Source organism: Thermobia domestica, chromosome 13 (genome assembly GCF_964235325.1).
Source record: "Thermobia domestica chromosome 13, izTheDome1.hap1.1, whole genome shotgun sequence".
In the NCBI taxonomy this organism is placed as follows: Eukaryota; Metazoa; Arthropoda; class Insecta; order Zygentoma; family Lepismatidae; genus Thermobia; species Thermobia domestica.
In genome coordinates, this window is record NC_137466.1 from 139,217,946 (window position 1) to 139,362,124 (window position 144,179).

Sequence of the window (144,179 nt, forward strand, 5' to 3'; positions counted from 1 at the left end):
TTATATATATATACGTATTCAATGCAAAACAACTTAAAGTATGTACACGACTGCTTTCATTAAATTTGATTTGATTCAGCACATTCTTTTGCTTTTCTTGAAAAACTGCACATTAAGGAAATCATAAGTAAAACCACTACCTCTGGCAACCTTGCCATGTGGCTGACGTTACTTCCAAACAAGGAAACTAGTTCGCAACTTTGCTGCATGCACAGATAAAGCAAATGAGTAATATGAGTAGTAACAACAGGAAAAAATGGAGAAATGTCAATGAAATTTCACGCAAGATGATACAATTTTCTGTCTACAAGGTAGGCACATAGTCGCTTTTCCCAAAACAAGTATTTCTTCATATATTGGGGAAGTTACTTTGTGCCCACCTTGCACATCTTATATCATGCGATACTGTATAATAAGAATTTTGATTTTTCACAAAATGAAATAATATATTTTAACTAAGGTACGAAACATTTTTATTTACAACTATAGTTACACTTAATGTACAATATAGCAGGTACGCAAAATGTATTTATTTTTTCACTAAATATAGTGAAACAAATTTCGTCTATGATTTCATATGCTCAAAGACTCTAAGTTTTTAAGCTTCACCCAGGAACATTCAATATTTTCATTCATTACTTCTTGAGAAATATCCACTCCTAGTGAACACCTGAGAAAAACAAAACACACACAAATAATTAATATTGTTTTACAAAACTTGAAGGAGGAAGGCATTAGAAAGAAAATTTAAGTTTCTATTTCATAAATGCTCCAAAAATATCTAAATTTTTCAATTCGTAGATTAAAAGCTTTCTTAACTTTTAGATGCATTTCGGGGCTCAAATTGACCCATCAGTTAATCTCTTTTGTATTTTAAGTGCAAGATTTTTTTAAAAAATCTTACTATTTTTTTCTGACATCTTGCAGTAAGTTCTTCGGTATTATTATTTTATATTTATTTAATAATTTTATTCATAATAACGGTGTAGGAATGTAGTTATTACATGTACTACTTAGTTTCAGTAGGGGTGTTAATTTGACCATGTTTTCAATTTTGTTCTTTTTTGGTGGAATTTTGTACAAGGTTTCATATTTCAGTTATCACATATTTCAGTTACTAAACAGTCTTTTTTATATATAAGCACAAGAAAAAAATAAAAAGTAAAACAAAAAGAGGAAGAAGAAAAGAAGTGTAAGAAAAAGGCCTCATGATTCTCTAATTGCTGGAAGATTTTTATTACGTCAAAAAACTGATGTCTCAGGACTGCGTTTAGTCTGATGGGTTATTGTTATGTGGTCGAAACAGTCTGCTGAAAGATGAGTGGTCTCACAAACGATGAAATTTTTCAGGAACTTATTTTAGAGGAACAGGAATAACATTGTACGCGGATATGGGAATGACAAGTTTGAACCCCTTGTACACAAAAGATGAAGATAAAGTTTGCATAAAGTTTGCAATGTACATCAAAGTACGCAGACGTAGAAAAAATCCCAAATGAATCTAAAGGTTAAAGGGAGTGTTGAGAGAAGGTAGTTCGGTAAAACATGCGATAACAGCATTTTGCAATGGAAAATATTGTAAAATAATTCCTGCTTATGACATTACAGAGCATTACGCAAATTTTCAATTTCGTTCGGTATGTCAACCGCTGGAGAATATTTGATGCCATCTATCAGCACACTGTGTAACTTCTAGTATTCTACACGTATGTTCCTTTGTTTCGATAGTAGAAAATGGAATACGCATAACCACCGTTAAAGGCAGTGTCACTCGTGAATATGTAAATTGATTGATTCCATTAACGAAACATAGTCAATATATTTCTACCTATCTATTCTTACAAAAAAAAAAAAAAAAAAAAAAAAAAAAAATTAAAAACTCGCTTTCGTTCAAGAGTTTATGTCGACGTGCATACATATTAACATTACAATCTTATAGGTTCCACCTGCGTGATTCTAATAAAGCGACATGAATAAGACTCTTTTTGATTTTTGAACAGTAATGGAGTAGAAAGAGAATGTTCTCATGTTTTTCATTCTGGTAACTGCTTTTAAATATCAGTTTTGTATATCAATGTAGTTACTGATTAAACCGCACCAATATTAATTAATTTAAAAAAAAAAAAAAAAAAAAGATATTTATCATCCGTTCAATCGAAGTATTCAATACACCATGACAAATTTAAGCGTAGCTCGTCGATTGGTGGTGGAAACACAAAGGAAAGTACGAACATCATACCTAATCTTGAGTGTAAAAATTAAATAAATAATAAAAATAACAATATAGTGACGATAAGTACACATAAGACTGGTTCGGTAGTTTTGTAGTCGTTCTTTTCTGCCATAATCCTTGGAATCAGAGTTGCCAGTATCTAAATCATTGGTATGCCTTTTTCTTTCCCGTATCTACACTTGGGTCCAGTTTTTGTCCAATTGGCTCTTGCCCAAATTTACACGTGGACTCTTCATTCTTATAAGAAATGTTTCTTATATTACCCTTTCAATGCTACTGTTAGATTTACCAACAGAAAAAAAAATCACTACGTCATGATATTTATGATACAGGGTGTTACAAACAACACCGACAACGTTTGGGAGGTAATTCCTGACACCAAGATAAGACAAAAAGTATAGACCAACCTGGGTGCACAAATGCTTCCTTTCGGAGTTATAGGCTGTCGAAAACATGAAAAAAATGAACTTTAAAGGCCCATACCTCCGAAACTATGGGACCTACCGTAGTCGAGTCAAGACTTCACTTAGGAAATAGTATGTGCCCTATCCAAATATCCAAGTTTCAGAATCCTGCGGTACTTCCTCATCATTCTTTTATAGCGGTAGTTGGTGAGTATTTCAAATTATATGCTCGTAGCCAAACTCCCTTGTTGTGTGAGTACCTTAGGATTCTGAAACATGTATTTTTGAATAGCGTACATATTAGTAACTAAGTGAAGTTTTGACCCGACTACGGTAGGTCCTATACTTTTGGAGCTATGGGCCTTTGAAGTTCATTTTTTCATGTTTTTGGCAGCCTATAACTTTGAAAAGAAAGCATTTGTGCACCCAAGTTGGTCAACACTTTTTGTCTTATATTGGTCTTAGGAATCACCTCTCAAACGTTGTCGACGTTGTTTTGAAACACCCTGTAATTTAACCACCATGAAAGCCTCGATGTTTGTTGGTAACTTTTTGCCCTTCAAAAACTCTACAATTATATTCATTATATATATATATATATATATATATATATATATTTTTTTTTTTTTTTTTTTTTTTTTTTTTTTTTTTTTTTTTGTGGTTCCTATATACATCTCCTCATATAAACAGCAAACCCTGTATAACAAACTAAATCATAGATTGTCCGTATAGTAACGTTTCTAGTCCTACAGTGTTTCTTAATGTTCCTCTCTGGTTTTATTGTTGTATTTAAATCTTATCTATTATTTCTTCTTTTATTATTATTATTATTATTATTATTATTATGATTATTATTATTATTCAATATATGTCACTTGTGGCTATACTTCGTGTATTTTATTCTCAGAAGGAACAAACGTAGATGAATTATACGACGCCTTAAGGTAATTGGCATAGCAATGGATATAATGGATATGGCATAGCAAAATACTTGCAGTGTTAAAACTGAAATTCCGCTACTTTGGAATCAAATTACAGATTGAACTATAGATTAAACTATAGTAGAACTACATAATGATAATTTTGGTTATCAGTACTTACTTTGGATCGATATCAATTTTCCCTAGATCATCCGCTATGCCAACGTTTGCTCTCCATCGTTCAATACCATTCCAAGCTATCATAATACCATTATCAGTACACAGTTTCGGTGGAGGAAATTTCAATTCATAACCATAAACAGCACATACTTTCTTCAGTGCCCTGAGAATGTACTGATTGCAAGCACAGCCGCCAGACACTACCTGTTCAAAACAAGGAATAAACAGGTTTATGTATTACTCAAGAAAGTAGTAGAATGTTTTATTATATTCATACATGGTATACACATCACTGTCAAGAATTTGCATTCATTTGTTAATGATTCTCGCAAACATAAGGCTTCCTGTTACTTTAAGCATAGCAAAAGTACTAGTTCTTACAATCTGCATTAACTAACTTTATAAGATCATCACGCTTTTATTTCTTTAAATACGCCCACATTGTGATTCGTGTAACCTTTCATCATACATCATGCAGAGAATCAATACAAAGTATACACACTCAAATTAATTGCCACATTTTTGTTAATCTGGTATATTTGAAAGTGGAAAGGTTTTTGTATTAATTACCATATGAACTTACTAATTCCTACATGTTAAACTACACTACTTTTTTCTGATTAATAGTAGGCAGAAGCAAGATACATGGAATTAACAAAAATGAAATTATAGCTAGTTGTACAGTCACGAAGTTTAACCATCCATTTATCATCCACACAAGGTTGAGTTGATTTTAACGTCCCTTCCAGCAGTGAGGCTATATGAGACCGGTAAAAATCAAGTTACACCGGTAAAAATCAAGCGTTTATCACTATATACTAAAGAAAAGAAAGAAAAAAAAGAACTAATGTATTAATTCTTGTATACATTTGGCAGGCTTTCTCCCTCTAGTTGGCAACGATGAAATTCTAATTCTCACTAAGACTTCCCTCAAGTGCTACCACTGGGATGGGGCATCTGATTCATATAATACAGTTATATTCTGAGAAGACTGTTGCTATGAGCTGCCTTTCAGAAATAGAAACATAGTCCCAGTTCTCTCCTTCACTGACTTCATGCTCACATTGGTAAAGTGAAAAGTAAACTGTACCTATATGTAAGCTGCAGTGTATTCTATTTAAGGACTAGCAAATGCTCCAAAGCGTTACCGTGACAACATTTTACGCCTTCTTACTGACATTCGTATTCTTTCAAGAATCAGATCCCCAGACACCAAATGTCATATTTTAACGTCCAGTAATCAAAAGAAATATTTGATAAGAATAAGATTACTTAACCGTAGGCAATGCCGTAGGTAACGACAAGCCAGCATATCAAAAATGGTCCCGATCCACAAATATCCCCCTCTTCCCCTACGAACTTGAATTTTGAAAATCACTTTATTTATATTTAATAAGAAATTAATATGCTGAATTTTACGTCTCTAAGTTCGGAGACTCGTAAGATTAGGTATTATAGGATCTACATTTCCGGAAACTACTCTGTACCCTTTGTTTCTTCATAAGAGACGTGCATGTCCCAATCTTAAGTTTCTGAACAAAGTAGTTTTGGCTGTGTGCTTATTTATACTCGTATAAAACAAAGGAATACCCAAGTGGAAATGGAATTCACAAGTAATTCATTTCATATATAGGTGCATGTATCTTCACAGGCAATGTCATATTTCATGCGAGTTGTAAATGAGTCAGAAAAAAATTCTATTTAAACCTTTTGCATGTAACATGATGGTACAAACAATAAATAGTAAAACATGCAATCGGAGCACATTTCGATCTCAAGCTTTCTAATGTTTCATTACACATAACAATTTAACCCACTAGTTCTCAAGTTTACAATTTAACCTACTAACTACATGTGTCAAAATTTAATCTACTAATCACTTAAGTCAACAATTTAACCTACCAGTTACTTAAGTCAACAATTTAATTTTCGATCATTGTAGTCAACAATTTAACCTACTAGTCACTTAAGATAAAAATTCAACCTGTTGATCACTGAATACAATTTAAATTACTAATTTACGTCAGACCATAAAAACAAGCACGGGAATTCAATTACTCCGATCTTGAGGAAATAGTTCCAAAGATCTCACAATAATACAGTCAATTAGCGTAATTGGAGAAATAATAATATCCTTACCAAGAATTTACGATTCGGCAGCAAATTCTTTTTCTCAACAAATATCATCGCTCTTTGAACACGATGGCATAGATGTTTTGTTACAGCATGCTGAAAGTCCGCACAAAGATCAGCCACTTGAGGAATTAAACCATCAGGTGGAACATCTACAAATATAAATAAATAAATAAATAAATAAATAAATAAATAAAATTAAAGAGTAAAATATTATTATTAAATCATAGCTTTCGAAGAAGGCAACAGGAATATTTAAAGTAATAATTTTAAACAAGAGCATATCAATACATTCTATCTTAATTATAAACGAAAATAAAAATGATATCTTTCAGTTTTACGTCCCACAGTTATGCCGTGTAGGCTAAAGGTGACAGTGATGATGAGAAATGAATGAAATGGTGAAATGAAGAAAGTAGGACGAAACGAGAGAACCCCAAGAAAACCCACGCACACGGTGTTTGTCCACCACAAAATCCACTTGACGCACGCTGAGATCGAACCAGGGACCCCACGTGCCAGAAGTGAATGCTCTACCACGGATCCCCCGCGGCCCATTAACTATGAACGAGTTGAGTTTGATGTATAATATTTTGCAAACATTATTGTCATTTCAAAACACGTCTGCGTGTACGCTGATTTTTTTCTAATCCAAAACATAATTATTTACATATATATATGCGTGTGTGTGTGTGTGTGCATTCATGAGCTTTACACAAATAACGTTTCAGAAGAACTGTTCTTTTGAAACTGAAGCACACACGTAATGTTTCGCTTACAGTAACATCCAATATTTGTAATTTGATATACTGAAGAAACGCGACAGTAATTATCTCACATCAACAGATCATATATCAGGAGGCAACAACTGCTTAGATGGAAGCACTTCATAAGTCACTTTTAAATACTCAAAGATCTGATAAACCCTTCACGGAATTAATATGCTTTACTCCTGACAATTTGATATTAAGCTTATTACATATTGTTCATTATAGCTTCCGAAATATTCAATATGTATTAATAACTTCAATATGTGTTAAAACAAAACTAACCTTCGTTTTTGTCTTATTTATTTAAAGTCAATTCTGAAACTAGGCGTGTACTGAGAAACTCTATCGAAGAAACTAACTATGATTACATTAAGATAAGGTTTCTTTTAAAAAAAAATAATAGGTGCAAAAAATTACAAAATCCTGATTACTACACCTCCACTCTGCCACATAAAGCTGAGAAATCGAATACGTGTACGTAAAGTCCTTGTGTTCTGTGAAACCCGGTATGACAGGTGTCTCTGTCTGTAAGTTATTCCGACGGAAATAGATCAGCTTCTGTATTATCGCTGTCCAGAAAATAATTACCTGTAGTGATACAGTAATTATCATTCTGTACCTTATTTTCATAAAATAATTACGTAATAGGATTTTTTAACTTTCTGTTCAGATTGAATTATCAAATATTCTACCAGTATCCACTTTAGTTCCCAATTGATGGATTATCACAAAAGTCATCGCGATCCATGAAGTAGCACTTGCGAGAAAGTATAACACAAAGTATACTGAAAATTCCGTTTCCTTCTCCCTATATGTCCGCCAAACTGAATTCGTACAAATAAACATATCCGTATATCAGGTATCAAAAAGTGCCCATATATCGAATTTCGCGCTGTTACGCCCAACGGTTCAAAGATTATTTCTATCAGGTCCACCATTTTCACACCCTTTGCCGGATGGGTTGAATATTTTACAGTCCTTGTTTACTGAGTATCTTCGAGTTATTAGTAATGATGCTTCCAAACTTCATACAAATAGAAACATGGGTTCAAAGATATAATGATCTGTCCGTCTGTCAGAAATATTTTGATTTTGTATGGTAGCATGTTCATATGTAGTTACTTACCGTGTTTCGCCTCCTGCTTCAATATGAAGCGTAGTGCGGTGTATTTTAGACCAGCCATACTAAAGTTGCAATCTCGATATTTCGACAATGGAGTTGGAAAATCAATAGAATGTGTCTTTCCTCTCTTCGCCATTTCTTCTATAGCTTTACCACCTGACACATTCGAAAATTCTTTCAATGTGTGTAATTTCAGTCTTCTGGCAGTCTAAAGAAAATAAAACAACACAAAAGAATAAATTTAGTGTACCTATCAACTTTCATGTACTACCCGATTTTAGTCATTAGTTGCAAATTTCTCAATCGCCATTAGTTTTTATCATTAGTAATTTGATAATCGTTGTTAAGGTTCTTCTTTTCTTTATTACCAAGTAAGGAGAAATGAAAGAATCCGACACAATTTTGAACGAAACCAAGAACTCTCACTGTCAAACGTATATCTATGTACATTTGAAAAGAGCAAGTTTTCAAGATTTTTTTTTTTTTTAATACGAGAAATCACCAGAAAGTTTTTAAAATGGATAACACATCCACGTGTTATAAGGAACGGGGAAAAACATAGCTTCCGTTTTTTTTGTTTTTTTTTTTTTTTTTTTTTCAAATCTTTCGTTTTTATTTATACACGAAGTACGATATTACCCTGCAACTTGCATTTCGATAATTCAAAATGATGTTTCGAATTTTGTCAATCACTGCAGTTGCTCTGACAGAGTCGTTTGGACCTCGATGCTCGTAATCTTCTACTGACTCCCTGCCAGAACTGAAATTTTTATGCCGTTTAGAAACACGGCAACGAATAAAGCAATTGTCCCCATAAACCTTTTTCAACATTTCAAAAATTTCCGTTGCAGTTTTCCCTAAGATGCACAAAAACTTGATATTTCACTCTCTGTTTCATTACCGTACTGAAACGGTGACGAGTATGACAACATTCGTGTATACTTAGACGCGTCACGCACCATATTGGCGATTGGCCAAACTGTAAATTATTGCACATGTATAAGATGATACTTCTGTATTAAAACTAACTTTAAAAAAAAAAGTATTTTTCCTCGTTGCCGCACTGTGTATACAGGAATTTATTTTTCCTTAGTTCAAGAGTACTGTTATTCTTTGTTGCTGTTAATAGTTTGAATGTGTACTAAAGTAAGAGTATTTCCGTCATTAATTTTAAACTTTTGTCCCCAACTACACTAAACTCCTTACCGCTCTAGTAAGGCAAAATAGTTTGTTAGTTCCGTGATAAGCTCACTTTAATCTAAATTCAATTAAAATAAGAAAATCTTCAAGGAAGAAACAAGGTTTACAAAAATGTATTTCTTAACACTATTTCTAGTTTTCTCAAATTTTGGAGTTGGTTACCTCGTAATTCAGTTAACTCCCAAACTACCTGACGATGCTGGGTCAACACTGAAAATTGTGTGCCCCTCTCACGTAGCAAAGGTACAGGGATGCACCTACGACGGGAGTACACCAAGTCCAGATCTCCTCATCAAAACTTCGTAACTCATTTTATATAATATATTTATGTTTTGTCTGCACCAGGAGCATAGTCATGAGGGGTCACCAGATCCCCCTCAGCAGTAAGAATTTCTTTGTGCGCGCCAGTAAAAGTGTGGATGCTAATTATTGATCTAAATGGAAGGACACGAATATTTTGCATTACAAGGTTTCGAGCAACGCGAGTTTTGCTTTAACGTCGTTTTCATTATTATACATATAGGTTTACCAATATTAAAATAATAATAATAATAATAATAATAATAATAATAATAATAATAATAATAATAATAATAATAATAATAATAATAATAAGAAGAAGAAGAAGAAGAAGAAGAAGAAGAAGAAGAAGAAGAAGCAAATGAAAGAAGTTAATACCATTATACACACTGTATAAATCGAGTCAACTATTTATTGACTTGTGGTATAACAATACTGACTAAAATTGAAGAATGCAGACATGGTGGCTCAGTGGTAGAGCGCTCAGCTCTGATGCGATTCCAGGCCACCTGAGTTTGTTGCGCATAACATAGTGCCCATGAAATTTCTCTCGGTTCTCCCACGTTTTCACTCCATCAAGTTCTTCCATAATCAATCATTCGCATTAATCATTTATCCCGTTTAGCCTACAGGGCATAACCGTGGAATTAAAACTGAAATATTCCATTTTTCGTTTACAACTGAAGAAAACGCATGCAGTTTTGTTCTGCTTTTAAGCAATTCTTATATGTTTCAAAGGACTTTCTTTAATAGTTAGTTTGTGAAAATAACTTTTAAAAAAAAAATTAAACTTCTTTACTATTTCAAGTTTTTGTGATGAACAAATTTAATTTAAATCTATTGTAAACAGACCTCCAACAACGCGGTTCCGCATACTGCAGACGTTTCTTGAAACTAATTAGCCGCATTATGAAAGTTTTTTTTTCTTTTTTTGTTCTTTTCTTAAGTTTAACGTACCATAACTATGGACCTACGCTAAGGGAGACAGTGATGATGATAATGAACGAAATAATGGAATGAAAAAATGGAAGGAAACGAAAGAACCCCGAGAAAGCCCAAGCACATGGTGTTTGCCCAGATACACCACATGGTGTTTGGTCTAAGAGCTGGGATCGAACCAGAGACCCCAATCACTATAGGTAAGCGCTCTACCACTGAGTCTGCAAAGTATTCTCGCACTTCATTTATAATAAAACCTTCGTTTCACCGAAACAGAATAAAAACAGAGCAACAAACTACAAAAATGAATGAGAAATATAAAAATGAAGCACATACCTTATCAAAAGCTTCTCCTGGCGAGTCATCTAAACTCTTCCCTAAAAGCAAGAACTTATCTACGTCTTGTACAACGGACAACAAACAATGTCCACCAGATATAAGAAGAACTAAGAAAGGATATGGTACCTAGAAAAACGAAATATAAACTCACTTTCTTTTTTTCTTTTGTAAAATATGTACATTCATGTTACAAAGAATTGTTAACACCTTCAATAAGAACTATTGTATCATCCTTACATAAGGAATTATTAAATTGGTTCGTGGACTCAAATAACAGTAAATTTTTCAGTCTTTACAAAAGAACCCACTATTATATTTCGTTCACAGCTAAAAGCACAACTGCGAATTTATATATATTCAATAAACCACTTGAAGGTTTGATGAACTTAAACATCACATAATATGTGGCCTTCTGTTCACGTTCTCGGTAAAACAACCATGGGTCATTTAAATCTAAGTGCTTAGCTGGACTCGAATTACTAAAATAACGATTCTCGGGTGAGTTTGTAAAAACAGTTATCTCCAAAATAAAGCTCCGAAGAAAGCCAATATTCTTTCGTAGCAGTATGTAGAGTGGTATCTTATCTTGTCACAGATTATGAAGAAACTTGACAATGTATCTTGAGGAAACGCGCGATTTCGTAGGCTTTGGTGTGCAAAGAGATGTACACTCATGTCCAAAATTATTGTCGCATGTCTATAAATATGTTGTTGTAGGAATATAATTTGATAACGAATTCGCTCGGTATTTCTTATAATGTTAGTATCTGTATAATCGGCAAAGACATGCATGTGGCAAATTTCACGTCAAAAGAACAATAAATAAGAAAAATAAAACGAAAATAAAACTTTCTTGACCATTTAGCAACATTTTCTTTTACTCATTCTAACTTTCGTATTTATAATTCTTTTCCTATGAAATTTACCACAAATATACATTTCCCGATTATGCACATAGTATCAGTATTAAAAGTACAATGCAAAATCATTATTAAATTATATTCTTACAAGAAGACAGTTATAGATATGCGACACTCATTTTGGACATGAGTGTACCTTCAAATCAAGTTTTTGGAGTTACTTAACTATCCACATCCACTCGAGAATTATTACCTGCTTTCAAATTCTTCAAAGGCGGTGTAATTACACTATTATTATTATTATTATTATTATTATTATTATTATTATTATTATTATTATTATTATTATTATTATTATTATTATTATTATTATTATTATCCACGTTTGCATTTATTTAAAATTTAATATCAACTCTTAAACCTAGGGGCCGCGATGGCTTGTGGCTCTTGTGCATGGGTTCGCGGGTTCAAACCCTGCTCCCGCTAAGTGAACTTTGTGGTGGACAAACACCGTGTGCGTGTATTTCCTCGTGGTTCTCCCGTTTCCTCCCACTTTCTTCATTCCACTATTTCATTCATTTCTCATTATCACCATCTCCTTTAGCCTAGCCGGCATAACCGTGGGACGTAAAACTCAAAATTTCATTTTCTTAAACCTATACAAGAATTTTCTCTATGAGGATGTATTGCTATTCTGTTACTTGCATAAAAATCAGTTTGCCAAAAACAGAAACTGCTCAAGTTAAAACTGGTTCCTTTATGCCCTGTGATCTTAAAGATTTTCTTCCTTTTCTTCTTCCATAAAGAAACGAAAGAACAACATGTTTTACAAAACCAACGGAGCATCGTAGTATTGTTCCCTATCACCTTCTATCCAAACTTAAAAAAAAAAACTTTAAGATCATAGGGAATGAAGGAACTAGTTTTAAATTGACATGTTTTTGTTTCTGGCAACTTGATTTTTACGCAAACACTAGAATACCAATCCCTTTGTCTCTCTCTCTTAAATGTTTTATCCTATCTTGATACCTACTCAGAGTTTGACCAGTCAATTTTGAAAGCTAAGTTTCTATATTTCGTTAGTTCAATATAATAGGTGCGGCAGTGAAACGGACGATTTTGAAAACCCTGGAAATAGTAAGTTACGTTAGGAATCAGAAAACGAGAGTGGAGCCATCTGGACAACAAACCTTCGCCATTGACCCTGATATCAGTGTTCAGTTGAGATGGCGTCGTGGACCGGTGAACAACGCGCTTTTGCTGTGAAGGCGTTTTACAAAAACGACAGCTACGTATCCGCGCAGCGTGTATTTCGTGCTCATTACAATCTCTTACGTCATGCCCCAGTTCCCTCTGCATATGCTATCAAATTGTGGGTATTGAACTTTAAGGAAACGGGTGATGAGAAAGAGGGGTGGAAGTGCACACCAGAGTGTGCTGCAAGAATGGAAGCAGCATTGAGCCGAAGTCCCAGGCGTTCTGCACACAAGGATACCCTGCGACTTGGCATACCGGATTGCAGTGTAAAGCGAATATTGCACAAGGAACTGCAATATCACCCATACAAAATACATTTCAATGCCAGTCCTGCGAGATGTGATGTCTAACTTCCGTAAAACATTTGGAATGTGTGTTAAGAAAACGGGAGGCCACCTACGTGATGTCATTTTCAAGTGATGGACATTTCGTGTCATGACATGTCTGTGCAAGATGTACAAGCTGTTCAGAAACATTCCTCACAAATTGCAAGCATTGTAAATTCATGTTGTAACGCTTTTATATCGCTGTGAATAAATTTGTATCGCTGGTGGAGGTTTCAAAATCGTCCATTTCACTGCTGCACCTGTTACTTTCATTCACATTTTAACTGTATATATTCACGTTAATTTCACTTTCATGTTATGGCCAACCTAAACTAAAAAGTACGATGTAACACAGAGCAAAGAATTTATTCCTTTCACGTGCTCACCAACTTTAAAATGAAATGAAATTTCTACCTTAACGTCCCATAGTTATGCCCTGTAAGTTAAAGGAGACTAATGTGTAATAGAAGTGAATAATAATGTAAGAATTGATGGAATATGAATGTGAGAAAAAACGGAAGAATCCCGCGAAAACCCACAGACACCATGTTGTCCACCACAAACTCACTTGGTCTGGAATCGAACCAGGGACCTCTAATACCAGAAGTGAGGGCTCGCCCTCCTCCCCGTTACCAACTTTACTTTTGTTTCAAACCATAAAATAAACGGTAATACAAGATATGTACTTTAACATCCACAGCATCTCTACAAGTGGTATTGCGTTATTGTTAGAAGTATGTATGTCATCGTTACGAAAAGATAATTAACAATACCAACAATATGCTACTTAACAGTATATTTTTACATACTCTAAAGTTTTCTGTCTTTTAGGGACAGCTAAAAGATGGTACACAGAAGTTTAGACTTTCCCACCACCTTTTATTATGTTTCCTCTTGAATACAAAATATTACAAATAAGTACAAGTTCCTGTAATTACGTGGAGGTTTGTTGGTGGAGTTAAAGGACCCCAATAACTATGCGTCTTAAGGCGTGTTGGATGGGTGCCTCTCAATGACCGAACGTCTTACAAAGGAAGTACAGGAGCTCAATGACCATGCATCTTAGAGCGTGTAGGAAAGTAACCTCTCAAGATCAGGCGTCTTATTAAGGGAGTTAAGGTACTCTCTATGACCAGGCGTCTTTGATCAACCTGGAGAGACTGACGTTTTCTGTGGTGTCCGGTCTCCTTTTATGCAGAAATGTTACTGACAGCTTGTCTCTGCGTCACTTGCCGAACGTTGGCAATGGTGGACATCTTCTTCGTTGCTGTCGTCTGAAGTGTGTTTACTTTAAGCACGTGTGTAGAAACACACGGTTACATCTACCATGTGTTGTAGAAGCACATGGAACCTTATAGGATACAGTACATAAATAAATAAACAATAAATTACAAAGAATAAAAACGATCAATTATTATTGATAACGAATAAAACACTGTTTTAGAGCTACACAAGTTCGTTTTTCTCGATATTTTTAAAAACTACGCATGAGAATTTATACTGACCCATATCATTTTCTTCAGCTTACTACATATCGATTACTATACATGACATTTTTTTAAAAACATTAATAGTACTTAGAACTTACAAAACGAGACTACGTGACAACGTACCTCGTGAGTCATGCGTATTGTTAAAGCATGAGCTTCCATATGATGTATAGGAATAAAAGGCTTTCTAGCGTTCCTCGACAGCTGTTTCCCATAATTCATACCAACAGCAAGAGAAAGTGGAAGGCCTAGGAGGGAAAAAAATAAGTTATTTAAGAGTCATTTTCAAAGAAAAAAATCTTTTTATGACATTATCTTCTCTTTGGTTGAAACATCCGTACAAATATTAACTGAACAAACAGCTTAAAGAATCAGTAAACTCTAGAAAATGGTCAAATTTTACCAGGAGCTAATATTTTATTGATAACAATAACAAAGTTTTTTTTAGTTAGTTAGTTAGTTAATGTCAGAACTCGTAATCTACGGACGCACATAGTATACAGATCAATGGATACTACTCATTACAACCAATTTCTTCTGGAATGAAACTAAAGTTCCGCAACAATACTGTGTTAGAACACCTTCTAAACCAACGACCACCGACTTGTGTCAGAAAATATTCCTCCTACCCTGTTTACGACCACTACTTCACTATAAACATGTTTGTCAGGTGCAATTCTTATAGCACTAACAAACAGAAACCAAGTAATGTTAATGACTTGAGCTGATCGAACAGATGGTTAAAACATAGGAATGAAGTGCATCAGCGAAGGAAGAGCAGGAAAAACCAAATCTAGGAATTCTCAGAAACTGATTGACACAGCCCTGCAAATAAAACATTCTTTTTTCATTTTACATATTGTTTTAGTTGTGATATGGTTTATCAAGTATTTAGCACGTTAGTAAGTTTGTTGACATGTAATTATCTGGATATGTTTAATCTTTTTCATCCTTCATTCGACCTGTCTTTCAAAAAATCAATATATCAAAAACAGCATGTATAGGGCTCGCAGACGTCTTAGTTTACCGGCACAGTCTCGGATTTACATCATCTGTCCCCCCAGGAATTGTCCGGAACTTCAAATGTCCCACTTTTCCTCTCAAATATGTTAAAGTCATTCGTGATATATATACATATATATATATATATATATATATATATATATATATATATATATATATATATATATATATATATATATATATATATATATATATAACTAACTCTATGGCCTATGGAACCCGGAGGTTCAGTGCCGCGTTCACAAAAGCTCTCCACTGACTTCTATCCTTAGCTAATTGCATCCAGTTTCTACTTTGTATTCCATATATATACATGCTGTTTTTGTATATATATATATATATATATAAAATTGCTTTTATTAGTCACAGATACACAACTGACAGGAACTAGCTACTCTCTGTCACTCGCTTTTGGTGAATGTTGTTGACTATTATTTTAATTAATTTTTTCATTTCAGCAAGACGCAAGAGCGTAAGTATGAATGTTCTATAAATTTTCACGTGATGTCCTGGTTTTTTATATGGGAGAATAAAAATATGGGAGTACTAAGTATGTATCTACGTCCTCAAATGAACTCATAAGATTTTCATCAATCTTATTATAATCCTAGAGCTTGACTTGAATATACCCACGTGAAATGTTTTCCTGTGCAGATTATTTGGTTCCCAAGTTATAAGCCATTAGAGTTGGGGATTGGACTTAGTCAAATTTTCACAAAAAGTTTCTTTTTGTTTTTAGAACGAAAATGCATGGAACGAACATGTTAAACATTAATTTTATGCATTAAAAAAAAAAAAAAAGCAAATGATGAGACGATTCCTTACCTATGTTTTAAATGCAGTGTGAACTTATAATATAAAATATTTGCTAATATCACTGCAGGACCATTTTTTCCGCGAGAGAAACTTTTTAGTTTCTATATGAATTGGCAATTATATAGTAGAAAATGAAATTAAATTGAATTCAGTTCAATTTTTCATTTTAACGTTCCACGATTAAGACAGGAATATTTTACACGTGGCGGAAGCATACGGTCTTCCTATCCAGAATACCTTCTATAAGAAGAAAGAAGAATATCTTATTACATATAAGAGTGGCTCTCAAGATCTAAGATTGACTTTATCTTATGAAGGAGACAAAATCTACATGATGCAAAGGATGAAAATGACAAAATGTTCCCTGTTCGAACGAAGCAGTGGAAACTAGATGAGACACGTGTTGCAAAGTTACCAAATCTCAAATACTACAAATGAAGAACGAAGAGAGGTATGTGGAATAAGAGTGGAAAAGAGTATCAACAGTATTGATTGAAACAAGAAAAGTTGTGAGAGAAACACACGGAAGAGGAAACATTGATAAGGAAACATGATGGTGAAATAAACAAATTCAAGCAACTGTGAAGGACAAGAAAGAACGATACAAAAAATGACAGAACTCTTGCAATCAAGAAGACCTGAAGAATTACAAGGAAGCGAAGACGAACGCCAAGAAGGCAGATAGTGTAGTAAAAAGGCCAAACTTATGACAAGTTGTACAACAATCTGGAAACGAAATAAGAAGAAAAGATGATTTACAAGGTCTCAAAGGTAAGAGAGTGGCAAAAGAAAGATAACTCGCATGTGCGCTGCATCAATGATGAAAACAGAGAGGAATAAAGAGAAAATAAAGAAGAGGTGGAAAAAGGATTTCCAGAAACTTCTCAAGGAAGAAAACTCGAGGGAAATTTGCGAAAGTCTGTCCACGAATCAGGGACTGGTTTGGTTTGTGACCATGGTAGAGGTAGATGAAAAGTGGTAAAGCCCCAGGACCGGATAATATCCTTATCGAAGCATGGAAAAGTTTAGATAAGGAAAGAGCGCAGTGGTTTACTCGACTTTTTAATAGGATATTAGAAACAGAAAATATGCCAAAAGAATGTGGCAACTACAGAGGAATAGAACTTATGAACCATGCAATGAAGCTCTGGCAGAAAGTGATAGAAGTAAGATTGAAGTAAGAGACAGAAATTACAGAGAACTAATTTGGTTCCATCCTAGGACAATCGACATTTACACTTAGGATTCTATAGGAAAAGTACAGAGAATATCAGAAGGACCTTCATATGGTTTTCAACGATCTAGAGAAAGCATATTATAGAATGTCAGAGATCTTATTTGGTGGTCACTGAAGAGAATCAAGATATGTATGATGGATATAGGACAGGAGTGAAAAGCGCGTGTGGAATAACAGAAGAATTCTCAGTTAAACTAGGACTCTATCAGAGTTTTTTTTTTTTTTTTTTTTAATTTAATTTAATTTAATTTAAAGTTGTGATGGACAAGCTTACAAAGGATATCCAAGAGTGTGCATCGTGGAATATGCTACCGGTATTTACGGACGACATTGTGTTGGTGAGTGAAACCAAGGCAGCACTGGAAGAGAAATTAAGATACCTAAAGAGGAGTTGAGAGTAAAGTGCTTAGAATTAGTAAAACTAAGTCAGAATATTTATAAACTAAGACAGTTCTGCCATTGTCGTTTGAGGAAAAATGTAATAGGCAACACAATGTGACATGACGAAGAGGTGGTAATGACAAGGAAATTCAAGTATTTGGAATCAATACTGCATGCAAATGCAAGAACAGAATAAGGAAACAGTCAATTAGCAACCGTTGGACAAAATGGAGAGAAGCGGCAGGAGTATTGTGTGACCATACGGTACCAGTATGTCTTAAAGGAAAATTATACAAAACAGTAGTGAGACCTGCCATATTATATGGAGCGGAATGTTAAGACGAAGAATAAGAGAGAGGTACAGAAGTTGAATGTTGTGGAAATGAAGCTTCTGCGGTAAATATGTGGAGTGACGCGGAAGGAAAAAATTAAGAATGAAGTGATCTGGGGAACAGTAAAGGTAAGACCAGTAATCGAAAAGCTACAAGGAAGTAGACTGAAATAGTTTGAGTATGTAAGAAGACCTTTGGAATATGTAGCTTATCAAGTGGATGTTATAAAATTAAATGGGAAACGAGCACGAAGCCAGTCAAAGGAAAAGACGGAAGGTTGTACGAAGAATGATATGGTACAATGTGATATCACAAGGGATATGACACAAGATAGAAAAAAAAAAAAAAAAATGGAGTACAGCGATCCGAAAAGCTGACCGCAGCTAACTGTGAGAAAAGTAAAGAAGAAGAAACAATAACACCAGTAGCACCATAGAATGAACATTTGAAACAAAGTTATACTCTTGTGTTTGTTGGAAGTTTATTTTATATCTTTATTCACAAAATACTGATATGTATTCTTGTTTTCTTATTCACAAAACATTGTATTACAGTAAGGACGTCGTCAGCACATTTGTTAACACTAGAAGAACGCATTGAATATTGTAACGTTAAGTCCGCATGGGGTCAAATTCGATCTTACACTTATCTTAGCAGTAATTACGTTATTTATTTATTTATTGCACTAATTTCAAGTTAATTAAACATTTTAAATAATAGTAAGGCATTCATATACATAACCCAAATAGTTATCAATATTTAATGCAAGTAAAAGTGTAAGCAATATAAAATATATGTTGGGGTCAAAAAAGACCTCCAAGCGGACTTCTAGTGTTAATGAGATCGGCCAACTTAGCTCCTTATATGAATAGGATGCTCTTACTTGGGGTCATTTCAACAGGTTCCTTCGCCAATCTTAAAATGAAGAACGTTGTCTTCCAGAATTCATATAAAGAGGTGGATGCTAAGATGCAGACGAGGAAGAGTATTTTTGTTTACCTCAATTTAAACTTTTTTCCACATAACATGAAAAATCAGATTCATTGTTTTTACCTTTTTAGTAGTGACTGTCTAAACTTTTGCTAAAAGATTAAAACAATTAATAAAAATGAACAGGGAAAAAATTTACAGCATGAAACTACTGTATTTACAAAAGCTTTTTACCGAAAAAAAAATCAGCCACAAGAATGTGAATTCATTTTAAAAATTGGCTGACAAAAGCAGCAGAGGAAGCTGCTGAAATAGTTGTAAGTTAATGCATTTTAAGTAGATAAAAAAAGTGAGTAGAAAAATTAGATTTTTATCTTGCACTGTCTTATCTAAAGGAAAAGAATAACTATTTTTAAATAGTTGTGAGTGAGTACTTATTACTAACGGCTCTTGAGGGTAGCCACGTTGCTGTAAATTAGTATTTTATCGACACAAGCTTACCTATGTTCTAATTCTTATATGTGACTTCTCTCAAGACCTGCCACTGAATGCTACTGGCACATTTATATTAAATAAAGGAATGTTACTCATCAACTTTTGCAAATACAGTGCTGCTGAAATAATAACTGTATTAGCAAAAACTGAAAGAAAAAATTGGTGAGAGGAAAGTAATTTTCCTTTAATTTACTAAATATCTCGTTCATAAATATTGTAAAATAACACATTGCGCGTAAATGATATTACAATATAAAAACTTAACAAAGAAAGCTAGATCAAATAGAAAGGACAAGAAATTTAAATTCTAATCTTCGATAAAAACATATTATATTTACCAGGTTTAACAGTAGTTGCAATCGCAGTGACATCATTCAGCTCAACACCACCATTCTTCAAAGCTTGATCAACAATTGGACGGATATGCTGCTCATGAAGATTTTTCGCAATCGGAGGAATGATTCCGCCATGGCTGTAATAATTTACAATAAAATGAAATAAAACAGATTTTTAAAAATTTGTCTGAAGCATTTCCTGCAAATCAAAACTGCTTAAGACATCATTCATTTCGAAAGTATAGCACTTCAAGACCTTTTTTACCAATATCATTCTCAATATCTCTGGATACTAAACAAAGTATCTTTGGGTAGAGCTTTTTTTTCTTCTTTTTTAATCATAATGAACCATCTGAAATTAATGTGAATATATCGTAATAAAATGAAATGAAATGAAAGCTTTCAGTTTTACGTCCCACGGTTATGCTGGTTAGGCTAAAGGAGACGGTGATTATGAGAAATGAATGAAATGGTGGAATGAAGAAAGTGGGAGGAAACGGGAGAATCCCGAGAAAACCCACGCATACGGTGTTTGTCCACCACAAAGTCCACACGGTGCGAACTGAAATCGAACCTGGGACCCCAAGCACCGGAGTTGAACGCTCTACCACTGAGCCACCGCGCCCCCTACAAATCGTAATAAAGTTCTTAAATATTTTAAAAAGAATGTAATGATAAGCACAGAGGCCAAGAAAGGGAGCAGTTATATGTACCTAGGTACATGAACTATGGTTAATAATATTTGTATATAGTATGATACGTGATAAGTTAACAGCGAAAGATTACACTACGAAAATAGTACGCTTTCCTAGGTTAGCACCTCCCCCATCCTTAGCTCTTATCTGAGAACCTTATTAAAATATTAAAATTTTAAAACGATTCTTTGGTTAGATTGATTAAGTTATATTTGTATTACGCTTTTCTACTACCACTTCACTGTTCCAAGCGCCTTGTGTTAGCTCTAAATTACCACTGAAACTATAATTTTATATTAGACAATAATTTTTTTAGCTTAAATTTTTATTCACAATAGTAACTTTTAGGACTTTTTAAGATTATTTTCTGCTTCTAGCGTTCTATTGAATTATAGTCTGCTTTCTATCCCTTATTTTGAAATAGGTTAATGTGTAATTAAATTTTATATATCGGGAGAAACTTCTTTAGTCAGCTCCGTGACACACAAAAAAAAAAAAAAAAAAAAAAGCAACGAAGTGTACTAAACACAGAATCTATATTAATGGGGTGAAAACATAGTTGTCGCACTGGTCCAAGTGTTCAAATAGACGAAGCTAGAGTGTGCTATCGCCTTGCTTTGCCATACGAAGGGCAAGATGTTAAAAATGCTCAAATAGACACAGCTGGAGAGTCCTACCGCCCTGCTACTGATCTATTCATATGGAAGGTCTGATGTTTAAAAATGCTCATGTGTACAAAGCTGGAGTGTCCTGTTGCACTACTTTACCATAAGAACGGTGAGATTTAGGTACGGAAAAATCTCCTGTGAAAATGGATACTGTATGACTGTTAACTTGAAAATTTCATATATATTTTGTTACTCACTTAAACATCCGCATTATTAACTTTTTCATATATATTTCAACAATTCCTTGTTGGCATCCTCAGTACGTGTCCGTTAAGGGATTTTTACGTTGTTTAGCAGTCTCACATTACTAGTATCATTTTTATACGTAGAAAAGTCATAATTTATTAACACTATCTTGATTTTTTTTTTCAAAAGGATCCCATCTGAAGGGTTGGTGTACTGAGGAGCAATCCCATGCCCTCTTGTTAATTCCTTAATTACGAAATTCGGGGATGAATGACCAACCCATTTTAAATCTGTGCCCATAACTAAAGGCTCATTTCCTTTTCTAAAAACAGAACAGAAATTACTCTCTGTTGTTGACTATGTGATCTTCAGTGTTTCCTTACAGATGCTGTAATATAAATTTTAAAAACACACTAGCAATCATACCAATTCCAACACGAAATGTTTAACGTTAAAGAATTATCTAAGGAAAGAAATCAACGCTGCGTGTAATATTTCATGTTTATTCGTGAAACTCATTAATTTCGCCCTAAATCCTGTTTAGATTTCAGGTGAGTCATAAAAAAAAAGGAATGATTCCAGAGTTTTCATACCTGGTTGGAAAGAGGTGCCTATGTAATTTGTTCACCTATTTAGTTCCTGTTAACTTTTTTCCTCTTTTATATAAATCAGTTACTTAGTTCATAAGAAAGTTTATCAGTATAATTTTGTCGGTTAATTAGGGTTTTGTCAGCTGTATGGACCTACAACTTAACGTGGATCCAAACTACATGAAAGCTCACTGAAAATCGAACCTACGTCTCCCGCCCCAAGATGCGTACGCTAACCATATAGTCAAGAGGGAGTTGAATGAATTTTGAATAACGTGCCCCTAAGAACTGTGGATTTGACATAATAAATGTATTAGGTCTAACGTACTTTCTGTTAACATAAGATCTTATTTTACACGAATCGTTCGCTGTCACATCATTACGGGAATAAGGCTGAACCGTTAGAAATTCATTTTGAACATTGTACATGACTTCAACTACGCTTTTATTACGTCACTTCGATTTGCGCTGACAGTTAAAAAGTCCTGTAATATTAATATTTATAATGGTAACTCGGTAATATTTATAACGGTTTACTCATTCGAGTAACATTTTTCGAACTAAAATTGTGAATATTGTTAATAATACACTTCAAAATTTGTATGAACTTATCTAACAAGGAAAGGTTACAAACTGGCTCCGCTGAGACCCGAACGGGACAACTGTGTTTGCATTTGATATGTTATAGCTAGACGAATCGCAAAGTTATACATGCCTTCAGTCGGGATATCGTGAGCTACAGCATATTTGTAATGTAAAAGCTATTAGCTGGCAGAATAGTTTGAACCGGGTCATTTGTTCGGGAACGGTTGGGTATATGGAAAACTCGACGAACACGTATTCCATCATTTTCAAGGGCACACTTTTTATAATAAAAAAGTTTGCCCCAGGGTCCCCCGCATGGTCCCAGACGGGGTCCAACTCAAAAGTTTCAAATGGCAAGAGGGGGTAAGTAGCGCATCATTTGAAAGCTGTTGTGAAATGAAAAAAGATGGAACATGTCTCGACTTTCTACGACAACCCTATGCAAAATAGTGGCGGATCAAAATGTAAACAAAAAATTAATTGAAATGTGCACGGCCACCCCTATAAATCGAAAATGGTGAAACAAATGCGAAAACAGGAAAGGACGTGTGGAATTATTTTCAAAGTACAACGATTTAAAGTAAAAACGCCCTGTCTCAGGGTACCCGCAGGGTCCCAGGTGGGGTCCAGCTCAAAGGTTTCAAGTGACAAGGGGGGTTAAGTAGCACATGGTTTGAAAGCTGTTGTTAAATGAAAGAAGATGGAACAAGTCTCGACTCCCTTCAATAATCCTGTACAAAATGACAGAGGGTCAAAATGTAAACACAAACTTAATTGAAAAGTTAATGGCCACCTGGAATCCAAGATGGTCGCTTAAAACCTATGTCGAAAGTATAGGCACTCCAAACTGCTGAAGCTAGGAGAACCAAATTTGGCATGAATGTTGAAGTGGTAGGTGACGAAAAGATAGGAAATATTTAGAAACGCGACGTCTTGAGTTAAAAATTCCTCACTTTGTTCTCGCGTATGTCCACCACAAACCACTGCAGCTGAAGAAGTGAAATGTGATATTTACTTTATTGTCAATAGCAGACATCCACAAAACGTCAAAGATGTATCATCCGTAATAAAATATGGCTGCCATCGTGAAAATGAGTTTGTATATAAATGCTGACAATTATGTTGCATCTAACAATATCTTCGTTCATTCGACGCGTTGAAATAAAGAAATCTACGAATTACCCGACCGAAGTACAAAGTTGCTGCCACCAGACGGCAGCTCTAACCGCCGCACCAGATGACTGGAAGCATCATACAACGGAGACTACTAGTTTTATTTATTTATTTGCCATTTCGATTATTTCTTATTTCTTTGTTATTCTCACTTTGATTTTCTATCTCGCTTGTATCATACATAAATTAGTCCGTCATTGTGAACTCATCTCTCATTTCACAACACCTTTCAAATAGCGCGCTACTTAACACCCCTTGCCTTCGAAATTTTGAGTTGGACATCACCTGGAACCCTTCGAGGGCCCTGGGACAGGACATTTTTACTTTAAATAGCTGTATTTTGAAAATAATGCCACATGTGCTTTCCTGTTTTCCCATTTGTCTCACAGTTTTCGATTTATAGGGGTGGCCATGAACTTCCCAATTAAGGTTTTGTTTACTTTTGACCCGCCGCCATTTTGCATATAGCCGTAGTAGAGAGTCATAAGCCACCACTTGTTATAAACTTACCAGTAACTTCTTCTTGAAATCTTTATTTGGACTATACAAACTTCCGCCTCATGAAATATAGTCAAACTTCGATTTTAACTAGAAACCGCTTAAGGAAGAAGGGGGAGACAAAAAATAAATTTTTGTTACTTATCGAGCGTATGAAACCTTAATATCTTGAAATTCCTCACCTACTAATGTTCCTCGAACATATTTGTCCAATATTTCGAGTGTTACACTCGAATACTCATCCTACGGGCTACAGCGGATATTATCGGTACTTACTCGGTACTTATGTACTATATAATACTCTTATTATTATACTATATACATAATACATACATATATATATATATATATATATATATATATGGGTGATTCCACGAAAAAGGGAAATTTTCACTTGGAAAATTTTTGTTCCGTTGATGGTCGCCTATTTCAATAAAAATATCACATGCACTTACTACTACTAAGTACATGTTAATTAGGTGTTCAGCAGAGCTGAATTGTTATTGGTGTAGTAAATAAAAAATAATAAACTTTTCAGCACCCACGGAGTTGAGACCATAGGTCACGGAGTTGAGATTAGTTAACACGGAGTTGAAAATTGCTGTGGAGTTGAGAAACGTGATACATCTGGGTGATAAGTTTTGGTTTATAAGTGATTAAGCTTATAATTTACATAAAAATTGAAATAATTTTCCAATAGTTTTTGTAAGTTAGAATTATTCTCCTTATGTTGAATAAAATTCTAACAAACTAGATGACACGTAATTTGTTATACAAAAATACTCCAGAAAATACTGCAAGCATATGAAAATATATATAATGAAGGTTCCAAAATTGAGTATATATATATATATATATATATATATATATATATATATATGTAACGTAAATAAGAAAAAAAGAAATACACATACACTTATCGAATATTGAAAAATTATTGCGCTTTCAATATGTTGACTATCATATGGAGAGGACAAACTTTTTACATAAGCTTACGAAACAGACGAAGTAGTCACTAAACCTGTCTATTGTCTACTTCATTTGTTTTCTGAGCTTATGTAAACAGTTTGTCTTCTCTGTGTGATCAAGTCCACACGTCGAAAGTGCAATACTTTTTCAACATTTGGTAAGTGTATTTGTACCGTATATTTGGTATATATACAAGGTGTTTCAAAACAATACACACATCGTTTGGGAGCTGATTTCTGACACCAAGATAAGACGAAAAGTATAGACAACTGGGTGCACAAATGCTTCCTTTCGGAGTTATAGGCTGCCGAAAACATGAAAAAAATGAACTTTAAAGGTCCATAGCTCCAAAACTATGAGATCTGCCGTAGTCGGGTCACGACTTCACTTAGGAACTAATATGTGCACTATCCAAAAATATGTTTCAGAATCCTCAGGTACTCACGAAGCAATTTTATAGAGGGAGTTTGGTTACGGGCGTATAATCTGAAGTACTCACCAACTACTTTTATAAAAGTTGTTGTGGAAGTACCGCAAGATTCTGAAACATGGATATTTGGATAGCGCACATACTAATTCCTAAGTGAAGTCTGACCCGACTACGGTAGGTCCCATAGTTTTATGCTATGGACCTTCACCTTCAAAGTTAATTTTTTTTTTCATGTTTTCGGCAGCCTATAACTGCGAAAGGAAGCATTTGTGCACCCAGATTGGTCTATACTTTTTATCTTATCTTGGTGTTAGGAATCATCTCCCAAACGTTGTCGGTATTGTTTGAAACGCCCTGTATAATGCACACTAAATGACAGTGTAAGGCACTCATCATTTCTGTTTTATTTGGATAATTCGATGTTCTTTGTTAAGTAGCCCTCATTTTCCACTCCAATGAAGGAAATGTCTTGAGGAAACAGGGAAGGGCTGTTCTAGTCTACACAGAATGACAACTGCCAACGCTTTTTAAACGTCAGGTTTAGTAGGCCAGGAGAAATTCCTCTCGATCCGCGTCATAAAATTGACTGTCCGCATATTGCCCTCAGACTCTTCGACAATCTCTGAAAAGAAAACAATTAGTTGATCATAAGATTCAGACGTCAATAGGTTAAAAACAGATACCATCCATCTTGACTTGACTGAAGTTTTACCTCCGGCTAACTGACAGCCCCAAATCTGAACTTCCGCGAAACACTCCTTAAATGGGCTAGGACCCTCCAGCCGGTCTTTGAGTGTGAATGACACGTGGTCAGCGTGTCGGCTCCTACGACCGTTGTGATGGTCTGCGCGATCAGGTTTCAGTACATCTCTACTCAAATGAGTTTTTTAATTGCCTTACTGTGCGAAGTAAACACCATTAATTTTTGAGCTTCCACCGGGAAACAAACCCAGAACCACGCACGAAAGGCGAGCATACCAGTCACTAGACCATAAACGAGCTTTATTTCTATCAATATATTGAAAGAACAAATATTTGGAAGAGCATGAGCATAACAAACGCCACAGGATTATCAACTCCGTGACTTGTCTCAACACCGTGGATTCCTTAGTTTTCAGATGGACATGGAGTTGAGAACCATGGAGTTGAGAAAATCGAATATAATTTATTTTTACCGGCCCACTTTTTAACCAGTACATGTGAGTAATTGTGTACAAATTTTCTACGTTAAGGCATAGGTTTCTCAAGGGAAAGAAGGTATATACCATACAAATACATTCAGTAATAAATACCATGGTGTTGAGAATCAATTAATATACGCATCTGCTTTCCACACACAAAAATATTTTTCCTATAGCTTTTAACACACGCACACAACTTTTTCTGTTCTTCAGTCAAATATGTCTGCCTTGTCTTCTTGTGGGTGTTGCCAATGTGGACGACCATGCTATCTGTTGAGAGCAATGATAATTTTTTCTATTGCCATGGAGTTGAGACGAAATAGAGGTGACAGAAACGAAGCATAGTCAGGCTTTCCAAAATAATCGTTATAAAGATTTACTTTCCACAAAACCGAAACATTGAAGTGTTCTCTTCCATTTAATTACCATTAAATGATGTTTGATTTGCGACTTCAGTTGTAATTTATTGATTAAAATCAGTCAATGCAATCCAAAGTTCGGGCTTTTAACCACGCAATACTGCATAAGGAAGTAATAATGAATTCAGGGGTTATGTGAAGCCAATGTTCCAGTGTAATGAAAATGAAATGAAATCTTTGAGTTTTACGTCCCATGGTTATTCCAGTTAGGCTAAAGGAGACGGTGATGATAAGTAATGAAGGAAATGGTGGAATGAAGAAAGTGGGAGGAAACGGGAGAACCCCGAGAAAACCCACGCACACGGTGTTTGTCCACCACAAAGTTCACTTGGCGGGGACTGGGATTGAACCCGGGACCCCAAACACCGGAGGTGAACGCTCTACCACTGAGTTCCAGTGTAATATATCTTCTTAGTTTCTACTTATATGCGACATTTACAGAACACATATAGAAGAAATATGTAAAGCTTTTTTAGCGACATTCTAATTTACGCACATACCCATCGTCGCTGACGTGAGTTATCCCCACGGACTTAACTTCACCCTGCCCTGACTCGGTTATACAGCATTTGTGCTTCTTAGTGGATATATTCACCTTTTCAACATGACAACAATGACTAATGAATAGGTTAGGTTTCGTTCACTTACTTGGCGCGGCGGAACCTATAGAAACTCTAATTATCATACTTACTTCAAATGAATCTGCTGTTGAGATACTTGATGTTCACCAACTACATTGCCATTGTCATCAACAATAGCGGCACATGTATCATCACAACTGGTCTCAATGCCTAAAATAAGGGTACGACAATTGACAGAGGAACTAAATAAAAATCTAGATAATTGTCGCCAATTAAAAGGTCTAGTATATACATCATTTAAATTATTTATAGATGCTCCGTTCTTGAAAACAAGAAACTTATTTCCCAACGAAGATTGAATAATGGATTTTAAGACCGAACTAGTTTTCATATTCATTTCCGGGTATAAAGAGATTAGAGATCATATTAATTATACTAATTATTTTAATTTTTAGTAAATCACCAAATTCAGTTACACATTCAGAGTAGTCTTTGCTTTCTGCTAGGTACACGCAACAAAGCAAGTCATTTGTCTCCCACAGTTCTTGTTTCTACTATTACCAACCCTACAGGACATGTTCAGTTCATTAATTTTCCTGACCAAACTGTTCTTTGTTTTCATGAAAACAGCATACCTCTTCAATTACGTCATTTTCAGAGAAAGCATTTGTTATATTTCATTTCATTTATTTGTCTGCTTCATTAGCTTACGAAACACGAGAAATCCTCATGTAAGCATTACAGTTGTCAGAAAAAAAAAAAAAACATAATATTGTCAAGTACCAGAAGTATACATCATGCGCCTTTCTAAAATACAAAACCACATAAGTATAAAAACATGACAATTTACATTGTAATTAGGAAATTGTTTATACCACACCAGGCATGTACTCACGAGTAAGTATCTGTTACCAACTCTTCACTTAATGAGTCATTTAAATATTCTTTAAAGGTGTAATAGCACTTTTCAGCACGACCCGCTCGGGAGAGTAATACTCCCAGAAGTACGTTTTTTCGCGCGCTACTCTAGCCAGCTGTTTTACGCGCTATCCTAGTCAGTTGTTTTAAGTTTGTCACAAAATCTATATCATTTAGTACAAGGGGAACAAAACGAGCCTTATATCATGGAGTACAAGGGCAACAAAACGAGCCCTGCGGGGCTTCTAACCCATTCCTACTACTACTACTACTTATCTGCACAAAAGTAAGTAAATCACATTTTTGAGTATTATTTTCGTATTATTTTAATTTAAAAAGTGTTATAAAAAGTAAAAAAAATGTTTAAAAAACTTTCCTCGGGCCGGGTTTGAACTCACGCCAAAAGAGATTTTTCGATACTAGCATATAGCGCTAGCCCACTCGGCCACGAGGACCGACAACAACAGTCGTCTGAATTCTGCTATTTGAATGCAACGTGGCAAGACATAGATAACGCCAACCAATCAGAACTGTATTTTCCGTTCCTACTTCCGGGAGCATTACTCTCCTGAGCTAGTCCTTTTTCAGCGAGTAGATTATATAACGTCTTACCAAGAATGGGAACATTGGTTATATTTTTCAAGTAGAGAGGAAGTTTATTATACAATTTGACACAATTCATGTACACTGTTTTGGTTATATTAGCATATTTTTGATGCATCACAAATATGTCACTACCTTGTCTTGTATTATGGCTATGAACATTTTTGTTAAAGATGGTTGTTTATCACAGTAAAAAGAATAGATTTATAGATTTATAAGCTGGGGAATGTTAAAATTTTTGCTTCTATGAAAACCTTTTTACATGTCGATTTTGTGGGTAATCCAAAAGTTATTCTAATCGCTTTCTTTTGCAATTGGAAAGTGCTTAAACTATATTCAGCAGAGCCCCAGTGTATTATGCCCAAGTTAATTAATGAATCAAACTTGGCACAGTAAAAGCTAAAAAGTACTTCTCTCGACACAGTATCTTGAAGTTTGTATAAGGCAAAACACACGCTACTTGTGTTTAAAGTAGAGATAAGTTTGTTTCTTGTTTAAAGTGGAGATATGAGCAGACCATGAAAGATCGTCACTTATGATTACACCTAAAAGCTTTGTCATGCAAGAATATTGGAGTAAGTTAGAAGATATTTTTATTCTGGGTGATATACGCGGTTTTCCTGGAATATGAAAATTTAAGAGAATGGATTTATCATGATTTATAATTAACCTATTCCCTGTTAACGATTTTACCAATTTGTCCGTAAAAATGTTAGATTTCCTCTCAACTTCTTCTATTGATTTTCCTGATATATTCATACTGATGTCATCAGCATATAGAATACAGTTTGCTGGATACATATATTCTAACAAGTCATTTATATATATATCAGGAAGAAAATACGACCCAAAATGAACACCTCTGATTACAGTTGATAAAGACGAACAAGTTGTTTGAAACACATCTGCAGCTAATTTTAATATTTGTAACGCTTGTTGTCTACTGGATAAATAAGAGAAACCAGTTGTGAGCTACTCCTCTAATACCATGAGCATATAACTTGCTTAAAAGAATAGCATGATCAATTGTATCAAAAGCTTTCTACTGTATTGTATTTCGTTTTTCTTCTCTTTTTTATTTGCTAATTCATTTTGTGTAAAAAAAATATATGATGGAGGCAAATTAAACCTAGCCCAATATTAACAGAAATTAGCGAAATTCTGAAGTTTTTTCAATCGATTGTCTCAACTAAACATTAAAAAAGTTCACAGATGTTATCAATCAAAACCATTACCTCATTCCTCTAATCATAAATAATCCGTCCGTCAAGAGATGAGAATATCAAGTGAAGTATATACCTTAGAAATACGCGATATATAGTGTTTCTATGGTATCCTTTATGATTTGAGGTCCTCTACAAAAATTCAGCAGCGAAGAATAAAAATCCTACATTCAATTTATTAGGTTACAATAAATATAATATAATATAATTTAATATAAAATATAAATAAAATTTCCGTTTTTTAATAAGGAGAATGGATAAGTGCAATACATCCACCGTAGAAATAGTTCGATCTTCAACTGAAGACTGTGGCTTTATTAATATGAACAATGTTCGTACTATTTAGAATTAAATATTTTGAACAAATAGACATTAAGAAAATACAATATCTCGTTTGAATTATTCTCGTTTTTTCTAAGATAAATAATTGCATATGATATCGTTTGTAATTTTCCCTAAACACAACTTCTATAGGCACTTCCCGGCACTTTGTCTGTGCTTCTCGGGATGGAAGCGGTATAGCTTGGACTGAAGACGATGTTGCATTCGCACGGATTCGGATGACCAATTCCCCAATGTAGGGATCATTCGCATTAGCAATTTCCAATTCGGACAGTATGACCACCTAGTATAAATATTTCGTACTAACCTATGCTGAAAAAATGTAATGACATTTTTCAATATTAATATCTTAATAGGTTTTCGGCAGCTCCCCCTCCCTTGTGGATGACGGAGTGATCCCCACATTCTTGAATGAACCTCCAACTTAAAATTTTAAACTAAAAATTCGATACTAAGTGTGCAAACCCTTACACTCTCTCAATTTTGACTTTACACTCCCAAACTAAAACTCCTGGTGGAATCCTTTCTTAATTGTCGTATTAGAATTCACTGTAAAACCACGAGTAACACAAGTATGGAAAAAATATAGAGGATGTCGGGAGAAAACAAGAAATGTCATAAAATAGGGTTATTGAGAAAATCGAGTTTTAATTTCTTGATAGCCTACTGTTTAAACGGATCACCAAATATATAATTGGAGTGGTCATATATTAGTTGGAGGAGATGACCGGACGGCATTTACGTCCCACTTCCACTCTTGTAAATACTACTGTTGAAAAAAAGGCAGAAAAATGGGTATAGTTTTACTATACTGATCCACAGATCATAAAATGTACAGAAAAATTTCGGCAAGTCTTTAAAATGCCCATTTTATGTCGAGAACAGAACCCAACCTACCCCTGTGGGAATTCTAACCCGTTCCTACTACGACGATTTATACTATGGATCCGTATAGTAAAACTGCACGGAAAAAAAAGTTACCAGGAACAGTGAAATTTTCGTGCATTGACAAATTTTCACAAGATTCCCTTTTCTCTCTCAAATGTATTTATGGGAAAAGAAGAGGCGGAAAAAAGTACTCGCACATATTTGTTGGTGAACGTACTAGCACACCAAAATATTATAAAAAGTACAAGATTTAGTACGAAAGTATTAGCTGTGGTCACTGAGCTCGGATCTATCTAAGACACTCCAATCCATTTACGCGTGTTGAATACTCACAATCGTATTCGGATGTAATGTATCATGGGCCAATATTAGATTAGGGGAAAAAATGACATGTCATACTTTCAAAACAACTTGTTTATTTCTTTAAGCAAAGATACTTCAGATAATAGTACATAGTTTTACGAAACCTGTCACTATAGAACAGCGCTGGAACACCACCTATTTCAGAGAAATTATTGATTTTTCAGAAGTACTTGCAAACTTCTATCATTACCGTCACATTTACATTTTTCTTCTTCATAATTGATGTATTACAATTTTATTATTTATCATACTTGCTAGATCTATTGTAATATATTGAACAATAATATAAACAATTTTAATGGAAAACAAACTAAAATACTAATTTAATACTGATAACTGTGCAAGTATGGTAATCGAACACAAAAGTAACGCCGAAATATCTATATATCATACACTTAAGTAACAATTTAGTGTAATTATTGCGTACACCAAAAATATGCGTTAGTTGTGTACATTTAGAATCTGGCTGTAGCCGATACCTGTTTACACATCAACCACAAATTATTGGTTTGTTGTGGGAATGACCTCAATGTTATGGTAATTGCACAATGTTGTGGTGATGACATAATGCTATGTGATGGTGACAAACACAAATAAACAACAATCCAACTGCTGATGTACATTACTAATTGTAATACTCACAAGTCTTTCCACAGAATTGGATCACTTTGAACATGTCCTCTTATCCTCCTTACATGCTGAGGTTCAGATATGTTGAAACCTACAATATCATCTCCTTCATACCACAAAATATCAGGTTTTGGAGGTCGAAAGAATGTACTTTTGCCGACAGACTTCATGCACTGAACTTCGTAATTATATTCTCCATCATTTTTTATTGTACTTAAATATGATTTGTCCATGCACTCATGTCCCAAATGATTGTCGTATATCTATAACTGTCTTCTTGTAAGAATATAAACCTAATTTGATAATGATTTTGCAGAATACTTTTAATACTGATATTATGTGTGTAATCGGGAAATGTATACTTGTGGTAAATTTCATAGGTAAAGAATTATAAATACGAAAATGAGAATGAGTAAAACAAAAGGTTGGTAAATGGACAAGAAAGTTTTATTTTCATTTTATTGTTCGTATTTCTGCTCTTTTAACATGAAATTTGCCACATACATGTCTTTGCCGATTATACACATACTAACATTGTAAGAAATACCGGGCGGAATTCGTTTTCAAATTATACTCCTACAACAACATATTAGAGACAGACGGCAATAATTTGGGACATGAGTGTACATTACTATGCACAAAGAGCCATTAAGTGTTGAGTTTCAATTGTTCTCAAGGATGACGTCTCTTCCATTATCGGTGTTAGTTCCCTCTCACGGTGACCTGAAGACATGATGTTCTAGTTTCTTTCCGAGGTCTAAGCTCTGATAAGTTTTCACTTTTTTAAATTATTGTTCGTTCATATCGTTCTTGTATCTTTCAGCTTTTCTCTTCTGTGCCCTCAATTTTCCTCCAATTCTTTAATTCTTTTATATGCAGTGGATCCTTCTCTCCTCACATGTTGTTTTCAGCGTGTTCCCTGAGAACACTCAACCCTGGAAAAAAGGAACGAAATTGCAGTTATAATCTAAATAATGCGCATAGAACAAATTTAATTTCTGACTTCTTTTATCTCAAAATATACTTTCCTGTCATCAGTTTTTCTGTTTCAAAAATGAGAATTAGTGAACTATAAGACTATTGCATGTATTCCTCTGATTATTACATAATTGAAGACTCGCTGTAGATAAAAATGTAAGTGCCAAAAACAATATTTATTGTAGCAGTAGAGACAAAAGACAGTAAATTGTGCCCAAGCGTCACAAAATAGGAAATACTATTTCTTAGAAATACAACCTAGCATATGAGAAAGTGAAGCTGCGTGTGAAAATCTAACTAAGGCATAAACGTATTAAAAAATAAGAGAAACAATTTCAAGGTAACATTTACATTGTTTTCTACAGCGAGTCTTTAATTATTGTAAATTCTGAGTTATCCTGTTTGATTTGTTTATGAATATATTGAACAACTCAAATATAATATTTTTAATGGTCATTATCTTATCAGGCGTATTCTAAGCATCTACTTTATTTTCGTGATGGGTAGCGGTTCGGGTACTCACCACCCTGGAACTTGTTCTCGGGAGAAGGTTAATGGTTTTCCATCCTTTGACGCTAGATAGAATGGCATTTCCATTCGTTACCTTACCTAAAGTCGCATATAAACTCGGTGTTGGTCCCCATGTCTTGTTCTTTCTGCCCTTTCAAAAGAAAACGACCAAAATCACTAAACGACAACAGAACAAGGAAAGCTAAACGGCAGTAGGCATATGCTAAGTTATTACCTATATTTTTTCTATCATAGGCTATATAACTAACGTTCATTTTGATGACGGAGGAGATTCTGGTGGAGTTTCTCTGATAATGTTTGATAAACATTTGTCTTTGCTTCTTTTCCTTCTTTGGTTCTCTCTCCACTGTTTTCGTTGTCTTTTTTTCTTCTCTTGGGCTTCTCTCATTTACAGGTTTCAGCTACTTCTTTCTTTGTATCTTTCTCTTTCCATCTTCAAGTACTTTTGCCATTTTATTGAATCTTCCTTTAATTTTGCTCTATAACGAGCAGCTCGCCTTTTAACAGCCAATGCTTGACGTGGCATAGTACAGCAAATCTGTGAGAAACCATTAATACACTTTAAGAAATTATTACGAAATTAGTAAATAACCTTACATAAGAATATTAATTAAAACTAAACAGCAAAATACTAATTAAAAAAAACTTATTTAATCTACCACCTAATATAAATGAAACGTTTCAAATGTAACATTACACTGTGATAACACAAGATGGAACTAGGTAGGGCTTAAGCTCCTAAGAAGGTGTTAAGACACAAGTTGCCCTACAGATAAAATAAATAAGACAATATTTTTAATGTTTTCTAGTTGATATATTACAGATGTTAGGCTCCCTACTTTCGAAAAAAAAAATTGTAGCTTCCCCATCGCCTATTTAATTTTGGTACCGTCACTGAATCTAGGACTTGTCAAATTTTTAGTTAATTCATAAACGCCGTAATTGGCAGTTTAAATAGCATAACTCGTGTTCGTTTGCTTCCCTCTAGTATAAAGATGTGATCTGTATAATTTGTATATTTTATTAAGAAAAAGCATACCATAAATAATGCTATACAGTAGAAACATGCTTATGTACTTCAATAGCCATTATCGCACTTCTGCGTTATTACCGCAACAGAAATGTATGTTGCGGTAATGGCAGTTACGGTAATGACAAAGCAACAATAAATCGCTATTGCCATTGTTCATTGTTAAATGACGGTCATGAGGTAAGTTGGACAAATATATTGCATTACAGCCTAATGTAACTTCGTAAAAAGGTTTATGATTACAACAATTCTTAAAATAAAATAAACGTCGTGATAATCACGTTGAATAAAAATACTCACCCAAACATACATTACACATGAACTGTCACGTACATCCCACACAACTAGAATGTCAAATCGTTCTTCAATTGTTACTTCTTCAATGTTACCAGTTCCAAGTTACTAAATAATTCAATTATCAACTTTTTGCTGTAATGACCAAGGATGTTATAAAATAGAGGATCTGCCCTTACAACAAAAGTTTGAAGCCATACGTCACAGTTTCGCCACCCCTACTCTGCCCACTCCGTCCAATAAGATCGCAATGTTTTGAGCCAACAATCATGGCGGAAACGAAAGTAGCCAATCAAACTACGGCGAAAACGAGAGTAGCCAATCAGACCTGCCGATGCTCGTTTTTTTTTTTGGCTTCATTGAATTTAAAGGAATCAAGATACATATAGGCAGATCCTCTATTTTATAACATCCTTGGTAATGACATACTAAGCTGGAGACTGAGATTTTACAAACAATAAAATAAATAGAATTAAAGGTGGAATATTTTATTCATCCGAGTAAAGAGGAGCAATGTATATTCTCTTGAATGTGTCGATTATTTAAATAAATGAAATATTAGTTAGTGAGGACACGTTGCGGTAATAACATTTAAGTAAAAACTTAATTTTTAAAAATACAAAGAATAGATGCTAATGCCAAAAAAAAAAAACATATTGTAACGATCGTAAAAGTTCGTGAGTTATATCAGGAAGACAAATGAGGCGTATAGTTTCTAAATCCGCCATCTCCAATTTTCAGAAAAATGAGGTAAGTAGATTTACTGGTATTCCTTTCCATGCCCTACATGATGGTGTAAAGAGTTGTTTGAAATGTCGCCACCTCCACCCTCAATTACTGCTTTAAAGTTCAGGGTATTCTTCAAAAGCCGCCATCTCCACCCAGCAGTGTGTTTGTAAACCCCATCATCTCGATTCTATTCTATTCTATGCTATGAATTGAAGACCGACGTTAATGAAAAAAAGTTGCAAGATGTTGTTCAACTCCTAACGAAACACTTTGGGGAAAATTGGCGTGCTAATTCAAACTTAGCCATTTATGTTGATGCTGAAAAGAGACTGACTGCGTCAACAGAAGAAAGTGTAGATGAGGATTAGGCTGAATGCCAGTGTTTGGAACATGATTCTGATGAGAACTATATCTGAAAACAGTGTAAAGATCACTTTCAATCCTTTTCTTGTTGGTAAAGGTGGCATTTATTCCGAAATTCTCATCCTGTTATGTCAGTCTATGTTAGGTTAGGTTAGGTCCCAATGGGTTAGATTAGGTTAGTGAGGTGAGGTTAAGTTAGCTTATGTTATGTTAGGAGACGATATTTCTAAACGAGCTGGGAACTTCTGAACTTGACCCGTAAATGTAGCTAACGTACTATGATTATAGCTTCATTTTTTTCCTTGTTTTTGCACATTATAATGTTACCCAACAAGTTAATATCGTTGTTTAGATTCAGTTTATCTCCATCTACTGTTCTGTTCTGAAATAGTTATCAGAAATTATAATAGTAATGACTTGGAAGCAAATAAACCCCAAAAAACTTAAGTACGTTTGTTTCAAAGTCCTCCATCTCCAAAAGTTGTTTTCAAAATCCGCCATCTCCAAACTGCTTTCTGCAATAACCGAGAAATGGGATGAGAGAGATTTTTGTCAATTGGTAGTTATAATGAATGTCCAGAAAGCAGTAAAGTATTTCTAAAAAGAAAATTTTATCTCACATAATCTCTGAGTTATCAGTTTTTCCTGTTTTTCTCGAAACCGTTTATGAAGGAGATGGCGGATTTAGAAACTATACGCCTCAAATATAACATGTACTTGTTCAAAATACAATGAAAGCTTAATGGTTCACGATTTTACCCCTAATCAAATATTCACCCAGCATAGCTATGAATGAAGGCAGGCACTTCCTGAAACGTAGATTGTGCGTTCTGTTGACGCAAACTGTCACGGAAAGAGACTCAAGCATCTGCTTCTATATTTACATGCCGTCATTGCTCTTTTTCAGGACAGGGAAATGAACCATTACTCTTGATTTTACACACACAATATTATATTAAAGAAAACTACGCAGGAAAACAGGATATTTTCTCTTCCTTTTGTATACTTTTCTTGAAAATGAAATATTCATTGAGTCGACAGTCGAATATTTCGTTTTATGACGTGACTAGACTACAAGACTAACTAACTAACTAACTCTATGGCCTATGGAACCCGGAGGTTCAGTGCCGCGTTCACAAAAGCTCTCCACTGACTTCTATCCTTAGCTAACTGGATCCAGTTTTTACTTTGTATTCCTATCTCTGCGAGATCCATCTTAATGTTATCCTCCCATCTGCGCCTAGGTCTTCCTAATGGTCGTTTTCCTATGGGTCTACCAGTCAAAACTTTGAAAGCGTTTCTACTTTCTTCCATTCTAGCTACATGACCTGCCCACCTAAGCCTCCTAGACTTGACGACCCTAACAATGTTGGGTAAACCGTATAAACTATGTAGTTCCTCGTTATGAAGCTTCCGCCATTCCCCATTCTCGTTCCTTTTGGGTCCGAATATTCTTCTCAGGATCCTGTTTTCAAATACTTTCAGTCTATGTTCTTCCCTCAGAGTAAGCGACCATGTTTCGCAACCATACAGAACAACAGGCATGATTATCGTTTTATATATTTTAAGCTTCAAATTCCTCGACAGAATTCGCGACGACAAGAGATTTTGAACCGAATAGTAACACGAATTCCCTGCTTTTAGTCGACATTTAATTTCTTCGTGAATATGATTCTACTATGAGACTACAAGACTGCCTTCCGTAACTAAGGACTGGTCATGATGTTCATCTGACATGTCGCATTTATACAGACAGTGAATGAGCAATTCGTTAGCAAGAAATTGTAGTGGAGGTGTGGGATATCAATCTAATTTTAAGTCGTAAATTTCTCTGTGAGTTCAAGGTGCTATCAAAAGTATTTAATACAGCTTAAACTTTATCAAAACAGTGTGTTGACTGCAAAATTTAGAGATTAATTCTCAATTTCAAGGTGTGTATTTGTAATAAAAGTTTCACATGTAGTGCTGTGTGAAAGATGTGTAGGTTTTACTGTAAAGAATTCATGGATTATTTCATATGTAAATTGGGTAATGATCGGTTTATGCAATTTAGGATCGATAATTGTTGGAGAGATTCTTTTAATAACAGTTAATTGAAATGCTAGAGACTAGTACTACATAGAGCTCATTCGTGGCTAAGCGGTTAGCGTACGCGCCTTTGGCGTGGGAGACCCGGGTTCAATTCCCGGCGGGAGCTCATGTGGTTCGGATTCCACGTAAATCAGTAGGTCCACGTCTCATATAGCCTTGCTGCTAAAAGGGACGCTAAACTAAAATCAAATAATCAATCAATAGTACTACGTGTTTCTAGCGTGCAGTTTTACTATACGGATCGATAGTATAGGTAGTAGTAGGAGTAGGAACAGGTTAGAAGCTCCCCAGGGGTTCGTTGGGGCATTTATGCCTAAGTTGGACATTGGATAGTTTTCTATTAAAACTTATAATTTTTCAATTCGTTCGTTCTTAACTGACTTTAGGCATCCTTTTGTTGCATCGCGAGGTGAGGAAAAGGTTAGGTTAGGTTATGATCTAGAACAGAGATAATCCATATCGGTTATTAGCTAACATCTTTTTTTTTTTCCTTTTTACCAAAGTACTATTTAATTCTTGTATTGCCGAGCGAGTGAAGGCGGGTAGAGCCCCGCAGGGTACGTTGTTTTCAGTCTTTATTAAAGTTTTTTGCTTAGTGCTTCGGTTTGTACAGTTCCCCTATCTCCAGCAGGAAATCGCGTGCAATTTGTTATTAGGCTTATTAATTCATGGTCTGCACAAAGTTTTAAAAGATTTTGCTCGTTATCAACGTATTGCTTCACAAATTTTAAAACTGTTAGTTCACATCCCGTGCAACGTTTCTGTATATTAGCCTCCATGTTGACAATATAAATGCTCGTTACTTTCCCACTACTCGGTTACCTTGCGCGAAGTAGTTCCGTCCGCTCGCCGAATAGTCCCAGACTAATAACCGTTTATATATAACAAATAAACAGATTTTTTGAGATCCATATATATTATCAAGCACACAAACGATCAAATTATCCCTATCTTCCCTGTAAATTTTCAGAATTTTGCTGGAAACGGACGTCCAACTTTTTAACTTAACCCTTCGTTGGGATCTGTTCTCGACATAAAATGGGCAAATTAAAGACTTCCCCAATTTTTTCCGTACATTTTACAATCTGTGGATCCGTATAGTAAAACTGCACCGTTTCTAGAACTGGCCCAGTTATGTGCTGCTTGAGTAGTCTGCATTCTAGCACAAAAAATGAGCCCTCGTGTTAATATGCTAGCCTTATATGTGCTTTCGCGGGAGACAGAGGTTCAATTTCCGGTGGAGGGTTAAGTATAGAGTTGCTCCTCCGTTTTTTATATAAAAATTAGGAAAATTAACAGGAGAATTGAGGTGGTGCCTTCCATTTCAATTCACGTAGAGTATGTATCATCACCCTCTCCGATATTGTTGAAACTTTTTTATAGCAACTAGACATGTTTTTAAGGGCTTTTTTTTTTTTTTTTTTTTTGTCGTAAAAACTTTTCCCGCCAAGTAATGGGCCATCAAAGACGGGGAGTATAATTTATGTATTGTAAAAGACATGGAAAATGAGCTATGGAGACAGGTAGAGTTGTAATTCTTGTTGTAGTATGTACATAGGGATATAAATAAACTATATTTTATTATAGTTTGGTTTGCGCATGCGTATCTTTTTGTACATAAATTAACAAATGAACGTCAGTTTATCTGAAAAGTCGAATTTGCGAATTTTTCGAGCACTTCCGGTTTGCCTTGTTTCTTGGTTCCTCCAGTTTGCCAGACAGTACCTTGTTCCTGTCTAAAGGGCTTTGGGGGCTTCTAACTCCCTTCGCTAGCTGTCCCTAGCTCAGCTATATTTTGTAAAGTAAGTAACACACTGTGAATCTTATATGTGCAGGATTGGGGAGATACTAAATATCAACCAAAAATTGTATCGCTTCTGTGACCAACCGTTTCGTCACAAAAAAGTTCGAGAAATTCTCAAATTTTCAAAAATCGCCATTTTTTCGAAAACACCATATTTTAAAATTCTGAAATTTTGTCAGATAGTTCAACTTTACATGAATAATAAACACACCAAATACCATTCTCGACCACTGCTTAATGAATTAACTACAGCCTTTTGAAGTTAGCGAAGTTTCGTTGACTTTGATGTCAGAGTTGGCAACACTGGAAACAATACAAGTGCAATAATTTGATGATGTTTTTGATTCATATTCATTAAATAAAGAACAAAAGTTTTTCCTGACTCTTTTTTATTATTTTGATCAAAAAGTTCTCTGAAATAGTAAAATGGGCTACTCCCTACTCCTCCGTTTTCTTAAACAGAAGTAATCTTATGTGGAAATTACGATTACGAAACAACACCAGTGAACTGTCGTCTCAGTGATGATATGGAATGCTCCAGACAAAGTCCCAATAAGTGCGATGTCATTACAGTGATCTAAAATGGACAAAATGTTAAAAAATCGAAACATTTTTTTACGCGTTCCATCACAGAAATTTACGAACTTTTTAAACAGAACAATCCCAGCATAAGAATGGGTCCCTCGAAATTTTATAGTATTCGACCAAATGGGGTAGTCCGCACTGCGAGGAAGTAAGAGAGAGAGTGTGTGTGAGTATATATACATATATATATATATATATATATATATATATATATATATATATATATATATATATAGTGCAAATTTTGAATTAGCTACTAGTGCGTTGCAACAGGTCAAAAGTGCAGCCTGTATTGAAGCTATCTTCTTCAAGAATGAGGTGAACGTCCTGGAGTGGAAGGAATAAGTGTGGAGTCCAATTATTGATACTGATGAAAATGAAAGTGTTACATATACCATGTAGGAAAACAATGATCTCATTAAAAAACTGTGACACTTTCTGTTTTCGTATCGTACGATGCTGGTTTAACTGTACGAATTGTAATTCATGACTACATCAAGAAAATCCAAAGAGAATTAATTGCTACCTAAAAGCATCGTATAAAATTTCAAGGTACAAATTGTATTTTAATTCATATGGACTTGTCTGAAAACTGGACGGTTATTCTGCAAAGTGAAATTCAGAGTTATCACCGGAAAAACGAGCAAATTTCTATCTTTACGGCAGTGGTATATTATTGTGAAACAACTGACAGTTTTGTGGTAATAAGCGACGACAAAACACACGATTCGGCTCATGTACTCATAGCCATAGACAAGAGTCTATAATACTCCAAGGAAAGCGAAAATATAGGTTATAGAAAAAAGTTCGAATACGTGAAAATAAGTGTCTACAATTTCCCAATCCGTTTCATTGATTTTTGATGGTGCTGCATTCCACTTTAAAAAATCGCTATCAGATGTCCGAGATGCAGACAGGTCCAATAAAGCAGTGGATTTTCAGTGAAACCGGCCACGCAAAGATCTCTGCGACGGTATTTGGGCTTTATAAAGAATGTGCGACGCGGCATAACCTTAGGCAAAAACAGATACACAGTATTAAAACTGCAGAAGAATTCATGAGTATAGTACAAGTACAAACTTCGGGTATTACTCTTATTTTGTTGCCAGGAACTGAATTCGACAATTTTCGAGAGAAAAAAAAAAAAAATGCAAGAATGGGAAAGTGTGCGATCGGTAATTGGTATTCAGCGAAGTTCCCTTTCGCTTTCTTTTTATGGCAGTAACAGGTCACCATGAAGTAACTTTATGCTTCACCCAAAATGGAGCTTCTGCAATTCAAATTGTAGGTTTAAGAAGTTTGCAAAAAGGAACTTTCGTTACATGCATATATGATAACCAGTGGTGGGCAGATGAAATATTATGAATAAATCATGAATTACGTGAAGTGCTGTTTATGCTTCCATATGGACCTTCAGCAGGCTTCAGAAGAGCATAAAAGACGTGAAATAAGTGTTCTGTGACTATCAACAATGTGCTATGAGTTGTGAGTGCACCAACGCCTATTGGAGCATTTGCACGATTACATGCTTTTAGTGCGGGGGGCGTGGTGGCTCAGTGGTAGAGCGTTCACCTCTGGTGCTTGGGGTTCCTGATTCAATCCCAGCTCGCGCCGTATGGACTTTGTGGTAAACAACCACTGTGTTCGTGGGTTTTCTCGGGGTTCTCACGTTTCCTCCCACTCTTCATTCCACCATTTCATTCATTTCTCATAATGACCGTCTCCTTTAGCCTAACCGGCATAATCGTGGGACGTAAAACTTAAAGATTTCATTTTATTTAGATGCTTTTAGCGAAGAAGACACCAAGCAAACAAATGATTGCTTCATGTGGGGGAAAAAAATACACAGTGAAATTTTGTTTCCTAAGACCATTTTAAGGAAGTAAATTTAAATTTTGTGAGTTTCGTAATCGTAATTTCCACCTTAGATTACTTCGGTTTAAGAAAATGGAGGAGTAGGGGAAGAAGCTCATTTTACTATTTCAGAGAGCCTTTTTGATCAAAATGATAAAAAGCAACCAAGAAAAATCTTTTGTTCGTTATTTAATGAATGTGAACCACAAACAACATCAGATTGTTGCACTTTTATTGTTTCCAGTGTTGCCAACTGTGACGTCAAAGTAAACGAAATTTCGCTAACTTCAAAAGGTAATTAATGCATGAAGCATTGGTCGAGAATGGTATATGGTGTATTTATTATTCATGTTAGTCGTAGTCATGATGGTCGTAATCGTTTAATTCTACATTACATGTGTCGTTGAAGTTACAATGCAAAGAGTTCGAAATATTAGATCGTTCTGAAGAGGAGTTCGAGTACAAGGCTTCTACATTAACAAGAGTTTGAACTTCATTTTCCATGAAACTGAGTGCATGGAAAAAATGCAAAATGACGTTCTGAAAAGTGAAACTTGTAATGCAACGGTATTTGTATATTGGACAACGCTTAGCAATATTCTTTGTTGCATTGCCTTTCCTTACTGTTTATAAACGTACTAGCCAAAGCATAGAACACAATATATATATTTTTAGCATGGGTCGCCACTTCTTATAAAAAGAAGAAAAAACTTACCAAGAGACTAATTTTCCTTCGATCAGTCACGTGTTCCGGTTCGTTGGTTCAAGACTTGTGGCATTATGATTCCGTCACTACAGGGAACCTTTTATTGATTTGAGCATCAGTTATTACAAAATATATACATAACACATTTCTGAAGGACAGTCTAATATTACATTTATTCACCACTACTTACGGTACAGATAGAACGGTGTAAAAGAGATCTTACCATAGTTACAGTTACACTTATAAATTTGGAGCTGTGCTATTATAATTTAACTTGGAGAGGAATTTCTTAAATATTTGCAGTTTATATGAAAAACATTACCTGTTATGTGTCAGTACAACACTCTACCACTATACCTTCGTTCTATTCTCTAATTAACAATCTGCCTCCAGAATCCACTCAAAGTTATACCTCTTCTTCTCTTCGTTGTATGAACACTTAGTTTTCATTGATGAATAATCTCTTATATATCCTTGAACTAATAAACCTTGAGAAATAATAGTCACAATGTACGGTTTCACCATCAGCATTCGAATGAACAGGATTTAAGATTATTCTTCTCACATATTTAATTTGTTAAGCTCAAGAAGCAACTCACTTCTCCCCTCTCCTTCTTGCGGCGCAACGAAGAGCGATGGACAGTTCAACATACTCTCTTTCGTCACGGAAATCCTTTCCAAAAGCACAGCATACAAAACATAAAGGTGCGTTCACCTCTGGTGCTAGGGGTCTCGGGTTCAAACCCTGCTCCCGCCAAGTGAACTTTGTGGTGGACAAACACCGTGTGCGTGGGTTTTCTCGGGGTTCTCCCGTTTCCTCCCACTTTCTTCATTCCACCATTTCATTCATTACTCATTATCACCGTCTCCTTTAGCCTAACCGGCATAACCGTGGGACGTAAAACTCAAAATTTCATTTTTTCAAAACATAAAGGTTCACTTTGACAGTTGTAAAGACACTCTAGTTAAACAATCACGAACACACCAAAACAAAAAGAAAACCAATATGAAAATTACATTAACAAATGAAAACAGGCAAAAACATTATAAACAGAATATTCAAAAAATTGTAGGGGAAAAGCTGAACGCTACTAACTTTTATGAGTTTACCAGAACTACTAACGAAAGCGATAGAAATTGCTGAAACAGTTTAGTAAAATTAAGGTAACTTTAACGCAGTTTGTTATATCTTGTACAAAATCACAACTATGCATCAAATCATATGTAAATAAATATGAAAATGTAGTATTTGCCTGCTTTGCTTATGTTCACAAAGCACTTCTCTTTAAAACCACAAGTTCCATTCGTTGCAGAGTTGCCAAGCTTTCCATATCTTCTCGTTAAAAATATGTTCGTATTCTTTTGTCCAGCAGTTTATGCAGAAAACCTTTCCAAATTTGAACACTTACCTGCATAGTAAAATTCTCTTTTTCGCCAATGGCTGCGATCCTCAATAATTGCCTTTCAGAGCTCAGTTTCCATTAGAGCAAATTATTTCGTAATGTTCGAAATGGAATATTTTTCAACTCCTTACAGGTTTTGAATCAGGAAATCAAACTCGCAGAATATTCACTAATTGAATCTGTTGGGTACATATCACTAAGTACATTAGATCTTTGTACCTCGGCGATTCATCATGTATCATTTCGATCAACGCTGTGATCTTGTTCGCCATCATACCCGTCTGTTTCATTGAATAATTGATCACCTCACATCATGTTATAAGTATCTGAACATTATGCCCTGTAAAATAAGTATGATAAAACAAGTCTTCTGAAAACCATAAGAAGTGTTCAAATCACAGCACGGAGAATTTAGTGTGTGGACATTCAAATATCTGTTACAAAGTGACTACCACATTAAGTTGTGAAGATTGTTAAGGAGACGGTACGTGACGTTTGGGCGCGGACGTTTGGGCACTGGACGTTTGGGCGCCAGACGTTTGGGCGCGAGTTAAAAAGTCGTTATGTTAGGCGCTGAGTACTAAGTTCGAATCAAGATATCACAAGGTGTCTACTGTAGTGGAAGTCCTTGAATTATACTGGATTTTGTTTTACATACTAGAAATACTGGAATTTCAGAATTATAAAAACTGAATTAACAATTAAATTTTGTAAATTTAAGTTTCAACGAAAGTTAAGTGTGCTTTTTATTTGATAACTTTTCAAGCCAAATGTAAGTCGACCAGACTACATATGATTGACTGCATTACATACATAGTGAGCCTATTCCATTAAAAAACTTAAAGCAGGCCTTCTACTGTAGTTACGCAATAAGTGTGAATGTCAAGCACATTTCTAGTGGCTAAATGACCAATATATGTACACTTAACTATTATTTTTCACTTTGAAATCGTTGTTTTTTTTCTTTCGCCACTTTCTTTAATGCAGATTAAATGCTTACAATGGGACGAAAAAAATGTGTGTTAAGTTTTGATTTTTATATTGGAATGTTAATAAAAAAAAGTGATACCAGAAATACGGTATACTACAGTTCCTAAACTCAATGTGTTAGACATCCAGTATGCAAAATATGTCTTACACACCATGTATGCAAAATATCATTCCCTCAACTCGATTAGGATATAGGATTTTTAGATTTCTGGGCTCTCGGCATCTAAGGCCATTTAGCCCGTCACGTTTGAGGGAGCACACTATCCGGGGAAAGGGAAGGAAGGAAGCGGCCTGGACCTATAAATTAGGTACCACCCCGGCATTTGCCTGATGTGAATGAAGAAAACCCAGAAAAACCTCATTCAGGGTGGCTGGCCTGAAAGAGCGTGTTACACTTTTTCGACCGAGTGCCCCCACCGGGAATCGAACCCAGGACCGATCGCACCGAAGGCGAGAGTGTTAGCGACTACGCTGCAATCTTTTATTGGTAGTTCTTTATTGGACTTAAGGAAGAGAAGAGTTTGGCAAACGTAATACGAAAGAAAACAAATTTTAATATTCATAAATATGTAATTATTAACTTTCTTTAAAAAAATACAAAAATTAAATCAATATGTTTTAATTAACATTAAGAAAATTAACAGTTCGTCTGATTCCTTTATTTCCTAGCTTTCTTATATAATACAAAAATTAGATCAGAAGTACAAGAATCGTGAACAAGCGAAAAATCAATCCATGACGAGGTTAGGCAACAAATGCCACAAACGCATTAAATTATTTAATTTAGATGAATAAATAAGATAGAGATAGAAAATATACAGATAAATGAGGTGAGATAAAGATAGAGGTGTAGGAAATGTATATATCTTGATTGGCGCTTAGTTTTCAGTGCCTAGCTTACTTTATATGTCGTAAATTGTGATTTTTACTATGTACCTCGCGCCCAAACGTCTGGCGCCTAAACGGCTTTGCGCCCAAACGTCCGGCGCCCAAACGGCAGCGCCAAAACGTCCGCGCCCAAATGGCGGCGCCCAAACGTCCTGTCCCGTTAAGGAGATTGGTAAACTTTTTGTTGCTTTTAGAAGACTATGTTCTCACGTTTATTTTACAGAGCATAACTACAAAATAAGTATGATCTAATGTGAGGTTATAGTGAGACAGACGGGCATGATTGCGATTAATATCAGTGCTGATCGACATAATACATTACGAATTAAAATTTCTGAGTACAAAGATACCGAGGAACTTACATCAGAAACACATGAAGAGGAAATAATAATCTCCTCTACTTTTTGTGCGTAGTAGGTCAGCGTAGATTTGGAGGAGTGACCGCATCTTATTTGTGTTCTCTCCATTTAGCCAAGGAACCTCCTGATCGTGCACAGGCAGTATATTTTGCTTCTAAAATTAAGCTGCTTTCATCCTAATATTAGACCCCAATTGAAGACTCGTAGAGCATCTCCAGCTCAGTAAGAAGATACACCATAAATCCTTTCAGAAATCTGAGCTCCTTCATGGCTAAGCGGTTAGCGTACTCGCCTTTGGCGTGGGAGATCCGGGTTCAGTTCCCGACGGGAGCTTATGTGGTTCGGATTCCACGTTAATCAGTAGGTCCCGTCTCATATAGCCTTGCTGCTGAAAAGGACGTTAAATTCGATTCAACTCAACTCCTTTCAGACATCGTTGTTTGATAGTTGCTGTCGTACATCCACACCCACCCCTTATCCAGGGTGTTGTCTTCTGTCATTTGTCACCTACCAGATATCTTCAAGAGTGAAATTGTTTAGCTGATCAGGAAGCGGAATGGATAGCGTAAAGATTAGCATACCGGTGTGGAAAGTTGGAGACAGGCTTTCTTCTGGATGTTACTCCAGACCCAGTTGCGTACTGGGAGGTCAATGAAGTCAGCACTACTTACTGAACTGATATAATAAATATTTAATAATAAGCAATTAGTCTTGAATTCTCCTTAAACACCCATATTATTAACTTATTCGTACACATTTCAGCGACTACTGATCATCTTCCTCGGTATGTGTTTAAGTATTTTATTATTATTATTATTATTATTATTATTATTATTATTGATTCGTGGGCTGACATTAACGGTAAATTTTTGTGCATACTTCGTTGACATCATACACAAACACAAAATTACTTAACGAAAGAGAAAAATTAAAATAATCGAACACTTGAAAGATTGCTGTATCTCAGTATCATACAGTGCTGTATTTTTGATTACAAACTACGGGGATAAGGAACCAACTTATTTTAAATTACGCCTATAATCGAAAGATTTAAGTGGGCTAGAATTTCTGAAATAATATAATATTAGGAATTACTCACAGTTGAATAAGTCCATTTTCAGATGATGTAACACTGATTTTTAAATACAACACACTGAGCAAGACGATGATAAAATATATAAAAATCACCAACACGTAAGCTTCAACACACTGTGTCTGAAAGGAGAAGGAATGGAAAGCTTTGCACAATGTGTTGTTGTGTTTAGTTTGAGAATACGGAGACCTGATAGAATAGTTAATTTTTAAATGAAGTTGGTTAAAAGCAAACTTGTACTCACATCAACGGCTACAGTTAGTCATTCACTTTGATCAACTATTCTGCTGTCTTTCCTGATCTAGTTGCTAGCGTATGTGGTTTGGTGACGTGATCCCGGGTTCGATTTCTGGTGGGAGAGCACAAGAATTTAATTTTGCATTCATTCATTTTCAATTAATTTTTCGTCTCCTTTAGCCTAAAAGACATAAAACTATTTCTTTGTAAAAATTCTTACGCATTCGATCTTATTATAAAAATAAAGATTTAGAATCAAACTTTTGATTTTAAGTTAAAAAAAAAAGTTATCATTGGAAGAAAGACTTAAGACTCTACAAAAGAAATTATTCCAAAGTGTTAGGTCATCAACTTTTTATTGAACATTAATAGGATAAATAGTTACTAAAATTACACTTTGCAAAACTGGCTGCATTAGAGCGCAACAACACTCAAAACGGGCAGTATTTAAATAAATCCTAATATCGTAAATGTGTAGGTAATATTTCATTCAGTTTCAAACGAGTTGCAAAAAGTTTTCAGGAAGCATAATTTTAACACATTAGACCCTCCAAAAAGCATCCACATATGTCTGTATGACGTTTCGTGTATATTCCAAGACACGTATACCAAAAAGGAGAATACACACAACAGACGGAAAGAACATATCCGGAATGGCAAATACAGTGATGCTTCAACATCAGGTCTTTGAAAATATCCGAAAAATACAAAGCATAACCGATAAAAGTGAAGTTAATCGAGAAAAATTTTCATAAAAATTATTATAATGACAGTCGTGAGAAGTTTTTCATCCGATCGAGATCAAAATTAAACTTGGACATGAACATTTTGGCTGAGTTGGAATAACATCATTTTGACACTTTCGGCGTATCACGAACCGCTGAAGAAGCAGCACATAAAATGTGTATTATGTAGAGTAGCTAAATGTTTTTATTTAATAGTGTAAACATGTAATTACCATACATCCCATTCCTCCTTTAAAAAAAAAAAAAAAAAAAAAAAAAAAAAAAAAAAAAAAAAAACTTTCAATGCCTCTGACAATGCAGACAGCTTTGGTGAAAATTCGACATTTAACATTATTTTCCAAACAATTATGAACTACTAACTCCTTCAAAAGCCTAACAGTAATAGGGAAGTATCTTCCCGGTGTGATAATATAGTATTTTTATACGCTTAAGTTCAAATATTGGGGTAATGCTTTTGTAGTGCTATTCTTTATATTTCTCATTAAATGTCTTTACATTTTTCGTTCTTTAAGTGATTATTTTTTACTTGAAATTGAATATTCATTTCAGGTACTCATTTGATCTTGACTTAATTTGGCATGTAGATAAATTAGATCGCGACATGTGCAGTACAGTTATGAAATATACGAGTTCCGAGTTACATTTGAGTTTTCAATTTAATCAGTATTTTCGAAAAATGTGACAGTTCAAGGTATTGTACAAGAAATTCTATACAGATCGAAATTAAGGGGAAAAGGTGAATCCAAATTGGAAAAAAAAAAAATCATAAAGTACGTGAATATTCCTTATGAATATTTATTGTAATTTCTAATTTATTTAATCTTTTGTTTATTTTACAACGGTCGGTCTTGTTTCTGGTTGTTCTGTATAAGTAATATCTATTTGTCACGTGTTACGTGGTTTTCCATGTCACAGGAAAGAAAGAAAGGGGAAAAGAGAGTTTAGCATTAGTTACTTATTCAAAAGCTTACAAAATATCTCACCGCTCTTATTGAAATTCAACTCTAGATTCGTTGACATAAGAAAATAAATTGAAAGAGGACTTTTTTCAATATTGGTTCTCCCCATAGCAGAACTTGCCGCGATCTTCGATATGATCACAGAAAACCTGCCGCGCCTATGCGGAATAATTACCATGTAACGCTGTAATGAAAATATGATAGTGTCATCTTAATTTTTTTATTTTGGAATTGCTGCAGAAAATTTTTAACTTACTAAAGCTCATCGCAGAAAGACAAAGAAAGTTCTGCCATCGGGTTGGTTCTCTTTGTAAAGTATAATTTGTTCAACATTCTCGCCTTTAATGTTTAATGATGGATGATACACGATGCATATTTAATATTTAAAAAGATAAAATCTAACCTTGCATCCTTGTAATAAATTGTGACATACTGTTTCGACGCTTCTCTCTTTTTTAACCTCTGTTAGGCTTGTGACATGTTGGTGGAATTTTCATTCTGGAAAATCTTATCACTCAGATGAAGTCCCTCTTAAAATTAAATCATACCCAAATTCATCCCACAATTCGAAGTTATGAAGGACAAAATTTGCTGCATTTCTCGTCTTAAATAACAGTTACATAAGATAATTGTTTTATTGTTAGTGCTATGATTTACACATCAACATCTTAAAATAACTATTGTATTTTATATTTGCTACTTTATTTGGACAATGAACTTCCTACAATTAAGACTATTTATATTTACTAGTATAATACGATCATATTTGCAGTACACTAGGTCACTTGTAAAACGCTTTTCTGCGGTGGAAGTGTTCTTTAAGAGGAACGTTTCAGCAGTTTGTCCATCATAACTTTTTATAAATTTGCACACGATTTAAGTTTTAGATTCATTTTATTTGACTTGACAGGATTTTCCAGAATGAAAAATTCCATCAACATGTCATATGTTTATGAGCTCAACTGAAAAACTCACACTGAAGAAGAGGCGAGCAAAACCTTGAAACAGTATGTGCTATATATATGCTGATAGGTGCTCTAAGATTCATAACTAAAATAAGAACGTTTGCACCTTGTGTGACACAAAGTAACAACGTTTCTATTTAGTATGTGTTATAATTTATGATGATGTAAGGTAAGATATTATCTTTTTAAATACCTCTTAATGTTACTTTGTGATCAGATACGGTCCAGAAGTCAGATGTTGATGACTGGAAACACAAAGTACGGCATATCACTGTACTACAGGGTGTCTACCTGTGCCGATAATTCATAAAAGGGGTTAAACCTTTTCCAGGAATCATGTTATTAGTTTGAATCATTCGAAATCATTTGTAATGAGAGTTTTACTTAACCGTTTGCATTGGATAAAATTTGTACATGGCGTGTGCAGGTGTTGGATGACAGAAGAAAAGAAAAGTAATGTAAGTATATTGTTTACATGCAAATTACGTGTAAACTTGAAACTATTAGATGGTGTAGCAAGCATTGCGTAGACAGGGCATTGAAATTCCATTAAATTAATCAGAATAATTTTACTTAAATTCTGCTTAGTTTGTTGTCAATCGTGACCCTACCAACTGAATAATTCTGTTCGGTGTATATCTAAAAAAATTTTGTTAGTCACCAGTAGACACCCTGAAATAATTCAGTGCTAATGCGTGCTTCGTGTGATTCCTTTTAATGTAACTTTAACTTGAGAATTACTTATAGCTGTACAAACTGACTGTACTTTCCTGAATATAGTTCTTAATTATTTATATAATGGAAGGAATTAAGAATAACGACACGATATTATAAGAATAATTGTATAACAAGAGAGAGGAAACTTGAATTGAATTTGCCATGAGAAATTTCTCAGTCAACCCTCTTGTTACGTTGCTGTCAGTTTATAAAAGTTTAAAGAGCCTATTAAAATGTATTAATGTGTATTTACAAGTCAAATATATTAGCATATATAAATGAGCAGATACGGAAGGGAAATTTAACAAATAGGCAAGTAATGTATTACTGATGTTGATTTCAAGAGTTTTGTAATGATATATGTATGAAATAAGCCTATATTTGAGTTGTGTGTGTACATGTATATTGTACCATCTTTCGTTTAATGTTACGTATTAGAGCTTATTAGTTGAAGTATATCAGGGTGTTTACTGGTTTAAGTTCGTTGTTCAACATTGATTGATTGATTTGTGTTTTCGTCCCTTATCAGCAGTGAGGCTATATAAGACTATATCTACAATGTGAGCTGAATGGATGTTTGTTCACACGGAATCAAACCCGGGACCTCCTGCATCAAAGCCATGCGCGCTAGCCACTAGACCGGGAAGGAGGTCTTGCTTAGCATTGAGGTTTTGAAATTCTTAATAGTATTACTGATTATTCTGTCAGAAATATTCTGTATGATCATATGTCCAATTCTCAATATATTTCGTAAAAGAGTTGTTTGAAATTGGTAGAAGAAACTATTACGAAATGTATGGAAGATCAACAATGCGAAATCTAAATTAAACATTATCATAATGTTAGAGATTTGGAGGAAAAGCTGTGGTGGTCATGAAATAAAAATGAACACTGAAAAGACGAATGTAGCAATCACTGGAAGAAAAACATGTGCCCACTACAAGTTGGGGAAAGGAAGTAAACAAATTACAATTTAAAACGACAAAAGACCTACGTACCTAAGTATCCTTGTGCTAATTTTAATACAAACTGTTTCAAGGCTTCGCTGGTCCCTTCCTCAGTGAGTAAATATTCTACGTTGCTAAACCAATGACATGTAGTGTTTTTTTCACTCTTGAGAATCCCATAGCTCGAATAAGATGAAGTTACACCATTACATTCCACACTTTTAAGTAGTTGATTGGACAAAATTAATGAAACGTTCCTCTTCTAAAACCGTTATTAGGTAGAAAAATGGGTGATATCAATAAAAACAAGTAACTACTCCTGAGAAGTCCTGCTCGAGAATCGGAGTAACTACACCTGGAGTAATCTCCTCCCTCAATTTCGTATCAATAAAACAAGCCGCTACTCAGGTCTAGTCTGCTCCAGATTTATGAACGTTTACTCGCGCTTCCTCTGCACGTAGCACTGAGTCGTATCAATAAAAGAAGTGATTACTCATTTCTCCCATTCATCGCGCAGTCATTTCGTTGTTTCTAACCTATGGCGTAGTATCTTAAAAGCCATGAAACAGGCAAGTAGCAACGATAGCTTCAATCAAAGTGCATTTGTGGATATTGTAAAAGAGTTTCCAGTGGTACTTTCAAAGTCACAGCTACCAGAAAGTAAACGAAGGAAAGGCGAAACTTTAAAGATAATTACAGTGAAATGCAACGAAATATCAAATACATTTACGACTGAGACACAAATTCAAAAGAGAATCTTTAATATTCGAGCGAGAATAAAACAAAAATAAAAAAGAAGAAAAAATTAAAAAAATAAAAAAAAAAACGGGAAAGAAGAAAGTAATACTGAAACCATGGGAATGAACCTATTTGAGCTGATGGATGTTGATTGGAATCCAGCAATATCAAGATTAACACGACAAGCGCATATCACGTGTTGTCCAAGGTCTTTGTAGATTGTTTGGCTTTAAGAACGAAATCAGACACTTGGCTCCTTTGTTTTCTTTTTAAAAAAGTCCAGCCACCCACGTCATAAATCACGTCCATCTGATTGCGTTTTCCACACCATACGTGTCCCCTTTCGCCTTGACATAAACAAAATACATTCTCATGTATACACCCTTTCTATCAACGTTGAGTTGAGTTGATTATTAGTTTAACGTCCTTTTCAGTAGCGTGCCTATATGAGACAGAACCCACTGATTAACGTGGAATCCAAACCACATGAGCTCTTGCCGGGAATCGAACGCGGGTCTCGTATGCCAAAGACATGTACGCTGACCGCTTAGCCACGAAATAGCTCTTCCTATTAACGTATTACTCTCTAAAATACTAGGTTTCTTTAATGCCACTTGTGTATAGTCAAGTGCTCCGATAGCACCCGGAAATGTATATTGTTCTTGCCACTCTGCCTTTGCTGTTTGTATATTACGCACACTTCCGGAAACAATCCATTTTCAGGTAGTCATAGACAGTACTTTGAGCCACACCAGAATCCCCTGACATTCCGACCTGGAATCCCGGATCACTCACGTAACGCAAGAAAACCAAGGACACCGATTTCTCTGTAAATTTGGGGGGGGGGAGGATGCGGATACAGAAGGTATATATATCAGGATTTTAAGACAAATTGCACTCTAATTATGCCAAATATTGTATATTCATAAATACAATAGGAGGCCCACATGAGCTTTGGGGGGCCCGGCCCCCCACAGGATTGGCGCCCTTGAAGAAAACGCGCATCTTTTCATCATTACGTAGTCCACCACCCCGAATTTCGGTTGATACTCCTTAAAAAATGTTGTGCTAATCACTACATTTTCTTTCATAAACTTATAATGCTTTTTGTAATCTCCATTTCCAACATTTCTATGCAGTTTATAAGTTTTTCTACGTAGTAAAACAATCATATACTCTGTCATATTTCGCACGGAGTCACCTATTTAGCTTGCTCCATAAATTTGGAGAAGTTACTAGCATCACAGAGGAGTCTTTGATTTTTATTGATATCAAACGCGGAGTAGTTACTCGGCTCGAGAATAGAGGTGTGGTTACTTCAAAAGGGCGGGGCTTCTCCGAGGTCAGCCGAGGCGACTAGTGCTCAGTTCTCTTTTTATTGATACCAATGCGAGTAACTACTTCAAAATTGGGCGTAATGAGTAACTTCTCCGTTTTATTGATATCACCCAATGTTTAACGACTGTTTACTCTCTTGGAAAATGCATCAATTATAATTATTGAAAGTCAAAATTGTAGAAAGGCCTCTCACATCATTAACATTCACTCGTGTCTTGCAAAACTCATTTCGAAAGCTGCAAAAGAAATGATGTACTAAATGCACAACTGTTACAGGAATCTGTTTTTATCCAGCAGATTTAGATTCTTTGATTAAGGAATATGTATCAGATTAGTAGGTCTGTTGGGAATTGATCAAAGTATCAAAATCATCGCTCTTTATCGATATTTTTATGCGACAAAATAACTCTAAAATAAATCCTCCAATAATATTACTAAACTAAATTGAACTCTGGGCCTAACAGCCCTGAGGGACTAGGACCTATACCACCTGTCTTATGGCATTATTGTCTTTAGGGCAATGTGTGATCAGCACATCGGCTCCCCCCACCGTTAATGCTAGCTTTCTAGACCGGAGTTCGATACTTCTTTTCATCTAGTAGCTCCCTAATTGTCCTCACGACGTTGGATGTACACCGCTGTGCCAATACCGTTTGATGAGTACGAACGCTCACCTACCTTTCCTTGGATCAGACTGCTTGACCTTGTTGATATCATGAGAAGCGGCTAGTGCATTGGCCCTCCAATAATATTATGCAGTATAAATTGATTTCACGCTTTATCTGTGTTTGTCTACTCTGCAGCCGTTTTCCGAAAGGTTTCTTTTCATTTTCCTGTTCTTGTATTTCTCGTATTTACTGAGTATAGTTCTGTAGCTGGACATCACAAAAAACGGTAAATAACTACTAGATATTTGAAATTAGTTGTCAAGAAGAATGGAGAAAATTATCTCGGTAATGGAGGTAACCAATGGGGCAGTATTGGAAACAGAAGCAGGATAAAATATTATTAGAGACAATTAAACAAATAGCTGGATAAACACTAAGAAGAAATTGTCTGGAGAAACATGTTAAACAGAAATTATCTGGAGAAACAGATATTGACTAAAATAATACGGGGAGTATAGTAGAAAGATTACAATTGATAGACGATTCCCAAGTGCTGAATCGGATAACTCCTGCGTCAGAACCAAGAGATCAGAGAAAAGTCATTGTCCATGAAGCTTCAGTTCGTGACAAGTAGTAAGTCAGTGCTAACAGAATAGTACTTACGCCGTTGGCGGGAAAGACCGGGTTCGATTCCTGGTGGTAGTTCGTGTAGTAGTTCGGATCCCACGTTAAACTGTAGAAGTGACGCTTAACTATTATCCAGCCTAGAGGATGGATGACGTTGAGAGGCAATGCGCATACTATAAATCATCCAGTTAAACTTGTACTGTTTGCTTTGTCATAGGCCTCTGGGAACTATCATCTCATTGATGTCTTAAAGCAACTATAAAACCAGCACACTGTTGTAATTATGTGCAAGAGTTCCATCGCCCTGATGCAACTTTCCTCCTCCCCCTTCCCCGTAGTAACAGCAGTTGAGTGTTTAGCTTTTAGTGGAATAAGGTCTGTAAGCTGTGACAATTTAATAATAACGTGTCCATGTATGATTCTTTTTCCTAAAGCAACATACTTCTAAGAAGATTGATGTTGGCAATATATTTTTTTACTGAAGCAAGTTCACTTTCGTTGGAACATTGATCTAGATTCTTGAATGTTAATGGAGTGACACACAGAGATCGAACTGCTGTATTGGCGTGGACTCGAACTCCAATCTCCCACTTGTTACATCAATATTCCACCAATGGGAGCCACTGAAATATGACTAAAGCATCCTACCGTCATGAGCTCAGTAGTCATATTTCTTTGTAATTCCATCCTCCTTTTGTTCCTGCTGGTATTGAGTACAAGTATAATGAAATAAGTGATTAAGTTATTTTGTAGTCGTATATTCTTTCATGTAAAAAGTTAATACATAAAAGGAGAGACTTAAATTCGTTATTTGGTTGGTTGGATTTGAGTTGAACATCCCTTTCAGTTCTAAGATTGTTTTACCTGCTTTTAAGACGGAATCTGAACCACCGTAATTTCAAATTTCAAGGCCGTGATTTGAACTCGTGACTGTGCACCAAAGGCCCACGCACAACCACTAGAACAGATAGGGCAGAATTTGTTAATATCGCCGATATTTTTCTATTGAATTCATGACGCTCTCAGAAATTTTACTAAGTAGTTTATTTTCACTTGGTTCTATGATAATAAATAAGGCTCACACTACCTGGTCACGTTTTGAATTTCAAGTAGTAGTTCCATAACTGGACTGGATATACATCTAAAAGTTCCTGTTAAGACCGATTTAATGTGTTTCCAGTGAATTTGTACCCTTTTGCCTTCTGTATGCTTGTACTCTTTGTCTTCATAACATTAGTTATGAACAAGGCTGAGGGATGAGCTGAAAGCTAAACAGGAATCAGTATTCAGTGTAAGTAAAATTATTTTTAATAACTTCTATTCAAAGAAATTACTGGACACATATTATCCAGTTCAAAAGATCAATCTCTTTATGTGAAGCATCCAGTAACGCGTATTTTCGCAGACAGTTTCGGAGTAGTACTCACTCCTTGTCGGTGCAGATGGTGAAATTTCGGTAGCTCCCTTATGGTTATGCTGTTAGCGTACGCTTGTGGCGTGGAGGACTCGGGTTCGATTCCCGGTGGGTGCTCATCTGGCTTGAATCCGACGTTAAGCTGTGGGTCAACGTCTCATGTAACCTCAGTGCTGAAAAGGACGCTAAACATCAATCCAACCAAGTATTGTACTCTTCTTAGTTGGAAATTACTGTAAACCAAAAAGTAGTAATAATATTTTGTAGCTAGAAAATAATGTCTTAAAATTTCCACGAATGATTCGTACAGCTATACGCTTCCACATCCTTGTTCCTGATCAAAATTTTTCAAACTGAGAACAAATAGAAAACTGATTTGGGTGTAACTAGTTCTGGATAAACGTATGTGCGAAATCATTGAGAATTGGACGTATGTTCATAGGCATTTTTTTTTTTTCTCCGTATAATCTGTACTGTTACCACCAGATACTATTCTACTGAAATTCCGATGTACCCGTTTAAATCCATAAATATTACACATGTTTTTTTATTTATTTATTTTTATTCCTTAGATAAAATAAGTAATGCTTGAAAGCTTACTTATCAGTGCATAAACTGTTATTTTCCTGCTTCTTTCTATGATACTTAATATTGTTTTCTTTTCTATTCTAGGACCACTGAAAGACAAAGAGATTTTCATGGACAACCCTGGCTGAGGACTTTGCGTGATAGCAACTGAAGAAATTATTGGTGTATACTTAATATATACGTCTTTGTAAAGTTATTATATATATATAAAATTATTGCCTCAGTGTATACATATTGTTAAGTTTTTCCAGTGACAAACATGAGTGGGGAAGAGAAAAGTAAGGATTATGTTACTTTAGAGAAGTTAAAACAGAGAGAACAAGAACGGGTACAAGAACAAGAAAAGAAACGACAAGAAAGAGCACAGGCTTCAGTAAACCCTCAAATTACAGACTTTCTAGAAACATTTGCAGCTAAAAAGGTAGAAATTGAGAGAGATTTTAAAGCGGTGACTTCAATGGAGAAAAGCAATATTCCAGATCATTTTGACAAGATTTGTAAAGACATGCATGTGTTGCAAAAATTCTTGTCCGATTCCACTTTGTTCCTACCACAGTATGAGATTAGGAAAGCCCAAGAAGACATACAAAAGTTACAGCAAGCTTATCAAGAATTAGAAGACTCGTATTTACCCAAAAAGAAGTTTGGTTTTAAAGGAAAGAAAACGAAACCACACAAACCAGCGGAACAGGAAGAAAAAGATGCCGTGGATTCTGTAACGAACCAACATGGAGACCATCATTTTATCCAAAGTGATATTGATTGCGGGTTTGTGAACAAAGAAAATGAAAAATTATTTCTGTTAAATGAACAGTTGTTTCAGAAAGATGTTGCACTGTCCAGGCTAACAAATTGTATAGTAAAATTATTCGGTTCTCCATCTACCGTTCATATATCAGGTTTAAGTAATTGTAAAGTTTTGACAGGGCCTGTAATGACTTCGGTATTCGTAGAGAACTGTAACAATTGTGTTATCTCAGTTCCTTGTCAGCAGCTTCGTGTCCACCTAACTAAGAACTGTGATTTCTATCTGCATGTAACCAGTAGAGCTATAATTGAGGATTGTACAGCTGTGCGATTTGCACCTTTCACGTGGAAATATGATGGTATTAATGATCATTTCGAAGCTGCTGGGTTGAGTGGTACCAAAAATAACTGGGAAGCGGTAGATGACTTTAATTGGTTGGCCACTGATAAGCCATCTCCTAATTGGTCCATTATTGCAGAATCTGAAAGACAAACTGACTGGGAGTAAACTTGATTTAAAACAAGGGTTTGTTTGTTTCAAAATTGTTGTTCACGTTTCTTTATTATTGCTTGTGATATTAATTTTTGTAACAAATAATTCAGTGTTTTAAATCTACTACGTAGATTGTCGAAAAAAATGTATTTGCTTAATGCTTATATTGTATAAACGAAGATTTACTATTGCTATTAATATTTGTAAAACAAATTATGATATAGCTTTAACATTGCTTTAAAACAATTAATTGTCGCATAGACACAAATGTAAAATACTTGTATTATTCCATGTACTTAGGTACAAAATTGATAAAAATTCCAAAATGAAAATAAAATTTTTATACTAAAATTTCATCCATTTTTCTTGTTAATCACTAAACACTGATTTCTAAACGAACGTGTCTGTTCTGTTCACGTTTTTTGCTTATTTCTTGTAGACCAAGTTAAAGTAGTTGCACAGCACATAAATAAATAGGCAGGCTTGTGTATGGTACAATGATTGGCTCGAGTCAATTATTACAACTTCTTTTCGCCTGGTGTTTTATGTGAAACCTTAATGGAATTGTTTCCCAGCTGTCGATCTTTCGTTTTAATACTTTTCTCAACTTGACAATTGGTTCTCCACGTGGTTCCCGGAAACCTCGCAACAGTAAGCAAAGAACGCTCCCAGAACCATCCCAATATATTGCAGGAGGAAAATCTCATTTATAATGCTTGTGACCCTCCACTCCTTCGATTCTGAAAACTTAGCCAGATGGAATGTTAAACAATGCTAAAATGATCAGAACTAAAAGAGAGAGAGAAAAGAGAAAAGCTTTTAATATCTTGATGTGCAGATTCTTTTCCGGAGCATAGTACACGCTGAGCAATTTATCTTACACCCTTTAATTCACCTTCAAGTAATAAAACCATCAAGGAAGTGTTATTCTCTGTTCTAGCCCATAAGTCAATAAGAACTAAATTTCAACTTCAACGTTCTTATGTAAACATCAGAACGAAAGAGATCAGCTTTCCTTTCATTTCTCCTACACTTGCCATGTGAATAACTTCTGACAATAAATTACCTTCAGTAAGATATTCAAAATGCAGTAGTATTACTTAGGCGCTCTTGCAAACAATAAGATCACCACATATTGAAGTTGTGAAGTTTTATTAAGCAGGTTGATTAATTGACTCATTAACTTAATATACGTGACCGTTTCCTCCCAGATTATCATTCCACCAATTATTCCATCATGATTCACTTGCCTTAATCATCGTCTCCCTTAGCCTAAAGGGCATATTCGTGTGACGTTAAATTGAAAGATTTCACTTTTTTCATTAACTTAATTTTCAGTTAATATAGTAAAGTTCGATAACGTAGGTAGAATGCTTTCTTCTTCAACGTACGATATGACTGTAACGTACGTCGCTGCTGTACAACACAGCTGATGAGTAATTAGTAAATTGGTGCACTAGTAATTTCACTGAAATACACTATAGTTTATGACGTTGAGTCGTGTGAGGAGAGCTTGTTACAATTTTTACTTCGAAGGATTTTATGCAAAGAAATTGCCGATACATTACAATAATTTTAATACAGTAATTATTGTAATCGTAGTAATAGACCAAGTCGACTGAGGAAGTACTTCACACGGAGTATAGAGTGTAATATTTCCACTATCGCACGCACAGTGAAAGGAACAAAATTAATAGGCATTCACTCGAGTAATAGAAGAAAGGCATACGCTCCAATAACAGAATAGCAACCACATTGCAATTCGAGGTAGCACATGATTTAATATATCAAATACAACGGAACAATCAAGGCTCAAAATACATCCCCAAACACAGAAGAATCATCGTAAAATGACAAATACATTGCAGGTCTCAAGTTATAACACCTTAGCAATACTTCGACTGTGACATTTTTCACTATTGCACCCACTTAACTATTTAGTATTATTAAATATTTTGCCTGTTAGCAGGTACTGGGACTAGTGAGTTTTTTCTTCTTCTTAGGTTCGGGCCTGGAAATGTTTCCACGTTTTTCCATCTTCAGCTTCCTCTTTTAACTCCCAGTGTTTTCTTATATTTTTCAAATCATCGATCGTTGTGGTCTACTCGCTTTCCTTCCATCTCTTTTTCTTTGGTAGTGTGAAGGAGACAATTTCTTCTCAAGGTGTGTCCAACCCAGTTGATCTTGGCCTTCCTACGAAGGATACTGGCGTCACCTCTGATGCGTGGGGTCCCTGGTTCGATCCCAGCTCCTGCCAAACACCGCGTGCCTGGGTTCCCTCGGGCTCTCCTGTTTCCTCCCACTTCCTTTAACCCACCATTTCATTTATTTTCATCATCACCGTCTCCCTTTAGCCTACATGGCATAACCGTGGAACGTAAAACTGAAATATTTCATTTCCTGTTTAGTTGTTATAGTTTGTATGTATTGCACTTTAAATAAAATGTAGTAAATTATTTTTAAAAAAAATGTAATACAGGCGTAATCTATTGTTCAAATGCTTGATCATTCCTGACCTTCATTGCTTGACACCTTGATATTTGCACACGTTAGTTATATCGATAGTAATATGGTCAGGTTTTCATGCGTGTATAATAGGCAAGTATGTACATTCATGTCCAAAATGATTGTCGCATATGTATAACTGTCTTCTTGTAAGAATATAATTTGATAATAATTATGAAGGGTACTTTTAATACTGATACTATGTGTATAATCGGGAAATACATATTTGTGGTAAATTTCATAGGAAAATAATTATAAATACGAAAATTAGAATGAGTAAAACAAAATGTTGCTAAATGAACAAGAAAGTTTAATTTTCGTTTTATTGTTCTTATTTACTGCTCTATTGACATGAAATTTGCCACATATATGTCCTTGCCAATTATACACATACTAACATTATAAGAAATACCGGGCAAATTCATTATCAAATTATATTCTTACAACAACACATTTATAGACATGCGACAATAATTTTGGACATGAGTGTACATAAATATGAAAAATTATAATACTTCACATTATAACTTTTACATACATTACAGTGGAAAAATACTGTAGATTAATCCCAGTTGTCACTGCGTGAAGAAGATTGAATGTAACGGAACAGACAGAAATAGCCACCAAAGGTAGCAGTCTCATATTCGAAGTCTATCATGGTTAATATATTAATAGCGCAATCAGTCATTTCAAACTGTTGGGCCTGTGCCAAAGAAATCAGATTTAACCAACACCTTCTTACTCGCGTGAGAATCTGACATAAACCAATCAGATATTAAACATCAGCTCTTCCTCCAGGGAACCTGTTCCACAAAAAAGTACTAGTCTTATATTACTAAACTTTTAAGTTTCAGAGAGCAAGTGGAAGATAAATGACATAAGTACTTTGTGTAGTTATGTGTAAAAGTATTTTTACGTATATAATTTCATGGTCTGTGTAGTCCAATAGTTAGTTAGTTCCTGATTTATGCAAACGGTCCTGAAACAGTCTGCAGCGTGTTTCGTACAGCTCATGACGTGTAGCATTGTCTAGTAACTCACTAACTGGCTCTCAAAAGTAGAATTCAGAAATCTAATACTGCTTCTTATTTCAAATGTTTACTTATATCGGAAATTTCTTACGTAAGTATGAATTTATAAGTTTGGAACTATCAGAGTAATAATATAAGTACTTTCAACCATGTCTGTAGCTGACAAGAGGAAAGGCATAATGCAAGTAAGATTGACAGATTACCCCCACTCAAATATAAGTGCTTCGAAAAAATTTTTGCAGTTGGTGAACGATGAAAGAAGGTGTGGTTGTTAGAGTAACAAAAACGACAAGTTCATTCTTTGTTAGTGAAATCGGCTGGAGCCACTATCGTTTAGCAGAATTACAGTTTTACAGTTGTTATTCGTTAACCTGTAACGTGAGAAATTCAGTAAATTTTGTGGAACTTTTTTTTTTTATTGGGGGGCGAGGGGCAGTTCATAAAGTAACTTACTACGTAATGCTGAGAACAGATTAGCTGCATTGACATTGAATCAATTACCGCTTTTTTTTACTGAACTATTTCTACTATTGTAAGAACTTTTAGTAGCAGTGTTGAACGCTTTGAAAGTTGCTAGCAGAATTTATATAAGAACCCCCTTCTGAATGTACTATACAACAAAATCATGAGATTTTTAGACTGAACTTTTTGTTAGCTCTAAAGATATATAAAGATACATACGTCAGCTATCTACTTATAACAAAGTTGCGCTCAAGACCCTTGCATTGGGAAGTATGATTATATTCAGAACTTTACATGAAATGCATAGTAATATCCCAACACAGAATAGTGCCCCAATACAGGTCAAAGGAATCTAGATTGAAATCATTTTAAACATCAACATGTCTCAATATTATATAAATAAACATAATAATCACAGAGTATCTCAGATCAAATTAAAACCACACTTAGTCTGATAATATTTAAATCTAAACCTTCCCAACATTCTCCCCGCGCTTATAAATTAATACTATATGAATAGCTCCAACGCTCCAGAGACTTTCGCAATTGACCGAACCGTTTGACTGCTCCTTCTGCCACTCTCTTCTAAGGATGTTCTTTTTCACTTGATTATCTTTATGATCTGGGTTGAATCTTCTGTCCATTCCCTGTTTTTATTCTTCATCTTTTTACTATTGCTTACCACTTCGTAGAAGTTTGGGTGGTATATATGTCAAGGGAAATTCATCTGCTGGAACAACTTCATCATTCCATTTAATTATACTTGGAAAATATTGGTGTTAATTCTGTTTAGCAAGGAATCTTTATATAAATTTAGACAAGTTACTCCCATGATTACGGACCCAAACTAATATTGCCTTCTTTTCCTCAGTAACTGGTACTGATTTAATTCTCGACAAGTCGTTTTTGGAAGATGCATTATACCAAGTGCGAGGCTTAAACGCAAATAACATAGAATTGAAAGACGTTTTTGACGTTTTTGGTTAAAGTGTGGATTAAGGCCTAATATATCTATTATGTTCCTAGATTAACCAGCTGAATGCATATCTCCCATTTTGTAAAAAATACTTTCCTTAGTGAACGTTTTATATCTTTTATTCCTCTTTCCACTAACCCATTACCAAGGAGGTGAAAATATGTAATTTCTCTTTTTCAACAGTATTCCTTGAATTCATTACTCTGGAAAGGGAGTCCATTGTCCGAAACCAGCACACTTGGAAACCCTATAATATGGAAAATGTTTCTAAACAATAAATAAATAAATAAATAATTTCTTGCCTTTAGTAGAGTGTACTTCCCAAATTCGTAACCATTTTAAAGATGCGTCTACCATTATTAAAATTATAAACTCAAATAATTGAAAGGGGGCCGCGGTGGCTCAGTGGTAGAGCGTTCACCTCTGGTGCTTGGGGTCCCGGGTTCGATCCCAGCCCCCGCCAAGTGAACTTTGTGGTGGACAAACACCGTGTGCGTGGGTTTTCTCGGGGTTCTCCCGTTTCCTCCCACTTTCTTCATTCCACCATTTCATTCATTACTCATCATCACCGTCTCCGCGGGACGTAAAATTCAAAGATTTCATTTCATTTCTTCAAATAATTGAAAGTGATCCACATGTAACCTCTCAAAAGAATTAGTAACATTTGGTCAAGGTTGAAAATGGGTCCTAGGTGGATCGTTAGTCACAGATTGACATACATCACAGTTCTATACTAAATGCCTAATACACGTTATCATATCTGGCCACTAAACTTCTGAAGCAGCTATTCGCATCATAACATGTAATCCTAGACATTGTGAATGTTGTCTTTTCAAGTATAATGGTCTAAATTTGCGTGGCATTATTAGGCACCTTTCCGAAAATACAATCATCGGAAATTTCTAACTGCCAGTGCTTGCGAAACAAAAAACTTTTATTCACATATGTATAAGTGTACTGGCAGTCTCTTGGGCCAACCTTTAAGTAACCAACAATGTACTTAGGATGTGTTCTGATACTTGAAATACCGGTACTGGAAATTTGTATCAGTATTGGAAATATTAAAAATGTACTCGAGATTATTGTGTAATATTGGACAAATGTAAAAATTTTAATGAGATTCTTCAAGATGGCAATTCCATGATGCGGATGTAGATGGTGATAGCTAACTGTCCAACCACTGAAAAAACTTGCCGCTGATGATATTAGAAAACTGTAACTGAAACGTAAAGCTGTGCTCCAGCGTGCAGAAGAAGAAGTATTTTATATGCAGTTTGTATTGACTTGTCAGAACAGTAGCACATCTAAATATGTATGCATGAAATTAAACATCCTACTCTTTGATATTTGTAATTAATTGGTCTTCTATTTAACAGTGTTTTCTGTATCAAATGTAATACAAATGTGAAAAGAAGTCTAATTATATACTAGTATGTAATATGGTAAACCAGGTGAGGAAAGGGCTGTGGAATAAGTGGAGGCCAACACCAAAAAGAAAAAAAAAAATTGAGTGGATTACGACAGGCATTTTGGGAGAAATAACGTCTAGAAAACAGTTACTGTTTTATATTTTGAACCCATTAGTTTCAGTGCATTCTTTCTGTTAGAATGTTGAAGAACACTTTGCTTTCTTAGCATATAGTATTTTACAGTCTGATAAATATCACAGTATACAATTGTATGTTGCACTTTTTTTTAAAAAAAAAAAAAATGTTCAGCGTAAAATACTGGAAATTTTTCTAGCAAGACACTGGAAATATCTAAGTGGACTCCAGTAAATAACCTTATTTGTTCTAGTTATTACATCATTGCGGGATTTCTGTACTACTTCATTAGATAGAATACTCGATTCAAATTAACTCACATTGTTGATCTGTCTTCTGTTCATCCGTGGAAACATGCAACGAAAGTCGTGAAAGTATATCTGCTACACAAACACTCTTGGTACAAAAATTTCAAAATCATAGTTTGCTAACGTCAAAAACCAGCACTTCAACCGAGGCGATGCTATTAGGTGGCGCTTTCACTCCAAAAATCATCGGACTGGCTGAGAGTCCGTTATTATTGTAAAATGTCTTTCAAGTAGAAACTTGTGAATTCCAAAAGCTACTGTTAACGCCTTCTCAAGTTCTTTTGTGCTGAGGAAAGAGTGGTCTAAGCGTATGGAACTGTCTATAGCCGTCCGTTAATATTCTTAAATAATACTGCCCCCACTCCTTCAGGTGAGGCATCTGTCATAAGCACTATTTTTTCTTCGATGTTTAGTGGGTGTAATATTTCTGCCTTTCTAATCATAACTTTCACTAAATTAAATTCGTGCTGATGGTGCCTGACACTCCCGTTTCGACTTTTTCTTTAATAGGCGATATAAAAAAAAAAAAAATGCGTACGACAACGAGGAAAGGTGTCGGTGATTAAAATTCACCATTCTGATAAAAGACTAATTGTAAAATATTTGTTGCTGGTGAAGTGTTCGGAAGAGAATCTAATTTATCTGCAGACGGTGAAATGCCTTGCTGTGAAATTTCATATTGTAAATATTTAGTATTTCTGACATTCTTGTCCACTTCAAATTGCAAATGAACCTGTTTTAAATCTAACAATATAATCCATTGTGCTCCGTTAAATTATTCGAAAAATCTTGTATCTTTGGCAATGGCTAGCTAACCAGTTCAGTTACTCCCATTCTCCTTCTGTACCATGACCATGGGCGTTGTCCAGTCAGAGTATTCTATCTTTTGTAAAATTCCTGCTATATCTCTCCTTTAATGGCATCTGTTAAAGCGTATAATGTATGAAACACTTTTCTGAAAATGGGAGTTGCATTTTGCGTAGTTAGAATTTAAACTTTATAACCTCTAATTGGCAAATTGATTGATTGAAAAAATGTGAGGGCAAACATCTTGAAAATATATGGAAGATATTTGTTCGTTTACCGATCTTCGCTTATATGACTTTGTTCAAATGCCACACGTGGTGAAAAAAAAAAAAAAAAAAATCTTATACATAGGTTTCTACCAATCTGGCGATATAATAAGCCAATATCTTTTACAACAAACGGTAAGATCCAATTGTAATCTTTTAGTAAAAGGTAGATCTAATCTGACCTTTTGTTTTAATGAAGACCCATCTTTCCCAAAACTTTTAACTCTAGTGCATACAATAGATGTGTTTAACGTTCGTATACGTGTTACTAATGGTTAACATAAAGTAAAGAAAAGGAAAAAAAAAAAGCAACGATCGAACAAGTTCAGCGCAAGAGTCCATCTACACTTTTGTGATTTACTGTATAGGGAATACACTTACGAATGAGGTAGTTTCTCCTAATATGGAAAGTTCAAGCTAGGGTAAACTAACTGATCCCCATGTGTATATTTCGTAAATACCGCTGAAAGTATTTTTCTCTACAAAATAACTTTTATATTGGCGTAATAACCTTTCTATAATCCTTAGAGATTAAAGTTAACAAAGTTTATCATTCAAACTACGAAAAACAGCAATAAGCATAAATTCAAGTTACCATTATAAAAATTATTTTGTAGAGAAAAATACTTTAAGCGGCGTTCATGCGAACACGTTTTTTGTACGTGATGCAACGTATGTATGAATATACAGAAAAGAATATGAACGCTAAGCTAAAAGAACAGATAAAGGAGTCCCAAGAGGACAAAGAGGCTATATCAGGTTTATCAAAACATCTACAAATTACCAAATATTTCGTACAAGATTTAAGAACTTTACATAGAAAAGGTAGTCGACCGTTTAAGTATCGACAAAATGTGCGCAGTATTCATTATTGCCACTGTTAACACATAAGAAAATCTTGTAATAAAAAAGACATAAGCCATTGTGTGCGCCTCTGAGATGAGTAACCAAATTTTGCACTCGAAAGATTGTTGACATCAGTAGGTAAGTGATTTCAGCTATTTCAATGTGTTCCATATGTGAGTAAGCAATTGTAATAATGACAAATTTTCTGCAACATTCACCCGTAGTACATCATTCGATTATTCATATTATAAAAACACAAAAGAATGCAATTGGCGCTGATAGTAACACACACACAAAAAAAAAAGGTAGCTTCAGTACGATAGCAACTGCAATATCATTACCTGCTGATATAGTCTAATGCGGCGTTTCTCAGGCTCTCTTCAAGTGAGGACCGCTTTCATTAGAATGTTTTACGTACCACGCTACTCTTATCATCTCCTTCCAAAGCAAGGATGTTATAAATAGAGGATCTGCCCATATGTATCTTCATCCTATTAAACCGATGAAGCCAAAAAACAACCGAGCATCGCCACGTCTGATTGGCTACTTCTGCCATCGTCTGATTGGCTACTTTCGTTTCCGCCATGATTGTTGGCTCAAAACATTGCGATCCTATTGGGCGGAGTAAGCAGAGTAGGGGTGGCGAAACTGTGACGTATGGCTTCAAGATTTTGTTGTAAGAGCAGATCCTCTATTTTATAAGATCCTTGTTCCAAAGCATTTTTTTAAACCACGTGTTAATACGTGCATACTTACATTTTTAAATAGTATTAATTGAAATGTAGAACATAGACTGAAAGTATTTGAGAACAAGATCCTGAGACGAATATTTCGACCCAAGAGGAACGGAAATGGGGAATAGCGGAAACTTCATAACGAGGAACTACATAATTTATACGGTTTACCAAACATTGTTAGGGTCATTAAGTCTAGGAGGCTTAGGTGGGCAGGTCATGTAGCTAGGATGGAAGAAAGTAGAAACGCTTCCAAAGTCTTGACTGGAAGACCAATCGGAAAACGACCTGATTTGTGCTACCGATGTTGTTGTCGTTATACGAGTTAGTTATAGAGTTGCATGTGAAAAGTTCCGGGCAGTAAGGGCATACTCTGCAAAAGGCTACTACGTGCAATCTGAACGTTCGAAAATTAATTGTCCATATTTCTTTGAAATGTCCTGAGAAGTAATACCTAACTGATCTGTGGCACCTTGTTTTCATGCATATGTTTATAGATTGCGTTCGTCTTTCCCTTAAAATAATACAGTTTCAAAATAAATTACTATTAGTTCGATTCAAAATGTACTAGCAAAAAAGATTCTGAGAAAACAAGCCGTTATTGAGTTCGCCTTTACTACCCGAAACGCGTCATATTATAACTTGCTAGGAACTATGAAAATGAATAAGTTCGAGAAATAAATCTTGAAAATTGAGAGAGATGGTGGTCAAAGACAATATAGTGAAATAATCAGGAGTTCCTTCGGTCTTGTGATGAGTAATTCCGGAATGAATGAAAGCATCGACTCTTAAGAAACCGGATTGACTTTGGAGGAATAAAAACGTGGATTCACTCAGAATAGTTGACGGATTGAATTGGTAGAGAATTCGGTTGACAGAACCAGATCACAGAATCAAATAATAGACGAGTGAACCCATATGATAGATTATGGACAGAGGCAATATTTCAGAACGGAGTTATTGTACTGGTATAACGAAGAAGCATATAATGAACCTACTGTGCATGTCTAGAAACAACCAACCTCGCTTCATTTGTGTGTCCCTTGTTTACATATAACTAATAAGAGCAAGACATCAGAAAGAAATGGAACTTTCTGTGCATGTCTCGAAACATGGTGGACTGAGGTGGCTCAGTGGTAGAGTGTTTACCTCTGGTGCGTGTGATCCCTGGTTCGATCTCAGCTCGCGCCAAGTGGATTTTGTTGTGGACAGATATCGTGTACTTAAGTTTTCTCGGGGTTCTCTCGTTTCCTCCCTTTCTTCATTTCTCATCATCACCGGCTCTTTTGGCCTAGCCGGCATAAGCGTAGGACGTAAAACTAAAAGATTTAATTTCATTTAATTTTCAAAACATAGTAATTTTTCCTTCTATCCCTTTCTCAGTTGCTAAAAGTGATTTGACTAGTTTTGCTGAAAGACGGAACCATGTGGAAACTTAGAATTTTTCAATTTATCGAAAACAAAGGATTCGATCCAAAGGGATCGATTCCGAAAAATGAGCCAAGCTGCCAATCACCTCTTGCGACTTAAACCAACAGAGATGACTTATATTTTAACGACAGTAAAGTTGTATTAGGACGTGACTTGAACAGAAGATCCGTAGGCAAATAAAAACAGATAAAGCTAAGTAAGCTGAAAGTGAAGGCAACATTTTAGAATTACAGTCTCTCATAATAATACATGAGTCCCATTTAAAACAAGCCAGTTCTCCCTTATTGTGCTAGATTGTGGCTTTAAAAGCAAATAGTGTGTTTGGGTTGTTCAAATAAAAATGAGACTTAGCTGTAGCATCATCGCTTCAATAAACACAGCATCGCTATATGGTGTTATTTGCCAGAAGTTCTGATAGTTGGGGATGGTGTTTACATGCTGTTTGAACGTAATGAAGCAAGTTAACCAATTATGGACGTGCAATGGACTCATCTCAACTTGGATAGCGTGCAGTTGTTCAGGTGTTGATGATAGGTGTTAACGGATCCGAAATTTATGGTCCACTATGGAGAATGCATATAGAATGAATGCTTGTCACACAGTAGATTGTTCAGTCGATATAATTGCTTCGGTAAAGATTATTTTGACGCTTCTGCTGGGTGATCCTCAACCACTCAGCTTTGATCTGTCATCAAATAGCTATTACCTCTTCGTACTTGTGAAAAAAGCTCTGGAAAGCCACTGTTAGTAAATGATGACGTCCGTGCAGTCGTTGAACACTGATTCCGCAGCCAACCGTGGACGTTCTTCTTATTCAGTCTAGTAATTAGCTGAGATAAACGTTAATATTCCAGCATTATAAGATCGAACATTCTCATAATAAATAACTAAACAATATGACCAGGGGTGCCCATCCCCCCCAAAGCTGATGGCGCACTCCCCCCCAAAACTAATAATCTCTTCCCTCCTCAAAACTCAAGTCCTCTAAAACAATTGCCCAGTGTAGCAGTAGTTTTTATAGTACTAGTAATTATTTTTGTTGTTGTTTTTATTTCCTGTAGTAGTATTATAGAATGCTTGTAGTAGTAGTAGGGGCAGTAGTAATTATAAAAATGGCATTACTTTTATTAGTAGTCTTGGTAGTGTACAATACTAAATATGTTCTATAAGGATATTGAAGGGTATAAAAACTTCTACACACTGTGTATGGCACAGGTATTCTTTTTTTACAATTAGTAGTATTATTTTTTTCTTTACAAAATATTGATATAATTCCCTTGCACATGAAAAGTAAGACGCAAGTTACAAGTTATTGAGTTTGATACCAAAAGAAAATGTTATCCTCGAAATTAGCCTACAAAAAGAAGTGATATCCAACAAAAAACATTCCTGTAAAAGAGCCAAGTACGAGTGGCCTTAAAAAGAATTGAAATCACAAAAATAGGCGCCAGGTTCTGGTGGACAACAGTAACAAACACTCACTGGCTCACTTCAAATTTAGATTTGAAACTTGGCTGTTGTCTGTATGGTTACCACTAGCTCACAATTATGTCAAACTACTTTATAATTTTCAACAGACAACATAGGCAAGTTTCAAATCTAAATTTGAAAATGATTCCTTGAGTGTTTGTAGCTGTTGTTCACCAGAACTTGGCGCCATCCTTTCATATAGCAACTTGCGCGGTACTTCATTCATAGAGTTTCTAAGCAGGGGGTAGGGGGATTCATTCTCGAGATTAAAAAAAAAATCGCATCGTGTTCCAATGTTATTCTGACGACAGCAAAATTACTTATTCGACATTAGAGTAAAATTCTTCCCCAATTTTTTTCTCGATGGCACAACTTGCGCCATTCATGCTTCCGTGGGCGGCCCTTCTCTCTTAAAACGAACCAACCTTTCCTTTCATACGGCTACTTGCGCGGTACTTCATTCATCGAGTATCGAAGCAGGGGGTACGGGGGTTCACCCCGGAAAATTTCTGAAAATTGGCTCCTCAAAATCGTGTTTTAATGCTATTCCGACAGTAAAATTGCTAGTTCGAAAGTAGAGTAAAATCCCCCCCAAAATTTTTCTCAATGGCGCAGCTTGCGCCATACATCCCCCCTGTGGGCGGCCCTGAATATGACACTAATCCTACTGTAATCGGTAAGGTCATTATGTGTAGCTGATATGTAACCTGTGTATTTTGTTTGCTTCATGTGTGTTCACATGTTCTGCTCAGTTAGTTATTATAGAAATAAACTTTCATTTGGGTAACCCCTATATTTCAAAGCAAATCATTACAGCTGATTGTACCTATATATTTATGTAAAGATCAACTGTAGATTTCGTTCTTCATGTTTTATAAGGCCTAAACAGAAAACAATTACATTAGCTTAATTTGGAAACATTTCATTCTGTCAGATCTTATTTGTGTTATATAAAGTTTTGAAAGTGAGACAGCTTCAATACTTGTATTATCAATCCAATTCTACATTGGAACATCTCATTCCATGCAGATACATTCTTGTAAGTCTTTAAAAATCTCACCAGTTAAAATTTACTTTTATTCTATAGGTCGACAGAGCGGATCGTGGCTACAACTGAAACTAACATCAAAACATCCCTTGCAAGCAGGGTTACCAACTATAGAATATATATTAATAATCTACATCCCAAGTAAAATACCATCCACGCATTTTTGTTTGATCGAATGTCGTGCGAAATGTATGAGAATTTTGAAATATTATTCAATACATTATTAATTTAATAGTGTGCAATATTATTTAATACTGTGTTAAGAGGGAATTTGATAAATTTAGTTGGATCACTGGTAATTGATGGGCAATTGGATTTCTCGTCAGTAACATTGATTTATAATCCGTGATTCATCGAACAATTGTTCTTATTACAAATAGATCACCCTAGGGTTTCAACCCGAAATTTCAGCGATTTTGAAACCAGAATGCTAAATGCTAACTTTTACATGTTCTACCAAGTACACATACCGAGTACACAAAACAACTCAATACCAATTACAGACACTAATGAGAATGAGATATCTACGCAGAGTTCAGCAAGACCACACTACCCATTAAGTTTAATCTCTCGTGTAGTTTCACGCTCTGTCACTAGTTATTACAATTGTGCAAACCGATTGATCGTACTGGAATTTTGATTGTTTCCATAGAAAGTATGACAAGGAGTTGTCAGGTGTTTCTAGTTCACTGAAATCTGCGGAATCCATGCATTGACCTTATACCACCTGAACATTCCTCTTAACCTTTGCTTCATGCCTTATCTATTCCAGATATCTTCTTTGTTACCGGCAAAGAGCCAGAAAGAAGAACAAAATCAGTCGGCAGTCAAATCGTAGTAAAATCTGAGAGGTGTACAAATATGATACACTGCAGTATAATATTACACTTGCGTTGGACAGAAGCATTTTTCGAATGCTGCTTATTATAAAGAAATTAATTCCAATTTATTATAGTAACATGCAGCTAGCGGCGTAGTAAATTCTTACGATGACCTTGGCGAGAAATGTTCGCGGATCCCTGCGCAAGAAAAATTTGTAACGTCTTCGTTTTTTTTTTTTTTCTTACAAATAGCTAATAATAATAATAAATTCTCGAAATCAATTAATCTCAACGATGTTATTAGTGAATGAAAGATTTGTTTGCTTTCATTGTTGCAATGTTAAACTAAGCTCACTGCCTGTCACCTGTTAGTGGCATAATATTACAAGAATAGATGATAAGATTGTTTCAAGCCACCATTATGTAATGTTTTATGGAAACAAATCCTAATTCATAATTGTTTGTATTTACATTGAATCGATGGGTCTTTATAAAATCAGTGTCAAATTGTATTTAGGCTCTTTGGCTTTGTGAGGCATTGGGTCATTGCCCACCGTTTGCGACGCCACTGACACAAGAAATGCATCATAACCAGTGGTGTTATTCTAATTTTTTAACAACCGGTTCTTATATATATATATATATATATATATATATATATATATATATAGAGAGAGAGAGAGAGAGAGAGAGAGAGAGAGAGAAGATGCACATAACTCTCTCTTGGGAAACAAACCGTACAAGGTAGACGAACGCAAATTTTTTACTGGATACGACAAGTGACAAGTAGGGACCTACACAGCATCCTATTACAAGGTGGTGTGAGGAAATTAGGCAGCACTTCGAATATCTTGGATACGAATTATCCAAGATAGATAGTTGTCAAAAAGTATTGGAAAAACCTTAATCCAGTAATGGATCGACAATTGTTGATAATGGTATACGTATATGCGTTTCAAATATACGTAATCCTCACCACTACACTCAAGTGATCCCAGTCCTCATTCTTGATATTTGAGATAAACGCTTATACCTTGTTCTGAGAGATCATATGTTTAACCCTGTAGCTATAAGAATTTCTAAAAACAGGTAAACAAATATTTACTGTTCCTGTTTATAAATGGATAATATTGACTATTATATCAGGTTATAACAAACGGTTCTGAGAAGTGGAAATATTTTAACAACAGGTTCTAGCAAACTGGCTGAATAGCACCACTGTTAACTATTAAATAATAATAATACTAATAATAATAAATTATTTTATTATTTTCAAATGGTCATGTCATCTTGTTTAATATTAGAAGAAAGCACAAGTTTTTATTATTGTTAAAATAATTCTTTCTGTTGTTCGTATGCCGATCGTTTAAGATAAGATAAGATACCGAGCACTAACAACATGTACGATTTGCTATCGATACTGCCTCTCCCTTCCGATTACTTTCTGATTTTGCCTCTAGCACGTTTAGTTTCCTAACGCTTTAAGCCGTTGGCAACTCTGTAAAATCACCGTTTGCTACCATGTAAACAAGCGATACTAGCGACCTCAGGAAAAAGGTAGCCAGCGCTTGGTCGCACTGTAGATATTTTATAGTAGGTTTTATATGGCTGTTGAACTCAATCTCTAATATAATTAGGAACTCGCCAACTATTACTTTATTTAAAAGAAAATAATTTTCTTAAGGCAGATTATCAGTAATGAGATGCATCTAAGTTAGAGACAGATTATCAGTAACACCTAAGTAATTTCGTCCTTCACTTTCTGCTCTATTTGAAGTTTTTTATGTTTAATGTTCTATGTATTTTACATATTTTCTTTTGTGTTCACTACTCTCACATATTTTTAAGTAGTTCAGTAAAAGAGGAGGAAAAGTGGCTTAATTTCGCCATTTAAAAATAAGGGTTAATAAATAAATAAAATATACTGGATGTCCAAAGAAAACATTACTTACCTTTATCCTGGAAATAATAATATCATCTTCCGTAAATAAATGTTTAGAAAGTCGTTTAGAAATTTATTTGAAGTCTGTATGGAAAAAGCATGTAATTTTGTATGAAGAAAAGCCGTTAGTAGCTTCGCGTTTGAGTTAAAAGTCTAGCGATGTGTAGAGTAAATAAGTTTTGAGATTATATAGCACAACCATAAATTGCTGTAGAAGCGAACAATAAAGAAAATTTTAGAAAGCGTCAATATTGGGGTAGACAGTAGTACCAAATGTAGAAAGTTGAAGACATTACTGGATGAATTCCAGAAAAAAGAAACAAAGAAAAAATCCTTAATAATAATCTACAACAAAGATATGAAATTACCAAGCGTAAAACTCGCATTATCCAAAACAGAAAACATGAGATATGCTTGAATTTAATAGACCTTTCAGTTCTCTGCTTCCTGCTATGTACGTAAATTATAATGAAAGTATCTACTACTCTAATGAAAACAGTTCAAAAAAGAGCTGCGAAATTCGCACTCACCAATTTTTTTTTGCATTGCAGGAGGTTTCTTTATTTGCTGGACTTACAAATCAGGTATTAAAAAATCAGGTATATACAAATCAGGTATCCCTTGTATGTGTATTAGACATTAGTATCATTTAGCGGAATCCTACCAAGAAATTGGTTTCTGGATTTGGAAAACATTCTTATACCTAGGTACTCCTTATACAATACTTTTGAGAGTATGTACATGTCAAAATTGTATACCAAAATATTCTGTTTATGTCGAGACTGTATTTCATTCCTAATTGAAGCATAGACTTTTCAGTGTTAACCAGTGTCGTGAAACAATTGGATTAAGCAGTAGCAACGTCCGGTCTAGAAAGCCACAATTAAGTGCGTTAGAAATATTTATTGATGGATGCCGTAAGATACATATTTAATATTTAAAAGACACATTATATCCTTGTAATTTATTTTTCAACACTAATTGTTTCAAGGCTTATCTCCTCTCTTTTTTCAATGTAGCTTCTTTGGCTACCTGCTTAACAAGTGACTTTTGATGGGGAATTTTTCGTTCGTAAAATCCAGTACCTCGAATAAATTAATACTTTTTAAAGTGGAAATCAATGTAAGTTCTTTCCACACTACTAAATTATGAAGGTCGAAGCTGGTAAGAAAAAAAAAAAAAAAGACCTTTTGACAACCTGTTACAAAGTTAAAAGCGTATTACCAGGGTGTCTACTGACCTGGAAAACCTTGAAAACCTGGAATTAGCCTGGAATTTACTTTTGGACCTGGAAAACCTGGAAATAGCCTGGAATTAAATGAGGAACCTGGAAGTTTTAAAATTGTTTTTAAAATATTGTTTTTGGAATTGGTATGGAATAAGTATATTTTTGTAAAATGCAAGAAAGCTATATACCACAGCATAAATTAAAAGCCAATAATAACTTATTCAGTGGAGACGTAGTTGAGAAAGACAGACAGACGTGAGCAGAGTGCGGGCAGTGAATGTTTTTGGAAAGTAGGTTGAGGGTACAAGAAGAGACTGAATAAGATTTTATTTGTTTGGCATGGTTATTGTGAATAACAGTAACTACAAAAAGAGCTAAATTAGTCCCCGAGATGAGAGTAAGGTAATTGAAAAAGTTAAATTTCATGATCTATTAAGTTTGTGTCTTACACTGAGGGGATCTGGCATACAAGCCAGAAGCTTTCTCTGTAGTTGCTGCTTATTTGCATAGTATGAATCAAGCTTATTTGCTGCTTTGTGAAAACATTGGTTTACATGTTTCTGTAGCAAGAGTAGTAGACAGGTCTGGAACAACATTCCACTTATACTCCTGTGCCGAAGCTTTTTAACAGGAGTCCAAGCCCGCGGATGTCGCAGTGAACACCACTCCCGGTGGCCGAAAGGTGTATCACCGGAAAAAAGTAAAATTGCCCACATCTTAACGGAATCACTTTTTGTATTTAGGTTAACATTTTACTAGTCTTGCAATAAATCCTGTTATACACGAACAATTAACATTTTATATTTCAGCCATTAAAATAGGGAAAAGTAAAACTAAATTCCAGGACTCGTGGAAAGGCCAGTGGAAATGAGTTATTAGGTACAACGATCCATTTAAAGCAGTTTGTAAACTCTGCAGAACTGATTTTGACATTTCAAATATGGGAGCTGGATCATTGAAATCTCATGAAAAAGAAAAGAAACATCAAATAGCTGTTAAAGCTCTTAATACAGAATGTTCGATCGTAAAGTTCTCAATCAATGTTAACAAGGAGCCTTCCTGTACAAAATATTCTGCAGCGTCTTCCAGTTCAGTGACTGGCACATCATCTACTCCAGTTGTTCAGGAAAAAAATGAAAGCCCAGCTAAAACTAGTGGTGTAATAAAGAGTTATCTTATCAAAGATCAAGTAACGAAAGCAGAAATAATCTGGACATTACAAAAACTTACAAGTTATGCATCGGCCAGAAGCCAAGCGAGTGCAATGGATTTGTTCCCTTTAATGTTTCCTGAGTGTGGAGTCGCTAAAAAATATGCAGTTACACAAAGACAAAATTGGTTATGTCATCACTTTTGGATTGGGTCCATATTTCCAACAGACGTTACTTCGTGAACTACAAAATTGTGAATGTTTTGCAGTATCGTTCGATGAAAGCCTAAACACTATCTCACAGAAAAATCAAATGGACTTAGTAGTTCGTTTCTGGCACAGTGACGAAAATAGTTTTAACACGTTATTTAACATCAATATTCCTCGGATATGCTGCTGCCCAGGATTTGTAGTGCATTTATAAATACTTTCAAGGACAAGGGTGTCGGTTTTTGTAAGTTACTTCAGGTTTCTCTTGATGGCCCCAACGTTAATTTGAAATTTCTGAGTGATTTGAAGGCCTATCTGAGTGAAGAAAATGGTGAAGGTCCACAGCTTTTGGAGACAGGAACGTGTTCTTTAATATTGTTAATGGGGGTTTAAGACTGCACATACCAAAGCTGGTTGGAATGTGACAGAATTTTTTGAGAGCATTGTACTATTTATTCAAGGACTTCCCTTCAAGAAGAGCAGACTTCATGGTAGCATCTGGAACAGCAGTTTTCCCTCTTAAATTTTGTTCTATTAGGTGGGTGGAGAATTCTAAAGTTATGAACCGTGCCATAACTATGATTCCTGCCTTAAAAGTTTATGTTGATGCAGGGAAAACAAAACCTCCTGAAACATCAAACTCCTCTAAAGTAAAAGCGCACATCTCTGATGTACTGCTGCCTGCTAGATTAGGGTTCCTCCAGTCCGTATCTGTAGAATTAGAATTCCTCACTAAGTACCAGACAGTTCATTACTACCGTTTCTATGGAATGACCTAAACAGGTTGATTCGTAGTTTAAGCCGCTTCGTAAAAGATGATGTCTTAAAAGTAGCTAAAACTTAAAAAAAAAAAAAAAAAAAAAAAAAAGTGAAGGATGTTGATATATTGAACTTTAAGAAAGAATGCAGAAAATTCTTACAAGAACTGTGTAAAAAACATGCTAAAATGTCCTTTAAAATACAGTGTAGCAAAAGCCGCAAATTGCTTGTCTCCAGAAACTATGACCAACGCTGAAACCCTTCGTGAATCACGTATCACACTCGCCCTGGAGACATTTGTCGAGAAGGAGCAAATAACACCTGTAAATCCCGATATGGTGAATTTGGAATATTTAAAATTTTGTTCAGACCAAGACACAGCACGAAAACTGTCAAATTTCAGTTACAAAAATGACAGATTAGACTTTTTTCTCCATGATCTGTTAAGTAAAGGTGTATCCAATGTGTTTAAAACATTCATGCATAAGATATGTGTACTTTTCCATAGCAACGCAGCAGTAGAAAGGAGTTTCTCCATTAACAAAGAGTGCATTGTTGAAAATCTCCAAGAGGAGTGCTTGATTGCCCAGAGAAGTGTGTTGGTTGCTGTGCGTGTTGCTGGTGACACACGTAATATGAATATCACAAAGAATATGATCCAGTATGTGAGGAATGCATCAAGCAGAAGAAATGAATATCTGAAAGACCGCGGTGAAAAAGAAGACAAAACAGCTCGAGAAAAGAAAGATATTAAGAAGAAAATAAAAGAGTTGGAATTAAAGAAGAAAAGAATACTGACACCGAAGCAGAAGTAGATGCATTGGAAGAACAGGCGAAAGAGTTAAAAGGGATGTCGAACTCTAGAAGTTGAATGTCAAAAACTTTTCACTGTGAAAGTTGTTTTGTATATTTGGTCATATAATGTGCGTGGTTCCATAACATTTTCAGTTTTTTAAACTGTCATGTTACAATACATTTTTAAATAAAATATAACCGATGGCCAGTCCCCATCCAAGAAGAATGTGCAGTATCGTTTAACAATATGGACTACTTTGCGTTAAGAAATTGTATTATATATGATCATTTTCCTCTTACTTCTAAACTAATATTAGTTTGACAAAAATGGCGGGAAAATAGCTTACTCACCGCTAAGTCCTACCAGTACTTAGCATAAAATACCACAAGAGTACTTTAAAGGGGAGTGCTTGTAGTAAAATACTCTTGTGGTACTTTATCCCATAAATTAGCAGTGAGTAAGCTATTTTCCCGCCATTTTTGTCATTGTTCATCAACACTCACGTGCTACTACTATAATATTAATTTATTTGAAGTAATGTTTTTGACAGAAATTTACTATTATACAGGGTGAACCTTAACTAAACCGATAAACTTCGGGAGGTGATTCCCGAGCCCGAAACAGGAAAAAAAAAAATCCTCTAACTTTTCTCCACAGTACATAGTTTTGGAGCTGTAAGGTGCCGAAAGTGTGGAAAAATGAACTTCTGAGGCCTATATTTCCAAACCTATCCAACGTAGAGAGTGCAACTTAATATCTCTTTAGGGAAGTCTTATCTGTTCTGAACATATGATTTCATTTGTGAGATTTTAAGCAGCACTCTCTACTTTGGATAATTTTGGAAATATAGGCGTCGGAAGTTCATTTTTCTACACTTTCGGCACCTTTTAGCTCGGAAACTATGCGCCCTGGAGAAGAGTTAGAGAGGATTTTTTTTTTTTTTTTTTTTCTTGTTTGGGTGCCAAGAATCATTTCTCGAAGTTTGTCAGTTTAAGTAAGGATCACCCCTGTATAGTATTCCTACATTAGAATATTTAAAGCTACTGCACATTTTTCTCAACCGGCCTTCTGGTAGGGGATATTTTAATTAAACATTTTCTTGTGTAAAATGTTTTGAGACCCAACATTTCACTCAGTTTTTTCTTTTCATCTTGTCACTTAAAGAAACTATCCCTTGCGATATGCGTTCTCTAATTATAACCAGTTTTTGTTAAGAACTATATAAATTTGCAGTAACTTATACATGTTACAATAAATGTCAGTCTACTGAATAGACCTGGAAAAAAAGGAAAAATAAACCTTGATAAAACCTGGAATTTGAAAATGAACATTTAGTAGACACCCTGATTACGCATGTTTAATGTACTGGAAATACGTTTACGTAAATGCTGGTAACTATGAAATTTCTATATTGCAAGGATCCATACATCCACACGTACTACAAGCCACATCTTTTTACTATAAACGCGTGTTTTTACGATTTGTAAACAAATAGTGGTAGACGACACATGGAAATTACACTTTCAGGGAAAGAGGAAGAGGACAGTGAGGACCACAAAGAAATCCTACAACCCTTCCTACAACCCTCGAAAGGACGGCTATAAAAGATGACGGGACTAAGAAATTATCAGTGCCTTGTATTGATCATTAACCTAAATGCCTTTTTCCGAGGTCACCATGGGCTACGGAGATTTATCCTTCAATACCTACTCCCGAGGCCACTATCGGCTACGGAGTATAAACCTTTAATACCTGCTTCTGTGGCCGCTTTGGGCTAGGGAGATACCTATCTCGTCTGAGGCCACTTTGGGCTAAGACAGCAGCCTATCTACACAAGGCAATATAGTATGTCGAAGGGAATTATTCATATTCTACAATAAAGATTTAGGGTATTAAAAGACTTAGAGAAAAACTTATACAAACTATGTACAATAATTATGAGACATTTTTATAATAAAAGGGTGAAGTGCTACAACTCCTATGTGCGTACCTACAGAATATTACAATATTTACTACAATTTACAGATTTCTATAGAAGAAAACTTCCCACCAACATTATAGTACAGTAGAAAATGGTACAGAAATGATCTATACCTTGTTTGAAAGGTTTATGTTTGTACTTCAACATAACCAAAATCCCCCTCGGGAATATCAAGATGTGACGTAATCAAAATGACCGCCAGTGAGTCACCTTTACCGTTCATTAGAAAAGTTAAATTTTCGATTAATTTCTTAGAAAATACATCAAAAAACAACTTTTATGAAGATACTATGCATACATTACCACCATATTTTAAATATGTCGTCTAATAATACAAGAAATCGACTTTTCTAAGTGCGCTTTATATAAAAAACATTTCTTTACAGCGCTACTTACTGCAGAAACCCTCATATAAGAAATTTAGTGAAAAATTCTATGTAATTTTTCTGTTCGTCACCGCCTAGCACAGATGTTCGCTAGTCAGCAAGATCGTATAATAAATTTCAAAATGACGGAAGTTGGAATTTTTCAAATATTCGTAATTTTCGCAATTAAACCTATTTCGCAATATTAACTAAACAAACTTAGCATTAAGGTGGGTATATACAATGTCTCAGTTGTGATTTAAAATCAGCATTGTTTTGCAAAATCTTTCAATATGGCAGCTGTTTTAAAGAAATATACCTTTTCTATTCTTGATTCTTTGTGTCAAAAGGTTTAAGGAAAATTAACGGAAATATCTACAGTAATTCTTCATCTCTACTCGACAAAATGGTACAGAATCTTTTAACAGCTAAACTCAAAGTACTTACTATCAACAACAAAATATCCAAAATTCGCCAAAAATCCATCAAGGATAACGGAATTTTGCTGCCCATAAATTTCTTTTTATTAAGAAACACATTGTAGAAAACTTTTTATTTGCAAATCAGGAATTATATTTGCATGTGAATCGTCACTCACAATTTCCTTACAGACACTTTCCTCACAGTAAGCGCTGTTGTACAACAAACATATGTACGTTGTTTAATCGTTGACACATTGTTTATATTCTTTTCTTTCTTCTTTAAAATTCATTTATCTATGAACACTGAAGAAGAAAATATCGATTAACAAAAAGAAAAAAAAACTGATAGTTTAATACATAACAAGTAACACAAAAGGGCAAAAGACAGGCAAAGTTCTACCAAACTTTATTCGAGTCCTCCAGCATTTCATTTTCTTCAACTTGCTGAGATTCATCCTTCACCGTTACAATGACTACAAGCCACAACATATTTTAGGACGTACTTCTAACATGAGCAAACACTTGTTCCACATGGCCGTGTGGATGCCATCTTGCATTTACAACGTATGACTTTTAGCAGATCATCAGGAGCAGATGCTTGGTCAGTCGTAATGGGTGCTAGCTTCACATGCTCGAGTTTCCAGCCCCATTCAAGAGGATCCAACGCCTGCGGTGAATGTTGCTTCCATGAAACAACGTGAAGATGCACTGATAGACAGTGGAAATACGCTACTCTTTCTGTGGGTGGCAGTCTGTCGGGTTGAGATAGAGTATTACTGTTGGAACCCTCTTCATGTATAGTTTATAACGCAGGACACTCAGAGTGTCTGAGTCGCTTCCACTATATAATTTAACAAGGAATTGGAGGACACTGGATGCAACAGTTTCTTAGGTGGAATTAACGTTGCCAATCTGTTCACTGAGGATTTGATGATCCTTTGATGCTGCGAGCATTTTTACACAACTTCCTTTTCCACATCCAAACATTGCGGATGTGGTATCACATCCAGTCATTGCATGGATGAACAACAATGCGGCTGAAGATTTTCTCGCATGTTCTATAACATATGGCGCACATTGATATGTTTAGTTGCATCGTTCCGTCTAGTTCCATACATGAAGTAGACATTAGCTATTTCTGATTTTAGATGATAAAGTAGCAAAATGAGAATATTTGTATTACAGCAACTACGGTCACTTCATAACCTTCTAAACCTATCTGAAGTGAGGCCGCAACGATTTCAGTGTCCACATCACCAGAAGCTTTTTTCACTTTGTAGCCATCGTCTGAAAGATGCTTCTGAGTATGGAAATGAACTGTCTTTTGTTGTATGGATTTGCGAAGAAAGCAGTTTGGTTTCTTTGGATTTTTGTGTATTCAGTAACTTTTACAATGGCTGGCATGACTTTAGCAGAGCGTCGTAGATGTTCATGGTCTTTAGTGGAAGGCTGGTCACCGTAGCCATCAATACTACTGTAATTTGATCGAATCTTCCATATTTGCTGAAAATGTACTGTCTGTACTGTTTGCAGATGTCTAAGTAGGTTCCAATTGTAGGCCATTTAATGTGATGAAGAAGAGTTTCACCGAGCTCCTTCTTGGCTAAGCGGTTAGCGTACGCGCCTTTAGCGTGGGAGATCCGGGTTCGATTCCCGGTATGAGTTCATGTGGTTCGGATTCCACGTTAATCAGTAGATCCCGTCTCATAGCCTCGCTGCTGAAAGGGAGGTTAAACTCAAAATCAACTCAACTCAAGAGCTTCACCATCTAAGACATCTGTCACGTACTTTAGGTTGTGGACCATCAGGCATATCCTTCATTAATATTGTTATTAGATTAGCCTTGTCGAACTTTCTCATGTAGCCGTCTTTGAACAATCCTGCAGGCTTAGCAGTAAGCTTATATTTGAGTTGCTCAGTCGCATTTCCATTTCATTCAGCAATCGTAATAAGTCGCAAAATCAGTACTCACGGATCAATGTGGAGCAGTGTGTGGCCAACATTGATTCCTTTCTGCAAAGTTATTAGCGTTTGAACTTTGTATGCTTTTCGAATTGATGCTTTGCACACTTTCTTGTCCAACGTCTTTTGTTTTCTTGCATCAACATCTTTAGCCTCATCGCAGTTAATCCCATTTCCCAAAACAGCACGAGTACCTGTTGACAAATTTCGAAGTGAGTTGCCACTGATGCCAAAAGGATTGTGAACTTCAAACCACTCAGATACCTTATTTAGATCAGCTGCATCACGGTTCCTTTTAGTCGCCCTCATTTCAACACATTATTCTCCGGAAATGTGACGATTTCCAGTTAGCGAAGTCATAGCTTCGTGGACAGCGGAGCATATATGCATAGTGTGGAAGACGCCAAAGCAATCTCACATTGTCAGAGAATCCCCTTCCTTGAGTCAGACCGCCTCTTGTTTTGATGCTTCACATTAACGTTGGTTCAATGACAAGGCCTGGCCATAAACCAGCCCATTCGCGACTCGATAGATGGATTGTACAGGGATTTGATATGAACTGTTCATGTAACCACGGATGAGATGCCAAAAGTTTGTGCGTTGTTTGTAAGTACAGGCGAGCACTTTTGCATATTGTATATGTCCAGTTGCAGCGAAGAAATTGAGCATATGACTGACAGCAAACAAATGCAAATCAATCACCAATACGCTCAGCATGAACAAATAATTTCACCGTTTCCATCTAGTCGAGATACTGCAACCACAATCGTGATGTCCAGAAATTTTCTGCGAGAAATTCTTTGTACTTCTGGAGACGCTGTTCCACTACAAATACTTTATTAAGTCTATTCGCTTAACTTTAAACGAGAAAATTCACCTTCGACTATAAAACAGGTTATATCCCTTCCATCTTAACGCATACAGTACTGGTACTGGGCTGGTTTGAATGTTCATGATATACTCAAATCCTGATATAAATATATTTGTGCATATATATAACAGTTTTAAAGTTATTTACCATTAAACATTGTAATGCACACTATGAAAGTCGATTTCATTTATTGTTAGACGCCATATTTAAAAATGGTTGTAATATATGCGTGGTATTTTTCACAGAAATTCTTTTCTGGTGTATTCTCTGAGAAATGAACCAAAAATTTAACTTTTCTAATGAACACTAGAGGTTTATATGCGCTTTTCAATGTACTGACGCGAAATTCACTGGCGGCCATATTGATGACGTCATATCTTGAAATTCCCGAAGGGGGATTTTGGTGGATTTTGGTTATGTCGAAGTACAAACATAAGCCTTTCAAACAAAGTAAAAATCATTTCTGTGCCACTTTTTCCCCCGGGTTTCACTTAAATGGAGGGTTCTGCTACTGTACTATTAACGCTGTTAAACGAGCGACGACCAAAAAAGCCATATTGAAAAAGAAGCAAGAAAAGCCATGAAACAATTCGTTTTCTTAAAAATAAACTTTATAAAGATGTATTTTAAATGCGTTAGAAATGCTTGATGTGTTGTCCATGCATGGTTAAACAAGCATCATCTGCTCAGTTATATCCCTTCATGGACTGTAATACCAGGAAGTTGTTTCTTAGCAACCTCTGTGTTATAGTACCTTATTAAGTTTTATAGATGTTCTTTATAAAAATCATAACTCAAAGCAAAGTAAAATTTGAATAGAAGGAAGTACAAACTAAACACAACACACTTAGCAAGGCTATGTGATAATATATAAAACACAATCACGTTTCAACACAACTGTATCTTCACCACACTTCTACTCCTCTTATGAAGTGGAAAGAGTAGTGGAAGTCTGATGAAGACAGTTATTGTGTTGAAACTGTTACGTGATTGTGTGTTTTATATATATTATCACATAGCCTTGCTCAGTGTGTTGTTGTGTTTAGTTTGACAATATAAAAACAAGGCCTGCTAGACTAGTTAAAGAAAGTACAATGGAAAAATAATGTGCAGAGAATATTTTAAATATCTCTACTTTTACTCTTTTTAGGTAACCATGTCTGAAGACGTAAAAGTTGAAAACGTGACCACGGAATCTGTATCACAGAGCTCAGAAGTAAAATCTGGAATTCTCAGAATTAAACCAGAGTAAGTATGTTAGTACGCTCGAAGTCCAAATTTGGTAACCTCTAATAACCTACTAATTTCTGAATGAATAACAATTTTTTGAAAGATAAAAGAATGTGATAATACATTAATGTGTGCATTTTAGTATAAAACAGCAAATATTATTACTTCTTTGGTGCATCGTGCAATTTCATTTTGCTGCAAGATTTCACAAACCTCTCTCACTGTTCACATTTTCCAGCAGGCTTATTTCTCTGGATTACTTCTTGAACCGCTACATATTCATGTTATCATGGGAAAATGGATAACTCTATCACCTGAATTAAGAATTAAGTTGATTATTATGCCTGTTCTCCTCGCAGGATTGATAAATTGGGTACAGAATACGTTTCTATGAACGTACTGTACTGTGGGTACTGTACATCCGTAGTAGAGTATTCAATGTTCAGTTTATCAGTTCTCAGAAGAGAATATTATACTAATCTACTTAATTTTTAACGAATTTGGTTTACCATAACTTTTTTATATATTTACTCTGTCCGTGTGTGCGTCTGTCTGCTCGGGAGACCAAAAAAAAAAATCAAGATGTAAGGAATTCCCACCTATTTTGGTCAAAATGTAGAGTCAAAAGACTAGAATCTAGTTCATTGATGGAGTTGATATTCACACCGGAAGTGGTAGGAATGAGCCATTTCCGGTTTTTACGTTGATCACTATAAAGGAAGAATGGTAATAGGTAGCGAATAGAGGTTTTCTGCAAACGATTAGGCGTCCTTAAGAGTACCTTTCATCTCCATCCGTAACTCTACTAAAACCGAAACTTATGGCCAATATTGATCTACATAGAACAGACACGATAAGAGATAACGAGAAACGTTTTATTGAAATTGATTTAATGTTCTAAGAATAGGTACAATCTTCTCTTCTAACCCTCTATTCAAACCAGAAGTGGCAGAATTCAACTACCTCCGATTTTAACGTAGACCGTCATCAAGGTGATTTTGAGTTTAATGTCTTTCAGCAGCAAGACCATATGAGACGTGGACGAACGCAGCTTAACGTAGGATCCGAATCACATGAGCTCCTGCTGAGAATCGAACCGCGGTCTCGTAGGGGCCGCGGTGGCTCAGTGGTAGAGCGTTCACTCTGGTGCATGGGGGCCCGGGTTCAAACCCTGCTCCCGCCAAGTGAACTTTGTGGTGGACAAACACCGTGTGCGTGGGTTTTCTCGGGGTTCTCCCGTTTCCTCCCACTTTCTTCATTCCACCATTTCATTCATTTCTCATAATCACCGTCTCCTTTAGCCTAACCGGCATAACCGTGGACGTAAAACTCAAAGATTTCGAACCGCGGTCTCCCACGTCAAAGGTGGATACATTAACCGCTTAGCAACGAGAGAACTCTTCTGCAATGTTGTTTTCTGCAATCAATTAAGCGTAACAAGAATATATTTCCATTCTAATTTCTGTACTAAAACGGGAAGTGGCAGAAATCAATCAATTCTGGTTTTAACGTTGATCGCTATAGAACAAAAATGGTAATAGACATACAGAATTGGATCCCTACAATCAATTAAGCGTCCCAAGAATATATTCCACCTCCACTTTAATCTCTCTACTAAAACTGAAAGTGGGAGAATCTCCTACCACTTCCGGTTTCAATATTAATTAAGAAAATATCATGCCACACAACCCAAACTACTTCACGTCGTGTACATGTGACGCTGCTACTTGTTACTTTAAGTGATAAAATTATCCTTTTGCCCGTATATAAGAGTGGTAACGTGAATATGTAGCGGTTGAAGTAATCCAGAGAAAAGGTCTTTTGGAAAAGGTACCACATGAGATTTGTGAAATATTGCAGTAAACTAAAACTGCACGACGCACCACATACATAACATTTATTCTTGTATATAAAAGAATGTAATTTATTTTGATTTGGACAAATCTGTACTGTGATAGATTAATCCATTGAGAAATTACTTACGGTGAAATTCCATTAAAGGAAATGAATTTCATTGTGCAATCACTATAAATATTTGTATACAAACCATACATTCTTTTCTGTCAACAACTTTGGAACGTGTCTGCCAGTTTTGATTCAGTTTTCTTTGACATACAGAGAATATAATTCTCTATGCAGCATTGAAAATTGTATTCCAATTGGTCAATATCGTCAGAAGTTATTGACAGAAGGACATATAAGGTACGTATACCTGCTTCAGCTGGTGACTGAAGCATTTGTGTGTTCTTGTCGTCAACTAACCTAAATGTTTAATAGAAAAGGAACTCATTTGCATCCGATGCTATTGTATCTCTGTTAAAATTTAATATTCGATATTTCAGTCTGCGCTGGGTCCATGATCCCTAACACTCCTATCGTAAACTGAAGTAAATCACTGAGAGATTCTGATGTTTTTTATCCTGTACTAACGGAACATTCGAAATGTCCACAATGTATTTAACAATTTACAGTTCGAACTATGTTTGTTCATTTTTAAAGTGTAAAATGTATAGAGAACATTTGAAGGGTAAGGGGAAAAAACAAGGAATGTCCATATGTGTCCTTTATCAGGTGCTTTGTCCTATCTTTTGGTGACTCTTGGTACTATTTGACAGTATATGCCATGAATACCTAGATGTCGAAATATCCATGTAGAAAGGGGCAAAAGGTTTGACTACCCTATTCTTTTTTACGCAGTTTAAAATATAAAAACGCCGTTTTCTCGAAAATGAAGTTTTGTGACATTCCTTCTTTTTACCCCTTACCCTTCATTTGTCTTTGCTCAATATTTTTACTTCTCATTACTTGTTTCATTATGTGTACTATTCCCATAGAATGATCCATTCAAGTCTGTTAACCGGTTTACAAAATTTATAGTTGGTTATGAAATTGTTAATCATGTCTTTTCTTTAGAGGTTTGTTACAGTTAACTACAAGTGCTTGTTGAGTTCAGAACACCATTGCCAGAAGATGATTATGTAGTGTGACTTCTTACAAATTAAATAAAACCTTATTTACATATGTAAAAATAAAGAATAAAATTTATTTTGTTGTTGATAAATCTTTTTATTTAGTTTTTGCCTATACAATTCCATCGGTGATCCAAATTTCCTCCGTCTACATTTAATTTAGGATTTTTTTATCCTGATGAAAAATTATTTAGATACATTCCTTTCTATGTTGGAGCACGATTGTAGGACGTCAATTCTATTAGTGTCGTTTCCTGATTCTTGCAAGTGCTTTGAAAGTCCTGACAACGGAAGTTCCTCTCCTCTTGCATGTCTGATATGTTCTTTCACTCTCATTGAGATGTTCTTTCTTGTCATTCCTAGGTAGAGCTCACTGCATGTACAAAAGCTGAATAAATTCCAGGTAATGATAATTTATCTCTATTATAATTTTTCTATTCCAAAGCGTGTTCCAGATTTCACCAAAAATTTAATTACAAAAGAGTAGCCAATTTTCCTAATTCTTTCAGAAACTTACAGTTAGAATGGTAATGAGTCTCATTTGTTGTCCATTTTGTTTTATTGGCTGATTGATGTAATATTCCCACGCCGAATTTTGCCATTTTTAGAGTATGTAATAATTAAATCCTTTTTTTTCTTTCCTAGAGTATGTAATTTTTGAGTGTGATTTCAAAGATATTTTCTTTCTGTGGTATAGCTAAATGCTCTCAAAGAGAAATTCTTCTAAATATTGGCCTTGATCAAATGTGTGTGTGCTGAGTCTTTCTGGACAAACATTTTCTAAGGCAATTTCTTTCCTATATACAGACGAGCAGAACTTGCTATTTTTGGGTTTGAATGTCGAGAAAATTTAGTCTGTTGTTGCTTTCTTTTTTAACAGTGAATTTTATGTTTTTATGAATGTTGAATTCAAATACTGAATCTGCTAATGTGTTTTCCTCTGTGTACATAATTCAGAAGTCATCATCATAACGGACATACCTGATGAATTTATACTCCTCTTTTCGCAAAATCTTCGTTTTATAATTATTTATAATTATATTGGCCAAAAGGGGAATATAAAGAACTGCTCATTGCTAATCCATCTTCCTGTTTATGTATATTATTTTCAAATACAGTTGTTCAAATAACATTCTAATTACTTAGTGATTTCATAAATTAACACGTCCGAAACTTTCTTTTTCCTTTATTTTTGTTGAGTTCATAGGATAGCAAAATTAATCGGAATAGAATTGTACTCGGACGTGATATCTATAAATGCTAAATGTAGTTGGTTTGCGTTGATGGGAAACTTTATATCAGGTGGAATTTTCAAGTTATTTTTGATTGAATACTTAAAGCTTTTAACATTATCTTAAATTAATTTAGACAACCATTTAACGATCTTATAGGTCGGTACGTTTCTATCAGAAAAAAAATCAGAACTAATCCTTTAAACAAGTTAATTAGGAAGGCAAACACAATTTGTAAGGAATCGTGGATTGTTGATACAACCAGAGCCAAACATATTAAATTGGACTCACCATCTATACCGATTATTTCCATGCTATATTATCTTAATTATTTACATAGTCATAGTATTAAAAGTGTATTTGCTATGACTTCTTAATTATTTACAAAGAGGAAATCACATTAGCAGATTTAATTTCTGAATTCAACAACATTCATATAAAACAAAGTTCACTGTAGAAAGCAGCAACGGACTAAATTTTGTAGATATTCACATACAACACAGAAATAAGTTCTGCTCGTCTGTATACAGGAAAGAAATTTCCTCGGAAATGTTTACTCGTAAAGATTCAACACATTCACATTTCATCGAAGCCCAATATTTGGAGAATTCCTTTTGGAGACCATTTAGATACACCACAAAGAAAAATATCGTAGGAAATTACATTCAAAAACTAGGAAAGAAGAACGAATTTGATTACTAAACATTTAAAAATATGGAAAAATTCGACGTGAGAATATTACATCAATCCGGTCAATAAAGCCAAAATGGACAAGTGAATCTCATTAACCACTCTACCCGGAAGTTTCTAAAAAAAATTAGAAAACTTGGCTGTTCTTTGGAATTAAATTTTTGATGAAATCTGGAACAAGATTTGAAAATACACTTTCGAAATATAAAAATCATTATAGAAATAAATTATCATTATCTGGAATTTATTCAGCTTCTTGTACATTCAGTGAGTTCTACATAGGAATGCCAAAAAGGAACATCTCGACGAGAGTGAAATAACATATTCGAGATGGAAGAGGAGTGAAACTCCCCATGTAAGGACTTTCAAAGCATTTGCAAGAATCATGACACGATAACAACAGCATTGACATTGTACACTCGTGCTCCAACAATACAGAAAGGAATGTTTCTAAATCGTTTTTCGTAAGGACAAATAATCCTAAACTTAATGCAGACGAGGAAAGTTTGGATGACCAATAGAATTGTATAATATAAAACTAAATAAAAAGACTTACCAACAACAAAATTTTATTCTTCATTTGTACATATATAAATAGGGTTTCATTTAACTTGTAAAAGGTCACACACAACTATCTTCTGGCAACAATGTTCTGCATTCAATAAGCACCTGTAGTTACACTGTAACAAACCTGTAAAGAAAAGACATGATTAACAATTTTGTAACCAAATATAAATTTTGTTCATGGGTAAACAGGTTTGAATGGATCATTTTAAGGGAATAATGCACATAGTGAAACAAGTAGTGAGAAATGAAAATTATAATAAGGACAGATCTTCTCTAGAACACATTTTACACCTTAGAAATGAATGGACTTAGTTCGAACTGTTAAATGTTGAATACGTTTGAGTGCTTTGTGGACACTTGGATTGTTTCGTTAGTACAGGATTAAGAAGTTCGTACTCTAAGAAGTTCGTACTCTGCTTTTCTATTAACGATTCAATTTTAGTAACAAGCATAAATGAACAAACATTAGGCAAATAGAAATTGATAGGAAAATTTTACACTTTGTTCTAGGAGCGCGGCGAAGATACCAGGAAGACGTAGAGATTAGTCGTAAATTACAGCGGGAAGAAAAACCTAAAGAAATTAGTTTGTGTGTAATTTTATCCTTTCAGAGACTCAAGGAAGCATACACAGAGACCTTCAAGAAAAATAATTTCAATATGTGTACGTCAATTCTGAAGTAATAATAATAATAATATATTGAGCTCTTAAGCTGTCAGGATTCTTAAGAATCACAGAAAACTTAGATTATTTTGTAGTCTGTCTCCAATACCTTATGCTTCTTTGAGGGAAATGGGAAAATAATAATAATAACAATAAAACCTGATTTGCTGTAATGCTTGCATTGTATTTTCCAGATTTTTAGATCCTGACCATAAGAGAACATTATGTTTGGATTATGTTTCTGAAAACGACAAAAGAAAGATTCAAGATGAAGATAGTGTCCAGAATGGCGCAGAAATCTCTGAAGATGTGCCACCGTCAAAGAAACGTAAAGGCTCTTCCGGTGAAAAAGTAAAACTCAGAGGTAAAAACATTTCCATATGTAAGCAAATAGGAATACTTAGCTTTCTGGTCACGAGCTGCTCGTTGTTAAAATGTATTGGTTTGACAAGATTGTGTGTGTGTGTGTGTGTGTGTGTGTGTGCTTGTCTTTTGTTTGTTTTTTTTTTTTTTTTCTAAATTATTATGATTATACAAATGTATCGAAATGGTTAATATGTATTATTAAGCATGGTTATCTAGTCCCCAGGAAAGTCATGAAATTCAGTGGTGAAAATAAGATTTTCTTTGATCTTAAAATATTCCGTGGTTTGCTTGAAAATAACTTCTAATTTTCTTCAAGAAGTATTTCTGATATCTTCAAGAAAGTAACTACTAAGAAGAAGAAGAAGAAGAAGAAAAGGCTAACTCTATAGTAGAGACATTATGTAAATGATTTTTAACGTCCAGGATAAATTTCCAAAATTATAACTCTGAACATAAGTATGAAGTGTTAAGAAATATGAAGTGTTAACATGAAATGGTTGGGAAATTTTCTCACTGACGCATAGAGAAAAACAGTTAACTGGGTTTTTCAGAAACAGAATTTTGAGGCATATGTTTGGGACAAAAAGAAACAGAGAAGAAAAGGTGAATTTAGAATTTAGAGAGAAAAAACTTAGGATTCTTTTTCGTAACTTTACTTCAATTTGGAGATAGATTGTTCTTGATGCGCTGAGCTTTCAATGTATTTTAAAGTGGCATAAGAGGAAGCTTGTTGTGTGGTGGTGTACTAGGTAAATTATAAATGTGTTTGTAGCATTTACTATTTCTTTACCAAGTATTGCTAGAATTTTTAATGGGTATATTCTCGATTGTTTTAAAACATGTAGCTTATATCCACCCTTGTACCTCCATTAGATCTCTGAATTAAAGTAAATACACGTTAAACTCTAAAAATATTAGATTGGTATGCGCCGTATGCTCTCGTATAGCTTCCATTACATCCTTGATAAGTTTGTAATATTAAGTTTTCCTGAAATACTCTTAACAATACAGGTGCATCTAAGGTCTTTTTGACACTGAAACATTTTTCGGAAGGTTTCTTGTAGCAAAAATGTTGTCATTGACATATTGTGTAGAGAACTTTTGAGCGATTGCAAACCAATTGCTGTAAATCAATTGTAGCCTCCTTTGCTACCTACCTCTCTTTCCTGCCACCTTACCGTGTAGTACATCCTTCATGAATTTCATAGAATATAAAATGACTTTATTTATGACAGGTCAAAACAAATGCCGCCCTTGTACATGGAGAGAGCAGAAGGAGAACAAATTGTGTCCAACCTTAATTGACGTGGCTGAGAATGAAGAGCCTGTTCAGTGCCAAAATACGAACTGTGTCTTTCAACATGATGTGAAAGAATATCTTTCAAAGAAACCGCCTGACATTGGTTTAGTTTGCTGGGTGTTTACAGTCTATGGACGCTGTCCAAGAGGAGTTTGTTGTAGGTATGTCTAGTAGTATTCATCAATTGTATATTTTAAAATTTATTTGTATATAGTATATATTGTATTTGTAAATATAAATTAGCAAATAATAATAATAATAATAATAATAATAATAATAATACTAATAATAATAATAATAATAATAAGCAAGTTGCAGTGTCATGTGTCCACCACGTGAAGAGTTTGGTTTGTATGGCGTGATATTTTCTCAGTTAATATTGAAACCGAAGGTGCTAATAATTTCTTTCACTTCCTGTTTTAGTAAAATTATTAGAGTGGAGATGGAATATATTCTTGGAAAGCTTTAATTAATTGCAGAAAACGGCTTCTCGCTATTTATAACCGTTTCTATTCTCCATCGACCAACTTTAAAACAGAAGTAGTTGATTTGTGTCACTTTCACTTTGAATAGAGGGTTAAGAGAGAAGATAGTACCTGAGTACCTGTTATTAGAACGATTAAAAAAAAGAAAAAAAGAAACCCTTCTCGTCATCACCCATCGTTTTGTTCCATGTAGAGTAATATTGAAACAGGAAGTTGTAGTTAATTTCTATCACACCCGGTTTTAGTAGAGTTAAGAGTGGAGATAAAATGGTATTTTTCGGCCACTTAATCGGAAAGTAAACTCTTGTCCTTTATTTAATGTTGCTAAGTATGCTATACTACTGCAAATTATGGAGACATTAAAATATAAAGTAATACTTTCGAGAAATTGGACACTTTCTGATATCTGGGATCAACATGAACAGATCAAAACCAGATCCACGAAAAAATTTTAATGTCGGCTAAAAGCAGGAAATTTGTATAGGGTTATTATAAGTGATGGACCTATTTTTAAAAATTCGTAGTAATTAAAGTACAAATCCAAAATGAACAATCTTTATACCAATGAAAAGAGGAAGGTTGAAAGTTTCGGTGGGCAATGATGGTTCTCGAAGCGGCCGGTAGAGTTCGCGCGGCAATAAGCCGCCATTCGTTTCCCTCTCAGTTGCGAGTGAGATAGCTACCGTGGAGCACAAGGTTTTCTGCCACCGAGATCTCCTGATCTCACCCCATGTGACTACTTCTTATGGGGTTATGCTAAGGAAGCTGTTTACGTCCCACCTCTACCAATAACTCTGGACGATCTGTGGAACCGTATCACAGCTGCCGTGCACTCAGTAACAGTAGATACACTTGCTCGTGTGTGGGACGAGTTCAGCTATCGCATAGATGTTTGCCGTGCAGCAGACGGTGGACACATTGAACATTTATAATGTATTGCAAAAAAAAAAAAAAAAAAAAAAAAAATCCACTTTGCATTGGTATAAAGATTGTTCATTTTGAATTTGTAATTTAATAAATACACATCTTTAAAAATGGGTCTATCATTTATAATAACCCCGTATTATTATCCAGTTCAAATTGTTTTGTCTTTGCGAATTCTGTCGAAGAATTTGAAGCGTTAAATGTATAAAACGATAATTATGCGTATTGTGCTGTACGGTTGTGGAATATATTTGCCTATTTTGGAAGGATTTGAAAATAAAATCGAATATTCCGACCCAAGAGAGACGAAACTGGGGAATGGTAGAAACTTCATAATGAGGAACGGCATAATTTATATTGTTTACCTAACATTATTAGGGTCATTAAATCTAGGTGGGCAGGCCATATCGCTAAAATTAGAAAAGGTAGAAACGTTTTCAAAATTTTAAAATGGAAACGCAGTCGGAAAAATACCATTAGGAAGACCTACGTACAGATGAGAGGACAATATTAACATGATACTCGCAAAAATAGAAACACAAAGCAGAAACTGGATCCAATTAACTAATGAAAGAAGTGAGTGGAAAGTGGCATTAAATTTTCGAGTTCCATAGGTCATAAAGTTATCTAGTTGGTTGAGTTAGGTATGACATTTAAGCCAATAAAGGGGATATCTTGGTCAGTTTTATCCTAGTAGTTCAAAAGAACATATTAAAAACTAGTAAAGTAATGAACTGTGTTGAAGGAATAGTTTGAAAATTAAAATTAAGGGTATCACTTGTACAAAAAATAAGCATATATATATTCACTTGCACAATGTTGTTATATTCGTCCGATTTAAGGTACTCTGTCTCTCCCTTCTTACAATGTTAAGAATGTAGAGGCATACTTTATGTATTCCGTTCTTTCTGTCTTTCCTCCAGATTTGGATCTCAGCACATATCATCTGAAGGCAAAAATATTATCAATGATGAATTATGGTCAAAATCGAAAGGCCACCCGACAATCTTTAACAGTCTGCTGACCAAAGACTTACAACATCAACTCAGGAAACGAAAATACAATTTCTCAAAGAGTGAAAAGATATTGAGTGCAGATGTGAAAGCAGAAAAAGAGAAAAATAGAGGGAATATCGTGAAAGAGCCTGAAAAGTTAACTGTTGTTGAAAGTAACGAAAGTTCTGGCAATTCTTCGTTACGTGAAAATTCAGAAAACAATAGTGTTTCACTCAAAACTACCGAGAAATGTGATTTGAAAAGCTGTGATAATAAAACAGAACAATCAGGTATTATTAAAACTTGCGGTCCATTAACAGATGAAGATACCATAGCAATTAGGAAAGAAGAGAAGAAAACGGTGAGTCAATCAATAAATAATTATTAAGATGCTATTATTATTCAACAGAATGTGAAAAAGTTATTATTTTTAGTGGTAATGTGCATATTTAATGCGCAGTGTTTTTAAGTACTGATGCTGCGGGACTTTCTGATGGAATTTAAAGTTCAGAAGATTGAAAATTATTTTACCCAAAATAGATAAAGATAAATGCTCAGCCAAGTTGATAAGTTTCACAATAATTCAGTAATTTGTCATGTAGAACACGATAAATCTTTGGAAAGAGGCAGGGGCGGATCCAGGACCGACTTCTGAAGGGGGGGTGGTCATACTGCTATTTAGAGCTACTTTTAAGAGCTTCAAACTCTGGGATGGGTTTTATTTATATATATAAAATAAGAAAGTTTCCTCTTCTTGGGGGGGGCGATTGCCCCCCCCCTGGATCCGCCACTGAAAGGGGGTGTTTGACTGGAAAACCCACAGCACTGTGCTAGCGTTTGTATCAATAGAAAAGTGTAGTGAGGGACTATAGTGATATGAATGCCAAACTGGCTGGCGTACTGGCTTCTTTAGTCCTTGCTTTAGAGTTGTGACCCACGACTTGTTTGCTCTCAGTGTTGTGAGCTGGAGATTGAGGTTAATGGTTGTAAACGTGTGTATGGGACAGTTATAATGAAATTCCCAAAACATAAATTTAAGATATATATATATATATATATATATATATATATATATATATATATATTTCTCGACCTCCATCTTCTATTCTCTGTCATAATTGTAATATATTTACAGGTAAAATGGAACGACAAATTATATCTGTCACCACTTACAACGGTAGGTAACCTACCGTTTCGTCGAGTTTGCAAAGAATTCGGGGCTGATATTACGTGCGGTGAAATGGCAATGGCTACTTCGATATTACAAGGATCTCAACAAGAATGGGCTCTTGTAAAGAGACACCCTACAGAAGACTTATTTGGAGTTCAGGTCAGTGGTCGGTGTGTTTCATTGTTAGAAAAATTAGCTTATAAGTCAAAAGTAAGCCGATTCTATTTTTTATTTGTTCATTTGAAACATCTTTTTAAGGAAATATTTTTTTAAGACATAATTTGATCCTGTCTTCTGATTTACTACAGGGTCTTGTCATAAATCTAGACTGGAATATCTATATTTATAGATATATATATTGAAAACTATACATCTTATGAATCAGCATACATATAGTATTAGTAGTGAAGCTGATGGGAAACATACGACTGGAGAAAACGTTTAATTACTGTCGAATATAAGCGCTCACTAAGAATTTTGAGAATCCATGAATTATATAGATATAAGCACCCCTGTACAACCCCAGGCAGGTAGTACTTCCATGCATTTCGAATAAGACAAGCTTGAACTTAATACATAATATGTTATGAACTGAAAAATAAGAACTTTACGTTGTCAACATTTTGAAGTCGTTTTCGTTCTCACGACATTTTGAAACAAAAAAAAAAAAAAAAAAAAAAAAACATAATAATAATAATAATAATAATAATAATAATAATAATAATAATAATAATAATAATAATAATAATAATAATAATAATAATGGCACCATTTCGTGATTGGCAGTGGTGCTGCGGTAGTCTTACCAGTCGTCAACATTCTCAAATCATTGTAATTTTCGTTTCCCTTTCCCCTTCGTCAATTCTCTTGCTTGACATGCAAGAAAAAGAAAACATTAATTAAACAGCAATTATGCAATTACAAGCGCCCCCCAAAAATTTTGAAAAAAAAAAAAAAAAAAGATGCGCTTATATTTGAGTAAATATTGTATATACTCCGATTCAGACTTACAATAACAGTCTGTAAGTTTGACATTATCGATATCATCAGGTCTTGAAACAACTCGGATACAACGTCGCCATGGCAACTGACGAGTCTGGCACCTAGCTAATTGGACGCCAAAACATATGGAGACCTATGTATCCAATCAATCTTTGGTAATCTTGAATTATTGTGGCGTCTAGTTCAGAAGAAAAGTTTTAGAGCACTGGACATCATGATCTTCGTCAGTACTTGTTATATCTAATTAATTTATATTGCTGCAAGACAACCTAGTAAATTTCCTTTATAAAACTAAAGTTTGAAATTTACTTGAGTAATCATAGTACACTTTCTTTTAAAATATTTACATCCGTATTCATTTTCAATAATGTAGTGGGAATAATAATAAAAAAGATATTACTAAAATTAAGAAACTTTCTGAAGTTAAAACTTATTGATTTATGTATTCTATTATTATTCGTATTACTAAATTCTGTAAACTATTGAAAGATATATTCTCTATATATATTGATTATTTCGAAGTGTATTTTAATAATACTTAACTAAACTAATTGCCCTCTGATTTCACTATTTTTTGTAGATTTGTGGCAATAATCCAAATGTGATGACACGTTGTGCACAGTTGCTAGAAGAAAAAGCCCGTGTAGACTTCGTTGATATCAACTTAGGTTGTCCAATTGATTTTGTGTACCAGCAGGTATGATAAGACTTTTCCAAGTACTTGTTTAACCTCATATATAATGAAACCTGTCTGAAATAGCCTCTTGTGTGTTGGTAGTAAATTTTTAACTTAATACATGTGATTATTTTAGAGGATAATATTACACGGCCAAATTGTGCTGCTGGCTAATTTAGAGAGGGACCAGCTAAGCATTTTTATTTTAATTTTTAATAATTTGGTTTCAGTTCAATATTCAATTAGATACAATATTTATTATCGTTAATTGAAATGATCAGAAGTTCCATCGATACAAACAAATTGTACACCAATATTTTAAGTATCTGTTTACATATTTTTACATCCTATGATATTAGCTACAAACTTTTAGTTACTGCTTTAATGAGTATAATCACTTAAACATACCTAGATATTTAATTAAAATGTTGATATTTACTGTATGTAAATCATACTCACAACAATATGAATCCTCTGTTTCAATGATTGTTTAATTGATATTTACTGGATCTACTTACTTAATACCGAAAATGTGGAAAATGGGATCAATTTTTCCTTCAAATCGCGCCAACACTTGACTGTGGGGCAGCTTGCGAAGTCCATAGACCATCATGCAAAACCACCTCGAGCTGAATAAACCTCCACCACACTACTTTATCTCTCTCTCCAAGACACTAGATTGCAAATCTACTTCATAGATCTCGGCTCTCCTCACTTTCAGAAGCTCTTTACCTTTACCCCAAGGTAGAATTGCAATAAACTAAGGCCTAATGTTCGTGTGTTTAAAACCCTTTTTACAATATTATATGCTTCCTGTGTGTGAATAATGTTCGTAAAAGAAATGGGTGTTCAGATTTTATACCTAATTCTCGGGTGGGTATAGGAAGTGGAGTAACTCCAAGAACTTGATTCTGAGATAAATGAAATTTAAAGTTTTCTCCGCTCACACCAAAACCTACAAAATCGCAAGTTACCTAGAGATTCACAGTCAAGTTTCTTCGCAACCAGTAACACTATGAGATATCGCTCTATACACACCGATGCGGTAGAATATTTTCTTTCTTTGTACTTAACTCAGTTTTCACAATTTCGCTCTTTACAGACCAACCCGAGAGTTGCACATTAAAAATAATGGCGTTTTTTCTATAATACTGTGTTGTTTAAAACTACAAAGAAAACATAATTTTGAAATAATTTATTAATATAAGGTGTTGTATGCGGAGGACTATAAATAATCTTTATGTACTTTGATCAATCGCATCATTTCTGTTCGATTTTTTTTTTTAATATAATTTTCCCGAAGAAAAGCGCTTGATGGCTTCAAAAAATAGATCCATCCTTCTCTTTATGTTGTTCCTTGTAATTAGTTTTCCTTTTATCTACTTTCCTGTAAGACTCTATAAGCGCTTACCTTGGTGAATGTTCAGTTTCAGTGCAGAAGTATTAAATTAATACGTTCTTTATCGTATCAGAGAAGATTAACAAAATATATTCATGTTTTACGTAAAGTATATTACACGGTATTCTGGCATAATCATTGCACCTTATTTTTCCAACTAAAGAATTGGCATTAAAAATTCACTGCGTAATCGTCGTATTGCTTAATCGTTGTTGCTGTTAACCTCTGTGGCTTTGGTTTAAAAGGACGTTGGAAGGTTGAGATGAGGGTTTATTAATGGAATCGCATGCCAGTCCCCCAGGCTTCAGGTGCTTTCTAAATTGTGGTGGTGCAATAGGGTCTAGCCAGGCAGTGTGTATGTACTTAATATTTGACGTAAATGTAAAATTTGCATTGCAAGCCTACATACAGAAAACCGCAGGAACAAAGTTGTAAACGAGAGTTTACAGTTAGCGAAAAGTTGGTTTCATACTGTCGGAAAGTGAACACCAATTAAATTTTCTCGGCAAAGTCATCGCACTCAGTTTCTTGAATACTATCAGGCCAAAAATGTGCGAAAATTATGCCAGGAAATAGTGCATTAGTTTTCTGTAAATAATAATAATAATAATAAATAATGTAAAGGATCGTTAATGATAATTGTACTAAACGATGTTTTTTGGAAAGGAACAAATTAGTTGTTGTAATTGATAATAGATAGCTCAAATTTAAGTTAAAGATAATGTACACATTTTTGTCGCAATAAGTGTGTTAACCTATTTCATATATATGTTAACTTATTTCAGGGTTCAGGTAGTGGTCTGCTAAGAAGAGAAAGGATCCTAGAATCAGTAATTAAGTGCATGAATCAAGTCTTGTCAGTGCCATTAACAGTGAAAACAAGAACAGGTGTAAAATCAGACAAAAATATTGCACACTATTTGATACCAAGATTTCGAGATTGGGGAGTGTCGCTCGTTACAGTAAGTTTCAAATATGTTTGTTTCACTTTAAATAGTACTGCTTTTCAAATTGTGTCCTAAGGGAAATAGGGCAATAGGCAGAAGATTGTGGGATTTCTGCAACAATGATTCTAGTGCCGGAATATTGTGCAAGTTTGTCATTATGTTTGATATGTATATGAAATAGAAGCACATAATATAAAAAGTGGAAAATCATGGGTCTATCGTAACGGATACAAAGAGTTTTGTTATTATTACTACTATCGTATCGTATCATTCAATGACAACTATTTGCAATACCATCATCTTAAACAAAACATTGAGGAGAAGTTTTCTAGTTCGCTACTTTTGTAGATGACAATGTCCGACTAAACGTGCTAGTGCTGCGGTAAAAACAGTGTAAGGATTGATCACGTATCTGCCAACGGGTACAATGAAGATGTAATCACAACATTTAATCTGGCGTTGTCGTGTAAAAGGAAAGTGCACTGAGGTAATTCTTCATTATACTTGGTTTAGATAAATCAATAAAGAACAATGGAAGATTCGTAGTTTTTGTTCTACTGTAGCTTTTCGTGTCTGCTTAGATGAAACCATGACTCACTCTCATACTCTTCCGCGCTCCATCTTCAGTGTCATAGCAAATGGGGAGGTTCCCTGTGTCCGGGTCCCTACTTCTTTCCAAGCACAATAATCGTTTTAACTGAGTTATTTGAAATCAAAACACAAATGAATTCGAATTTCAAATATTGTTCTTCCACATATGTATATTTTTAAAAGTATTTCTAAATTTCATCTAAATTCGAAGCTGTTATGAAGGGATCCTATTTGGGTCCAACTCTTTACATGAGCTGTGGTACTTATCTATATCATTATCATTGATTGAAATTCAAACATGGATAAGCATAACACGCAAGTTTGCTGTGTTCATTTACATAAATCTTCAAATATATTCTTAAAAGACAGAATTATTCAAATATGTATAATTTCTTAACTAACAGGGGATTTACGAATCTTACTAAGACATGATATCAATATGTGAAATTCTGTAGTTAGAAATACAATTACTTGATAGCACATCAAAGTACAAATTTCAAGTGTTCCAAATTTCAGTGTTGGTCAGCAAATTATAAGAAAAACTGTAAACTAGTTTATACACATTTATCTCTCTTTACTAGGAAATTCTATAATTGAACTGGAATATTACATTATGAGAGAATCGATAAATGCCAGGTGCAAATTGCCGGACAAATCATGAATAAGGCTTTCGGCATATGAAGAAAGAAAGGAAAGAATGAACCCTCTTCCAAAACATTTCTGCTTACACCACCGTTCACCTTTATTTACATTACGTGTTCGTTACCTATACACATACATTAAGTACACTCATATAGCCTCGCTGCTGAAAGGGACGTTAAACTCGAAATAAAAAAAATCATTGTTAAGCAGACTAACCAGTTTTCAGAACGCTTTCGCACTACAGTAGCAATGGAATTTTCCGCTTTTAATATATTTCCTTTTTCATATATGTCTAGTTTCATTTCAAGATACCTTATATGTGGAATAGGATAATAGCGTACAGCTTTAATTCATTGTATATTTTCATAGTGGAGACGATTGGAGCATTCACTCATTCCTCGATTTTTTTTTTTTTTTAATAGTAATGATGCTAATTATTATAATGATCTTCTAACCTTCATGATTTCCTGACCAGGGTTCAACTCCGTCCCCCGCTTCGTCTGGAAAGTAATGTTGAATGATTTTTTATAAAAAAATATTTGTTATTATTATTACTAACAAGTTATTATTATTACATAGAAAATTATAGTCGTTTGAAAGGGATAGTAAACTGATGAAATGAGTGGAAGTGAGTGGTGGTGTTGTCAGGTGGACTGTCTTTACGTGAAAATTTCCTGAGAGAATCAGTTGTTTCTATAATTTCCGAAGAGTTACTAAGATGCCCAGGAATTTTACTAATCTGATTCCTGAAAAGTCTTGTACTTCCAAACTTTCAGCTCCCTTGGAGCCTTGTTTATGCAGGAGAAAATAAGAATTAAAGAAGTAAATCGATCAAGGTGATATAAAGAAATAGACTCATCGTCTTTCGAAACATTTTAAAGAAATAAATCACAAAACTCTAGACTGAACATTATTTGGAGCCAAAAATAAAACAAAGATTTTTAAATTGATTTATTCTTTTAAAACACCCAAAATATAATATCGAGAAGTTAGAAATGGGAAACTAATGAAGAAGTAATCCAATATTAGCACAAACAATAAATACATATCAACATGAGTTGGCAACCTTGCCTTTCCAAACAGAACGCACAACTTGACCACTTCACAGGTGCCACGCCGTCACCTAATGAGTGACAAACACCAATTGAAAATACATATATACCTTTTCCGGTAAGTCAGTTTCTTTATGTTTCCTTGATGATTTTATTTCTTCTATGTTTCTTCTCCATGAGCAAATCACCAAAAAAGAGCTGAGAGCTTAAAAATGACAGGATATTTCAGGAATTAGTGTTTAAAGTAAGTGAAATGATAGCTTCAGTGATGTTTGTGAAACATTTAAAAAAGTTTTAAAAAAATAAAATAAAATAAAATAAACAGCAACAACGAAACTTTTAGTTCTTGTATTGGTTGTAGTCAGTTACGTTTGGTGGTGATAATAGAATTACCAAAATAAAATGATAAAAAGTATTGTTATTATACCAAAAAACTATCAACATCTGTTCAGCTATATTTGTGTGATGCTGTCACGAAAGCTGTGATTACTTCACTTATCTTATTTATGTAAAAAATTGATTATTGGAAATGCTATAATTGATTACTTAAATATTTCATGTAATTATGCAAAAAAACAAAACCAGCATAACCTCCTGTTCTAAAAGTACAGTAAACCCACCATTTAACGGACTACTGAGGCGAAAAGGTGTTTGTAAAATCGCTATTTGTGTTATAAACAATACGTATGTAAAATAGAATATCACACTTAAAATTGTGTTGTATAATGTAAATGTAAAATATTTAACGTACATAACATATTAATAACAAAAAACTCCTTACAGCTGCATATTAGGGTGAAAAAGGTCTCAAGTTTCAGTTGCTTTTTCGTTTTGTTTTCTTTCTTAAAAATCAAAGATCTAAATTACCTAATGATTTAAACTTAAGTCTAAACTAGTAGTGACTATAAGCTAACACTTAATAGTCAAATTCTGTTCATTAGATCTGATTCAAGATTCGTTAAATCGTAGGTTTACTGTATTATATATATTTAATATTTACCGAATTTTTCGAATAGAAATTTAATCTTTAAAGTATGGAACAATTTAGGAACTGATTTTTTTTTTTTTCCTTCAAGCTTCATGGTAGATCCCGAGAACAACGGTACACCAAAAGTGCGGACTGGAATTACATCGAGCAGTGCGCTCAATTGGCTGCTCCCATGCCATTGTTTGGAAATGGTGATATCTTATCGTTTGAAGATTATAATAAACACAAAGAAGAAACTAGTGTTGCAGGTATAGTTTATTATATTGTATAAACTTACAACTAAAACTAACTACCTATATGTTTTTTAAACTCGAAAGCTCAGTAACACCGAGATAGAAAAATCTGTCAGTGGATGTGTCCTATGCTAAACATATTCAAGATTTTATTACCCACTTCCCTAAGATCCAGCGTTATATTAATCTCCAGAATCTTCTTGACCTACTGAAATTCACTTTTCCCAAACGGACTCTTAACTAGAACGTGCTGAATGTCATTTCGCTTATGTTAGATCGTGATCTAATTGTCTGCATTATATTTGGTGTTCTTCATTATGTAACATCATTCAGTTTATTCTTTATCTAATTTTGTTCTGAACTTAATGTTTCTTGAAAGTTTGTTTCTGACAGTCGCAGCGCGTGGTATCTTCTTGCGAGTTACGAGATAATGACTAGTTTGATCATTCATACATTGTTGGAGACAAAATTATGCATTGATACGATTTTGTTTCTCAATAGTAGATACGAATATACATGACCAGCCAGAACATTATGGTCACCTACGTAATATATGCCATGTCCCCCTTTGGTTCGTATTACAGCAGCAATGCGGTTCGGCATGGAAGCAATGAGACCTTAGTAGGTAGCTGAAGGTATGGCGCTCTACATTCGTGTGTCAGTTCTGCTGATTGGGTCGATGAGTTCGGATCTGACATTCAGCGGCATCTCAAGAATGTTCAGTTGGGTAAAGTCCATGTGAGTTTGCGGGCCATTACAGCAATTGAACTTCACCATTGTTCTCCTGGAACCATTGCAACACAACATTGGCCCTGTGACAAGAAGCGCTATCGTGCTGAAAAAGTATCATTCCCAGTTGGAAATATGGCCGACATGATTGAGTGTACGCGAGTAGAGTCATTTTAAGTTTTGCGAGAGGGGAAGGGGCAAGATTTCCACCGACATGAGTTTCACATTTTTTATTAGTATATTATACTTTGTATACACTTTATAAAAAGCATATATTTCTCAAACTCAATTTTGCCCCCTGTCATCCTCAAATAATATCCCTGTTGTATATGATCAGCAACGATAGCTGGGAGCCATTATGGTGCCCTCCCACGGACTAACGGGCCCAGAGATGACCATATGAAGGATCCCCAAATCATAATGAAGCCACTACCCGCCTGTCGTCATCTTACTAATGCACGTTTCGAGCAGCTTTTTCTGAAAAACAACGGATTCTGGCCTGGCCATTGGTGCAATGAAGGTATAGTGATTCATCAGACCATACATCTCTGTGCTACTGCTCTGTTGTCCAATAACAATGGTCACATGCCCATTCCAATCGTTATCGATGATGCATGTGTGGACGTCGGCTGCGGAGGCCGATATCTAACAGTGTACGGTGACTGTGTGCTCAGACACACTAGTCCTTTGTGCACTGTTAAAGTGTGCTGTTAATTGTGCCATAGTTGGCACCCTGTCCCGTTGTATCTACCTCGGTAGTCTATGACGTCCGACATCTTTAATAAGGTGTGGTCGCTCCATACCTTGTGGTTTGGTGCTGTTTTCACCGTCCTTTTCTCATCTCTGGAAGTCACTAACTACGGAAGCTCGCGAACACCCGACGGGTCGCGCTGTTTTTGAGATGCTCGTTCCCACCCGTGTGACCGTTACAATCTAGCTCCTCATCAAACTTTGATACATCGCCGATCTTTCCCACTCTATGCACAAGCACCACACTAACTGATCGAGTAAGATCCCTGTCACCGTTTGGCGCGGTTCTGCTGTGTCCCATGTCTCATACATTAATCATAATGTTTAGGCTGATCAATGTATAAAGTTTTCGTGGAGTAGCAGGTTTTCAACATCAATTTAGTATTTATTTTCTTCATTAATTTTGCTATTATGTGTTATCAGTCTACCTAAGTCAGTTTAAATCTTTTTTTTATGTTATTTATTACAATGTTTTTGTTTACCTGAATACCTTGTATTTCGTCATACTTTTATCATTTTCATTTTCAGACTTTTCTTTTTGTCATTCACATTCATCGTCAGAAAGATATAACAGAATGCATTTTTTTCGTAAGCTCTTCTATTTCTATTGGTGGTAGTCTTTTTCTAAAGATAAGAAAACAAATCCTGCTAGTTTGAAATTTAAGTCAGGTCCTACTATTAGAGGAGTCTTAAAAAATTAAATGTATGTATTTTTGGTAATTGATTTCAAATTAACAAGTATTATTTTCTAATTACCACTGAAGAAGGAAATAGAATTTCGATACAAAAACAAGACATATTGTACATTTTATTACTACTTGTTTTCATAATAGTAAGATCATTATTTAAGTTAACGTACATTTAAGTAAATGCAATTTTTCTTTTTTCTGAGCAAAGTGTTATGAATATAATCTAGCATTTTACAGATTTGTATCATCCACAACTTAAAATTTTTCAATGTTTTAACAAGCAAATTTCCTTACTGGCAATCTGGAACAAAGTTAAATTGCAACTGAAGTAAGATGTTCCCCTATTTCACATGTTTATGATTCCGAAACTAGCAGACATATTTCTTTCAGTTCGTGCCTCATTGCTTGTATCAAGAAAATATGTTTTCACGAATGTATAGTTGCCTTGTGACTTCGAAATGCCGCCAAGATATTGTATAATAATGTATATAAATATAAGAAACAAATTGAAATTCTAAGGCCATATGTTGTCAATTCAGAAAATATGTTTAATGATTATAAATAGATGACCGCATTTATTATCATTGATAGTAGTTAGACTAAGCCTCGTTACTTAACAGCAGCGGTATAAAACAATTTAATATTTCCTTAATTACCATTCACATTATTTTAATTGGTAACGGCATCTCGCGGTTCACCTACAGGTTATTACCCACAGATCAACTTGTATAACTTACGATACAACTTTACATGCTCTATAGTTCATCTACATATTTCACGTATCATGTAATCATATGTTGAATGTCATATAATCATGTGCTTATCTTACCGTATACTCAGGCTCTGTAAACCACATTATGTCAATATACCCGCCTAAAACTTGGTTTCATGCCTATAATAAATTCTTAAGATCAGTCAACAACTCTTCCAGGAAGAGCTAAATAATTTTAAGTAGATTGTTTTCAATTAGTGAAGCACATTTTCCCATATGACTAAACTTTTCTTCAATTGAACATTCCATTTGCCTCTAGATCCATCATCAAGATAAAACATTGTCTTGTTCTGCCAATAAACTTCCCCCTTCCTCTCTCAGAAAAATGCATTCGGTAGCACACTTCTGTCTTTCTCTAGTCTTTGCCTCTTATATATATAAGCAACCATTCAACCATGAAGTACCGAACGAATGCCCGTTCTTTTTACAAGATTTATTGATGAAATCTGTAATATATTCTTGTGCTATAGCAGATTTAAGAAATTCATAAGGGTCAAAATTCATAGGATATTTGCCAATTCTGATGCTTCACGCCTTTCTTTTTTTTCTTTTTTCTTTTTTTTTTTTTTAAGAATATTACTACATAACAGCTGTTCTCAAACTTTTTTCAAGTGGGATCACATTCGTTTGTTAGAATGTTCTACATATCACCCTACTCCTGTCTCCTTCGAAAACCAATTTGTCATTCTTTTTAATAGCATATACCCGTATACTTACGTTTCTAAAATGGAACTACTTAAAATACTCTTACTTTTATGTTGGATTAATAATAGAAAATATACACTAGTTTATGTATATCGTAATTGAAGGTTGTCAACAACTTTTATAGTAATACATCTACGTAAGCTATTAGAATTTGTGTAATCTTATACTTTATAGTACGAGTATATCCTACTACTTGTATGATCTGTATCTGTCTGAGATTCTCAAGTGGCCCCGTGTAACATAGTAACGCTTTCCCCTTTGGTGCGAGCGGTCCAGGGTTTTTGATTTGTTGGGAATACTCCGTCGATAAGGTGTAACAGCTTTGAAAACAACCTCAGTCGAAAAGATGTAACAATCAGCTATGCTGAGTGAGGTTTTCCTGTGCTTTCCTCAGTCACCAGCAGATGCCGGGATGGTACCCTACCTAACATAAAGATTTCAGGCCGCTTCCTTCCTTTCTTTCCCCTTTCGTGGATAGTGTACTTGCTGAGGGATGTCATCCCTTATACGTGACGGGCCTTAGGAGCCCTTAATGTCCAGAAATATGTATAAATAAAATAAATAAATAAATTGAGATATACTGTGCGACAAAAATTGACTTTTTTCTCTCTCTCTCTCTAATGTTCAATATAAGAAATCACAAGAGCATACCTCGAGGACTACTTGTGGTCCGAAGACCATAGTTTGAGAAACGCTGTTATAATTATCTGTTCACTTCCTACAATTCGCAAACGGTATTTCGTAATAATTATGATTAATAAATCGTATTTTCCTTTCATTTAAATCAGTGAAAAAAATTAAACTTGTGATAGTTCGCCTCCAATTCTTTCAATCTAGTTTCATTGCAGATGAAATACCATGAATATAAAAAAATTCGTTCGCAAAATTATTATTTTTGCTTGTTCGAAGGTAGATTGTGGAATGAGTTAATTGCTAGTTTCTTTTTTTGTCTTTTTAAGGTATAATGATAGGAAGAGGAGCTTTGATTAAACCTTGGATTTTTACTGAAATCAAGGAACAACGACATTGGGATATATCGTCCAATGAAAGACTAGATATTATTAAAAAATATGTCAATTACGGCTTAGAACATTGGGGAAGTGACGAAAGAGTAAGTACTGTGTATTCCCATCACATTAAATACAATTACTGTGTGATTTAAATTATCAAAACATTTTCGTAGATACTTCGAAGTGATTATTAGATTAATCAAGTTTTCTAACGTACCTATCTGATATAACAAGGAAATTTCAGTACGATAATTTCAATCTTTAATTCATTATATGTGTAACATAAATAAAAATGAAATTTCTTATTTGTCTTAATGGCGTAATGTCCTTTTTTATTCAGTAATATTTGTTATATATATATATATATATATATATATATATATATATATATAATATTCTCAACCTCTCTATGTCGTGCCTTATCTGGGGATTGATTTGCTTTGTGACACAGATAGGTTGTCCTCTGATCATTATCTGAAATGACCAGGAATTGTCTAATTGATTAGCATAATATGCGAGGACATATCCATATCCAAAATTGTGTGTTTCTGTTAACAAACATTTTACAAAACATTTGACATTGCGCTTTCTTAATTATTGTACTCGTTAGCATAACATCACTTAATTTTGCTAATGTCTGTTTTTATTGCTGTCACTTCAATGTAAACAAACAATGCGTATGACATAATTTTGTAATGTCTTAATCTTTCCCAATGTTAATTCATACTGTAACCTAAATTTAATTTTGAAAACTTTATTCTTAATTCACTTATTTATAAATTTTAATCCCGTTCAATACGCATGTATTGACTATATATATATATATATATATATATATATATATATATATATATATATATATTGAAGGTGTGTGATGAAAACATGGGAGCCATTCAGTATAACTAATTATAGTGTAAAAGCTTTTTTATTTCTAAACTCTTGATAGTTTGGCTCCTTTAACTCTCTAGTGGAGATTCATAAAAACATTTACGAATGGACGCTATAGGATACATGTCATATAAATAAATAGTAACCTCTTTATCCTATGATTATGTGTATGAAATCGGTTCCCTCTGGAATCATCTTCAACATCAATTTTCTTTTTATGTAGTACTTGATTCCTTACGTATTCATCTTCGAGAGTTGTTTCTCTGGAAAAATTTAAAGGAAACAGCATCATCCGAATAGACAATGAATTTGAATATGCCTTATTACTAGCTGCACTTAATGCACTTCAGAAAATTTAATTGCGAAAGAATAAAAACAGTGACGATATTTTCAATTGAAAAATTTCCAGACAAAAGCAAAATTTCGAAAAGTGAATAAGTATGGTTAGTAACAAATACCTTTTTAATTTTCCAAGGAAACAATCCTCGAAAAATGCTTATATAAGGAATAAAGTATTACAAGTATACTTGGTGCTGAAGAAAATTCCAGAGAGAACCGACATTATGCACACCTAGACACACACACATAAAATCACAGAGTGCAGAGCTGAGTTTACCATTTATTTAGCTATAAAAACAGCATATTTTATTGATCAAGTTAGGAAGTCATAAAACAAGAAGGAATAAGGGAGTATTCAATAAACCTTGTTGAAACAGAAGTCAATAGAAGTTTCGTAAACGAAGTATTGCTGAGTTAAAAAAAAATACATAATACATCATTAAAGTAATGAATTTCAATTGTACTTATAGAAGGAAATTTCAGATTTTTTGTGGATCGGCACCCTATTCTTCATGTTGCAAAAATAAATAAATACAAGAAGTAAGTTTTGCTTCACAGTGTGAAACTACGGTAAACTTCCAAACTATGTGAATTCAATACTCAAACTTGAAGTAGTACATCTATAACCACTAACAGCACTAGAGGAACAAGATCAAACATAGAACCTGCTCTTCGGATGCTGAATACATATCAAAAAGTCATTACTCTCTATCTTACTACTTTTGCTTTATTGACATTAACATTGAAGCTGGAAGTGCTAGTTGATATGTATCACTTTCGGTTGCAATAGTAGAATATAATCAGAGGTGAAAACATATTCTTGTGGTACTGGATCCATATCAGAAGACATTGTCGCTATCTATTTCCGTTATGCGATCAGTGTTGTAACCAGAAACCTTAAATTTTCAGCACTTTCGATTTGAACAGATAGATAAAAATAGACAAAACTCGTTCTTGGTACGCTGAATCTGTGTCAAAACAATTTCGATATATCTTTCCGTTTTTCATATATGAAAATAAGTATTGAGACCGGAAGTACTAGTAAATTTCAACCACATTTGGTTTTGACAGACTGTTGCGGATGGTGGTGATATGTTCACTTGAGACGCTGAATCGATTGCAAAAAATAGTTTGTCGCTATCTATTACTGTTTTGTTATATAGAGACCAAGGTTGAAACCGAAAACAATTTATTTCTACCACTTCCATTTGAATAGAGGGTTAACGAAGGAAATAGAATCTATTCTTGGGATCCTGAGTCAGTTGCAAAGACAACGCGTCTCGCTATCATTTTTCTGTTTCTGCTCTATGAAAGTTAGTATTGAAACCGGAAGTACTAGTAAATTTCAGCAATTGCCAGTTCCATACAGTATTGCAGGTGGTAATAGTATGTTCTATTGAATCGCTGAATCAATTTCAAAAACCACTTCTCGCTATCTGTTACCGTTTTCGTTGTATAATGATAAACTTTGAAGCCAAAAATGGTTAATTTAAACCACTTCCGTTTTGAATAGAGGGCTAACGGAGAAGATGGAACTTATTCATGGGGTTCAAAATCGATTACAGAAAATCGCTTCTTGATATATATTTTACCGTTTTTGTTTTATGAAAATCAGTATTGAAACCAGAAGTAATAGTAAATTTAAACCACTTTCGGTTTTGGTAGAGTGTTGCGGATAGTCACGATTTGTTATTTTGAGACGATGAATCGTTCGAAAAAAGAAAAAAAAATGCTTCGTGTTAACTGTTACCGTTTCTGTTCTATGGCGATAAATGTTGATACCCGAAATGTATAATTTGAACCACTTCTGGTTTGAATAGAGCGTTAATGGAGGACATGAAACCTATTCTTGAGATTCTAAATCGATTACAAAAAACTGCATCTCGGTGTCTCTTACCATTTTTGCCTCGATACCTGTCGATAGAGGGAGTGACTGACATAGCCGTTTTACAAGACTTCCGACATTTATATATAGCAAGTTTAGAAGTCTAACAATAATAATGAGTTAGTTTTATTTCACAGTGTCAAACTATGATAGATTTCCAAACTATGCGAATTCAATACTCAAATTTGAAGTAGAACACCTATAAGTACTAGTTGCAATAAAGGAATAAGATCAATGATAGAACCTGTTCCATGGAAGCTGAATCCACATCTAGAAATCATTACTCGTACTATTTTTGCTGTATGAAAATAAATATTGAAACCGGACGTGCTAGTAAATTTCAACCACTTCGAGTTTTGTGGGAGTATTGGTCGTGGTAATGAAATGTTCTCTCGGGATTAGTGAATCTATTGCAGAAAACCACTTCTTGTTATTGCTGTCTGTTTCGGATTTTATTCTATGGCGATAAATGTTGAAGCCGGAAATGCGTGATTTCTACCACTACCGGTTTGAATAGAGGGTTAACGGAGGAAATGGAGCCTACTCTTGGTATACTGAATCGTTTGCAAAGGACAGCTTTTCTGTATCTTCGAGTGTTTTAGCTCTGTCGAAATGTATTTAAACCGGGAGTAACAGTAAATTTGAGCCACATACTATTCCGACATTTATGCAGAGCGTAGTGTGAAAGTCTAATAATAATAAAGTTAGATACCCATGGAAAACTGAATATCGTAAAAACCTACTTTTTTCCTTTATAAGGCTAAAAATGCTTATTGCTAGATGTATAAAGTTACCAGGATTCTTTAGTTTTCCGTTTCTTCGTCTTTTCCCAGAGATAGCTATAAGTTTTTCTTTGCTACACATCTATCTTTTCCCCATTTCTAAACGTAGAATGCAGAAATGAATATACATCAATACTAATATAGTAAAATCTAATAATAAGGTTTATATGCTATATGTTTTGTCGTCAGTAACACGAATAGTTCTAAATATATTTTGATGAATCATTCACTACCCTTTATTGGAATCTAGGAATGCCAATGACCAATGACCTATTGTCAAATAGAAGGTTGGTATTATTACTTATTTATTTGAACAACCATTAGACATAAAGGCACGGAAGAAGAGGATTCGTGCTTGAGAGAATCTGCCATTTGCATTAAGAAATTAACATGGCAGACGTAGGAAGCGGAAGGGGAGGGGGAATAGCAATGTAAAGGGTTGATTTTTTCATTCTTCTCAGCCCTCCATTGATGAATTGCTTTAAACACGAAATCCAAGTATCACAATATTGCGAGCGGTGATTATATTCAATGAGGAAAAGCAAAAAGGTTACTACTCACCGCAAAAAGTACATAGCAGAATTTTCTTCTACATGCAACAGGTAGCGCTTTCGGAAGATGCTACTTCCTTCTTCAGCCTGTGGTAGACTCCAAAAAGGATTTAAAAAAAAAAAAAAAAAAAAAACATGATGAAAGGATAAAAAATGGTTAAAATATGTAAAAAAAAATCTTAACCTTTTAACCATTTTTTACCCTTTCTTCATGTTTTTTTATCCTTTTTAGAGTCTACCACAGGCTGAAAAAGGAAGTAGCATCTTCCGAAAGCGCTACCTGTTGCATGTAGAAGAAAATTCTGCTACATATTTTTTGCGGTGAGTAGTAGCCTTTTTGCTTTTTCTCACGAAATCCAAGTGTTATTTAGTGCCTTTATTGTATTTTCGATCATGATTAACATATGAGCACCTTTTACATTGATTTTTATATACCCACACACGGATTTCTTAGTTTTAGTTTTTGACGATTTTTATTCTCTTTTATTTTTCTTCTTTTATCTTTTGTTTTATTTATTTTTTATTTGTTTGTTTGTTTGTATGAATAGAAATCGTAAATTAAATCAAATCTGACGGCATTTAAAACACGTTTAATATAATCGAAAATAAAACCGAATAGTATTCAACTACTTGCTTCTGACTAGGTGTAATTTTTACTTATATTCGTCTCGTTAAGTTGGAAAAATTAATAAATAACCAAAGGCTAACGCAATGTCACGCAAATTTTACCTACCAAGTTAGAAAGTAATTTTCTGTCCAATTAATTTATAAAATTTGATGAAACATATACCACACATTATATGTACCTAGCGGTTTAAAAATCAATATAAGAGCAACCTCAAATCTTTGGAAGACCTGAAGTCAGCTATAGAACGTGAAATTTTCGACATTTCAGTGAATGTTCTTCACGAAGTCATGTCAAATTTTGAGATAAAATTGCATAAAATCTTTGAAATTGAGGGAAGACATTTAAAAAATTGTTATAATATTAATGGCAGGATATATATAATCGTAACTAAAGTTTAAGTTAAAACTTCGTGTCTTTTCATTCAGTAGTTATTTACAATATAAGTTGGTAGCTACTTTTTGTGCTACCCTTTAACACAATCTCTGTTTTAAAAGAAAAGTGTATTTTTCATTGAAAATTTCGATTGTATAAATAAAAGAAGTAGCAAATGAAATAAAAAAAAATATATAAAATTTATAGCATAAATAAGTCCGAAGTAAAATTATTTATTGCATGTAGAATACTCCATACTTTATTCTTAGGCATAATTTACCACATTCATTATTGTAAGAAGTTCTATTAAATGACACAAGAAGTTCAGAGATTGATTTTGAATAATTCGTAACAATTTACACTAATTACGCTGATTCTGAAGAAAGTTTTATTTTGTTTTTGGCAGGGCGTTGAAAACACTCGCAGATTCCTTTTAGAGTGGCTTTCGTTTCTTCATCGTTACGTACCTGTTGGTATTTTGGAACATCCTCCGCAAAAGATTAACGAAAGGCCACCGTTTTATAAAGGAAGGAACGACTTAGAAACACTGATGGCTAGTCCAAATTGCGCTGATTGGATAAAAATCAGGTAATGATCTTACTTTATTTTCTTGTCATTATTGTGATTTTTGATGCGATTAATATAGTCTAATATACGTACATTATTGTTATCAGAATGACCACTCGCCTAAACAAAGCTTTGAAAGCTTTGAATTCACGCCAACTTTATTGTTTATGACATTATAAGTAGTTAAATCTTAAGTGTATGAAATGAAATATGTCTCATTTTCATGCATGACCAGTATTAAAACCAGCAGTTAGAAAATACACTGAAAATTTTAATCACTTACATAGTGAGAAATCAAATCAAAGTTTGTTTTTGCCCTACTACTAAAATATCAGTAACGCAGGAATATATATATATATATATATATATATATATATATATCGGGTGTTAATGAACTATACCGACAAATTGTAAGAGCTGATTCCTGACATCAAAATAAGAGAAAAAGTTCATGTGGACCTATGGCCAAAAGTGCATAGTGCCAGAGCTAGGGCTGTCCAAAATCGCGAAAAAGCTATATTTCAACAGGCCCTATTTTGAATTCCAGGAACTGTGTATGGTGGTCCTTATCAGCGTAAAGGAAGCCATGCGTATGCAATCCAAAAGTGCGTATTTCATCAATTTTCAATAGGTGTACAGGTTATTCCCTACAGGGTGTAATTCTCAGATATGCTCTCAGTAGAATTTTCAGATATACCCTGATTTCAAGGAGGTAAGCCTTGACAACAATGGACATCCAATGCTTCGGAGGGAAATCGGAAGTGATAGAAAACTGCAGCTCCATGTTCTTATGTGTTCGGAATAACGTGTGATGCGATGTAGTTCGTCATTGTATATTTCACGTTTTCTTCACTTATAAGCTTGAAAGAAAACATAGGAGCATGCATTTTCCCATTTTCCCGAGTACGAGAGACCATGTTGCTGACAATCCTTAACACTTCCGAATTGCGCCAAACGATTCCGTGCTCAGTGCTATCAAGGTTTATTGTTTGCCTACTTTGGACCAACGATAAAATCAGAGCGTATCTCAAAATTCGGTTGATGGCATGTCTGGGAATGTCACCTTACAGGGAATAGGCCTAGTCTGTACACCAATTGAACATTAGTGAAATGTGCATTTTTGGATTGCGTATGTGTGACTCTCTTTACGCAAGGACCATCATCACAGCCTCTCGAATTCGAAATAGGGCCTCTTGAAATTTGGATTTTTCGCGATTTTAGACAGACCTAGCTCCGAAACAACACACTTTTCGCTATAGGTCCACATGAACTTCTTCTCTTATTTTGATGTAAGGAATCACCTCTTATAGTTTGTCGGTATAGTCCATTAACACCCTGTATATATATATATTCTTTTGATATTAACTAACCATAATTTCTGAGGCAATCTGTGTAATTGAAGTTTTGAAGACAATGCTGTTTTTAATTTTAATTTATTTTCTTACGCATTATTTAATATTGGTAATCTTTTTCTATATAGTATTAATTATTCTTACTTTTCAAATCTGTACAAGTCACTTTAAAAAGAGAAAGCTTCAGAAAATTTATAAATGTGCATGTATCCGGAGCTAATGTAGTTTATATATTCTGCATTTTCGTGTTCGTTTATATGTATGTGTTTTTCATTAATATATATGTGTAAGTGTGGAGGAAAGTAAGCACTATTTTCCAGTATTAGCATTTGACCATTAATGAATTTTAGTGCATGTGTGCAAATTAACAAGAACACATGAATAATAATGAGAAGTCTTCTGTAGATCTAGAGTGAGAACTTGTTTGCTGATTGCATTTCGCTTCACACAATTCCAGAATTATATGGAAATGTTACGATCTGATCTTATTTAATGTTTTTTTATTATTATGATTTTCTATGTAAATATCATTGTTTATATAGTCATTTTCATGTAAACCTATACATATATTTCTCTTGCATAGGCTTTATTCATTTATCCGTAGATTGCAGCTAACGTAGGCGTACATTCTTTGTCCCCCTTTCCGTCGTTACTGAAGATCTCTGAAGAGAGTTCTACTCGTGGTGGGAAGAAAGCTCTCAAAACAGAAATCTTTTTGTTTAACCTTCCACGATTATGCCCTTTGGACTCAGAGAGACGGATAATTAAGGCAAATGAATGATGATGAAAAAAATAGTGGGGTGAGAATGTGGGAGGAAACCAGAAAACCCATAGACACAATGTTGTCTAGCAGAAACTTACTTGGTCATGGATCGAACCGGGACCCCATGCACCAGAGATAAGCACTCGACCACTTAGCCATCGTGTCTCCCTGTTTTCAAAACAGAGATGAGTATTCAAGTAATTTCGAACATGACTGTACCTGTTCAAAAAGGCTCAAATTCATTTTTATTTGGAGCCCGTAGGTACATTTCAGTGCGTAGACTTGCATTAAATATCATAAAGAAACAATGTTTTTTTTTTAATGTAATGCTGTATGTAAATAAGACTACAAGAATTTTTAACAACACAGTAGATTGTAGTTTTAGGACGCATTTACGCATGTGTTAACACGCGCCATGCCCCGGTGCAGCAAACTGTGGAATGCGCCAAGTTTTCCCGTATACGGATATGATACGAGATGTTTACATTTGTGAATATCCAAGTAACAAGAATCTGTTTGGCTGGAAGAGAGATTGAACATTTTAGTTGTGAATTTGTATTCATTATTCAGTGTGTCTATCGGTCACGAAAGTCATGAAAAGTCACGAAATCAGGAAACGGTCATAAAAGTCAAGAAAAAGGCAGGAAATTTAGCTTTTGGGTCACGATTTTTTTTTTGAAATTTATTTATTTATCTGTACAAATATAATTATAGACTGGAAAATTTTGTTCTATAAAACGTCAAAATTTACCACCAAAAATGTTTATGACCGGCTTTAAACGCTATCAAATCGCAAGCAAAGCACACTTCTATCTAATGCATGAAAATTCACACCCAGGTTCGCTCTTGAGAATGTTACTAAATTTTATGGTTTGGGAAAGAAAAGGTCACAAAATTTCATTTTGGATTTTAGCAGATGCCCTGTTATTTCTCTTCTTCCATTGTTGACATTGTATTCTCTAACCATAATTTCAAAACATTTCTATTGTTGATTAACTTCCAGAAATACTTACAGATATTCAGCACTTGTCAACCCAGCTACGAGCGCAAGAAAATGAATTTCGTTGTTGTGACACACACTTGTGTTATTATTTTTGAACATGACAGTTGAATATTGTACACGTAGTTGTTAGTTTAGAAACAGCCACCCTAGTGTAACTGATAATTCTTTCCTGTACAACTGTACCTAAGATACAAAAGAAGATTCCCAGCAGAACTGCGTATAGGAAACGTTCTATACTTAAATTAGAAAAAAGAATAGAAATTGTGTAAGATAGGACATTGTTTTTGAAGTTGCTGAAAAAGATACAGGAGCTCTCAAATTTTCTACACCAGTATTTACTAATATTGATGAGACGGTATTTTATTAATAAATTGAGGCGGCAAAAATGTAAAATATGACCCTAAGTAGCTGTGCTATGGAAGATTGTACGTTCGTCTGAAGTATTTTATATTGTGTATGAAAACATTTTCAGAAAACTTTGGAATTCAATAAAATCAGTAGAATTCAATATTTGTTTTTTTCTTTCTCTGCAGTGAAATGCTCTTGGGACCTGTACCAGACAACTTCACGTTCCTTCCAAAACACAAAGCCAATTCGTGGAAATGATCCGTTATGTGAAAACGGAAAAAGTAAAGGAAAACCAAAGTGCCTGTAAATTTCATCAGAAATAAAGATGATTTCTATGATTCTTATGTTTTAATTTCAAATAGTTTATACCAGGGCTATTTTCTTCAACCATCGTTAATCCAACGAAGGAGAACCACGTGATATAACAAAACGAGGACATGATAAAGCTTTTCATTAGACGTAGCTCCCTCTTCACTGGATTCTGCAATTCAGCGTTATGGAGTAGCGAGCTTTCAAATACAAGATAACCAAAAAAAGTTCTTGCCGTTTCTGACGTCCCATTAATCATGCGTTCACCGAGAGGGAACGAAATGACGCACCCGTCTGCCAAGCGATCAGGAGTTAGTCTGACCATTGACTTTCAGTAATACAGGCATGTTGCGCGCACACACAGCAGTCATAGTTGGTCCAGTCGAAGAGAAATGGAGGTATCAAAGCAGCTTGTTCATGTGTGTATGACTTTAAAGTAGGTCTGTCAGCAGCCGCATGTGCCAGGTATTTGGGGAGAATGCCGTGAACGAATGCACCGCTAGGCATTGGTTCCAGAAATTCCATTCTAGAGTCTTTCGGATGAACCTCGCAGTGGGCCACATGTGTTAGGTGACGAAGCTCTGAAAGCAGCCATCGAATAGAACAGTGGTCTAAGTGTGATGAACGTGCAGAAAAGTTCCATGTTTCCGCTGAAACAGTCATACTGCACCTGCATGGAATAGGGAAGTCATACAAGAAGTTAAGTAGGTGAGTACCTCGGCAAGTGGTGCATTTGGAATTGTCGGTAAGTGGTACATTACGAGCTTCTTCCATGTGGTCAGACCACTACTGCTGACCTCTACTCTCAGCAGTTGTAAAGGGTGCACCGTGCATTGGGGCAGAAGGAGCTACCATTGATGAATCGCAAGGATAACTGCACAACAATGCCAAGCCACATGTAGAAAAAAGGATCCGGGAGACCCTTCAACAACTTGTCTAGGAGACATTGTGCCATGCATCATATTCACCAGCCCTTGCACCAACAGATTACCACCTATTTCATTCCCTCGACAACCATCTCCGTGGGAAATCCTTCGCAAATGAGAGAAACCTGCGGAACGCACTGACGGACTTCTTTGCATCCACGATAGCTGACTTTCATCACCAGCGTATTGTTCAGCTGCAAGAACGTTGGCGAAAGGTATTTCGAAACTTAAAGGTAGGTAACCGTCCACGTATTGCTCTTTGGTGAACAAGAACTTTTTTTTGGTTATTTTGTATATCAAGTGCAGTCGAAGAACCTATCAAGTGTAATTCGATTTCTCCATACGTTAATCTTGAAATTTCAGGGATCTCAGCAGACAGTCTATTTATAGCTGTTTATAGCTTTAATTTTGCAAACTGAACTCACTGAAGCTCAGAATAAAATGCTTCCCGAAAGAAGAACATGTAAAGAAGACAAAATCTTCTATTTTAAAAAAGTTTTATATCTGTTTCTTGGTTTAAGGTATTGTTTTCTTGCCTGTCAGGTTGTATTGAGGTAACCTGTAAAACATATGTAGACTGAATATAAAATCCGTACTAAGTGCCAAAAAATGGAAAAGTTCGATTTAATGTAAAAATGTGGCCTATGTGCCTAACACTATTCAGTGAAAACTTGCCTATCTAGTATTCACTGTGGAAGTAGTTCAAACAATCCCCAGAAAAATGCGAGTGCCTATATAACCCATCAGTTCTGAAGTAACATCTGAGCTGTTTACTCAAATTTTCGTTTTGGCACGTAATGCGGATTTGATATTCAGTCTACGAAATTTTATAAGATGATTAGGCAACCAAAACGACCTTTGGGATATAATGATTGCATAACGTACATGTGTTGCGGGAAAAATTCCAATGACAGTTTGAAAACAATCAGGACAGCCAACTTCAAACTGAACATAGAACTCATATGTATTGGAGGTAGAAAGGCATTTTCTTAACCCTAGATTACCAGACTTATTTTTTTGTCTTCTGATACTAGACTGGGTGAAAAATCCCCTAGATTATTTGTTTACATTTTTCTCTAGGTATTATTTACTTTATTTGAAACTAATAATTGTATTTTAAGTTAGATATATTTATGCTACTCACGGACAATTTTTGGTAAATAATGCGAAAGGGAAACTGTTTAAAACATACCTGAACTAAAATCTCACTTTCATCACAAAAACATTGGTCAGCATTTGTCTGATCACTAATAATAAGACTTTTATGCTTTACCCAAATTGTTTATAAAACTAAAATAAATATTTCAATAAGTTTTCATTGTGTGTATTTTATTTCTTTGGACATATATACTTTATTTTATTTCTTTCGACACATATATTCAAATACACTTTTTAAACAATACGAGAAAAGGTGCGTTTGTCTCAACTGTGACAGATTGTCTTTATATGCAATACTAGACTGGATGAAAATTCACCCTCTTTTTCTTTAAAAATGTAAAGTGCACATTAAGAAAATATTTTTACGTGTTTTTACTAAAATAATGCTCTCAGAACATTGAAATGTGTGATGAACTCAATTTTTGTTAGCAAGAGTTACTTAATGAAAAGTAACGCAAACACTAGACTGGGTGAAGAATCACCCACCCGCCTGAATTTGACGCTGAACTAAATCTCAAAACAATATTCTCAACACTCGGTCACATACTACACAAAAAGAAAGGAGAATATCAGGAGCTACATAAAATTAGATTATGATACCCTCTAGCAACACGCTAAAAAAGCAAATTCTGGGTGAATGTTCACCCAGTCTAGTAATCTAAGGTTAATTGTACAACTCATTACAAAGAAACGAAAGTTAATACTTGAACAAGAAAGTCATAAAAGGAAAAATTTCCAATTTTTCGTCCAAAAAGTTGGCTTTTTATCGAAAAAAAATCTCCGTCCCAAAGAAGCTGGCTTCTTTGCATCTCTAATTACATATTATGATGATCTCATACTTGGCAAGCAATATGATAATCACATTAAAAAAAAAGTCCGGAGATCGATGCCAACATGTCATTAGCTCAATATGATTGTTTGGCAGCAAATTTCCAGTGTTAGGAAGAGCACGAACCACTAACGTCCTCTTTCAACCCTATTTTTAACTACTCTGTATTGTAATCATCAGCTGTAAGACACTTGATGACATCAAGTATTTATGTATGGAGAACAACGAAAGCAGTCTCCGGGTTAACAAGAAAACAGACAACAAGAGCAAATCGGAACCTCACACAACGTCATGAAGTCAGAGATTAAATTATAAGAGAAATCTTTGTAACACATGGAACTTCTAAATAAATATGTTGTTGACAGAGGGGTATTTATCCATATAAGATTCGCCTTTCGATTTATTTATCTTGAAATTGAAACTCGTATTCTGTTTTTTGCACACACAGAGTAAATGCTGTCATCTTGAAAACATGTTCAACGGTAATTTCCCTTAAGTTACTCGAGTTTCATGAAAAAGATGGTGTAGTGGTCAGTGTGTGTGCCTTTTGTGTACGAAATCCCGGCTTCGATTCCCAGTAAGAGATTCTTGAAACCTGAACGAATTACGCTTGTTCGGGTTCCACCTTGCATCTCCACGTCACATATGACTTCAGTGTTGAAAAGGGACGCTACACATCCAACTGACGAACGTGGTGCGTGCTTTCGTGGTGGTTTCACATTGAGCTTTTGTTTGGGATTAGACTCCCGAGTAAAAGGAGTGAATTCACGGCCAGCTCAAGGAAAAGCTTCAGTAACTTTCGTTTTATCTATATCTATATCTATCTATCTGTCTCTGTATATATAATCACAAAGTAATACTGAACTAATCACGACACTGAAAGAATACGCAAGAAACTTTTTCGCTAAAACGCTTCATAAGATGGAGAAAGAAAAGTAACAAAGACCTGCGAAGAGTCTAGGTGGGCGCCATTGCACAAATGGGATAATCTATCTGATTAATCGATTTAAGAAAGTAACGCATAGTGTACTGCCTTAGTATTGTGACGAGTTTTTATTATTTTTTGCTAACTAATTATTTTGTTATCCCCACTTAAGGATTATTTTGTTACAACTAAATGTAAACTTATTAGAGACATTCTCAGTAGTCGAATGATCTGCACATTCCTCTTTGGTACACGTTCTACATTCAACTTCGAAAAAAGATAGAAAGTGAGACGTCAAAATAAATGAACAAACAGATACAATAATTTCGTACTATGGTTGGTACTTTTGTATCTGTGCAGTAACCGCAACCATAATATCACACAAAGCACAAAGAATGGTATATGTATCCTGTTTTCCCCACTTTTCTTTGTAGAATGAATAGACCAACTTCTAATACTTTTAAGCTACAAGCAGAATTGCGTGCGTTGTTTCTATGCAAAAATTAATAATGATAAATACAAAAGGTCGCTTCAGGTTTATAGTAACGAATTCGATCACTAGGTAGCGACCCACGTAAACGCCTGAGAGGTTATTACTGGTAGTTTGAAAGTGATGTTGACTTGACTGTTATGTGTTTAAGTTATTACATGGCTCCGAAAAATACGACGGTTGTAGGAGGGCCACATTTTTACTCCTTCCGACATTGGTTATACTTACAGTCAAATAAGTAATTAGTGCGTGACAAAAGATTTCCATATGTCAAAAGAAAGAGATCAACACTGTGTTGAAACGTAACAAAACAGACACCCCTTTCTGCAGACAGCAGCGTCATTTCAGATTTGGCTTGGGGGGGCAAGACCCCTTGATATAAGTAAAATTTCGCGTTTTTCACTGACATACTACTGTTCTATTGATCAAATCTATATAAATCTCAAACTCGGGGGGGAAGCAAATGCCCCTCCCCTAAATGCCCCTGTCTGCAGAGTGGACAAAAAGGCTAAAATTAATTCAGGTTATTAGCGAGGCGAATATTTTACAGACATTATACTGCCATGATGTCCCATCTTTATGGCAGCGATACATCTTGCATTGTCATTTACGACGGAAACAAGGTGTTATGCTATACGGCAACGGTAACAGTAATATGTCCAAAATAATTGTTGCATATCTATAATTCTCTTCATGTAAGAATATAATTTGATAATGATTTTGCAGGGTACTTTTAATACTGATACTACGTGTATAATCGAGAAATGTATATTTGTGGTAAATTTCATACGAAAAGAATTATAAATACGAAAATTAGAATGAGTAAAACAAAATGTTGCTAAATGGACAAGAAAGTTTTATTTTCATTCTATTGTTCTTCTTTACTGCTTTTTTGACATGAAATTTGCTATATACATGTCTTTGCCGGTTATACACATACTAACATTATAAGAAATACCGGAAGAATTCGTTAAATTATATTCCTACAACAATATATTTATAGACATGCGACAATAATTTTGGACATGAGTGTATATGGAGTGGGTGGCACGTGAAACGAAATTCATGCAATCTTTTTTTTACAGACATTCCGGTGAAATCTCCTGAAACATCTCTCACAAACTTATCATTGTTGAAACGACTGTTGGCCCTTCGACAGCTGCGCACACCTCAAGGTCTTTCGAAAGTTTGTCAAGAGAAATGAAACAGACTTGATCAAACTGTGCTCCAACGTAGTCTCCTTCAGGAGAATTTGAGATGCAGGGCGATAACTAATAGATAGGCTTTGCGCATCGAGCACAACCATAGGTAGCGTTACGCTGGTAAGGGTGCCAAATTCGCTAACAGAAACTTGAAGCAACCTTCTGTAGATTTGATGTACCAATACGCTTTACCAATATACCCTCTACAAGAGGCAATTAGAAGAACCTCAAAAGGCTATGTGATTAATTTTGATGAATGATAAAAGTGGTTTTATGTTTTTGAGAATACCAAAGAAATATTTTCCATTATTGATAGAAGAAAATACTATGTATGAGGATGTTGACTTGCAGGGAGGATGGCTGTTGTTTGTGTGAGTGGTCACATGGCTCCAAATAAGTAAATAGTGTGTGACAAAAGATTTCCACATATCAAAATAAAGAATGAATACTGTCTAGTATTATACCAAATTACTGAGAGTAAAATTCAACTATTCTTCAGTTGCATTTGTATTAACTATTAGCTTATTACTTCTTTACTCTATTAATGATCTTATGGTAGACAGAAAGATTAGTCGGAATAATAAAGGATCACACAACAAAAATTGAATTGCTAGCTTCTTTATTTTTTCATACTTTACATAAAAGTATATTGGTATAACAATATTATATTGACAGTTTTATGTATATAAAGAAGTATGTGTATGCCTTTTTCTACTGATATGTACTATTTTATCCAGCCTTCATATAAAATAGTCGTCATGCGAAAAAGTTTGAGCACTGAAAATAAATTAATAAAGTTTATTAGTACAAAATAAAATGTTCGATAAACATTGATATTATAAAGTTAATATACTTGTTTCATTGGAAGAGAGGGAGGAGGGAAATGATCATTAGAGAAACATATAAGGTAAAAAATAATGCAAATCAAAATTTCAGAAACAATTATCTTTTTATAACTCACTAGGAGACTTACGGAAGTGTCACTCACCGATTTGAATGAAACTTTGCACACTTGTAGAACATCGAAAAATAATTGACACGTATTTATATATATTACGTCAATTTATATATTTATATATATATCTGACGTCAAAATTACAAAATTCAAAATGGCGGATCCAATATAGTGATTACAATTACAAAATGTCTTCTGGTTTGAAATTCTCTGCACTTAGCCAAGAACAGTTATAGTTGTCAGAGATTACTGCAAGGAGATTGCAGACCAATTTGAAATTAATTTCTGTACTCATTTTAATGGGATCCTTGATTAAAGTGAGTCTCTGCATTTCTCACTATAGAGTTTACAGAGACACAAACAGTCAATAAATCTATGACTCACAGCTACACCATACAGGAAAAGAATGGAACATTTGGCCTTATAGTCCGAAATAACCTCTTTTAATCTGAAAATGTTCTTGTGAAAGCATCAAATTCGGGAAAATTTATCATCAGGTCTTGTGAGATCATGGTTTCAAGAGGTTTTTCCCCCAGTATCTAATACAAAGTCCATTTTGTTATTAGATTCGTGGAGTGGTCACAATTAATTAACTTTTCAACCTATTTTACGAACAAAAGAGTACCTCAAAATAGAAACCATTCAGCACTAACAACTGGTAGGATTCAGCCCTTTCGGCTTTAGACCGTGGAAAAACTTCTTGATATATTTTACTGATATTGTCCTCTACAACTATAACAAATTTACATCTCTGTAATAATATAATTTAGATCCAAATCACTGATTCATAAGCAGTTTTCTTCTCCCAGATTTGCAAATCTTATTAGATATGCGTGATACAAAAATTTATTCGGAAAAAGATTGTGTTGCATTTTGCGATTTGTCACAGTTATTGCTGTAATAAGGTGAGCTTGGTGTAAACAATGTTTATGCATCGTTAAGCCAACTTTTTTTTTTACGAAATATTACTGTCAAACGTTTTCTCAATAAATTCATAATTGTAACAATTGAGGATATGTGAAGTTTTGACAGTGAGAGGCGAGGGGACTCACTATACATAAGCACCCCGAACAGGGAGAGGTGCAGAGACTCACTTTAATCAAACATTCCGTTAAAATAAAGGGGTTTCAATAGAAATCAATAGAAAAGGATTTCAAATCGGTCTACAACCTTCTCGTAGTAACCCCTGCCAACTATAATTGAATCGGCGAGTAGAAAAAGAACATTCCAAAAATAAAGGATAACATTCCACGATAACAATTTCTCTATAACTAAATATCCAATCTCATTACATTTTTGGAATTTTGAGAAATGAAAGGTCTTAACGTACGCTACAAGTCTGCCTTACAGGTATTTTTACGTAAGCAATGGTATTTCCGGTAAGCAGTTTTACTTCTCGTTTTCGAAAGTAACGTGTTGGGGAATATTCTCCTTTTTCTATTCACTGATTCAATTGTTCTTGGCTAAGTGCAGAGAATTTCAAACCAGAAGGCATTTTGCAATTGTAATCATTATGTTGGATCCGCCATTTTGCAATTTTGACGTCAGATTTTGAATCAGCCTTCCTAAAACCCCTCTGACAGTATGTTTTCTTCTAAATTAAATGGTTGTTTTTTGTCTATGCTTCAAGACCACTCCCAACATTCAAAGGATGGCTTCCGCTCTTAAATCTTCACCATTGCCGATATATATATATATATATATATATATATATATATATATATATATATATATATATATATATATATATATATATATAACGTGTCGATTATTTTTCGATGTTCTACAAATGTGCAAAGTTTCATTCAAATCGATTTGTGACACTTCCGTAAGTCTTCTAGTCAGATGTGCATATTCTATTTTAAAAAATGACAATCGAAATTAAATATTTCAGTTTAACGCCCCACAATTATGCCCGTTAGGAAGGAAGATGATGATTAAGGCGAATTAATAATGATGGAAGAATTGGTGGGAGGAAACGGGAGTACCCCGAGAAAAAACTACGGACACAATGTTGTCCACCACAAACTTACTTGACCGGAGGCCGAACCAGGCACCCCACGCACCAAAAGTAACCTGTCTACCACTGAGGCACCGTGTCTCCCACACTTTCATGACAACGCTCGCCCATACAGCCAAGCGGACTCAGGAACTCTTACAGGCCTTTCACTTGGAGGTTTCCGACCATACGCCGTATAACCCGGATCTCACACCAAGTGACTACCACTTGTTTATCCATATGTAGCAACGCAGCGCTTTGACGATATGGGTCTTCGGTTTGATTTGCAGGAATGATTAAAGTTTCAGACAGCAACTTTCCATGACAATGGACTTCGTAAGTTCGTTCATCTGTATAATAAGTCGTTAAACTTGTACGACGACTCTGCCGAAAAGTAGTGTAAGTGTATCGCTTCAAAATGTGTATAATAAAAATATCTACTTTCACTTGTCTTCATTTTATTCCAAAACTTATTTTGTTTTCTGAATAGTCCTCGCATTTCTAATTACAAACTAGGTGATACGGTGGCTCACTGGTAGACTACTTACCTCTAGTACGTAGGATCCCTAGTTCGATCCCCGTCAAGTAAGTTTGTGGTGCACAACATCGTGTCTGTGAGTTTTCTTTGGGCACTCCGGTTTCCTTCCGCGATTCTTCCATCATTTACTTGCCTTAATCATCGTTTCCTTTAGCATAGAAGGACATAACCGTGGGAGTTAAACTTTAGAGATTTTTCCAATTACAAACTGAACAGTTCAAACCATGTATGTATATTACAGGGATGCAAATAACCACTCGCAGGGGGTGAATGGTTCGTCGGTGCGGGCGAGTATTTAATATCATACAAAAGGTAAGTAAATGATTTCTATTGTGAGATGTGGCTAGTAGCTTTTATCTTGGGCGAGTAAAATTTTCTTGCTTATTTGCATCCCTGGTATATTACATTTCAATTTAATGAAATTCAAAATAAATCTTTATCGATATAGTATTTTTTGAAATAGACCTGAAATACTCACATGCTTAAAAGTGATGATGAACACTTCCGAAATTTTCCTGAGGCCACATGCACTCACATGAACTTGGTATTATTTTGGAAGGAGCGGACTCCCAACAATCAGTACCAATCTTGCGACGACTGATGTGTAAAGTCCTAGTGCGCTGGATACACACGAAACCTGGTATGACACACATCTGTAGTAAAATGGAAGGATGTATTGAAATGCAGTGCTTTGTATAACGAATACTCTTAACAATCTTAAAACTTTATGGGCCTTATGCAGAGTCGTTCTGACGAATGATTAGTGCCGTACTAAAGAGTTCGACTAACATGGTTCTTGCAGTAATCAGACCTTTAGTATGACGCTAATCATACGTCAAAACAACTCTTCATAAGGACCTATAGGTCCATTCTGAATCGTTTTTAGCGTCGTATTAAGAATTTGACTAACCCATGATGCTAATTTCTGTATATTAAAACACGTTAGTAAAAGTTAGCAACAATTTGTATCAAATAGAAACTTTTTAAAGTAAACGATATTAATCAACTTCAACATAAAGCGCTTTAAAAAGTAGAATATAATAAAAGCGCTAAAAAAAACATAAAATAATAAGCGTTTAAGAGCTGAAAATATTCATTACCATTATCTATAAAAACTTTTGGTCTATGACAAGCCAAACAAATTAATGTCTCGTAAAATTACCACTCAAATCAATTTTTTATTAGGTATTAATTTGTTTTTCTTGGCACAGATTTAAATATTCTTTTTAAAATATAGATAATGGTAATTAGTTGTTTTCTGCTTTTAATCGCATATTGTTATTATTTACTGTTTTTAGCGCTTTTATTATTTTATAATTTTTAGTGCTTTTATTGAAATCGGTTATTTTTCTTTTAAGTTTATTTATTTATTTATTTACTGTATTTATTTATTTTTTTGAGAGATTTACTATTACAGTTACAGATTAGATTTTCTATTTGCTATTACTATTACAGTTGATTGTCCTGTACGTAACGCATTCTTCGAGTGTTTTCCGTCTGTTTAATACAGCGGCCACGAGAGGCTCTGCTGGTAAAACCTACCTAGTTTTAAGGGTTGTCCCTACATCACCTTGGGATAAAAGAAATTGCATGGAAGTTTGAGTTGAGCAACACTGTCAAGTTGTAACCTGGATTGAGGCCTCAGTCCAGGTCCATGTGAGAAAGGCTTTAGACTAGTTCCTGTATATCCTGGGCCTTACGCAGAGTCCTTCTGATGCGTGATTAGTGCTATACTAAAGAGTTCGATTAACATATGTTTCCTTCAAGAGTCAGACATTTAGTATGATACTAATCATACGTCAAAACGACTCTGCATAAAGCAGCCTTAATAAATAGCAGTTTGTTGTTGTTGTTGTCCAGCAGTGTGAAAAACAAAAAAACAAATCTGAACCTTACTTGTGGATTGTGAAGAGTTGGTTGATAGCCGGATTGTCCGTAACGAGCATAATTCTTGCAAAGGACTTCGTCATAAAACGGTGGCTTGTAATCGTATTCTGGATCACGAAGCTCAACAATGTTACGAATTGTTTCACACATAGGCTGGAATCTCTGAAAATAAAACAAATTAACTTTTAATCCAGTAACTTGAATCTAGTAATGAAATACTCCTAACATGGAACTTCTTAAAAGCAAAAATGTAACTATAAAATGAAGGAGATCGTAATATAATACAATATACATTATAGGGGAAGAAATGCTAGATGACAGAGGAGAGTACAATTGGAAGAGGAGTTCGACAAGGGTGTTGTCTCTCGCGGACATTATTTAACATTTATCTAGAAGATATAGTAAAGAAATAATGAATATACTATTTGCGTAGGAGCGTTTCTTGCGGAATCTGAAAAGAAAATTAATATGTTAGAATACTTTAGACAGGGCTGTGAAGAATGTGAGATGAAAATAAACCAAAACGACTGGTGATTGAAAAGAAGCAGTCACAACTCGGTGTCAAATCTGTAAATAGTAATGGAGAAAATAGAACAGGTGACTAGTTTCCGAAACCTCGGTAGTATTATTAGTAATGATCCGAAGTGCGAACGTGAAGTAAAAACAAAGATGAGAATGATGAAAGAAGCTTTTAGGGGGAAGAACAGTGGCGGCGATTGGACGTTAAAAGTGGGGGGGCAAGGCATGATCTGAATATTTGTATATCAATGTTGGTTTTCCTGGTTGATGCTAACACTTCGAAAGGTTGTATAACTAATAGGATACTATCTTCTTCAGTTAAAATACTGTATATCGTATTTCATATTTATTAAGTACATTGACAAGAGAAACGCAAGTAGGTACTAGCCTTTTGTACTCTTATACAACGAAGGTGTAAGAAAACATTTGATTCATTGCTCATGAACATTTTAAAATTCTGTCTGGAAAATTGTATGATCTAATTATTTAATAACAAATTTGCAAAACAAGTAAATATAAAGGATAATATTAATCACAATAATGAGAGCCTTGTTTTGCAAAAGTTATATTGAAACTGGGGATTAATGAACATCTTATATTTTTAATTCTACACATGCTGTTAAAAGTATGTTATTACTCTTAGAAAGACAGTAAATAGTACAAGCATATGCTACGACATTTAAATAAATACATTTGCAGCTTCCCGAAACATGTTCATTGCCATTAGGAGCAGTTTTCACTTTCTTGGAATACATCTAAACTCAACAATCTTAGAATTACTCCATACTCTAATTATACAAAATAATCCTAAAATCTAGAATTCTGTTGAATTCACTAAATTTAGTTGTTTATACACTCGTACACCCCTTAACACATCACTTTAATAGTATATTACACTGCAAAACAATACAAAAGATAGAAGTTGTTTCTTGATATTCTCTTTTTAATCAATATTCCTTACTATTAGAAAGAAGAAAATACATTTCAGGAACTGTCAATTTTTGTGCAATTAAAGAATAACTTGTGAAAATCTCCTTTTTTTCTTTCTTTTTTCGAAATGATATCTCAATTAGTTTCAAAATGACTGACTAACATATCGAGCCCTTGTAAGAAAAAATGAAAATACGCTGGAATTGTGGAGCTAAAATAGGTTAATTTGAGGCCATTTTCCGTGGCAATTAAAACGTAATTCGTGCAGCTTTCATAACTTCACGGGAAGACAACCAATACGTACTCACGTAATGGCAAATATTATATGGCATCATTTTTTCTATGAATCAGTAATACATGCAATAACTTTACATTTCCAAATTATATACAATAATGGGTCACTTCAAAAAAGTGAGGGGGCAACTGCCCCCCTTTGCCCCCCCTAATCGCCGCCCATGGGGAAGAAGAATGTATTTTGTGGGTCCTTGAATAAAAGACTCATAAAATGCTTCGTGTAGTGTACAATAGTATTTGAGGCCGAAACATGGGCACTTTGCAAAAGTAATTAACCCTTTAACTGCCACAATGCATTAGCAAAAACTGCATCCCTGGGCCCAAAACGTAATTTTGATTTTTCTCATTTTATTTGGACCGATTCTGTGTACTGCATGTGTATAATCTTCGAAAACAAAAAAAGTGTGAGGCATCCATAAGTGCCACGCGGCACAAATTTATAAAAACAGTGAGGCATAGCGTTGATGCCTCATGGCGGTTAAAGGGTTAAAATGACTGGAAGCCTTCGTGGAGAAGGATAAAGAAAATTAGGTAGATGCAACAGAATACAAAGTGTTAGAATAAGAGAGTGTTAGAAATGGCGAGGGAGAAAAGAAATATTTTAAATGTATTGAAAATCTTGACATAACAAAATGTATTGTTTCCCATAAAAGAGTCATTACAGGAGTTGAAGTAATCCACATTGACGGCATGCTGAAAAAAATCTATGGCCCACTTTGATATAAATAACAATAATAATTGCATATAAGTCGTACAAACAGTAGCTGTAAACATTATTCAAACTACAAATATCATATTGCACGAGGTGGCTTCGAAGAACAGTTGGAATTGACTGACCAAGAATTGTTTGAATCTCAAGAAGACTTAATTGAAATGGAAACGAAAGAAATGCTTAACATCGATTTTAGTGAAAAAGAACCTACAACCGGTATGGAAAAGATAACTTGACCTTAAAAATACTAAATGGAAGACTACAAATGACTAATGATCTCTGTGACATTTTTTTAAAGAAATGGCCTAATCTACGGAAAGAAAAACATTTTGAAAACGAATATTGATCAAGCCACTACTGAATACCAGTCTGAATTACAGGCTATTGTAAAAACTGAAACAAGAAAAATAAACAAATAATAATAAATAATTCTTTGAGCTACTGATCAAGACTGATAATTAACTATGTTAATTTTGTCACGAAACTTATTTTAAATTAAGAGCGTTTTTTTTTAACATTATTGATTTGCTATTTCGTAGATTTGAAACGCATTTCTTATAATCTCATACATTTTTCCGTGGTGTATTTAAGGAACGTAACTCCCTGCGGATAAGGAACTTTGACTATATTTCTCTGCAATATTATTTTGAACAGTACAACTACATTTCTTACTCGTTACGTGGAATCTTCAGTCCAAAGACAAGAAAAGAAAAACTCGTAATACAGTAGTAAAAGTAATAGATAACACAGCCGTACTGAACATGTTCGTATTACGTAACCTGCTATAACATAAAAGACTTAATATACGAAGCAAGTATTCAAGTGCTTTTTGGTTCGCTCTTCATGTATATTTAATGATTCGTCAACCTGGCTACAATACAAATTGGCATCGCTATCACAAACAGTAAAAGTCGTCTATTATATATTGTGTGGCTGCTAACTGCTGATATGCTTCGACTGTCAAGGCCTTTGTGGCCATTTTACACCGTGTGTTTCTTGTCAACACAAGGTTAAGGACGTCAGCACTAACCGGGGGAATTTCTCGCTCATCCCTCGCCAGAATCCGATACTCTTCTTCCATCTCAGCCATGTCTTCTGCTGATATCTTCAATGGATCCCATTCGATGTTGCGACGACCTCTGGGGTCCTCTTGCTCACGCAACTGTAAAAAAATGTGTAATCATTAGCTTCATCGGTCATAAATACTGTATCTACAATAAAATGTAAATAAATTAAAAAATACAATGATTATATGAATTATGTAGACGTTTGAGAGAAAGATTATTGCTTGACTGTTTGTCTGAGGCTCTCGCACTAACATGCACTTTCAAATTAAAAAGTTTGACAATTAATACTGATTTCACGTCTATTCAAGCGTCATTAGACTATTTCCTGCTCATAGAGGATTTTGTTAGTGTTGATGAAATAAACATATGAAATAAATCTCATATATGGTGTCAATTTCGACAAAAATTTCTTTTATCCCTATTCGAAAAATTAATGTCAAAAATCCCACAAAATGGAATTTTCCCCACGGGGTTGGTATCACTGATACATCCTAATATTGCAATCTTATATGACCCACTAGCGTGATTATAATTTTAAAAATGTGTAATCGCCTTAGCGTATAAACAGAAAGTTTAAATTCCAAAGACAGCATTTATCTTTCCAAAAATTTAGCGCAATCTTTGAAGTTTCACGTTATTGTAAAAAAAACTTTTTCTATAAAGGGTCAACTATCTCTCGTGCACATATATTTTTTTTTCGGTGCCCCTGAAAAACAAAGACTTATCAAGGTAAACCATATAATTCTTTTTTTTTTTCCCTTGATTAATCGAAAGTTCCGAAAAGAATTGTGACGAAAAGTTGAGTAACCTGTGCATAATTTCCAAGAACAAATCGGAGCAAAACCATTTTTGTAGACAAGAGAAAGCGCGCTGTGGTGTATGAAGTGTTCGCGCCAAGACCTTGGGGAAATGTCCCTTACAATCAAAGGATTACGTGATTGTCATTTAAACCCTTTTTCTATCGTTTCTTTACGGATTCAGACCAAGTTATACGGAAACACAAGACACAGCTCACTACAGTAACTGACTGCCACCAATGTTCTGATTCAGAAGTCTTCAAGGTCGTTAATTGACTCTGACTCGTTACGAAGCAAATAGCAATGAAGCAAGATTTTAATTCATGGCGAATCATTATGAGTTCTTCAAGGGGAGCAAAAATCAAGATACTATGCGGAAGGATGCATTGTTTTTTAATCATTGTTTTGTATACAATGAAGCTTCTATGATTATTAAATAACACAAGGTCTTCATTACCTCCATTCATGCATCACTGTAAATCAATCAAGGAAATTCCAATAACCGACCGTTGAACTTTGATTTTTGAATAAGTACTTACATAGAATCTAAATGTAGCACAGAGTAAATTAACTATGTATAAATCGTACATATCTTTCATCTGAGCGACAGAAACTCCACTACTTCCTTCAGTTTGAGATAATCCAATAACATTGCGCAAAGACCTTCAATAAGACTGGTCATAAAAATTCACATCAGATGTTCTTTGAAACAAGGTCTTTTAATTGCTTCGTCGATTCTTCTAACACACTGTTTTGTATTTAGCTTTAATAAACTAAATAAAATGTTCCCTTAAATTCTTGAGTTATTTGTGATTATAAATTGAAGTTTTCAATCATATAATTTTATTTTAGTTATTTTACTTAAACCATATCCAGAAATACCTCAAAATAACCTATTAAAGTATTATTTTCACACATGAACAATATTTAAAAATCTATATGTGTACAGTGGAGCCATACTTACTCAGATATGTGGTATCCCTAATCTTAAATTTCTGTCTATCCTTTCCTCCAACTATGTGATTTCTAGCTTTTGTTTGTTTGTTGCGTTTAGTATCCCTTTTCAGCAGCGAGCCTAAATGAGACGTGGACCTACACTGTAAGGTGGTATCCGAACCACTGTAATGCGTTCAAATTTTTTCAATGCTTCACTAACGGGAATCGAACTCACGATCACGGACACCAAAGGCGCAGGCGCTAGATCTACTAGACCAGCAAGGGTTAATTTTCAGTTTTTTTTTTTTTTTTACATTTTTTCGAACAGTAAGGCAGGATAACAAGGATGTCATTTGGGGAGGATAGGAGGCAATTACCTCCCACCAGCGAGTTTGATATATATTTGTCTTTTATTTTTCAATCATAGCTGAGGAACTTAGGTATCCAATGAGGTCTAATTTATTTCTCTCTTTAGGCATAGTTGATAAGTATGAAATATTTCATTTATAGTCAAGGGCACATCTTTAAAAAAAAAATTAAAAAAAAAAGAAAGAAAGAAACTCAATAGGTTCAGTATTCATTCAATTAGAAATCAGGAAAATTAAGCGGACACTTCAACTCAATTTACTAAACAATACATAGTTAATATATGATCTGTGCACACCAGTCACCGGTGTCCCTTATCATAGTGTTTTTGACTACTTAAGGGGTACACAAGATTTGAGAACCGAGTTGGTATATGTTTTTTCATGTCACATTTTGGTATTTTAAAACGCATACTCCTGGCATGGAATTTCCTGGTTAGGCCTCGGCCATGCGGGTTTGTGTCGGACAACTTGTGTCCTTTGGATTTCTAGAGGTTCTCCGGTTTCTTCCCACATTATCGTACAATCAGTTACCGTATACTTCATAATCACTCAATTTCTCTTCCGTCTCATTTAGCCTAAATGGCATAGGATGTGAAGTGAGCAAGGGACGTGAAAGTTTGACATTTTATTTCGTTTCATTTTAATAACGTATACGCTCTATAACAGGAACTAGTATACGCTCTATCTAAATATCCATGTTTTACCATCCCCCGTTATCGACGAAACGAACTGTAAACAGGAAATTGAGGTATAGGGATACTCCTTTAAGTACTAATAAAGCGTTCGTTTCGCCTATAACGGAGAATGGTAAAACATGGATATTTAGATAGAGCGTATACTAGTTCCTGTATAATTCCTGAAACCACTTGTTATCCTATAGTTTCTAAGGCAGGGCGTTTCGAAACATGATTTTTCGAATTTTCGGCGGTTCGTAACTCTGAAATGAGACGTTTTTCGACCTATGTTTATAAGAACTTTTTTCTTTCATTTCATATAAGGAATTACCTCCCAAAGTTTGTCGGTGGAGTTACCTACCACCCTGTATATAAACGGCTCGGGGGAAGATCATGATAAGCACCACCTCCGGTGAAATTGAATTATTAGGTGGAGTGGGTTGGGATCGGACCACAGAACAGTATGTAGGTAGGTAGTTTTATTTCAGAACTTTGCCCGCAGATGACAAGGGAACCTTGTTTGGTATATGTATTTGCTTTGAATTGCATGGGAATGGTGAACTTTCTTTTCCAGTTTACTCAAAAATTAGAAAATGTGACTTAGTATTGTCTTCTCCCGAACAGCTCATATGTAGATTAATTAAAAATCGAATAATATATCGTCATGTTGCAACCGTTCAGTAAAGTGTTTCATCAGTAATAAATAAATAAATAAATAAATAGGATTTAGTGGTTTAACACATGAATGCTGAACTATATGTTCACCTCCTCTAAAGGGATCAAACTCGGGTCTCCGTCTCCAAAGGTAGAAACACTATCCATTTTGCTACGAATAATAAACGCCTTGAAAAAAAAATTAAAAAGTATCTCATTTGAAAGTTAATTAACCACATTTGAACAAAGAGCTGTACATAGAATATCTTTCATATAGGGTCATTTCTTTCTTCCTTTTCGTTAGTGTGGTCCATTCACAATATTAATGTCCGTATGAATAGAGTCAGGAACGTGAGTCTTTTATTTAACTGCCATTGAATCGTGATTTGAACGATTAATTATCACTTATATGTGACACAGGCTTTGAATTATTAATTGAGAATGGAATGCGCCAGAGGTAGATACGTTAATTACAAATGTTGTAGTCATCCAGCTTCACATTGAATACGTGCAAGATGTCACATACTAGCCAAAAGGTGCTTAAGAAAAATCAAGTAAAGTTCTTTCGGGTCTAAACATAAACACAGACACACACACCCATAAATGCGTACGCACATTGTTAATTGTAATTAATGCAGCGTTTGCCTTACCTGAAAGAAGGTCCTGTTCATTGCCATGCCAAGCATACCGTCGGCGCATAAGAATGTTAACAGCATCAACGGTAGGAAAGCAGTCTGAAAGAAATTCAAGTCTATGGTTATTTCGAAGTCATTATGGTCTTAAGGAATATTATGAGTCACTAATACTTCGGAAACTAATACTACAGCAGAAAAGAGTAAAGTTTTGACATATAGACGAAAGTATGTTTGTCACTGGTAGGATTATGTGTGTCACTGTTAGCAGTGTGTGTGTCACCATTAAAAGTCACCAAAACAGACAAATAATAGGTGCATGCGGTTCATAAATAAATAAACAGTCTGTTCTAGAAGAACAGAAGATATCAATTATTACAGGGAACGAACGAGATACATTTTGCACAGTAAAAGAATCATTTTTCTCAATTTTCTCGTATACCCTCAAAAGCATGTAATTTTGTTCGGTTCGATGTGATGTATCAATTGCTGTCTCATCTTTGAACAATATTATAAAATAAACAAAAAGTTAAAATTTAATAGCTACGGGTTGGACCAAAGTTCACGAAGGGCTTATAACTGTGAATAACTTCTTTTTATTATTTATCATTAGTTTCCATTGATATTTCACAAAGTTAAAGACCAAGAATGGGAGATTGTTTACACTTAAGTGTGGAATATAATCCAAGGTTGATGTCTGTCATTATGGGCCTCGCAGATACGTGTTCTGTGTAGCATATGATTCATGACAAGGGTTAACATACAAAATTGTTGGGTTTTGGGACAGTGAAAATCCACATGCCATGCATGAGCGCGAACTTCATCCTGAAGTGCATTGTGTGTGTGGCATGATGTCAGAAACTATAATTGAGCCATACTTCTTTGAACACGATGAAGCCAGGTGACTGACGATCGAGATCAAGATCGGAACATGATTGAGACTGTTGTGGGTGCTGCAGTGGATAATATGTCTGAAATGTGGTTTCAACAAGATGAGGTCAAAGTACACATGGCGAGGGCCTCAATTGGGCTTCTGAAAATCATTTTCGGCCATCGCATCATCTTGAGAAACACTAACATAAGCTGGAACTCCCGTTCGCCTGAGCTCAGTCCTCTTGATTATTTTCCTTGGGGCTATCTGAAGGACAAAGTGTATGTGAACACATCACAAACAAGACAGCAGCTCCAGAACAATATTCATGCAGAAATACAGGCATTGGGACTATAAGTGTTGACTCCTGTGATAAATCTTGTGTTACACAGAACCTAAATCTGTGAGGCCGATAATGGTGAACACCTACCTGAAATTATATTCCTCACATAAGTGTAAACAATCACCCATCTTTGGTCTTTAAGTCTGTGAAATATCAATGGAAACTAATTATAAATAATAAAAAGAAAAGTTATTCAATTATAACTCTTTCGCGTGACTTTAAGCCCACCCTGTATTTATAATTTTAGCAACGAAGAAGCTGATCAACTGTTATATATGAGGTATTGGACTATATGTGGTTCAGAGACATGGGCATTACATAAGTTAGAGAAGAAATATTTAGAGAGCTTAGAAATATGGTATTGGAGGAAGATGGAAAAGACAAAATGGACGGAAATAGTAACAAACGAACATGTCTTAAAACGGTTAGGAGAGGACGCTTTGAGCCAGCATTCTTCGTAGAAAGGCCAATTGAATTGGACATACCTTGCGAAGAAACTGTCTTCTTCATACCGCCATAGAAGGAAAGATGGAAACAAAGCGAGAAATAGGAATAATAATAATAATAATAATAATAATAATAATAATAATATACAAAATATGCATAACAATGAGCAAAAAGTGGTTGGTGTGTTTTGTCTGAACTTTTGCTTTCACACCATTAATAATCTTTTCCACCGTAAATAAATTCCATCATACATTTGCGTAGTTAACTTCTCGTGGATTGCATTCGTAAAATAGGCCTATTATTTTTTTTTTTTTTTATCAATGACACTTCCTTCACGAGTAGCCTCTGTTACTGACGTTGGTTGTTATTCCATACCAGTCTCCACAAAAATTCTGAGTATAGCAACATAACGCAAAAATGCAGACAGTAATTATAATTTTTATGTGCATTATCGCTACCTAAATCGCAAATGCGTTGTGTTACGGAATGTGCCCGGTTATCCCATACAATATTTTTCGTTCGTCAATTTGCATCACGAAATATGTATAGTGATTTTGCTATTTGGCAGTGACGGCTTTACCGGGTAGGCGGGGTATGTACGGGCCTACCCAAAAATTTTGAAAAATATATAAATCCTTAAAGATACAATAAAGAGTAAATATATTTTTCACTATTTATATTAATGGTAGATAATTATTTAACAAATAGCATCAACCACTACTGTAAAAGTAATTTCCTAGTGTCATTAATCAGCCAAATGTGGATTAAATGTATCCATAAGCGAGGGAGCGAGCTTGCTCAAAATTAAAATCCTAAAGCCACCCCTGCTATTTGGTCTTAAATTCATTAGAGTATTGATTTTAGCCTTACATAAATCAATTTACTTGGTAACAAAGATAAAAATTGATAATTTTCTTCGTAGCATTTGATTTTGCATCTAGATATTACTCACGATGCTTACCAGAGTAATAGAAGTTAACAAATTCTCCCATCTACAATACTGTCTGCGGGCCTCATTTCGTAACGGTTAGCGAAAAATCAACGGATTTAACTCAATACAAATAATGCAATAAGTAATTTTAACTATAACAACAAGAATCGCAAAGTAAAACAGAAATTTTGCATTGCGTTGACGCAAAGCGCTATGAAATGATGTTTTGAAATTCTCAGATAGCCCCAAAATGGCTGCTATGTTATTGTTCTTAACTGCGATTTACTTGCTCCGGCTACGGAAACCGATCCACAGAGAGGAAACCTACTTGGTTACCAGGCGTGGCTCGCTAGCACGCTGTTACGAAAGAAACTACGTGGGCGCACAGGCAGTTACGTTTCTCTCTGCTGGTAGTAGTAAACAACGGTATCTCAGAGCTTGCCAAATCGTCAGTGTCTACGTAAGCGAGAGGAATTGCGTTGCGTTCTAAGCGTTAACGGCTGTCTTAGTACGTATTCACGTTTGCGAAAATATAGAGAAATCAGTACCATGAAAAGAAGATAATAAACTGTAAACTTATTATTTTAAATTAATTTATACATGTTATATTAACTTTCCTTATTAATGTTGCAGGGCTACCGCCAGTAGCCTTGGTTGCCCATAAAATACGCTACTGCATCTTACCTAATCTTATTTCATTTTATTTAGGTAACTTTGTAAATTTTATTCTAATTTGTATTTTTGCAATTCAAATTTTACAATGTTATAAGCATTTAACAAAAAGCAGTGTCCAATGATGAGGAAATATCAACGGTAGAACTTAACGGTTGGGCTGAGCAAAATGATATGCGTGAAGATAAACGCTCATGCGTGATTTTCGAGGCAATGGAGCAAAACTAATCTCTTTGTAAACCTAAAAATCAATGCTATAGGAAAACTTTGCTAATTACTGAAACGAATACTGAAATATACCCTGATCAAACTGTTCATTATGACATCAGCAAAAGATGGTAGTGCAAGTTAATGAGATATAGATTAAATTTATCATTAACTTTTAAAATTTTAATTTCTATTTAATTAAAATATTGTGCAATATTGAAAATATAATCGATAAATCACATCGAACTAAACAATGATAACATTTTTGTGCGTAAATGCTCATGCGTACTTTTCGAGAAAAGAAAAAAAATTGTGGTGCTAAAAAGTGTGTCGTTCGTTGTCAATTATGAATGATAGTTCTTTCTTTACTGGAAGAAATTGTTATTTGTATATTATACAGAGGTGCATCCATGGGGGTCCACCGGGTCCGAAAACTCCCCTTAAAAAAATTCCTAACTCAACACATATTTGTACACTTTCTCCATAAAACAATGCTTGTTTAACAGGGAAATGATTGAGTGATCTTACACTTCACCTGTACTCTTTCTCTTATAAAAACAACCTAGTTCTGTCTTTTTTTTAAAATGGAAGTATTTTACAATTACTTATCGTCTTTTCGGGTGCAGAACAAAACCTGTTCAATACTACGAATACTGTTCACTATGTGGACGTAGTGGCTTGTAGTATTGGATTCCTGCCTCCCCCCCCCCAAAGCTTGGACCTCTCCCAGGCACGTAGCTAAGGGGTGGGTCCGGGGGGTCCGGACCCCCTCCCCTTCGGGACCAGAAATGAAAATAAAAATAAGGAAGGATGCAAAACAGAAACGAGGAAAAGAAGAATCAGCGTTAAAAAATAAAGCTACAGCAAGCGTTTGGTTATTCTTTCTTCTGAGTAGCTTTGTATGGACCAAACGGGAGGGCAAGTTTAAAATGGATATTATTGTAACGGAGCATTCCGAATTCCATCTAGGTCCATGTTAATCCTATGGACTAGAAATCACGATCGATAAACCGGTTCGATCAGATAGACTCTCAGGTAGAAGTTAAGAAATGCCCACAATCACCAATAATGTGAGCCTGGCTACATAGATTCCAGTTACATTTATTAAAGAAATTTTCAGTTTCGCGGCAACTGAATCCATTTTATAGAATGTCTTTACTGCCGAAAGAGATCTCGTTGCTGTCCTTGGCGGTATTAAACGAAGATAAGAAAAAGAAGAAAGAAGACAAGAAGAACCGAGTTCGAATGACCTCAAAATACTATCTTTTTCAATATTTTTTAAATATTCTTTTTCTCGAGATTTCTCCATAGTTTGTTATTAAAATACTTACTAACATATTCTAATTTTATTGTCCTAACAAACCAATATGGGTACTTTGCCAGTAAAATAGTTCAGACTGATCGAGACCCTGGTGTGTAACCACAGTATATCATGTCACGCCCCACCCCAATATATGTTGCCAGTAAAATAATTTGGAATGATCGAGCCCCTTGTGTCATAACCATAGTATTTTGTCACGGAATCCCCCTATTACAAAATTCTGGCTACGTGCCTGCCTCTCCCAACAACAAATTATGGGTGCGCGCCTGGTAGTGTATATAGCTATGTAGTTAAACACACTGTTAATTAAGAGAAATTTACTGTATCTGTTGATTGTCGTTTCCTAATGGTAGTATGATACTTATCATGATAGCTAGTAATATAAATTACTATTTTCTGTCTTTAGAAAGTCACCACGATTCAAAACATATATACGGTATTATAGCTGACGTCATAGGGAAAATGTGATTATATGAAGGGCAGCACCGTCTCAAAGGGTTTGGAAGAACAATCTGAAGTGAGAATTAAAGCATGAAAGCCCCGTAGGTGGAATTTAAAATGCAACAATAGATTTGACTTTCAATTCTTTTTCGTACGATTCGGCTTGTC

At 34.8% G+C, this 144,179-nt stretch overlaps 4 protein-coding genes across 6 annotated transcripts in view; 2 read left to right on the top strand and 2 right to left on the bottom strand.

Annotated features, from left to right (window-relative positions):
* Positions 1–461: 461 nt before the first annotated feature.
* Tcs4 (Threonyl-carbamoyl synthesis 4) lies at positions 462–28,562 on the bottom strand. The gene is made up of 8 exons (XM_081736579.1): positions 28,109–28,562; positions 20,027–20,160; positions 14,598–14,722; positions 10,539–10,667; positions 7,767–7,971; positions 5,877–6,022; positions 3,739–3,941; positions 462–670 (listed from the first exon to the last, which is right to left on the bottom strand). Exons 1-8 carry the CDS (start codon positions 28,393–28,395, stop codon positions 574–576), a joined length of 1,326 nt encoding a protein of 441 aa, XP_081592705.1. The 5' UTR covers positions 28,396–28,562; the 3' UTR covers positions 462–573.
* Positions 28,563–38,598: 10,036 nt separating this feature from the next.
* Positions 38,599–120,315, top strand: Dus3 (Dihydrouridine synthase 3). Its single transcript, XM_081736580.1, has 12 exons — positions 38,599–38,821; positions 86,873–86,970; positions 93,268–93,437; positions 94,675–94,900; positions 97,072–97,504; positions 98,279–98,473; positions 99,897–100,013; positions 102,177–102,353; positions 105,700–105,859; positions 110,449–110,600; positions 116,351–116,532; positions 120,163–120,315. The coding sequence occupies exons 2-12, from the start codon at positions 86,879–86,881 to the stop codon at positions 120,233–120,235; spliced, it is 1,977 nt and encodes a 658-aa protein (XP_081592706.1). The 5' UTR covers positions 38,599–38,821; positions 86,873–86,878; the 3' UTR covers positions 120,236–120,315.
* On the top strand, positions 58,807–59,802 carry LOC145667779 (tubulin-specific chaperone C-like). The gene has a single exon (XM_081735218.1). The coding sequence runs from the start codon at positions 58,807–58,809 to the stop codon at positions 59,800–59,802; it is 996 nt and encodes a 331-aa protein (XP_081591344.1).
* A 6,116-nt stretch (positions 120,316–126,431) lies between the features above and the next one.
* Positions 126,432–144,179, bottom strand: part of LOC145668579 (uncharacterized) — a 151,284-nt gene continuing 133,536 nt past the window's right edge. For all 3 annotated transcript variants that reach the window (XM_081736583.1, XM_081736585.1, XM_081736584.1), the window contains exons 2-6: positions 138,797–138,880; positions 134,681–134,812; positions 131,205–131,357; positions 129,787–129,961; positions 126,432–126,593 (exon numbers count right to left, since the gene is read on the bottom strand). In XM_081736583.1, the coding sequence (XP_081592709.1) occupies positions 129,791–129,961; positions 131,205–131,357; positions 134,681–134,812; positions 138,797–138,880 (540 nt within the window). In that variant the 3' untranslated portion in view covers positions 126,432–126,593; positions 129,787–129,790. The remainder of the gene's footprint in view (positions 126,594–129,786; positions 129,962–131,204; positions 131,358–134,680; positions 134,813–138,796; positions 138,881–144,179) is intronic.

Bases quoted from the DNA above. Each gene is read 5' to 3' on its own strand.
- LOC145667779 (XM_081735218.1), top strand. From the start codon at position 58,807: ATGAGTGGGGAAGAGAAAAGTAAGGATTATGTTACTTTAGAGAAGTTA.
- Tcs4 (XM_081736579.1), bottom strand. From the start codon at position 28,395: ATGAATATGAAAACTAGTTCGGTCTTAAAATCCATTATTCAATCTTCG. The intron at 3,942-5,876 runs GTAAGGATATTA...TGTTTTGAACAG, and splicing joins TGCCGAATCGTAAATTCTTG to GTAGTGTCTGGCGGCTGTGC. The intron at 671-3,738 runs GTAAGTACTGAT...TGTTTTTCTCAG, and splicing joins AAAATTGATATCGATCCAAA to GTGTTCACTAGGAGTGGATA.
- Dus3 (XM_081736580.1), top strand. From the start codon at position 86,879: ATGTCTGAAGACGTAAAAGTTGAAAACGTGACCACGGAATCTGTATCA. The intron at 110,601-116,350 runs GTAAGTACTGTG...TGTTTTTGGCAG, and splicing joins ATTGGGGAAGTGACGAAAGA to GGCGTTGAAAACACTCGCAG. The intron at 116,533-120,162 runs GTAATGATCTTA...CTTTCTCTGCAG, and splicing joins GCTGATTGGATAAAAATCAG to TGAAATGCTCTTGGGACCTG.